The sequence below is a fragment of the Nomascus leucogenys genome, chromosome 7b (genome assembly GCF_006542625.1).
Source record: "Nomascus leucogenys isolate Asia chromosome 7b, Asia_NLE_v1, whole genome shotgun sequence".
Lineage (NCBI taxonomy): Eukaryota > Metazoa > Chordata > Mammalia > Primates > Hylobatidae > Nomascus > Nomascus leucogenys.
The window spans coordinates 54,956,871-55,099,738 of record NC_044387.1 but is presented as its reverse complement, the minus strand read 5'-3'; the positions used below and the strand labels follow the sequence as shown (position 1 = coordinate 55,099,738).

General features: G+C 50.2%; 1 protein-coding gene across 1 annotated transcript; it reads left to right on the top strand.

Moving 5' to 3' along the window:
* The first annotated feature begins 37,563 nt into the window (after positions 1-37,563).
* MN1 (MN1 proto-oncogene, transcriptional regulator) lies at positions 37,564-90,978 on the top strand. The gene is made up of 2 exons (XM_030816019.1): positions 37,564-42,569; positions 88,138-90,978. Exons 1-2 carry the CDS (start codon positions 38,786-38,788, stop codon positions 88,317-88,319), a joined length of 3,966 nt encoding a protein of 1,321 aa, XP_030671879.1. The 5' UTR covers positions 37,564-38,785; the 3' UTR covers positions 88,320-90,978.
* Positions 90,979-142,868: the final 51,890 nt, after the last annotated feature.

Sequence of the window (142,868 nt, the reverse complement as noted above, 5' to 3'; positions counted from 1 at the left end):
TCGCCACAATTACCAGCAAGGATGATTCTTAAAAATTAATATTGACCAAGAAAAGAAAGTTGCAAAGGAGCCACAGTTGGTAATATCATTTATGTTCATTTTAAAAACTGTTTACCCACGGCAGTTCTTGAATATATACATGTGTGTACATAAAAGGGTGGCAGATAGCCTGGAAGAACAAAACTATGTTGAATACAGGATGGCCCATGTCTGTGGCCATGGGGAGGGGAGTTGACTGGGTTTGAGGGGCTGTCCAGACCAGTGATGATATTGAGCCTCTCACAGACAAGTGTCCTTGAGGGAATCAATTCATTCCTCTGTGCCTGCCAATTAAAATAAGCGAGTAAGTTTCCCAGCGTCTCCCAGCCTGCAATGAACACAGCCTGGGCCAGGGGCCCATGACTCCCAATCTGCCTCCCCAATGGGTCTTCAAAAAATACCTGTCCAATTCATGAGACTTCTGCATTCATAAAATCAATATACTAGGAAAGCTTTCTTAGCCAACAAAAAATTCTCTTCTGAATCCTGAATATAAAAGTCTACCCCCAAGTGCATTCTCCCGTCTGCCTGGAGATCCTGTGTGTTCTTTGGTTTACGTGGAACATCACTGTGTCTGCCTGTTTTTGCTGTTATATCTTCTTGTTTTTGCTAAGGGAGGCTGATTCAGCCTTAGCACATCCCCTCCTTCCTCAGAGGCCTCCTTTGTTCTTCTATGATCAAACTTCTTTGGTTCTTTTTTTTTTCCTTCTCTCCATCCAACCCCACTTACCTTGAACATCATCTCTGTGCCATGATCTCTGCTGGGTGGGATCCAGATGGCAGTGCAAGATAGTTCCTCCCCTCAAGGGACTTAAAATTCAGTACTCCCCTCCCCCAGGCCTAGCAACAGGGTAAGGCAGGGTCAGCCGTGAAGGAACAGGGATCTCCAAAGGGAGGTCTGTTCAGAGAAGTAACTTTCTTTCTGTCTTCTTTTTCTTCTCTTTCTCTCTCTTTCCCTCCCTCCCTGCCGTCCATCCTTCCTTCCTTCCTTCCTTCCTTCCTTCCTTTCTCTCCCTCCTTCCTTTCTTCTTTCTTTCTTTCTTTCTCTCTCTTTCTTTCTTTCTTCTGTCTCTCTCTCTGTCCTTCTTTCTTTTTTTTTTTGAGACAGAGTCTCACTCTGTCACCCAGGATGAGTGCAGCAGTGCAGTCACGGCTCACTGTGGCCTCAACCTCATGGGCTCAAGCAATCCTCCCACTTCAGCCTCCCAAGTGCCTGGGACCACAGGCATATGCAACCATGCCAGCTACTTTTTAAATTTTTAAAAAATTAATTTAAAATTTAAAATTAATTTATTGGCCAGGCGCAGTGGCTCACGCCCATAATCCCAGCACTTTGGGAGGCCGAGGCGGGTGGATCATGAGGTCAGGAGATAGAGACCATCCTGGCCAACATGGTGAAACTCCGTTTCTACTAAAAATATAAAAATTAGCTGGGCGTGGTGGCACGTGCCTGTAATCCCCGCTACTCAGGAGGCTGAGGCAGGAGAATCGCTCGAACCAAGGAGTGGGAAGTTGCAGTGAGCCAAGATCACACCACAGCACTCCAGCCTGGTGACAGAGCGAGACTCCGTCTCAAAAAAAAAAATTATAATAATAAATAATGTATTATTATTATTTTAAAGACACAGGGCCTCACTATGTTGCCCAGGCTGGTCTCAAACTCCCAGATTCAAGCAATCTCTCGCCTTGGCCTCCCAAAGTGCATGCCTGGCCCAGGAGCTTTCATAAAGACCATCAACAACCAGGCCTGTGCGCAGAGGACGGTGGGCCGAAGCGGGAAGGAGGTGGAAACTGAGTTGATGAGCAATGGTGGAAGGGCCTGGAAAGCAACATTCCATTTCAGAGAGAGGGGAGCGCTCTGCCTGTCTGCAGCCCTCAAGGATCCAGTCATGCGGGTTTGGGGGAAGGAGGGCCCCAGCTGGAGTCCTCACAGGTTGAGACAATTAGGGGGATAATTTGGGCTGAGTCATCCTGGTGGAGGCTGGGACGAGGGTGTTGGGTGGGTGTGGGCCCCATCAGCATAATTGCTCCAGACTTCTGGTTCTCTTTGACACAGCACTGAAATAAATTAATCCACCGCTTGAAAAGTGTTGATTCTCCTCCTGTAGCTTAGCAAGAACAGCAAAATCTGCCTGAACCTGACACCAGGGTGACCTAGTGAGGGTCCTGTCCCAGGGGCGGGAAGCAGGGATCCTAGGGGGAAAACAGGCCAGTGCTATTCCTGCCCCAAGCCTCAATAACGCCTTAATCTGGAAAATGGGAACAAGACCATAGCCCATCAATTCTAAGAAGTGCTTTTCTTCCCTCACTTTAACATCTCTAGAATTGTGATGTGGTTTACAACAGGCGGTGTCTTAGATTTGGTGAACTAGGATGATAAGAAGAGAAAAATAGAAGAATAACTACCAATCGCTACCGAGCACAGAGTGCTTACTCTGTGTCAGGCAGTGTGTCTGTGAACTTTACAATGTAACCCTCTCATCAACCCTAGGAGACAGGGTTTCGTTTTATGGATGGCAAAGCCAGGGTTCCAAGGGGGATTCACATGCTCATACTGGTCACAGTCAGTATGTAGGGAATGCAAAATATGCTGAAGCATTTGCTTTTGTTTTTGTCTTTTTGAGACAGGGTCTGCCTCTGTCACCCAGGCTGGAGTGTAGTGGTGTGATCACAGCTCACTGTAGCCTCAACCTCGTGGGGTCAAGTGATCCTCCCACCTCAGCCTCCCGAGTAGCTGGGACTACAGGCACGCACCATCATGCTCGGCTATTTTGTTTATTGTTTGTAGTCTCATTGTGTTGCCAAGGCTGATCTCAAATTCCTGGGCTCAAGTGATCCTCCCACCTCAGCCTCCAAAGTGTTGATATTACAGGCGTGAGCCACCAAACATGGCCCCGTGAGGTGGTGTTGACGCTTATACATGTACATGTATTTTGAAAAGATTGCATATTTAAGTATTCAGCGTGGTGCCTCACGCATAGTAGGCGTTTGATTGTTCTGCCCTTCCAGGCTGCCTCTTTTCAGATGGTAGCACTGCCAGGCACAGGATGGAGGCTGTAGAAATGTTTGCTGCCTTGGCAGACTGGAAGGACGGGTGAACTTCCCCTAATCAATGCCCCACTCACATGTCTCGGCTCCCTGCAGGTCATCTGTGGAGAGATAACCCCTGTGCTCTTGGCCGGGTGACTGGACAGGCTGGCTAGAAGGGCTGGAGAGTTAACATCCCCAGCCCCACCCCAGGAGCAGCCCTCAGCCAGAGAGGGATAGGCGCTGGTGGGTAAATACCCCAGCTCCCTCGCCCCTCCGTTGGGGCAGCTGCAGCGTAGTGCGCACAGTCTCCCAGAGGTCCCCTGCAGGACTGTGCCCGCTTCCCACAGTGGTCAGTCACTCCCTAATGCATCCTTCGCTGGTTTCCTCCTCTCTCACTTCCCCACTCCCGACCCTACTCCTGGAATTACCTGACAGACAAAGGGCTCACCCCGAGATCCTTGCCTGAGGGTCTTCTTTTGGGGGAACCCAGACTGAGGCGGTGGTGAAGTGGAGTTCAACCTCATGGCTCCAGTCAAGGTAGTGGCAGGTGTCAAAGGATCGGCTGATGATAAAGGGGACCTTTATACAATCAAAATGAAGAGGGGGGCCAGGCCCTCAGATGACTCACAGAAAGATGCCCCCAGTCACCAGGAGAGTTCTTAGTTCTGTGGCTGGAGATTGTTAAGCCTGGGGATCTGCCGAGGCTGCAGGTCAGTGGCCGGACGAGGAACCGCGGGTGAATTCATCACTCATGTCTGTGCGCAGAGTAGGGCTGGCTTCTGCCCGAGGCCCCAAGAGACACCTCGAAGCTGCTGCAACTGTGGTCCTGGGGAAACAGCCCTGGCTTGCTTGGAGTCAGACCCACCTGGGTTTAGATTCCAGCCCCGCAGCTGCTGGGCTCTGTGGGTCGCATCTGCTTCTGAGCCTCACTTTTCTTGTCTGTGGAAGTTTCCGCATCACAGGTTGCTGAAATGACTCGTTGCAATAAGATGTGTAAGTGCTTCATACAGAGCTGGGCACATGGTAAACCCTCACCACGGAGGCTGGGTGTGCAGGCTGAGACTCAGTTGCTGGGTTCAGGAACTTTCAATGTCTCTCTGAGTTTCCATTTGCTTTCACCTGTAAAATGGGAAGTGGGGGCAAATATCCTCACCATGAAAGCACTGTAAGGATTTAGAGGTTATGTACAAGAGGCTCAGAGGCAGTGTGCAGTGGCCATGTGGCAGTGTTGGAACCAGTGGTATGAGGAGTTAATCAAAATGTATTTTATTCCCAACACTCACTATACTCCTGCCACACTGGCCTATTTTGTTCCCACCACAGGGCCTTTGCATGTGCTGTTTCTGCTGCCTGGAAGCCCTCCACAATCCTGACGTCCAAATGGCATCTCATAACCTTCCTTCCCATTGTTCCAACTTTACAGCTTCACATGCTTGTTGGAGGTGGCCTCTCCCTTTAGCCTGAGCCCCAAGAGGGCAGGGGCCATGGCTTTTTGGTTTGTGAAAGCTTCCCTACCTCTGCATGCAGATTCTAGCATACAATCAATGCCCAATGAATGTTTGTTGAGTGAATGTCTGAATAGGAGGCTTGTGTCTTCAGGAAACTCCTGAACATATAGCTCAAATGTAAAGAATTTTGGGCTGGGGTGGGTGAGGGAAGAGAGTTGTGTTTGTTTCAGCTGTTTAGTCCAGGCTGGAGGAAACGGGCATGTTTGTGGGGCCTGATGAGCCTGTGTTCAGAGCCCAGCTGTGGCTCTTGCAAGCTCAGTGATGCTGCCCACCTGTGGAGCCTCAGGCTCTTCATCTGTAAAACAGGGAGAATAACATGCACCTTAGCGAGTTGTCAGGAAGAGGAGATAAGTATTAGATTGGTGAAAAAGTACTGTGGTTTGATTGGTACAAAAGTAATCACAGCTGGGCACGGTGGCTCAGGTGTGTAATCCTGGCACTTTGGGAGGCCGAGGTGGGCAGATCACCTGAGGTCAGGAGTTCGAGACCAGCCTGACCAACATGGAGAAACCCTGTCTCTACTAAAAATACAAAATTAGCCAGGTGTGGTGGTGCACACCTGTAATCCCAGCTACTCGGGAGGCTGAGGCAGGAGAATCGAATCGCTTGAACCCGGGAGGTGGTTTCGGGGAGCCAAGATCGTGCCATTGCACTCCAGCCTGGGCAACAAGAGTGAGACTCCGTCTCAGAAAATAAAGTAATCGCTGTTTGTGTCATTGACAGTAATGGCAAAAGCCGCAATTCCTTTTGCACCACCTAATACGTGGCTCAGCAAAGCCAGCTCTATCTGCAGATAGGTTATGCCTTCTACTTTTCTTCAAAGAAGGGGCTCTTTACACCTGGTCTTGACGCTCTAGAATTCTCCACAGAGCCCAGAACCTGGAGCCCAGGGATGTACTGTGGTTATGAGGCCGTCACCTATTGCAAAGTTATAATTGCCAGGTCAGGTTTAATAGCATCCTGGAGAGCAGATGGCCATGCCAGGTGGTTCCACACATCACTCTGTTGGCTCGCCTGGCAGGGTCGCCCTGGTGGGCACAAGGGGTCTTTGTTCCCGAGATTCATGCAAAGGTCAGGCTGTGGTAGCATGAATGTTTCCAGGCAATTCTTGTCTATCGGGGAGGCATCTCTCTCTGGCCATGTCTCCTTCTTGGTCTGTGATAGGGAGAATTGAGACCAAGTCTCCAAGTGGGGACAATGAGGGCACAGGAACAGTCATCGAGAAGACAAGGCTCTCGGGGCAAGGGTTTTGCCTTCAGCTCTCAGAAGGGCTGCAGAACTTGCAGGCCCAGGTAGGGGATGACAAACAGGATCATAAAGGGGATCAGAGTCAACTGCCAGGTTTGTCCCAGCAGCCACTATGTGCAAATGGCTTCAGTTCTCTGGGCGTTGATTTCGTCATCTCTAAAATGGGAATAATGCTACATAGAAAATGAGGAGATACAATTGTAAATAAGCTTTTTAAAACAGCCTAAGGTGCAGCCACTCTGACCACACAGCTATTTCCTTTCCTGCTTATTTCCACCCCCTCCTGTCTGTGCACATTTAGCTTACGTGGCTGCAGGCGCAATGTGCATTCTGCTTTTCTTAACCTTCTGTTAGATTGCAATTCCTCATGTTTCTACATGCTTCTCAGAGTTCACGTTTTTAATGGTTGCTAGGTTGTCCATTGTGGTGGTGTCTCAGGAGTAACACACACTCCTTCTCTGTCTCTGTCTCTCTCTCTCTCTCACATACACACACATACTCAGAGAGAAAGAGAGAGAGAGAGAGAGAGAGAATCTTTGCCATCTGTGAGGCATTCAGAGCACTGCTAGATTTCTACCATGACAGACAACACTAGAATGAACACCTTCCTATTGATTACTTGTTTTTACTGCTTTTGAATTCTCTCGTGAGGATAAATTCCAAAGCCAGAGTTCCCTGGATGTTGCTCCGTAATTTTGCCATTTGGGGTAGAGAGCGGCATTTCCAGCAGGCTGTTCAACAAAGGGGCAGGCTGCCTTGGGTGGCAGTGAGCCTCCCATGCCCAGAGGTGTGCAAGACAGTTGGGGCAGCCATCCATTGATCTGACAACTATTTGTTGGGTCTCACAGTGTACCAGGCAGGGTTAGGGGCTGGGGAAGCTCAGGACTGGTGACTCCCTGGCTCATGCTGTGAGGACCGCACTCCAGGCAGCCACGGCTCTGCATGTCTGGATGAATCGTGTCTGGGCAAGGACCATGGTATCCCATGCTTCAGGGAACCTCAGCTCCACCAGCCTCTGGCTCTGTCTTCCCCTGGTGTGACCTTGCAATTCAGAGAGGCCATTGCGTGAGATATGATTGTTCCATTCAATCCTGACTTTAGACCAGACATTACTCGAGGGTTCTCCCCTTTTAATATTTACCTGTAGAATTTATTCCTCCTGCCTAATTGCTGGGTACTCTTTGATCAACATTTCCTCATTCCCCCATGCCCCACCCCCAGCCCCTGGTAACCAGTCTCCTACTCTCTGCTTCTGTGAGTTTGACTTTTTTAGATTCCACATATATATGAGATCACGCCGTACTTATCTCTCTGTGTCTGGCTTATTCACTTAGCATAATGTCCTCTAGGTTCATCCGTGTTGTCACAAATGACAGGGTTTCTGTCTTTTATAATGCTGAATAGTATTCCCTTGTATGTGTATATACATGCATATAATTTTTGTCAAATATAAATATAAATTATATATAAATATAAATATAATTTTTGTTTGTCAATTAAATATAAAGGCCGGGTGTGGTGGCTCACACCTGTAATCTCATCACTTCAGGAGGTTGAGGTGGGAGGATCGCTTGAGCCCAGGAGTTCAAGACCAGCCTGGGCAACATAGCAAAAAAAATAAAATAAAAAATTAGCCAGGCGTGGTGACACCCACCTGTGGTCCCAGCTACTCTGCAGGCTGAGGTGGGAAGACTGCTTGAGCTCGGGAGTTTGAGGCTGCCGTGAGCCATGATTGCACCAGTGCACTCCAGCCTGGGTGACAGAGTGAGACCCTAGCTCAATCATTCAATCAATCAAAAGAAATTAATGCATTAAAAAAATATACACACTGGGCACGGTGGCTCATGACTGTAATCCCAGCACTTTGGGAGTCTGAGGCGGGTGGATCACGAGGTCAGGAGTTCGAGACCAGCCTGATCAACATGGTGAAACCCCATCTCTACTAAAAATACAAAAATTAGCCGGGCGTGGTGGTGTGCGCCTGCAGTCCGAGTTACTCAGGAGGCTGAGACAGGAGAATCACTTGAACCTGGGAGGTGGAGGTTGCAGTGAGCCGAGATGGCGCCACTGCACTCCAGCCTGGGTGACAGAACAAGACTTCATCTCAAAAAAAAAAAAAAAAAATTGCAGTTATTAAAGATTGCAATGGGGCTTTTCAGATAGCAGCTGTGGAAGTTACTTCTTAAGTTTCTGAGAATCACTGAGCAGCTTCTGTGGTCTACTTCCAGGGAGTGTGCAGAAATCCCACCCTGCAGGGGCCCCCATCACAAACTGCTGGCCTTAGTGGTTGTCTGAAGGAAGTTTGAGACCTGATGCCCTTGGGTTGCTGTGTGTCCTTCTGCCACTCACTTCATTGTTCTCTTTCCACTTCAGGCAAGGGTGATAATCCTTGGGTTCCAGCCCAAGCTGGGGCACTTTGCTCTCTCCCCTACATGGTCCATGATCAAGGTTCCTGGGGACAGACTCCAGATTTTCCTTTGGGGCCAGGCACCTGCTCTCCCATCCCAGACTGCGGATTTCGGATGGGGCTGATCTCACTCCCTAACTCTAGGGGTGGGCCTTAATGCAGACCTGGCCAACAAGATACCACTGTAATTGGCTGGGGGATGGGCCCATCAGAGCCAGCAAGGGTCAGCTCTCAGACTTTGGCTGAAAGTTCTATGCAAGAGGGATTTTCTCTCTGGTGGGGTTGCTAAGCCACAGGAGGCAAGCCTTGAGCTTCCGGAGACTATCTTGTCATCACAGAGGGAGGGCCTGTCTGGAAAGAAGCCAGAACATAGCCAAGACATGGAGAGAGGCTGGTTTCTAAATTGAGCCCTGAATCCAGCCATACCTGAAGCAAGAGTCAATTATATGAGTCAATGAATTTCCATTTTGGTGTCAGCCAGTTTGCGCTGGGTTTCTGTCACTCCTGACTGTTCTGTTGCCTCCACTCATACTCCTGTGCAACATAACTGCTGCATAAGAGCTGGAATCATCTTTCCAAAACACAAATTTGACCTTGTCACAACTGTTTAAAGCCATGCAAGTCTCCCCAGTCCCCTCAGGATAAAGCCTGAACTCCTTAGCCTGGTGTTCAAGCCCTAGATCTGTCAATGGCAGCCTCCTTTCCCACTTTGTCCATCAAGGACATTATATTCAGCTATACACTCCCTGTCATTACACCTTTGTGCCCTTCCTCATGCTGTTCCCTCAGCTCAAATGCCTGTCCCCATTGAACTTCACCTTCCATGCTCAGTTCCAAGCTAATTTCCAATGGAGCTGGGTTGGGTTTTGCACATTGAAATTACTTGCTCATGGAACTACCAGGAGTGTGCATTATAAATGCAGTTCCCCCCAACTACTGGGTTGGATTCTCTGGGATGGGGGCCAGGAATCTTTTTTTTTTTTTTTTTGAGACAGAGTCTCACTCTGTTGCCTAGGCTGGAGTGCAGTGGCGTGATTTTGGCTCGCTGCAAAATCCGCATCCTGGATTCAAATGATTCTCCCACCTCAGCCTCTCGAGTAGCTTTGATTATAGGTGCCCACCACCAGACCCGGCTAACTTTTGTAGTTTTAGCAGAGACAAGGTTTCACCATGTTGGCCAAGCTGGTCTTGAACTCCTGACCTCAGGTTATCCACCCGCCTCGGCCTCCCAAAGTGCTGGGATTACAGACGTGAGCCACCGTTCCCTGCCGAATCTCTGATTTTAATAAGACCCCTGAGCATCTTCCTGTCTCCCCCACTGCCCCATGTGTTTTCCTCCTCTGAGCCTCATTTGTCTGCAAAATGGGCATGAGAAACCTACCTGGGAAGGCAGCTGGGGGGATGAAGTGCGACAATGTATATAAGCCTGTCGAGGGACACTTAGTTAGGGCTCCACAGTGGTTATGATGGTCATTAGGGTTATGCTGTCTTGCAGGGCAACTCATTGTCCCCATTTGCCCAGGACAGAGGGGTTTCCTTGAATGTGAGACTTTCCGTTTTGAAACTGGGAAAGGTCTCAGGCAAATCAGGATGAGTTGGTTACCCTGCATCTCCTTCTTTCTTTTCCCTGGGACAAAGATCTTGCTTGCCTGCCCTGACCCCACTGTTCAGTAGGAATCACTAAATCCGGCACCACAACGGAAAGGCAGGGAACTCCAGGAACAAAAGGGACCAACCAGTTTTGAAAATACTAAGGACTGGCGTTTTCCTTCCAGCAGTGGCGTGGTCTGCATGTTACCCTTGTCCCACAGCACAGGTCACATTGTGACACTCCACGACCTCTCAGCCCCACCCATGTGCGTGATGGGGCCAAGAAAGCCATGTTGGCCACAGTCTGGCTTGTGTTTTCTCAGTTCTGGACACTCCAGACTATACATCTAAATATTCCTTTCAGTAGAGTCTAGGAGATTTTATTTATTTATTTTTTTTCTGCACTGAGTTCCTGGATTTATTTTGAGCCAAACGGCTCCTCACCCAAACTCCTCTGCCTCCTTTCAAAACCCAAGGCCACGTCCAACCTCACAGGCCCAAACCACGCTTACATAACCCGCAGTGACACTAAGTGTTTGTGAGGCCTGCTGAAGTGCGGCTGGGGCTGCCTGCTCTGGAGCACAGGGGACATTTTGTCCTGCAAAATGATGCTGTTTGGGGCGTGTGCGTGAGCGCGTGTGTTTTTCCCCTTCTGAAGTTCAAAAACAACTCCTTTTGCTCAAACTGTCAAAAAAGAGAAGAAGAAGAAGAAGAAAAAGGAGAAGAAAGTCTGCAATAATTTCAGTCTTGGGCCCAGATCAAGAATTGCAAACACTAAGATAATATTTTCCAAAGTTACCAGGCAAGTAGGAGTCGCCGAGTTACGGGAAATTGGAGGCTGACCTGGTGTAACTTCCAGGGGCCCCGTCTCCTGGCTGCTTCCTCAACGGCGGTGGGCGTTTTCCTGTGATCATTACAGCTCACCGTGATCTTGTCCTTACTACGTGCCAGGTGCCAGGTGAGACACTTCTCTCCTTTATCTTATTTCTTCCTCACAAATGGGTCCTCTTATTATCCCCATTTTGCAGAGGAGAAAAATCAAGTTCAGAGAAATGGAAGACCCTTGTTCAAGGTCAGTGTACTGATTACTGGAGAGTAGCGATTTGAATCCAGGTCAGCCTGACTCCAAAATATAGACCACCACTGCATGATGTCAGATGAAGTACCTACTGTGTGCAGATAGATGCATGTTCAGCTTTCATGGGGCTTTCCTGCTGAATATCTAGCCAAGACTCAGCTTCCATACTTCTTTTATATTTTTTATTTTTTGAGATTCAGTGTCCTTCAGTCACCCAGGCTGGAATGCAGTGGTGAAACCATGGCTCACTGCAGTCTCGACCTCCTGGGTTCAAGCAATCCTCCCACCTCAGCTTCCTCAGTAATTGGGACTACAGGCACATGCCACCATGCCTGGCTATTTTTTTTTTTTTTTTTTTTTTGTAGAGATGGAGTTTCACCATGTTGTCCATGCTGGTCTTGAACTCCTGGGCTCAAGCCATCCACCCACCTTCCAAAGTGGGATTACAGGCATGAACCACGGCACCTGGCCAGCTTCCATACTTCTAGCCAGTCCTCCAAAAGGTGGCATTTGGTGTTTTTTTTTTTTTTTTTGACGGAGTCTCACTCTGTCGCCTAGGCTGGAGTGCAGTGGCACGATCTTGGCTCACTGCAACCTCTGCCTCCCGGGTTCAAGCACTTCTCCTGTCTCAGCCTCCTGAGTAGCTGGGACTACAGGCACCCGCCAACACGCCTGGCTGATTTTTATATTTTTAGTGGAGATGGGATTTCACCATGTTGGCCAGGCTGGTCTCGATCTCCTGACCTCATGATCCACCCTCCTCAGCCTCCCAAAGTGCTGGGATTACAGGCGTGAGCCACTGCGCCCGGCCAGTATTTGGTGTTTTAGGGGTGGGGAGAGTTCTGCTCTAGAGGCTGGCACCTGCAGCCACACTGTGTTTACTAATGGGCCTGGGATGAATGCTCTTATAACCTGGTTCTCTGATGGAGAAATCTGAGGCCTGGGATAATTTCAGTGTTGACCCCAGATCAAGAATTGCAAACACTTAACTCAGAGCCTGTGTCCATGAAACAGTTCAAAGAGAGAAAGGAGCTGCCAATTGGCTGAACACCTACTATACGCATGATGGACCTTGTCTGATTTAATCCTTACAAAAACCTCTGAAGCCAGGTGCTGCCATGTATACCCACTGTAGAGCCAGTGAACCTGGGCTCTGAGAGGGAATGGGATTGCTCAAGGTCACACAGCTTGGAGACGGTGGAGTGGAGATGGAACTAACGTTCACCCGATTCAATCAATGTGTCCCAAATACTCATGCTGCTAGGTGAGGCCTCTGACAATGTGGAGTTGAATGAGACGCACTCCTAGTCCTTAAGGTGTCTGGCTGGGGAGATAGGCCAGAGACCTTGAAAAGTGACAGTGCTGGAATGGAGCATCTTGGGGGTCCAAGGGAGCAGTGAGGGAAGGCTTCTTGGAGGTGGTGATTACACCAAGAAATACCAGCCTAGAAGGTTCATGATGGCAGAGGCTGCATTTATCCTGCTCACCATGGTTGCCCAGCATTGAGACATTGTAGGCACCCAAAATGTATGCATCGAATCACTGAACGAGTGGGCAAGGTAAGAGGAAGTGGTTGTGGTAGACAGAATAATAGCCCCCACAGATATCCACCTCCTCATCCCCAGGACCTGTGACTATGTTACCTTACAGGGCAAAAGGGACTTTGCAGATGAGATTAGGGTTAAGGAGTCTTGAGATGGGGAGATTATCCTGGATTATCTGGGTGGGCCCAATCTAGCCATCTAGGTCCTTAAAAGCGGAGAGCTTTTCCTGACCGCACTGAGAGGGAGGTGTGACTATGGAAGAATGGCTGGAGAGAGGCAACGCTGCTTGGCTTTGAAGATGGAAGGAGAAAGCTAGGAGCCAAGGAATGCAGTAACCTCTGGGATCTGGAAGAGGCAAGAGGACAGGAGCTCCTCTAGAGTCTCTGGAAAGGAGCATAGCCCCAGCACCTCGATTTTAGCCCAGTCTGACCCATGGCTGCCTTCAGACCTCCCGAACTGTCCATTCATAAATTGATGTTGTTTTAAGCCTTGTAAGTTTGTGGTAATTTGTTACAGCAGCAATAGGAAACTAATACAGTGGAAGACAGTTCCAGGCAGAGGGAACAGCATGTGCAAAGGCCTGGAGGTAAGAACATGGCCTGCACAGCAGAGTGCCAGCAGGGGGCGCCAAGGCTGGTGTGCCTGCTGCTGCTTCCTGCTGTCTCTTACCAAGACGCACTGGCAATGAGATAGGTCCAGGTGCACCAACATCCGTAGACATCTGAAGGCTCCCCATCCCCCTCCATGTGCACACCCAGGGGGCGTCCTCTGGAAAGCCAGCTAGGGAAGACACATTGGTAGGTCACACTGGGAGAAGAACCCCTGTTCATCTCTGGCCTGCCTTCTTTCCAGGGATTTTATGAGACAACGCGGGGTAGGGCCCTTTGGAAAAGGGAGGAAAGCTTGACCAATGGAAGGGATGTTTAGCTGTCAGAATGGAGCCCAAGGGTTCTGAGTTAGGCCGTTCTTGCATTGCTATAAAGAAATACCTGGCTGGGTGTGGTGGCTCACACCTGTAATCCTAGCACTTTGGGAGGCCAAAGTGGGCAGGTCACTTTAGGCCAGGAGTTTGAGACCAGCCTGGGAAACATGGCGAAACCCTATCTCTACAAAGAAATACAAAAAATTAGCTGGTGTGGTGGTGCACACCTGTAGTCCCAGCTACTCAGGAGGCTGAGGTGGGAGGATCCTCTGAGCCTGGGAGATGGAGGTTGCAGTAGGCTGAGATGGCGCCACTGCATTCCAGCCTGGGTGAAAGAGTGAAACCTCATCTAAAAAAAAAAAAAAAAAAAGAAAAAGAAAAAAAGAAATCCCTAAGACTAGGTAATTTACAAGAAAATAGGTTTAATTGTCTCACAGTTATACAGGCTATATAGGAAGCATAGATAGCTCCAGCATCTGCTTCTGGGGAGGTCTCTGGAAGCTTCCAATCATGGCAGAAGGCCAAGCGGGAGCTTGTACCTCCATCACACGACGAGAACAGGAGCAAGAGAAGAGGGGTTGGGGAGGTGCCACACTTTACAACAACCAGCTCTCAAGAGAACTCACTCACTATCGCAAGAACAGCAGCAAGCCATGAGGGATCCTCCACTATGACCCAGACACCTCCCACCAGGCCCCACCTCCGACACTGAGGATTACAATTCAACGTAAGATTTGAGTGGGGACAAATATCCAAAACTACATCATGCTCTATTCCTGTGTGTTCTCATTATCGTGGTACTATTCCTTTACGATTCTAACCCTGTTGTAGCACTTTATGGCGTGCTCTGTAGTCTCCCGCATGAGCCTCCCCTGAGCCTGTGAGGTCTGCAGAGCCAAGGGCAATAGTCCCAGGACACAAAGGACAATAGTGTTCAGAGAGGTGCGCTGACCTGCCTGAGGGTGCCCAGCACGGTGTGCAGAGATCAGCTGGGGGACCTGTGTCTTCTGATGATTTCTTTCCTGCTCCCACACCACCTCTTGAGAGGTGAGTGACATGCAGTTTTTAAAAACTGTACATGACATAAAATTATCATTTTAACTATTTTATTTTATGTATTTTTTTAGACAGAGTCTCACTTTGTCACCCAGGCTGGAGTGCAGTGGCACAATCTCGGCTCACTGCAACCTCCGCCTCCCAGGTTCAAGCGATCCTCCTGCCTCATCCTCCAGAGTAGTTGAGACTACAGGCATGTGCACCACCATGCCTGGCTAATTTTTGTGTTTTTAAGTAGAGATGGGGTTTTATCGTGTTGGCCAGGCTGGCCTCAAACTTCTGACCTCAAGTGATCTGCCCTCCTCAGCCTCCCAAATTTCTGGGATTACAGGCGTGAGACACTGTGCCCTGTCATTTTGACCATTTTAAATGGTACAATTAAGTGGCATTAGGTACATTCACAGTGTTATGCAAACACGACTTCTAAATAGTTCCAGGACATCTTCACACCAAAAAAACCCTCCATATCCATTAAGCGGTCAGTACCTATTCCCCTGCCCAATCCACCCCCAGGCCCTGATAACCACTCATTTACTTTCTGTGTTTCTGGATGTGCCTAATCTGGACATTTCCTATAAATAGCATCATATAACCAATGACTTTTTGTGTCTGGCTTCTTTCACTTAGCATAGTGTTGTCAAGGTTCATCCATGACCTAGCGTGCATCAAGACTTCATTCCTTTTCATGGCTGAATAATATTCTGTTGCATAGATACATGTACCACATTGTTTTCATTCATTCATCAGCTGATGGACATTTAGATGGTGTCCACCTTTTGCCTACTATGAATAATGCTGCTATAAACAGGTGTGCTCAAGTTTTGTTTGAAGACCTGTTTTCAGTTCTCTTGGGTTTATTATACCTAGGAGTGGAATTGCTGGGGCCTATGGGTAATTCTAAGTTTAACTTATTGATAAACCTGAATTAACTTTTAACTTGCCATTGGTCACAGTTTGTGAAAATTAAGATAGAGCTGGTGTTTCTGACTTGAGCCTGAGTTCATTGCCACAGTGCTCTCCTGGTTCTGAGGGGTACGGAAGTGCCTGCCCAGGTTAGGCCCCCACACAGCTCTGAAGAGTTGTCACTGTGTCACTTATTAAAAGCTGAAGTTTATGGCACAGTTTGGGAATAATGGAATTGCTCAGAGGAGGTGAGAATAGTAGGTGGACCAGCCTCGGCAACATGGTGAAACTGTCTCTACAAAAAATACAAAAATTAGGGCTGGGCTCAGTGGCTCACGCCTGTAATCCCAGCACTCTGGGAGGCAGAGGCAGGTGGATCACCTGAGGTCAGGAGTTCGTGACCAGCCTGGACAACATGGTGAAACCCCGTCCCTACTAAAAAATACAAAAAAATGCTGGGTGCAGTGGCTCATGCCTGTAATCTCAGCATTTTGGGAGGCCGAGGTGGGCGGATCACGAGGTCAGGAGATTGAGACCAGCGTGGCCAACATAGTGAAACCCTGTCTCTACTGAAAATACAAAAATTAGCCAGGTGTGGCAGCATGCACCTGTAGTCACAGGTGTGTGGGAGGCTGAGGCAGGAGAATCACTTGAACCTGGGAGGCAGAGGTTGCAGTGAGCTGAGACCAGCCCATTGCACTCCAGCCTGGGTGACAGAGTGAGACTCCATCTCAGAAACAAACAAACAAACAAAAATTAAAAAAAAACAAAAAACAAAAAAAATTAGCCAGGTGTGGTGGTGGATGCCTATAGTCCCAGCTGTTCAGGAGGCTGAGGCAGGAGAATCACTTGAACCCAGGAGGCGGAGGTTGCAGTGAGCCAAGATTGCGCCACTGCACTCCAGCCTGGGTGACAGAGCAAGACTCCATCTCAAAACAAATGAATAAATAAATAAAATAATAATAAATTTTAAAAATACAAAAATTAGCTGGGTGTGTTGGTGTGTGCCTATAATCCCAGCTACTCAAGAGGCTGAGGTGGGAGGATTGGTTGAGCCTGGGACATTGAGGCTGCAATAAGCCATGATCGTGGCCACTGCACTCAGCCCAGGTAACAGAGAAGTAGGTGGAGAGATATGTCGGAGGAGGCCCTCTTGTGTGAACTTGAAGGAAGAGGATATGAAGGGACCAGGTGCCCGTCGGATGCCCTCCGGGATGCCTGATGGGACAGAGTTCAGAGGTGAGGATGTGTTCCGTGCCTATGGCCATCAACAGCATGAAGAGGGCACAGGGGCTGTGTGGAGGATCCAACAAACCTGGTTCAAGGCCAGCTGGGACTTGGGCCAAACACTTCCCTAGACCCCAGATTTTCCATCTGTATAATGGGACTGCTCATCTGAATCTCTCTACCGAGGTTGACGGTCGGTCACACGCACACATGCAGAAGCGGCCTGGTGCCTGGCCTTGCAGACTCCATAAATGGCTGCTGGCATTGTTGTTATGATGAGTGTTAGGGTTATTTGGCCTCAGAAACTTCCCTGCCCAGGTCCAGGGCCCAAGCTGGCTCTGAGGAATCTTGCTCTCGATAAGAAAGCAGGAGGGCAGATTCCATTTAAATGATCACCCCCAGTTTGAAACATGTTCTTAAACAATTTCTGAACTGTTTCACAGTGTGAGTTCACCCGCACTGCTAATATCTTCAGGGATTTAAAAAACATATTTGCAACAAAGAGGCCTTTGTCTGCCGGCCTGGGCAGGCTGGCAGGGATGTTACACGAAACCGGATCGGTAGACGTTGGCCACAAACCTGCTGCATTGTGTCCCAGTGGCGACAGTGGTGATGGTGGGCTGGATTAAATCGGGCCTTTTGTCCTGGAGGGAATGGCCATCAGCCACATGACATGGGGTGGTGGGGGTGGGGGAGGAAGGCTTAACTCTGCAGGTCCTGAGGCTGGCAACCCCTCTTCCCTGATATTTCCCAGGCTTGGTGATCTCATCACAGTAGCCTGGAGAGGGGGCACTAGCACCGTCCTCAATTTCCAGACGTGGAGCAGGGATCAGGGGATGGACTGAGTCAAGATCACCCAGCACGTGAGTGGCACTGCTAGGATTTGAATTTGGATCTGAATGTAAGCCCTGTGCTCCTCTGTGGGACCAGGCATTGGGTTTTAGGTCCAATTATTCTGCAAACATATGTTGAGTATCTATCACGTATCACCCCTCTGCAGGCACTGGGGATCCAGTAATGAATAAAGTGAAGACATTGGTTCATTCATTCATTCATTCACTCATTCATTCATCCAATATTGGTTGAGGTGAGTAGGAGAACTGATAGAGAAGCTGTCCAGCAGGCACCACACCGTGTAATCCACCTGCCTCACGCATGCTGTATCACACAGACCCAGGGCTCAGAAAGATGACCAGGTTTCTAGCTTCTTTTCCTATTGTTTTACCAGTGCTCAGGGACATGCCAGGCACATAGTAGGCACTCCAAAAAAAAAAAAAAGATGTTTACACGCAGGTCCACAGCAGCATTATTCGCAATAGGCAAAAGGTGGTTCGAGACCATCCTGGCTAACACGGTGAAACCCTGTCTCTACTGAAAATACAAAAACTTAGCTGGGCGTGGTGGCCGGCACCTGTAGTCCCAGCTACTCAGGAGGCTGAGGCAGGAGAATGGCGTGAACCCGGGAGGCGGAGCTTGCAGTGAGCTGAGATTGCGCCACTGCACACCAGCCTGGACAACAGAGCGAGATTCCGTCTCAAAAAAAAAAAAAAGGTAGAAACTACCCAAATGTCCATTGATGTGGATAAACAGAATGTGGTATATCCAAACAATGGAGTATTATTCAGCCCTAAAAAGGAATGAAATACTGAGACATGCTGCAACATGGATGGACCTTGGAAACATTCTGCTAAGTGAAAGCAGCCAGCCACAAAAGGCCACATAGTTATATGGTTCCATTTATATGAAGTGGCTAGAATAGGCAACTCCATAGAGACAGAAAGTGGATTGGTGGCTGCCAGGGGCTGGGGGAGGGGTGAATGGGGAGTGACTGCTTAATGGGTGTAGGGTTTCCTTTTGGGGTGATTAAAATGCTTGGAACTAGATAGAAGTCGTGGTTGTACAACACTATGAATGCACTAATTGCTGCTGAATTGTTCACTTTTATTTAGCGTTCAATTTTATTTAGATTTATTTTTTATTTTTTTTTTATTTTTTGAGTCAGAGCCTCTGTCACCCAGGCTGGAGTGCAGTTGTGTGATCTCAGCTCACTGCAACCTCCGCCTTCTGGGTCCAAGCGATTCTCCTGCCTCAACCTTCTGTGTAGCTGAGATTACAGGTGTGCGCCGCTACGCCTGGCTAATGTTTTTGTATTTAGTAGAGATGGGGTTTAACCATGTTGGCCAGGCTGGTCTTGAATTCATGATCTCAAATGATCTGCCCGCCTCTGTCTCCCAAAGTGCTGGGATTACAGGCAAAAGCCAGCATGCCTGGCTAAATTGTTCACTTTTAAATGGTCAATTTTACATCCTGTGAGTTTCGCTTCCATAAAACAGACGAACAAACAAAAAATCATGACTTGAAGGCCGAGGTGGGAGGACGGCTTGAGCCCAGGAATTTCAGACCAGCTTGGGCAATATTATGAGACCTCATCTCTGCAAATTTTTTTTTTTTTTAAATTAGCTGGGCATGGTGGCATGTGGCTGTAGTCTGGCCACTTGAGAGGCTGAGGTGGGAGGATTGCTTGAGCCTGGCAGGGTGAGGCTGCAGTGAGCTGTGATTGCACCATTGTGCTCTAGCCTAGGTGACAGGGCAAGACTCTGTCTGTAAAAAAAATAAAAAACCCAAAGGCCGGGCACGGTGGCTCACGCCTGTAATCCCAGCACTTTGGGAGGCTGAGGCGGGCAGATCACGAGGTCAGGAGATCGAAGCCATCTTGGCTAACACGGTGAAACCCCATCTCTACTTAAAATACAAAAAATTAGACAGGCGCGGTGGCGGGCGCCTGTAGTCCCAGCTACTAGGGAGGCTGAGGCAGGAGAATGGCGTGACCCCCGGGAGGCGGAGCTTGCAGTGAGCCGAGATAGCGCCGCTGCAGTCCGGCCTGGGTGAAAGAGCGAGACTCCGGCTCAAAAAAACCCATAAAAACAAAACCCAAAAATGTGACTTTTCACAGTGACTCTAGGGATAGGATTTCAGCTGTTCCCTCTTACAGATGAGGAAGTGGAGGCTCCAAGAGGGTGCCGGCCTTGCTGAGTGACGGGATGGACCGTGATCCTCTGACGGTCTGGGCCTGTCTTCTGCAGATCCCTCTGCAGCAGCGTTGACATTGCGCTGTGTGCTCCTGTCAAACCCTCTGCAGGCTTCCCCCAGTGGCCCAAGGTCAAGGTGAGTATGGGGTTCTGTCAGGAATTTGTCTTAGCAGTGAGGACCCCAGAGACTCCAGAAGGGAGCTTGTCAAACCAACTTGAAGGGCCCGGTGTTCCTGAGACGTATTTCCACCAGCCAGGTGAGCCAGGCTCTTCAGCCGCCTTCATATACACCTGTAACTGCCAGGAGACACCCAAATGCCTGTGCCAGAGGATGCACATTTCTCAGAGGATGCATCCCAGGCCCCGTGGAGACACGTCTGTAGCTAAGATGTTCAGAGAGGGCACGGCCCCTTCTCGCTGTTCAAACCCAGGCCTTCTCTAAGCGAGTGTAGAGGTAACCCCATGCTCTGGTCGCCTCCAGGGCAAAATTAGATTCTGCTGAACTTCGAGTACTTCTTGGGTAGTTGTCTTTGTTTGGAGGAGTCATGCCTGATAGTTCCCCTTCTGGGGGTTGGAAGAAGATGGTTTTGATTTTCTGAGACTAAAGGATCTCACAACTGGAGGTCGGGAGGTGGGTTCCAGCCTGGGTGGGGAGTTGTTTCCAGCTTGCTTTGTGATCCTGGGAAGCCTTCTTGACTCTGAACTTCATCTTTCTTATGGTTCTTTGTTCTGGCCAGAGTATTAGAGGGATCCAGGAAGGAGAATGTGGTCTCAGCTTGTTCTTTCAACCCATGCCACATACTATAGAAATATGATTGTCACCACCCAGAGCTGGACCTCATCCTCTTCAGGCCAACTATAATTGCATGTGGATTTTTTTTTTTTTTTAGACAGGGTCTGTGCTGGAGTGCCATGGCATAATCATAGCTAACTGCAGCCTCAGCCTCCTGGGCTCAAGTGATCCTCCCGTGTAAGCCTCCTGAGTAGCTGAGGAGCTGGGAGCATGGGTGCATACCACCATGCCTGGAGATACATATATATATATATATATATTTTTTTTTTTTTTTTTTTTTTTTTTTTTGAGACGGAGTCTTGCTCTGTCACCCAGGCTGGAGTGCAGTGGCATCATCTCGGCTCACTGCAAACTCCGCCTCTTGGGTTCAAGCAATTATCCTGCCTCAGCCTCCTGAGTAGCTGGGATTACAGGCGCCTGCCACCATGCCTGGCTAAATTTTTTTGGTATTTTCAGTAAAGACAGGGTTTCACCATGTTGGCCAGGCTGGTCATGAACCCCTGACCTCAAGTGATCCGCCTGCCTCGGCCTCCCAAAGTGCTGGCCCCGGCCATGATATATATTTTTTTATTAAAATTTTTTTTTTTTGTAGACGTGAGGTCTCACCATGTTGCTTAGGCTGGTCTCAAACTCCTGGGCTCAAGTGATCCTCCCACCTCAGCCTCCCAAAGCTTTGGGATCACAGACATGAGCCACCATTCCCGGCCGAGATTTTTTAAAAGTTTTAATATTTGTCTAATTTTCTGTGACTATAAGGCTGTCAGAGCTGCTATATTTTTTCCTGGCTTGGGTTGTTATGGTTATCTTGGAAAACAATTGACCAAAACAACAGAAATAGATTATATATGTGTATACAATAATTATAAAATATTTATTATGAATATTATAACATTATAATTATAAAATGCTTTGAATTATTTTATAAAATAATTATTAACTATTTTGGGAAATGTATCCTGTCATAAGCTGAATCATGATCAAAGCTTTTCTGTGTTTTGAGTGAAAGATAAAGGTATAAGCTACTCAGATCTAACCATCTGCAGTTACATTTTATATTTTATTGTATTATTTTATTTTAGAGACAGGCTCTCACTCTTTTCCCAGGCTGGATTGCAGTGGCACAATCATAGCTCTCTGCAACCTCAAACTCCTACGCTCAAATGATCCTCCCACCTCAGCCTCCTGAGTAGCGGGGATTGTTACAGGTGCACCACTGTGCCTGGCTAATTTTTATTTTTAGTAGAGAAGAGGTGGTACACGCCTGTAATCCCAGCAACTGGGGAGGCTGAGGCAAGAGAATTGCTTGAACCCAGGAGGCAGAGGTTGCAGTGAGCCAAGATTGTGCCACTGCACTCTAGCCTGGGTGACAGAGCGAGACTCCATCTCAGGAAAAAAAAAAAGAAAAGAAAAAGAATCAAGGTGTGCTGAGTTTACCCCGAAAACTCACGTCCACTTGGACCTTGTGAATGCGACCCTTTTTTGATAATAGAGCCTTTATAGATGCAATCATATTAAAATGTGGTCATATTGGATTAGGGTGGGACATAAATCCAATATGACTGGTACCCTTAGAAGAAGAGGAAGATTTGGATACAGGGACACACAGGAGGACACCACATGAAGAAAAAGGCAGGGATTGGAAGGATGCCTCCGCAAGCTCAGGAAAGTCAAAGGTTGCTGGGAGCCACCAGAAGCTGGAAGAGGTGCCGAAAAGCTCTCCCCTAGAGCCCAGGAGAGAGCAAGTTTCTGCTCCCACCTTGATTGCGGAAGTCTGGTCTCCAGGACTGAGAAAATAAAGTTTTGTTGTTTTAAGCCACCAAGCAGGTGGTAATTTGTTAATTCATGGGACAGCCTTAGGAGAGGCCACTACCTGTCCTGTTTCAGCTGCTCAAAGATGATTTTTTTCTATGTGACATAGTGTTGAGACTGATGGAAAGAGAATGGCTTAGAGAAAAGAAGGAAGGAAGGAGGGAGGGAGGAAGTGAGGAAGAGAAGGAAGAGAAGGAAGAAAGGAGGAAGAAAGAGAGGGAAGGAAGGGAGGGAGGGAAGGGAAGGAAAAGGGGGAGAAAGAGAAAATGAAGAAAGGAAGAAGGGAAAAAAGGAGGGAGGAAGGGAGGGAAGGAAGGGAGGGAGAGAAGGGAAGGAAAAGGGGGGAAGAGAAAAGGAAGAAAAGAAGAAGGGAAAAAAGGAGGGAGGAAGGGAGGGAAGGAGGGAAAGAGAGAAGAAGGAAGGAGGAAAGGAAAGAAAAAAGGATCAGAAGAGGGAGGAGGGAGGGAAAGAAGGAAGAAGGGAAGGAAGGGAAGGAAAAGAGGAAGAAAAAGAGAGGAAGGAGGAAGGAAGGAAGGAGGGAAAGGAGGAAGAAAGAAAGAGAAAAGAAAGAAAGAGAAAGAAAGAAAGAAAAAAGAAAGGAAGGAAGGAAGAAGGAAGGAAGGAAGGAGGGAGAGAGGAAAAACAGGATGTATGAAATATCGCAATCCGCTCTTGAGAGGGCCAGCTTGGGGAGGGGTGGGGCTTTGTTAATTCCATTCACTGATGTCTCTCCAGAGCCTAGTACTGAGCTATGCAAAGCAGGGCCCACAGTAGAGGCTACCTGCGTATTTACTGAATGATGGATGAATAAACGGAGGTCACTACTCCTTAATCTTCAGAGGCTTCCTTTGGTCAACAAGTCCTGCAAACCTGGCCCTGCCACCACCCCGAGCTTCTCTGATTGCCCTCAGCTCCTGAACTTTCCACACTCCTTTCTGCCTCAGGACCTTTGTATGCCATTCTCTGCCTTTAACACCACTTCTCTGTTTTTCTCTTTTTTCCTTTAGTTAATTTCTATTTGTTCACCCCAGTGCCCTGGCTTTAGTCAGACTCTTTCATTGAAGGCACTTACTGTCTTTTTCCCTTTAAGGACCTTAGGGGCTTGATCGCTTTGTCATTTTATACTGATGGTGAGCATGTCACATTCATACCTGTCTCCCTCCGGACTGTGAGTCCATAGGAGGCTGAGACCATGCCTGCTTTAACCCATTATCATATTCCTGGTGCCTGGCACATAGTAGGTGCTCAGTTAAAGTCTGTCGAAATAAATTGTCATTTGCAGCAGTCCTAACCTTAGCTCTTCCCCTCTGGGAGCCTCAATTTCCCCAATGGCAAAGGCTTGCTAGAACCCAGTTTGCATGGTTCCTGGGAAGTCACTTCATGCTTAGCCCAGGGATGGTCTGGATGTGTAGTTAGGGCTGTGTGAGACCCTCCCCTCCCAAGGGGAGGAAGGGCTGGAAGGGATCCTTCCGGTTCTTTCCTTCAGGGGGTGTTGTGAATGCAGGTGCTGGGTTGTCTGGGGCCATGCAGGGCTGTGTGCTCCTGCCTCCCCTCCAACTCCACTGGGTTTGCTGCCCTCCTCCAACCTGCACCCATCCCCCCAACCTGCCTCTTCTCTGCATCTTCCTGCCTCTTGGCCAGTGAGTGTATCTAGGTCATGTATGACCTTTTTCTTCCATGCAAACTAGAGTGAGGACCAGTTCTCCCATCCCAGCCTGCCAAACAGGAAACCAGGAGCCATCTGGGGCTCTTCCCTGTTGGCATGCTGTTCCACTGCCTAGAATGCCTTCCCTGCTTCTCCTGCAACACTCTACTGGGGTGTCACCTCCTCGAGGAAGCCGGCCCTGACTCCTTTCCTCTCCACGGTCTCCTCTCAGCTCCTGTAGGCCTAGAACTTCCCTCACGCAGGCTTTCAGCATCTGCCCCTGTGTTTTTCGCCCCAGAGTGAGCAGGGCTGGCCTGGTGCACAGTAGGGCTCATGAAGCCTTTGTTGGGTGAGGAAGAACTTCACTCCTCCCAAGTCCTGGGTGCTGTGACCACACAGCCTCACAGGACAATGGGAGGCAGCGAAGAGGCCAGGCTCAGAGTCAGACAGAACTTTCTGGCCTCAGTCTTCTTGTCTATAAAATGGGTGCTGTGAGTATTCAAGAAGAGAAAGATCCGTAAAGATCAAGATACAGGACCCATTGTCCTGCTCACCTTTGAATTTCCACGGGTTTCACTGTGCCTGGCACATAGTAGGTGCTCAGTAAATAGTTTTTATAATTGAGGCAACAATTTTATGAAAATTACTGCCTAGCACATAGTAGGTGCTCAAGACATTTATTGCATGAATTAGTCAATATCTGTAAAGCACTTAGCCTGGCATATAGCCAGTGCTTAATAAATGACTATGGTTAATATTACTGTGTGTGTGTGTGTGTGTGTGTTTATTTTATTTTATTTTTTTCTGAGATAGAGTCTTCCTCTGTTGTCCAGGCTGGAGTGCAGTGGTACAATCTCAGCTCACTATAACCTCTGCCTCCTGGGTTCAAGCGATTCTTGTGCCTCAGCTTCCTGAGTAGCTGGGATTACAGGCACCTGCCACCACGCCTGGCTAATTTTTGTATTTTTAGCAGAGATAAGGTTTCACCATGTTGGCCAGGCTGGTCTTGAACTCCTGACCTCAAGTGATCTGCCCACCTTAGCCTCCCAAAGAACTGGGATTACAGGGTGCACCACGGCACTGTGCCAAATATTACTGTTATTATTATTATTATTATTATTATTATTTTGAGACAGAGTCTTGCTCTGTCGCCCAGGCTGGAGTGCAGTGGCGCAATCTCGGCTCACTGTAACCTCCGCCTCCTGGATTCACGCCATTCTCCTGTCTCAGCCTCCCGAGTAGCTGGGACTACAGGCACCCACCACCATGCCCAGCTAATTTTTTATATTTTTAGTAGAGACAGGGTTTCACCGTGTTAGCCTGGCTGGTCTCGATCTCCTGATCTCGTGATCCACCCGCCTTGGCCTCACAAAGTGCTGGGATTACAGGCGCGAGCCACCACGCCTGGCCTACTGTTATTATTAAAGGAAATGGAGGCCCTGAGAGGAGAAGTGACCTGCCCAAGCTCACATAGCTGGGGCTTGAAATCAGGGTGAATCCAAATCTGGTACCACTGGACTCCATCTGCATCTTGATCATTTCTGGAAAATACTGAGTACTTACTATATGTCAGGCACTGAGCCTGGCACCTTGGGAGCACAAAGAAAAATGAGACACAGCCCCTGCCCCGGTGAGCTTGTAGTCCAGTTTTGGCGATAAACAGATAAGCATGAGGTTAGACTACAAGGAGAAGCTTGCGGCGCATTGTAAGTCAGCAGCACGAAGGGGCCTGGGTGCAGAGAGGAGAGGATGTCACCCTGCGCGAGGTCATCAGGCTTCTGAGGCTCCGTGACTCCTGAGCACAGTGTTTTTAAGAATTAGTGGGCCTTAGGCTGGGCGCGGTGGCTCACGCCTGTAATCCCAGCACTTTGGGAGGCCGAGGTGGGTGGATCACGAAGTCAGGAGTTCGAGACCAGCATGGCCAACATGGTGAAACCCTGTCTCTACTAAAGATACAAAAACTTAGCCGGGCATGGTGATGGACACCTGTAATCCCAGCTACTCGGGAAGCTGAGACAGGAGAATCGTGTGAACCCAGAAAGTGGAGGTTGCAGTGAGCTGAGATAGTGCCATTGCACTCCAGCCTGGGTGACAGGGTGAGGCTCCATCTCAAAAAAAAAAAAAAAGAAAAAAAAAAGAATTAGTGGATCTTGGGCTGTGTGTAGTGGCTCACACTTATAATCCCAGCACTTTGGGAGGCCAAGGCAGGCAGATCACCTGAGGTCAGGAGTTCGAGACCAGTGTGGTCAACATGGCAAAACCCCATCTCTACTAAAAATACAAAAATTAGCTGGATGTGGTGGCAGGTGCCTGTAATCCCAGCTACTCGGGAGGCTAAGGCAGGAGAATCACTTGAGCCCGGGCAGCAGAGGGTGCAGTGAGCCAAGATTGCACCAGTGCCCTCCAGCCTGGACAACAGAGCGAGACTCCGTCTCAAAAAAAAAAAAAAAAAAATTAGGGGGTCTTGATTCAAAGTTGGAAATATATTTTTCACAAATGCAGTAATTCACACACAATGAAACAAAAGTTTCACTAGATAATTCTTACTTGTAATATAAGGTGTACTTACTTGTATAGCTTAAGTTTTGTTTTTATTGTGGTATTATTATATACATAACATAAAATGTATCACTTTACCCATCTTTAAGTGCTCAGTACAGTAGCATTAAGTACATCCACATTGTTGTGTAGCCATTACTGCTATTCATCCACAGAACTTTTTCATCATCCCAAACAGAAACTGCACCCATGAAACACTAACTCCCTATTCCGCGTTACCCCATCCCCTGGTAAACTTTAATTCTACTTTCTGTTTCTATGAGTCTTCTTCTAGTTACTTCATGTTAGTGGAATCACCCACTGTCTTTTTGTGTCTGGATTCATTCTTTGTTTCTTTCTTTTTTTTTTTGACAGAGTTTCACTCTTGTTGCCTAGGCTGGAGTGCAATGGTGCAATCTCGGCTCACCGCAACCTCTGCTTCCTGTGTTCAAGCGATTCTCCTGACTCAGCCTCCTGAGTAGCTGGGATTACAGGTGCGCACCACCACACCCAGCTAATTTTGTATTTTTAGTAGAGACGGGGGTTTCTCCATGTTGGTCAGGCTGGTCTCGAACTCCTAACCTTAGGTGATCCACCCGCCTCAGCCTCCCAAAGTGCTAGGATTACAGGCATGAGCCACCGTGCCCAGCCTGGATTATTTCATTTGGCATAATGTCTTCAATGTTCATCCATATTGTAACATGAGTCAGAATTTCATTTCTTTCTTTTTTTCTTTTTTCTTTTTTTTTTTGAGACAGGGTATTGCTCTGTTACCCAGGCTGGAGTTCAGTGATATGATCATAGCTACTGCAGCCTCAACTCCCTGGGCTTGAGACATCCTCCCACCTCAGCCTCCTGAGTAGCTGGGACCACAGGCATGTGCTACCATGTCTGGCTATATTTTTTAATTCTTTTGTAGAGATAGGGTCTCCCTGTGTTGCCCAGGCTGCTCTCAAATATCTGGGCTTAAGCGATCCTCCTGCCTCAGCCTCCCAAAGTGCTGGGATTACAGGCATGAGCCAACTGTGCCTGTCTAGAATTTCATTTCCTTTTGTGGCTGATGAGTATTCCATTATATGTATATACCACACTCCCTAAATGGCTTTTAAATCTATAAATTGGTCACAATCTGCAGTTTGAAAAGTACCAAGTAGGGCCTTGCAGGATGAATAGGAGTTCATAAGGCTGGACTGCAAGGGCCCTTCACTCCTTCATTCGGAAAATGAATGAAATGCAAACAGAAGTGGCCAAAACCAGGAAGAACCCTGCTGGTTGGGTACTCCTGATGGAGTGGGGTGGACTGAGATTCATTAAGGATCCCAGAAGATAACACTGCTGGATGTTGCGATACCCAGACCTTGGGGGTAAGAGAGCATTCCAGTGCCGGGATTATCTGGTAGGAGTGGCCGGGGGCAGCGGGGGTCATTTCCCTGAGGATGTGGCGGCTGAGCTAAGGTATGGCTGTGCCTTCACTGAGCAAAAAGCCCTCCAGCCATGGGCACAACCCCTGCCAGGGCCTGTGATGGGAGAAGGTGAGAAGGGCACAGTAGGGGCCAGTGCAGCTCTGGTGGAGGGACTAGGGCAGGCATGGCAAGGTCACCCGGGCTGGGCATGCAGGGCCTTGCACACTGCAGTGAGGAATTTGATCTTTATTCTCAAAAGATAGATCCACTGAATGTTCTAAGGAAATGAGTGAAGGGCTGTCTGTGACCTGACTTTATCAGGTTTGGAGCCCAGCTGCTGCCCAGGTTGGGAGAGTGGTGGCCAGGGCCAGGAAAGGAGGGATAAAATGGGGAGAGATTTCAACAGGACCTGGGAGTGGGCTGAATCAGCGTGGGCACTTTGTGCGTGTGTGTGCGCATGTGGACACATGTGTGCATATGTGTGCACGTACGTGTGTGTGCACACCCAGCAAGCATTCAAGTTAGGGGAGCGTCCCCAGGCCTCCCTCTCTTCACCTGAGCCAAGAAGGGGCAGCAGACACGCTGATGACCAGAGTGACTCCACGCCTGGTGGTACTCCCCTCCTCCAGGCCTGACCTCTGGAGCATCATTGGGTCCCGGTGCCTCCTGCTCCTGCTCTCGCCCAGCTCCCTGTGATTTAAGAGGCATTTTCCTTTTGGGTGATATAGATTCCAAAATGCCGCATCCATCTCCTGGGCTTGGTGAGGCCGGCCTGTCTGAGTTATAGCAGATTGCTTTCTGCGCAGGGAAGGGGGGCGGAGGGCACTGGTTTGCTCTTAATGCTCTCTGGGCTCGGAACATTTGAGCAAACATTCCTGGCCGCTTTGGAAGTTTGGAAACCCAGATGAGCTCATCGGAGCCAGAGGTGGGGGCAGCTGGCGCCTGCAGCCTGCCTGGAGCTCACCAGGTGGCCGGGTGGCAAATGTCGGAGGCTGGCGGCTAAGCCTCAGCTGGGGTGGAGGTGGCCAAGAGAGGGTGGGGCCTGCACAGCTGGGGCCTGGCCCAGAGAACCCGGGGTGAGTCCTCTACTCAGCGCTCCTCCTCCTTGCTGGCAGTGCCTTGGCGTGACAAGGCCTCCGGACCGGACCGGAGCCAGGAGTCTCAGGACTGTGCAGCCAGGGTCTGAGGGGAGACGAAAGAGAGCAGGCACCTCATCAATTCAGGGCTGCCCCGCAGGGAGCCACCCGCCCTGCAGGGGCCTGGCTCCATGTAGTAGCTGCCGTTTATTGAGTGTTAACTACGTGCTAAGTGCTCTGTGCTTGTTCGCCCCCCTGACAACTCTAGAGAAGATTATCCTCCTCATTTGACAAATGGGGAAACTGAGGCTCAAGGAGGTAAAGGGACTACATGCAGTCGAGCCTGAGGCTGACCCTGTTCACCTCCAGACTGCGCTGCCTTCCTGCTATGCACACAACAACAATTAAAGGAAGAGCTGGTAACACTGTCACAGGGTGAACGGTGATGATTTGTGAACGTTTCCAAGAATCTGATCAAATAAGCACATTACTCACTGCCTCTGGGCTCTGTTTCCTAGTTGGGTGGGAAGGGCCATTCAAAGCCCATCAGCCCCGTTGTGTTCCACTTTACAATCCCTTAGTGTGACTGATGGTGGGGGTGGGCGGTGGGGTGTCTGAGGGTTCCCTGGGGGTTCCGTTTGTTTCCTTCCTGAGCCCTTTGGGCAATAAGTGTGGGATCTTGTTTTGGAGGAACTCTCCCCAAGCTCCTTCTCAAAGTGGTGTCCTGCCTCTAGTTTCCCGTCCATAAAATGGGCACACATCTATTCCTGCAGTACAATTGGTGTGAGAATTAGAAATAATCTATGGAAAGGAGTCCATCTTATGGTGAGCGCTCAGAGATGGGAGGCTGCTTTCCTCCTATCCTGGATCTCTGGAGGATGTCGGCAAGGCACTCCCCATTTCTTACACTGGAGCACACTTCCAGGGAGCCTTAGAGAGGAGGTGCCTCTACTCGCCTCCCGGGGATGGCGTGTGACTGCTGTGCTTAACCTACACCATTTCATTCCGTCCTCACATATGTCCTTTGCTGTAGGTACTGCTGGAAACTGATTTTACAGATGAGGAAACTGAGGCACAGAGAAGGGAATGGTCCACTCAAGGTCACAGATCTCAGATCTGTGTGATGCTCTAAGCCACCCCAGCACACCCCTCTGTAAGGAAAGTGAAGAGGAATGGGACACTGTAGAGCAAACAGGGACGCACCTGCCACATGCCGGCTGCTGTCGCTACTGACACATGGAGGATCTTGGCTTCAGACTCCAGCTGCACACAGGGCTCCTTCCTGGAAGATAAGCTCAGCCTAGGTCTTGGCATTGGGGGTGGTTCCTTCCAGCACTTGCTCCTTACCTCAGTGGAGACGGGGCGTGCAGCCATGGGTGTCCAAGAGGGTGGGGGACAGGAGACACAGGTGCCAATCGACAGTGTGATTTGAAAGGTGTCAGCTAATGACTGGTCCGTCCAGAGTTTTCCCATCATAGGTGCTTGTTTTGTTCTGTTTATGAGGCTGGCTTTCTGGCTAGGTTCTCGGTGGTAATGAGCCCACATTGCCGATGGCTGCAGGGAGGGAAAACGAAGAGGTGGGGAGGGAGGGGCTTGTGAGCACGCTAAATAGGTTTGTTGAATAATTATAAACCCTGCTGAACTTTTGCATTTTCTGACTAATTGTGTGGTATGTGATGCTTTATGCGTGATGGCTGTTTTTTTTTTCCTCCTTTTTTGCTGAATAGGGACTTTTTCAAGGGGAGGCTAACTGGGCCCTGGAGTCGCTGGGGCCTCAGTTCCAGCCTGCGGGGCTGGTTGGAGTTATTTTGGGAGCAGGGCCTGGGTTCAGCATACTTTGCTCAGAGAATGGAAAATAGAAGCTCATAGCTGGATGCCGTCTGGGGAAGAGAAACCCACGTAGATGGAGACATTGGCAGGATGGCTCTAGGACCGTACGGATCTGAGTATGAAACCAGGCCCTGCCATGCAGTCACGATGTGGCTTTGAACACGTCGTTCTTGTACCAATCAGAGCGTCCATTCCAGAGGATAATGGAGATGCTTATTTCCTAGGGTTGCTTTCTGGATGCAGTGAGGTCTAAGAGAGTATCTGTGTTCAGAAAAAGGGAGGTTCATAGCACCGTTGCAATTCATGCCTTCAAGCAAGGGTCTCATTTCTGATCCTCCATGTCACAAGCTAAGCGTGTTGCTGTGCGGTTGAGATACTGGCTCTGGCTCTGAGCTAGACTCATGAAAATGGAGCGTTCCCCGGGAAGGTTGGGTTGTCCGGGAGATCTGGAGGCTAGCGGCAAACTATGGAGCCTCAGCCCCATGTGTTTGGTACCTGGGAAGTTGAAATGCCCTATGGTGGCCACAGCCCTTCTCCTGTGCAGGTAGCCCTGCCAGGCCAAGTGCGCTGGGGATACTTCTTGTTTCAGGTATCTTTTGAGGGGAAATTCAGTGGCTCCCTATACTGAAACCTTGTGATCAGACCCCAGAGACCTCAGGGGAGCAACGAAGTAAAACAATAGAGAAAGCAGGGACCCCTCTTTAGGGCTGGGACTCTCCAGGGGCTTAGACCCAGGGCCAAGCAGCAGAACTGTGGGCAAGGCATCCTCTTTCCAAATGGTAGCCCTGGGTTTGAGAAAGGGAGAATCTTTGTGACTGATAGGTGGGCTAATGGTGAAGTTGTGCCAGGCCTGGTTTGAGTTCTGGCTCTGACTCTTACTTGCCGTGTGACCTAGAGCAAGCTCCTTCACCTCTCTGTGCCTCAGTTTTCATCTTTATAAAGTGGGAAAAAGAATAGAATCTACCTCACAGGGTAGCTATGTAATATACTAACACTATAAAATATATTGTACATATATAATTTATATAAGTTACATAGTGGGGACTGGGTGCTTTCTCACACTTTTGCCTCCCTCACACGTTTGGAGACAGGTCAGGGGGTGGTGATACTGGGCTTTGAACCTAGGAGATCTGACTCTTATTTAGAAATGCCCCTAAACCCACCCCAACTGAGAAATGGGCAGGAGGTCCTGCTCCACAGAGAGCAGCATCTATAATCACTGAACCAAGAGGGGACTCTTGTCTGTGCACGGGCCTGAGATGGGAGAAGCAGCAGGCATGGTCCCGCTCTGTGCTGGCTGCTTGGGTACAGACCTGAGACTTCCCCTCTCCCAAGCCCTGTTTCCAAGGAAACCAGATAAAGATGGCTCCTGGGGCCACATTGAAGGCAAAGAAAAGGGAGACCCTCAGGTCTCCACGAATCTTTTAAAACTCACCTTGGACAATGTCTCTTGGTCTTGCTTTAAACCTTTCCATAGCTCCCCAGAACAATGTCCAAACTTTCCTACCCAGCCTTGAGGTCCTCCTGATCCTGCCCCTTCCTCATCCTGCTCTAAACTCACTTCTGCTTGAACCTTCCTGCACCCCATCTAACATGATTACTCCTCTTGGAAAGTCCTGTGACCCTATTTGGTTGTCAAACTCCTATTCTACCTTGAAAACCCAACATTGGGAATCCTTCTCTATTTTCCCTCCTTCCTGTCGGTTATTTTATCCCTTACAGGTATGTAATGTAGTCCTTTCACATCAAATAGTAGGTTTCCTTTGATCTGGCTTGAAGGCTGGGACTGTGTCTTCTACATTTTTTCTTGAGTTCCTAGACCAAGCCCTGGCATATTATAAGCATTTTGTATGTACGTAATGAACAGATCGAGGAGAGACCCCAAAAGACAGACATTGTGTGTAGCAAGATGGACGAGGTGCTGTTGCTTAGCAAACAGCAGACTATAGCTCCATGAGGGTCTCATGTCTTCTGACTCTAGTCATCTGCCCTCTCCTCTGTCCTGGTCATAGCTGGGGCTTCCTGGGATTGTGGTTCTGTTCTGCATCTCCCCGCATCCAAACACAGAAGAAATAATAATGGTCATAAGAGGGGCTGCCATTTAATGAATGTCTGTCCTGTGCCATACTCTGTTCCACTCTGAAAGCATTGTCTCCAATCCCTATGCTACATATCAACTGGCCTTGATGTCTCTTTCCAACAGGGGAAACTGAGGTTCAGAGAAAAAAGAATTTTGCTTAAGGTCTTCATAAGTGGTGAAGACAAGACTTGAATCTGGGTCTGTAATGCCCAAATCCTTGACCTTTCCACCACTGGCCCACTGGAGGGGCCTGTTCTGTCGACCCCAGATGTCCGGAGAAGTAGCTTCCCCTCCAGTCCTTCTAGGAACACCGCCTGCAAGAAGGACTTGAGCTTCTGTGGCCCCGGTGAGTTTCCAAGCTCCAAAGGATATGGGGGTCAGAGGAAGAAGGCTAAGGATATTGCTCTGTGTGTGTGTGTGTGTGTGTGTGTGTGTGTGTTTGTACTAGTTTCTCATGTTTGTGTGGGCGAGGGAGACACTGAGAATAATATGAATCATAATTTTGACAATATTTGGTAATAATCACAGTGGTTGTAAAGGTTGCTAACACTTCTTGGCACTTACCATGCCCCCTGCACTGTGCTAAGCGTTTTACCTGACCTATCACATTCAGGTAGAGCAGGCTGTGTTAAGAGACAGGCTTCAGTGTCAGGGAGATCAGAATCTCAGCTCTGCCATTGTTTGACTTTGGGAAAATCCCTTGACTGGTGTGAGCCTCTATCTCCTCATCTGTAGAATGGGTTCTGAGTCCCCACTTCATGGCGTTGCTGTGAGGATGACCATGGGTATAATGCACAAAGCACCAGCCTGACACGGAAGGAGCCTTCCATGTCCTGAAGCCAGTGGGCAGACTCATCCACTATGGGGAGGTGTGTGTGTGTGTGTGTGTGTGTGTGTGCTGACATCCCCACACTATGGAGGGGTGTGTGTGTGTGCTGACATAGCCACACGCTATGGAGGTGTATATGTGTGTGCGTGTGTGTGCTGACATCCACACACTACGGAGGTGTATGTGTGTGAGTGTGTTGACATCTCCACACTATGGAGGTGTATGTGTGAGTGTGTAAGTACATGGATGCTGACATCCACACACTATGGAGAGGTGTGTGTGTGTGTGCGAGTACGTGTATGCTGATATTGCTTTGTGTGTGCATGTGAGTGCATGCGTTTGCTGACATAGCCACACACTATGGAGGTAAGTGTGTACATGTGTCTGTGCTGGTGTTGGGGGCCTACGGGGCAGGCACGAAGGCTATGTGTCTCCTGGGTGATGGGTATTGGGTGTGGGTTGCTTTGTGTTTCTATGGAGTGAGAGTTCACTGGTGGGCTGCAGGCTGAGGCTCCTGGGCTAGCTGAGCTGTGCCAGGCTCTCCATATCAGTGGTGAGTGTTCTGGGCAGCTCCCTGGGGGCCATCCCAGGCAGTTCCCCACTTGTCACCAGCTTAAAACATCCCTCTCCAGCTCTGGGGCCCCATCCAGCTGTGTCTCCTCCTTCCCTTGCCCAGAGGGCCTCCTCTGGCCGTTGCCAGCACACTCAGCGTCCCCGGAGGGGGACCTGGGGAGGGAGGAGGATGGAGAAAGCCCTGGCGGGTGGAGGGCCCTGAGGCTCCTGCTGCTCCGGGCTCTGTGCCTGCGGGGACTTTGAATTCGTCTGAGCGCTAGGGGGCAATGTGTCTGTTCCAAAGAAACACTGCGGGACCTTGCGGGCGAAAGCACACACAGGCACACGCAGGGGCGCCCACACTGTGGAGGCGCACACGCCGGCGCATACACGGGCACAGATGGGCACAGGCTGTGAGGCACACGCCCTCACACTCGCAGAAAAAACAGATACATTAGAGCAGAGATACAGGCATGCAAAGGGTGAGGCAGCGGCACACACACAGGTACAAACGCAGTGGCTTACACACACAGAAATGCGGGTTAGGGAACAGACAGAGAACATGCACCAAGACCCCCAAAGATCCATGCACACACACCCACGCAGGCACGGACAGAAACACACGCAGATGCCCCGCCACCCGCATACAAGCAAAGGCACAAAATGCAGACGTGTGCCACACACCTGCACAACATTTGCAGTGTTAAAGAAAGGTGACCCAGACACACATCCTGAACAGAAACTCCACCAGGCCCAAACACTCCCCTTCTTTCAGCCACTCACACACCTTGTGGAGCTAACTCTTGGAAACAGCCCCAGAAAAATACTCCCACACCACCCCCCCTCCCTGGAGCACACGGAATTATTCCACAGGAAACCTGTCCAGGTGTGCTGGAGACCCCCGCCCAGCCCTGTGTGAAGTCATGCCTCAGCTCTGCAGATGCCCCCATCCAGGTCTCCCCAGACGACAGGCCTGTGAGCCATTCTTCCCACCCTCCTGGCCCACCCCCAGGCTCCAGACAGGTCCCCACTTTTCCCTATTTCCTCCAGACACAGAAACACAGGCGGCTTTTAGGTGCCGCAGGAGACACCCATAGTCGAGAGCAGACTGAGTATGTGACCCAGTATCTTGGACCATGCCCAGGCCTTTACCCATGTGGGGGCCTCTTCCTCACAACCAGGCTTTCCTATGGCCTCCCCCTTTTTGTCCAGGAGGTTCAAGATCCCCCCTGCTCTGTCTCGGGAGCCCCAGAGCCCCAGGGTCCTAGGCCCCGGGGGGAGGGTGTCACTGGAGGCCTACCTAAGCCTTTATTTCTTTGTGCCTAAATCAGCAAAGCCTCAGTCTTTTCTCTGGCTCTCAGTTCCCTGTCACTTTGCTAAGTAATAATTTCCATGTCCAATTCCATTTCTTTTCTAGTTCTGAAACCTCTAAGCTATCAGCAAGAGGATAGTTCACATGAAAACTAATTACACAAAATCAATATTTAATCACAGACCAACAACCTGATCCTGCAGAAAAATCCTTTAAAAACTCCACCGCCCTGTACAAATACTTCTTCCCCATGCTTATTTATGGACCCCATTTTTGATGGGGGTAATTTTCATTTTTAATTTCAAAAAAGAAAAAAAAATATATGTCTGTAAACTTCCACAACAGGAAGGCCCCGGGAAAGGTCTTGGATCTGAGCTTGCTCTGGCTGAGTTTTAAAGTTGTTGGTTATTCCTGTTTGTTTATTTTTAATTAAAAAATTTTTTGGGGGGGCAATTTCTTAGGAATTCTGCCGCTACCCCAAAGTTGAGCCCATTTCCGCCCACCCCCGGCATGTCGGTTCTGGGGTGGTTCTGGCATACTTAGCACTGCCTTCCTAGCCGCAACTCCGGGGAGCAATGAATCTGCGCGTACGACATGGTAACTTTTTAACTCCTGCCCGCGACGGTGGAGTGCTTAATCTAAGGTTTTTAAATAAAAAGGGCTCAGGGGTTGGTTTTATTATAACGTTTATTTCATTTCAGATTTCATGCGTAATTTAGCAAACGCTAGACAGACTCGGGCGATAAACACTTTCTTTTGTGGGGGGAAAAGGCATTTTTATACACCATGCTTAATTTTATTTAGATTTAATAGCGATATCAGGGGCACTTCAAAGAAAGTTCTTTTTTCGCCCTTCTCCTAAGAATGCGAATCTGCTAGCAAAATCGCCTCGTGATATTTTATGGCAAGGAAAATTAAAGGCCTTCTCCCCCCTCCTTCCCTACACACACGTTAGGGAAGAACACACACACACACACACGCATGCACACACACACGCACGCAGGCGCGCGCACACGCACACGCACACAGGCGCACAGAATAAACACCTCTATCCTCCATCACCTCTAACTTTCAACTTCTAATTGCAAGATAGATTTCAGCCTCTGTGGGGATCAGGAAGATCTAAACATTTTAACTAAGATTATTGGGATAAATATTTCATAAAGAGCAGGGCAGATATTAAATTACTCCTATTGATTTTAGTATCACAGCCCAATTCCATTCCTCGGCCTCTTCAGTTTAATTGATCTCTTAAGGAGGCCAACTTCGCACCCGCAGAGGGCCTGGGCCTTGGACCGGGTGGCCCAGGGCAAGGTGTGCGGCCCGGCGGGTGCGCCCTCTTCGTGCGTGTCTTCTCGGGGTTCCCAGCCGCCTCGCAAGTCGCTCCGGTTACTGGGCTCAACCGATGTGCTCCCCTATAAAGTGGCTGAGTGACTGTGACTCCTTGGAGCCCACGCCAGCCGGTGAGAACCGGGAACCCCAGGCAGTGGGGAAGGGGAACAATTGTGAGCGCCCTAGTGACGGAGGAGTGAGCAAGCGCCCAGGTCTCTCGAGAAGAACCCTAACTTCGAGGTTCCCCGTCTGCTTTACCCTCCAAGAAAATCCCAGAGCCGGCTAACTTGGGCGCCGCTAGCGGAGAATGGAGTGTTCACCCCGGAGCCGAAGTGCAGTAGACACTTAGCGACTTTCCGTGGCGAGTCCAGGGTCTCTGCCTGGCGACCTCATTGTCTGAGCGCCCCGTACCGCTCACCGCCCACCTCCCCGCCCCCTGCCCACCCGGTGGGTCTCGCTCCAGTTGGGGGTGGGGAGTTGGGAACAGTGTGAATGGGAAGGGGGTGAACAAAGCCAAGCTCCCGCCATTCTCCTCCGCCTGCACCCTCTCCAGCTCGATGCTCCCGGAGGCCAGGGCGCGCCCGCAGCGCACTGATGCCGGACCCCGAGGAGAGGCGGGCGCGGGGGACCCCAGAGCTGGGGTAGTGCGGGTTCGTGGCGGGGGCCTCGGCGGCCAGGACCCCGGACCACCTTAAGAGCGAGCCCCGCCCCGGGCCCGGAGCTTGGGCGGCGCTGATTGGTGCAAATGTAATGGCTGAAATTGATTGCTGAAATGCAAAACTTGTTGCTGCTTCTCCCGGCGCTGGGCGAGAGGCAGACACAGAGAGGGGAGCCGAGACCCTCGGAACGCCCCACGCAGAGCCCCCCCCCGCTAGTCGGGAGAGGGGTGCGCAGACCCCCCAGAGCTGCCCCCGCGCCCCCCTCCCCCAATTCCAGGCTGAGAGCGCAGCGGGAACGCCTTAGCTTGCTCGCCCGGCTTGGCCCCCCGACCCGCGTACGCCCCCCTCCCTCAGGTCCGAGAGGGACTCGCGAAGCACCTCAGCACGGAGGCAGGGAACCGGAGGCTTGGAGCGACCCAACCCCTCGTCTCGCTGCCCTCCCGCGCCTGCAACGGTGCGCGGAGACTCCAGCGAACTCAGACACCCAACGGCGGAGGACAGAAGCGGCAGGCGGCGGACGTGGCCGCGAAGCTGCGCGCGGGGCGCAGCGCACCAGCTGCCGAGCAGAGGAGCCGCGCCTTTCCCCCGACCCTCGGCTCCAGCCCTTGGCGTCTGCCGCCTCCCAGCCCCTCTGCGTCCTCGGCTCGGGGCCGGCACCGGCGATGCCGAGCGGAGCCTCCAGTCCTCCGACCCGCTGAAGAAGCAGCAGCCGCTCGCCTGGAGCCTACTGGGATTGTGCGAGCGGATCGTGCTCGGTGGAGGCTCGGGCTGCAGGGCGCGGGGACTCCGGGGGGCGGGGGGAGGGACCGCTCTGTCGGTGCCCGGCGCTAGCCGCGGCTTTGAAGGGTCTCCCTCCCCTGCCCTTAGCAGCTCTGCCACGGACTCCGGGAGGCTGCGGGCGGCGTCCTGGGGGCTCCCCAACAGACCCAATCGGACTTGAGAAGGTGATCGCTCTGCTCTCCCAACCCCCTTCCCTCCCCATTCCCCCCACTTAACTTTTTGTCTCCGTTCATCCGCGGCTTCGTCCCCTCCCCGCAGACCCACCCGCGGCTGTGACAACCGCCCGGGGCATGGGCCCCCCAACACGGCTCCTAGAGGCCCCGCGGCCTCGCAAGATGTGAGAGGCCCTCCCCGGGCAGAATCGGAGCTTCGGGAGAGGAGCTGATACCCCGCCCCCCCTCCCCCCTGTCCCTCACATCAGGCGGGGTGGAGGTGAGCGCTGAGCCCCCGCGGTGCTGAGCGTCCCGGAGCGCCCAATCCTGGGCTGGAACGAGTAGCTGGCCGGAGGCGCGCCGCGGAGAGCAGGCTGTCATGCCCTATTGATCCCCCTCTGCCCCCCGCCAAGTATGTTTGGGCTGGACCAATTCGAGCCCCAGATCAACAGCAGGAACGCTGGCCAGGGCGAGAGGAACTTTAACGAGACCGGACTGAGCATGAACACCCACTTTAAGGCCCCGGCTTTCCACACTGGGGGGCCCCCTGGCCCTGTGGATCCTGCCATGAGCGCGCTGGGCGAGCCCCCGATCTTGGGCATGAACATGGAGCCCTACGGCTTCCACGCGCGCGGCCACTCGGAGTTGCACGCAGGGGGGCTGCAGGCGCAGCCTGTGCACGGCTTCTTTGGCGGCCAGCAGCCTCACCATGGCCACCCGGGAGGTCACCATCCCCACCAGCATCACCCCCACTTTGGGAGCAACTTCGGTGGCCCGGACCCCGGGGCCTCGTGCCTGCACGGGGGTCGCCTGCTCGGCTACGGCGGCGCAGCCGGAGGCCTGGGCAGCCAGCCGCCCTTCGCCGAGGGCTATGAGCACATGGCGGAGAGCCAGGGGCCTGAGAGCTTCGGCCCGCAGCGACCGGGGAACCTCCCGGACTTCCACAGTTCGGGTGCCTCCGGCCACGCCGTGCCGGCCCCATGCCTGCCGCTGGACCAGAGCCCTAACCGAGCCGCCTCCTTCCACGGCCTGCCGTCCTCCAGCGGCTCCGATTCCCACAGTCTGGAGCCCCGGAGGGTGACGAACCAAGGAGCCGTCGACTCGCTGGAATACAATTACCCGGGCGAGGCGCCCTCGGGACATTTTGACATGTTTTCGCCCTCTGACTCCGAAGGGCAGCTGCCTCATTATGCAGCGGGTCGCCAGGTTCCCGGGGGCGCTTTCCCGGGCGCCTCGGCCATGCCTAGAGCTGCGGGCATGGTGGGCTTGTCCAAAATGCACGCTCAGCCACCGCAGCAGCAGCCCCAGCAGCAGCAGCAGCAGCCGCCCCAGCAGCAGCAGCAACAGCATGGTGTGTTCTTTGAGAGGTTCGGTGGGGCCAGAAAGATGCCTGTAGGTCTGGAGCCCTCAGTGGGCTCCAGGCACCCGTTAATGCAGCCTCCCCAGCAGGCCCCGCCACCCCCTCAGCAGCAGCCCCCTCAGCAGCCGCCACAGCAGCAGCCGCCGCCGCCACCCGGGCTTCTAGTCCGACAAAATTCGTGCCCGCCTGCGCTCCCTCGGCCCCAGCAGGGCGAGGCGGGCACGCCCAGCGGCGGCCTGCAGGACGGAGGCCCCATGCTGCCCAGCCAGCACGCGCAATTCGAGTATCCCATCCACCGGCTGGAGAACCGGAGCATGCACCCTTATTCCGAGCCTGTTTTCAGCATGCAGCATCCTCCTCCGCAGCAGGCGCCCAACCAGCGGCTGCAGCATTTCGACGCGCCCCCCTACATGAACGTGGCCAAGAGGCCGCGCTTCGACTTCCCGGGCAGCGCGGGAGTGGACCGCTGCGCTTCGTGGAACGGCAGCATGCACAACGGCGCTCTGGATAACCACCTCTCCCCCTCCGCCTACCCAGGCCTACCCGGCGAGTTCACACCGCCTGTGCCCGACAGCTTCCCTTCGGGGCCGCCCCTGCAGCATCCGGCCCCGGACCACCAGTCCCTGCAGCAGCAGCAGCAGCAGCAGCAGCAACAGCAGCAACAGCAGCAGCAGCAGCAACAGCAACAGCAACAGCAGCAGCAGCAGCGCCAAAACGCGGCCCTCATGATTAAGCAGATGGCGTCGCGGAATCAGCAGCAGCGGCTGCGCCAGCCCAACCTGGCTCAGCTAGGCCACCCCGGGGACGTGGGCCAGGGCGGCCTGGTGCATGGCGGCCCGGTGGGCGGCTTGGCTCAGCCCAACTTTGAGCGCGAAGGCGGCAGCACGGGCGCCGGGCGTCTGGGCACCTTCGAGCAGCAGGCGCCGCACTTGGCGCAAGAGAGCGCGTGGTTCTCAGGTCCGCACCCGCCGCCCGGAGACCTGCTGCCCCGTAGGATGGGCGGCTCGGGCCTGCCCGCTGACTGTGGCCCGCACGACCCCAGCCTGGCGCCCCCTCCTCCGCCCGGTGGCTCGGGGGTGCTGTTCCGGGGCCCTCTGCAGGAGCCGATGAGGATGCCCGGAGAAGGCCACGTGCCCGCGCTGCCCTCACCGGGCCTGCAGTTCGGGGGCAGTCTGGGCGGCCTGGGTCAGCTGCAGTCGCCCGGGGCGGGCGTGGGGCTCCCCAGCGCTGCTTCGGAGCGCCGGCCCCCGCCGCCGGACTTCGCTACGTCTGCGCTCGGGGGCCAGCCGGGCTTTCCGTTTGGTGCAGCGAGCCGGCAGGCCACGCCGCACAGCGGTCCAGGCGTGAACTCGCCCCCTAGCGCGGGAGGGGGCGGTGGCAGCTCCGGTGGCGGCGGTGGCGGGGGTGCCTACCCGCCGCAGCCTGATTTCCAGCCCAGCCAGCGCACCTCGGCCAGTAAACTGGGCGCGCTCTCGCTGGGCTCCTTCAACAAGCCCAGCTCCAAGGACAACCTGTTCGGCCAGAGCTGCCTGGCTGCGCTCTCCACCGCTTGCCAGAACATGATCGCTAGCCTCGGGGCCCCCAACCTCAACGTGACCTTCAACAAGAAGAACCCGCCCGAGGGCAAGAGGAAACTGAGCCAGAACGAGACCGACGGCGCGGCAGTGGCCGGCAACCCGGGCTCGGATTACTTCCCAGGAGGGACTGCTCCTGGGGCCCCAGGACCCGGAGGCCCATCCGGGACCAGTAGCAGCGGCTCCAAAGCCTCGGGGCCGCCCAACCCGCCAGCCCAGGGGGACGGCACCAGCCTCTCCCCCAACTACACCCTGGAATCCACGTCGGGGAATGACGGCAAGCCGGTCCCCGGGGGCGGCGGCCGGGGACGGGGTCGCAGAAAAAGGGACAGTGGTCACGTGAGCCCTGGCACCTTCTTTGACAAGTACTCGGCGGCTCCGGATAGCGGGGGCGCACCTGGGGTGAGCCCAGGGCAGCAGCAAGCGTCAGGCGCAGCCGTCGGGGGAAGCTCCGCCGGTGAGACGCGCGGGGCACCGACGCCCCACGAAAAGGCGCTTACGTCGCCATCCTGGGGGAAGGGGGCTGAGTTGCTCCTGGGGGATCAGCCAGACCTCATTGGGTCCCTGGACGGCGGGGCCAAGTCGGACAGTAGTTCGCCACACGTGGGTGAGTTCGCCTCGGACGAGGTGAGCACGAGCTACGCCAATGAGGACGAGGTGTCGTCCAGCTCTGACAACCCCCAGGCACTAGTTAAAGCGAGCAGGAGTCCCCTGGTGACCGGCTCGCCCAAACTCCCTCCCCGTGGGGTAGGCGCCGGGGAACACGGACCGAAGGCGCCCCCGCCTGCCCTCGGCCTGGGCATCATGTCTAACTCTACCTCGACCCCTGACAGCTACGGCGGCGGTGGGGGCCCGGGCCATCCAGGCACGCCGGGCCTGGAGCAGGTCCGCACCCCGACGAGCAGCAGCGGCGCCCCGCCACCCGACGAGATCCACCCCCTGGAGATCCTTCAGGCGCAGATCCAGCTACAGAGGCAGCAGTTCAGCATCTCCGAGGACCAGCCTCTGGGGCTGAAGGGTGGCAAGAAGGGTGAGTGCGCCGTCGGGGCCTCAGGGGCTCAGAATGGCGACAGCGAGCTTGGCAGCTGCTGCTCCGAGGCGGTCAAGAGCGCCATGAGCACCATTGACCTGGACTCGCTGATGGCAGAGCACAGCGCTGCCTGGTACATGCCCGCTGACAAGGCCCTGGTGGACAGCGCGGACGACGACAAGACGTTGGCGCCCTGGGAGAAGGCCAAACCCCAGAACCCCAACAGCAAAGAAGGTATATGCGTACCCGTTTTCCTCTCACTTCCCGGGTGACCCGCCCCATCCCCAGGGCAGGACTTAGCCTTCGCCCCTTGGGGTCCTTCGAGGTTTGGAGGGCACAGACCCTCCTAATCCCCAACTAGGAGCTGGTTATCCCACCTTTGCTTACACCAACGGCTGTGAGGACAGACCCCCCCCACACACACACACTGCCCCCCAGCCCCCCACATGCTGCCAGGTAGATTCTAGTGCCACAGGGTGACAAAAACTTAGATGGCAGCCCTTTGGGAATCTTGTAGAGTACCCCGCCCAGCCTCCCCCACACCCCCGGTTTTAGCTGAATTGCCCCTTCCCTTTCACACTAAGACCCCTCCCCACACTCAGCACTGAGGCTGGTTCCACTTTTTAGCAGCTGTGTGCCGCCTTCCCTGGCAGGACACCTGGGAAGTTGTGTTAGTGCCTCCCACCTTTTCCTAGTTAGTCAGCCTCTAGCTCTAGTTCTGTTAGGTGCCAGCATCTTTAGAAAAAAAGTTACCAGCCCTGGTGTCGGCAGCATCACTCAGAGGCAACGCCTAATTTGACATTTGTTCCTAATGAATAGCTATTTTATCTCTTCTTAACTATCAGTTTCATTGAAAAACTGGAGACCTGTGGGGGTTGCAGGAGGCAGGGAACCTTTTCAGGGTGCATCTCCTTGACATTTGGTGGGGCTGGGGAGGGGGAATGCCGGGGTGGGGTCAGCTTGGACATCATTTGTGTATGGGGATATGGATATATACTCTTAAGACACAAAGGATCCGTGTTTGTCAATATCTTGCTTGGCTTTGGTGACAGATGTCCTGTCCCAGCTTTCGTTTGCATTCTAAGCACCCCCTCCCCACCAGGCCTGGAGGCCTTTAAGGTGGGAGGGGTGGGGTTAGTAAATGGGCTGCCATTCCAGTTAAAGTAATAACAGTTCTTTTTAACCTAAGGATGACTGGGTTGCCGTAGATATTTATTTTATCTGAATGGAGCTTTAAAATGTCTATATATAAAGTGTGTGTGTGTATATATATATAGGTGTATATATAGATATGTGTGTCTATATATGTATCTATATATATCTAATGGCTTCTTAAAATCAGGTAACATCATTTTTTTCTTTCTATCTCTTTCTTTTAAACTATAGTTGAATTCCCTTGGTTTCCCTAGACAGACTATCACCATGGAACCAGTGGCTGGCATTTTAACCTTGTTTTTAGAAATGTGTCCCCCCTCAATGCGATTCTTGCCCTCTTTTACAGTTCTTTCCTCCTCTGCCTTCGTTTCCCTCATCCTCCCCACATCCTGCCATGTCTTGACCCTGGATTTAAGGTGAGGGTAGGTTTTAGGAGAATGGCATGGGGGCTGGGGGAGGCAAGAGGAGAGGAAGCGGGAGTGGGCTGGGAGTTGGGTGGTTCAGAACTTGGGGCTTTCAAGGCGCTCATCCCGGGTAGCTTTCCCGCTTAGGTTTTCTAATTCATGAATGCAGCCTCTCTGCTTTTTCTCTTTGTTCCACGGTTACTGCCCAGCCCAGGACGCCCGGGACGCACTCTCTCATTTGAAGCTGGGTGTTTAGCATGCACAGCAGACGCTGCGGCCAGCATCAGCATTCTCCAGGCTTCTCCCAGGCAAGGCCATAAATTGGTTAGTTTGGGACCCTCAGCTTCTTCTCCCTTTTTTTTCCCCCTTTTTAAAATCGAGTTGGACACAACATCCTGCTTGCTCCCCCGACCCCTTTATTTTCTTGTACACAACATCTCGATCTGGCCCGATCGATAGCTGGTTAGCACAAATCTCAGGCCCTGTCACTTCTACCTGGCCTGGCCTGGCCGCCCCTCCCCCTTCCCCTTCTCATCCTCCCCCCTTCTCCTAGTAATTAAGAACATATTGGCCAAAATGAGGTGAGAAAAGTTAAAAAAAACCAAAAACCCTGATTTAAAGAATCCATTTAAACAAAAACAGTAGCACTTCATCTTCAAGTCTTTTAAAGGGCCTTCATAGACTAGGTGGACAGGTATAGGGTCATTTTAATGAGATTTTTAGAAGATGTCTCTCCCCATCCCCTTTCCAGTCCTTCCTTTAGAGATGAAGATGCAGGCTGTGAATGAAGAAATGTCACCAAAGAAATGTTTTGTTTATGTCATCATCACAGTCAGATGAATGAAAATATTTTTTAGAAACAGATGCTAGTCACTTTAGGGTTGATTTCTCCTGTAAGCTAAAGGAAGCCCTCCCCTGCACGTGGGACAACAGGGACTTCCATTAGGGACCAGCAGGGCTGACTGTCTTATAAGCACCAGCAGGGACACCCACTTGACCTCCTTTGTTTTCTACTCTGTGGTGTGGGAAGGACAGTTTCCTCGATAAAGCAGCGAATTGAGGTCAGTCGAAGCTTCTGTAGCCTCGGGGTTGCTAGTTAAGGCTTTATAAGGTATCTGCATCTGAATCCTGCTCCCTCACTGGTAGTAAATAAGGATGATTAAACTTTTCATTATGATAACACCCTGTACTTCCATCTGCACACATTGTATAAATAGGTACACAGAGCTTTCTACAGGCCCCTGAGTCCCCTGGCTGAAAATCAGAGTGAAGTGTGCCACTTCGAAATAGAGACAGAAAAAAAAAAATCATAGCAAAATGTTCTGCTTTTCCTTTAAAAACATGCTCATGGTCCCGTTAGCCTTGAGCAGTGGTGTCCAATGGCTTTGAATAGACCTTCTCTAGGTACCAGCCCCAGCATTTTTTTTTTCTACCCCCCTTGCAGGCAAAGCCCATTTTTGTAATGATACTTTATTTTGTCACGCCGTAAAACATGCCAGTACTAATGTGATTAAATATTAACACCGTTTCTGAAGTTCTTCACTCCAATGACAAAATACTAGTCGGTATTTAACAAAATGATCCGTGCTCGGATTGGAGGGAACGAATAAGTCTTCAGAACTGCACAAGGCGTGCAGCCACTGAGACGTGTGCAGATTGTCTTATGGGTTTGAGATGTCCTTTGGAGGGGAGGGAACTTGACTGGCAAGTTGTCGTTCTTGCAACGTCTAGGCCAACATCACATGGGATGATGAGTTTTTAAACCAGGAAATCTAGCTGGTCTCTCCAAATCATGCTTCTCTTGACTTCTTCATCAACCCACCCAACAACTTTTATATAATGCAACTTCACCTCTGAGCATGAGGCTCTATTTGTACAAAGTTGTGGTGGGGAAAGGGTGAGATTGTGGAAAGGGAAAAAAAACCCAAAAAAACCCAGCCTGAGTTTGGGCCTATTCAAACATCAATTAAATTGGTGAGAATTGTATGAATTTAAAAAGAGTTTGCAAAATCATCCGCCTATCTTTGTAATAGGTGTGTGGCTACGGAAGAATTTCAACACAGAGAGAAGGAGAGATAATGATAGACTATAGATAATGTGTATTAAGTTGGAAAAAGTACGTTTTCTCCCCTCCTGCCCCTTACAATTTTCAACAGTTGAATTAACCGTATTCTGTAATACGCTTATCCTTGCCAAACCTCCTTTCTCCTGCTAGCTCTGTCTTGAAACCCAGGGCAGTCTTGAAGTATTCTTTCACATACATTGAAACGGGAGCAGTCTCGGTACACGTTCTGCAAGCAATCCTGCCCTTTTTGGAAGTATGATATTTTTACAGTGATGCCAGAGAAATTTTTGGAATTTCATGCTTCTCTCAGTGTTGCAGTCAGAACACAGTAACAGCACTGAGCAATCCTAGGCAGGCAAGATTTGAACATGGAATTTCTTTAGACATGGGGCAGACTTGGGGCAGGGGGGTAGGTAGGTCCTAGCCTCAGAGCAAAGCACTGTTTTCCTGAGAGAATTTTTAAGGCTCATTCGAACTTGTTTGGGGGAAGGCAAAGAGCTTTGCAATCCTGTTTCCCTGTGAAATTACCCAGCATGAGCTGTATGCCTTCATGTGACTTTTGCGCCTCCGGAAGATGTAACCCAAAACTTCGCAGGTGTTAATAAGGGATAATGTAAACAGATAGGGCCCCCTTTGTGCAGCTGACGTTTGGGCCTGCCTGCTCCCTGGATATCCCAGGACATCAAACTACTGTTCTTTGGTGCTTGTTTAATATTTCATGGCTGTAATAAACCTGTCTACTTTGCCCGCCTCCCAACATAAAACCCCAACCTAACACACATCTGCAATCATACATTTCTACTAAATATTAATAAAGGACAAGGATGTTTTAAGGGGTTGAAGGCTGGGAGTGTTGAACTTGTCATGGTTTTCTACCACTGGGTTTTCTGGCTGTTTTGATTTTAAATAGCCATTGCTTTCTAATATGCAAAATATATTTATATATTCTCATATATATATATGCAATTTTTATAGATTGAAGGGCTTTCCTCAAGTATAGCTTTCTTTAATATAAATTCATTTAGATTTCTTGTGAGGTCCCTTCAGACCGGAAATAAGGAACTGTTGAAATGTACTTCTAGTTTATTGAGGTTTCTAGGAAAGGAGTGAGAGTTAGTTAATCTAATTTCTCTTTCTAGCAATGAAATTCTATGATTCCTGATATGATTTTGTTTGCCTGACAGAGGTATTTAAATTTCCACAAAGAATCTTAATAGGTTTGGAAAATGCGGCTACTCTTGCCAAGAAGTTACTTGATACCCTGTGCTGATATAAAATATACATTTTTAATAAATAGTCCTGCAGGACCAGGTGAAATTAGAGGAGGAAAATTCTTCCCACTGTGGAAGGGCCAACTTGAGTGGGTCACTGGGATTTCACAGGATCTCCTAAACTCACTCCATGCTGGAAAATGTAGCAGAATCACTTGTGACCCGTTTCTCTCCACTTGAATGACAATGACGTCGGATTGTGTTCTTTGCCCAGGGAGTGATCAGCTTTGCCGAAAGCATTTAGGAGAGATAAACACTCTTGGTAAGGAATACTGTATTTACCTCTGTTTGGTTATTTTTAGAGATTAAAAGGCTGTAGCTTTATATAATAGGATCAAATGTCTGGGGAGTGTGTGGGAGCAAGCAGGCCTCCCAAGCACACCGCAACATAAAAACACCAAATCCTCTCATGCCAGAGGGGTCCTCTGTTTGTCGGAGGGGGTGGGGGGCTGCAACCAGTGAGTTCACCTTCTGTCCTTTTCTCATTACCCGCTGCTTGTTCCACCCAGTTCTCTGGTCTGGAGGGGCCGGGATCGCCCAACCTCATCATTTTGACTCAAGTCAGGATTTTGACTTGCCGGCGATGTGTTTGTTTTAGGACGGTGTCTATATTTAGGCACGTCTTGGGTGGACAGATTTGAGTGTGGGATTTGATCGCTCTTGGTGGAGATGTTGATGTATACATGAGTGCGTGATTGAGAAGAGGGACATTTGGAGGAAATTTTTCAAGCCTCCTCGCCTTCTCACACACACTGGAGCCAAATGAAGTGGTCTGGGGGCCAGCTCGAAAGAGCACAGCTGAGGTGGGTGGAAGCTCTGGGTCTGTATCTCAGGGGAGCAAAGCAGGGCCCCATGCAGTTCAGTGTGTGAAGAAGCCCCCGCTCTCCCCCTCGCCCCGTCCCAGCATCCGCATATATACATATGCATGGCCGAGTGTATTTCCATCCAATCTGGAGTCACTCCTCCAGTTTACCCTTAATCTGCTTTCTGAAGGCGAGCAGGGAAAGGAGCTCACCCTTCAGTCTCAATGGCCTTAGCTGACAGGTTCTGATTCTGTAAAGGACTGAATGAGCGTGAGTCCTAAAAATAGAGGGAGGATTTTGAAGATCCTAATTACGAAATCTCAGCCTCCCAGGCCTCCTGGGCTGTGGGTGACTTTGATCTAGAGTATTTCAGTAGCAGACGCACGTCGCCCCTCGCTGGGTTTTGTGCGTGAGCGTGCGTGGAGGTGTCTCTCTGGCTGAGTTCAGCTAACACCAGTTTCCTGCCAGGAGAGGAATCTTTGAATCAGTGCTCCCTCCCCTTCTTTACTCGCCCCCCCACCTACCCCCACCAGTTGTGGGAAGCGGACGCTGCTTCTCATTTATGGAAATTCCTAGCCTTTATTGTAATCTTTTTGTACCAACGACGTGGCAGAGACGACACTGGGCTTTCAAATTAGTCATGCTCCTGCCTGCAGGGACCCTCTGTGTCCTGATGCAGAACAGCTCAGCCACAGTCCCCAGCTCAGAGCCACCCAGGGCCCCGAGAAACTGTGAACAGGACTCAAAAGGAGAGATGGTTCTGGGATCCTGGCACGTTATGCCCGATGGGTCACCCCGCACAAAGGTGGCCCTGGTCATTTCCTGCCATCTTCCGATGACAGGACAGCACGCAGCCTCACCTGGGTGATCAGCTGCTTTGCAGAGCATAGGTGAGATGATACCCCGCAAGTATGCACTTCAGGGGGCAAAACCTCCAAACTTATTTTGTGACCAGGATTGAGAAGCAGAATTAAGTTTCATTTACTTGTGTGGGGAGGGACTTTTGAAAGGCATCATGTTCTCGGGATGTAATTATTATAGGATGCTGAGACCCGCTTTGTGTGCCGGCCTGCATTTTAATCAGCAGCCTCCGAGGTTTGAGCAGCCAGTAAAGTGCCTGCTCCCAACCCAGTGTCTGCCCAAAAGGGCAAGGAGGGGAGAAACGGCCATGGGTTTCTCACAGTCTTGAAATCCAAGGGGTTGAAACTGGGTTCCCCAAGCTTCCAGTTTGGGCCTGACAAGACCATATTGGACTGGCACCCTAGGTACCTCCTGAGTGAGGACTTGTCATAGCCATAGCATCCCAAATTGTCATTCTCTCTCGGCTGAGAAAGCTGGTGGGATTTCATAATCACCACTTCCTTGTGAAGCCGGAGCAGAGAGAACTTTACAGTGATTGCATGCGTATCTTTTCACGATTTACGCATCATCATAGGGACCCAAATGCCCTTTAAACATAAGGCAATTGAATCTAGCAGTTTGGAGGTCTTAGAGCATTCATAATAACATGCTGGGTCTCTGTGAATGTCCCAGAAGGAACATCTTCCATGGAATGGACTTGTCCAAAAAGGGAGAAAAAATTCCCCAATAAACATTCCCATATAAACTCACATTGTTGAGGGAAATCACGTTTTTGTGTTCTCATCTTGAAAGCTCGAGTCCGGCGAACTCACCTTGCCCTACTTCCCCTGGAGTTTGTAGGATCAACTATGTGACCAGAAGCTTCCATCTTATTCCCATCTTTGATCTCTCTGTGGAAAATCTTGGACTCCCCCAAAATGTTTGCTCCTAGGATTCTGCTCCTTCCGTCTATCTCGGTTTCTTGGGCTGCAGTCTGACTTACCTATGCTGGTATTTGGTTTGGGAGACGCAAGGTGTGTTGGGAAATAGTTTAGGGAAACAGGGAGACCCCTTGGCGAAGGCATATTTGGGACCCATTGCTATAGAAGATCTTTGGAAAGTTGGGAACTTCAAAGATACCCACAAGAGAACCAGGTCTTGTTTTTATCTTGCATGTCTCAAAAACAGTCTCCATAGTTACTCAGAAGTATATGGCCATGGTCATGTCTTTGGAGGAAATGTGGACTAACTTTGGTGCTGAGGCACCCTTGCAGCTTTGTTTTTCCTGCTCGCTCTTCCAGCAGCCTGACTCATGAGAACTAAATGGCCCGTTGATGCATTCAATTGTGAGGATTTAAAAGTAGTTTTTTTCTTCTCAGTGCTGAGAAGAATTTAAAGAGTTTTGGGCATGATGGTTTTGTTTGATCTCAACACTTGCGATAAAAATTTCCCTGGAGTGACACCGTCTGGGGGGTCTTTCTGATGCCACTCGTTTTGCGTGGTATGACTAGGAGAAATCTCTCTGCGTCAAAGTTGAGGGCCCCAGTGTGCCTGGTCTGGTTTTCTTGGTCATATTTGGGAACTCCTGGAATGTGAGTTGATAGTTAATAAGTGAACCCCTCCACGCATGCGCATGTGCGTACACACGCGCACGCACACACACACACACACACACACACATAGCTTCTTGCTCATCCAGTCATTCAGGGCAGGATGAGGTGTCAAAAAAAAAAAAAAGATATGACCCTTTTCAGTTACTGTGAAGCAGTGTTTTCAGACGCCCTTGGATCTTGGAACACAAGCATTGTAGAGTGATTGGCAGCGACCACCAGGAGTAAAATACTTCTGAGGGACCATCTTATGATCAGAGAAGGGGTGGGGAAGTCGGCAGAAAACCTAGCCTGCTTTGAAATCCCCAAAGCTCAGTCTTCCAGAGAAAGCAGGGGTTGGTTGAGAATTTGCTGAGAAGTTAGTGGGTTCTTCCTGGTCCCTGTGTGCTCTTTGAAAAACGTCTTTGCAAGTTTTAGGGCCCTCATCCTGATGTGGACACTGTAGGTCCTCATTTCCGAACAAATCAGAAGGCAGAGAGAGAAGCACCTCCAGAGAGGAAGACTAGATGGAAATTGGGGTGCGATGTATTTTCTCAGGATAGGGGCATGGCAAAGAGACGGATGGGGCAGGGAGAAATGCATCGACATGAGTTGAAGTGTCATTTACTGACTCTTGGGGTTCGCGAGTGGAAAATAATTTATAAATGTGGAAGTCATTTATAACAACATCACCTGGGCTAGGCTGAGGGTGTATAAATTACTTGGCGGCTGGTGTCGGCCGTCACAAAGGACAGAAGGTTCTTGCCCAAGCTTTCCCTGTGGGGCCCAGGGCTCCCACATCGCTGCACATGCATGGGGGAAATAGATCCGGAGGACCCAGCCTGAGACTGGATGACCGCATTGTGGGTCTGTTAGCAGTCAGGACCCGTTTCTGTTGAGTTAGTGGCCGAGGCAGGCTCGAGGGGGATGAAGACCCACATGGGCCCTGGGTAGGTCAAGACCCAGACGTGCCTGTGGCCAATTCCTGCAGAGGAGCTGGTCCCTTGAGGCCCAGATCTTTCCATAAAAGAGGGATGATGGGGATGGCAAAAGGGAGTGGCCTTTCCCCTGGTGATCCTGTAAGGTGGCCACTAAGGCTTCCCTCCTAGCAAGATCCTCAGGGATGATCTTGGCTTTCATAGACCTTGTAGGCAGGTCCCAATGCCTCGAAATGCAAGCATGCCCCGTGATGCCCTCCCACACAATATATATATTTTTCCTTTCTCTGAATGGTAGGCAAAAAGGGGACCAAAGTAAGTGACAAATCCAGCAAGAAGAAGATTTCCCTGACTTGAGATAAGCCAAGTGTGGAAAGGAGCTGGAGAAATTGAGTCTCCTCTTTCCTCCCTTCCAGGAGACCCCAGGTCCAGCCTTCAGAAGCCCTTAATGCTTTTGCAGCGAGACCTAATTGACTAAAAACAAATTGGCCATTTTCATCCCCTGCAATGTAACCTTTGGCGATTGTTTAGTATTTGAGGGAAGGGAGGCTGCGGATCAAAATTTGGCTTTTTAGAACAGGAGCAATTTCACGATCCTTATGCCATGACTATTTCTAAATTGTCTGGGCAGAAAGCTTTGAATGCCTTTTGCCGGGCTTTGCTTGTGTGCACACACGCACGTGCACACGCACACATACCACACAGGCCTGAGAAGTCTTAATAAGAAATGAAAAAATAATTTTTTCCCCCTAGAAGAAGCTCATACGAAGTTTTGGCCTCGTTCAGTTTGAAGTAGATGCGTATTGATCTCCGTGCGGTCAATTTTTGCCGAATTTGTAATCTTGTTAGGCCTCCGGGAAAGGCATGATTAATTTACTTGTACATTTCACTATTTTGGGTCAGTTTAGTTAATAAGCATTTATTTTGTGCTCAGCGCCTGTGAAGCATTTTGCTGGGATTAGAAGTGTGTATGTGTGTGTGTGTGTGTGTGTGTGCGCGCGCGCGTGCACACACATTAATGGGGCCCTGATTGCCTGGCATAGAATAATGGCCACCAGTAGTCTAGGTTCCCACCACCTCCTCAGGACAGGAAGAGGAGGTGAGTGGCGCCTTTCACCATCACTCGTCCAGGAGGAGGGAGAAAAAGCCCAGTCGTTAAGCAAACCCAGCCTCCCAGAGCCTTGGAGACGGCCAAAGAACACGGGCCTCCTTCTGGTGCCTTGGTTCTCGGACCTTGAGCGTTTCTGAGCATTAATTCTTAATTTACTGGGAGTTGAGCACTCGTGTGGGCCAGAGGTCTCTGCACATGGGTGGACAGTTGGGAATCTTCAGCCTCTTTGCAGCACCTTTTATGCTGCTTCCTTGACACGTGGTGGTGGTGGTGGTAGGAGGATGTGTGTCTGTGTGTTTAACTTTTAAGAAATGCATCGTTTGACTTCCAAAGAAGGAAGAAAAAGTATGCATAAGTCTCGGAAGCTGAGAAAAGGAAAAACAAAGCAAAACAGCCCTCAGCTTTGGCCTTTCCTAACACTGAGTCTCTAAAGGGGAGCATGTGTCATTTTGATGGTGTGAGCACTTCAGCCCCGCTTCTTTGGGGGCCCCCCTCTTCCTCTCTGGGCTCCCCACAGCCTTCCTGTCTCTCTGCCTTCAGATGATGGGCTAAAATTCCACTCAAAAAACAACCGTCAAAACGCCAGGGTTCGGCCATAACAGTTTTTGAGAAATGGTGTTTTCGGCACCCCCCCACCATTTGCTTAATTCCTTGCTCATCTCGTCGGTTCTCACCAAGGCCTTGCCTTTGCAGAGTGAGGGCCAGACGGAGTCTTTTCGGCCCTGAGCCAGCCTGAAATGAACTGAAGGCGCTGAGGAAACAGGCATTTGGAGAGATGAGGATACAATTTCTTTTTTTATGTGGGCCCGTTAAAGTCTAATGGACATTGGTGTCTGGCCTTAAATTTGGAGAGGGTCTTTATCTAACCCTTAAAACCAGAGTCGTTTCCGGTAATTACGACACCCCAGGCAAGACCACTAAATCTTCCAGAGGCTTGTCTGGATGGCCGTGGTGGGGCTGGGAGGGGCCATGGGGGGCACACCTGTTACCTGTATCAGCTATAATTATGACATTTCTAGACTCCTGGTTTTAAAGGAAGGATTTATGGGCTAGGTAACGCCGGAAGAGAGCAGCCAGAGGCGTTCTGGCTCATGGCAGCGAAATTGCAAGAGCCCCCACGCTCGGTGCCCATCACGGCCCCTGCATTTCCTTAATGAACCAATTTAGATCCCCAACATTTGGTATTAAGTAAGTAGTTATTTTGGGAATCGAAGAGAGAAAGAGCTGGAGGACTTTAAAAAAACTTTTTGGAAAAAAGAAAAAGTATTGCATTTTGAAGTTTGAGACGTCTTGGCGTCCAGGCGTAAGATGTGGGGGAGGACTCCTTTGGTGCGACGTGGCCGGACGTGGAGAAGCGGCCGGCCCCATCGCTGCCTGTGTTTTTGCTTCTCGACAGAGGGGGTTTTTCCGTTGTTAGGAACGGGGGAGGCCACAACACCCAGACTCCGAGCAGTTTGTTTGGAAGTATTGTTTAGATTATTCTCGCTTTTCAAATTGAGAGAAACTTGGTTTAATGGGAAAATAGCAGTATTACTATCTTGGTGTATTTGCTTTAGCGTTTAAAAATAGTTTGTTTTCATATCCCAGATTTCATCCTTTCCTTGTTTGCTTGTTTGATGGAAACCCGTGTGTGTGTGTGTGTGTGTGTGTGTGTGTGTGTGTGTGTGTAACAGATGCCAGCACACACATCTATATAGATGCAGGCGGTCAAATAGTTGCAATCGTCCAACCACAAAACGATTGCAATTTTACATCTGGCTAAAGGGACTCAGACCATTTGTTTTTAACTTAAACCATCTTGTCCCTTCCTCCGGCATCAGCACACCACTCCCCAACTCCCCAACTCCCCCCGACCCACAACCCAGCAATATTTATTTCTTCCTTAAAAAAAGGAATGCCGGCCTGTTTGCTAAGGTCCCTGTTGGAATAGATTTTCAGAGGTTATGTATTAAATGTGTTTGAGGGCGATTTCAGCCCTCAGCCTGGTTGTCCCAGTACTAATGGTAGCAGGGCCTATTACAGAGAGGCAAAGAATATTGTAAATGGCTTATGCAGAAACACCATTTAGATAAAAATGCAATTTTCCCCTCTGCATAGAGTGCTAAGAATTAATAGCACATTCTTTCTAAATGGGTATTTTTATATTATATTTTCCCCCTAATGAAATTCTTTTCCCAAACAAGAGCATGTTTCATTTTAAACTTTAGAGTAAAATTGATCTGTTTTTAAGCCTGCAAAAACTGGTGTCCTAGTTCTCAGCAGGCCCCTACCTTCCCTCCTCTGCGTCTGAGATTTTTGACATTAGATTGTGCAGCGGACGGTAATGGCGGTTGTGTTTTTTGACAGTCCATCCACATTGAGGCCGAAATAGAGAGAAAAGCTGGGTTTGCCCACAGTTTGGGTGGATATGGGGGTGTTTGGCGGTTTCAACAAACAGAGAAACTGGTCCTGAAATCTGAGCTGTGTGCACTCAGCCCTGGCCTGGCCTGGGAGGGGGCTCAGTTCCCTGCTCCCTGGGAATGCCTGTGATCCCCTAGGTGCATCCCCTGCTCCTGGCTTCTGTATGACTGCAGGGGAGACCCAGAGGCCCCAGTCCTGCTCCCCTTTATGACTTCTGGGAAAGGGGCTGCTTCCAGCTCCCGAGTACCCTCTGAGGGGCAGTTCTCAGGGGCCGGCTCTCTGCCAAGGCCTCTGTGGCCATTTTGGGAGCAATGGAAATTCAGAACTTCTTAGAAGGCTGACTTCAGGCAGACCAGTAGGAGCCTGCGGCGGCATCATCGTGGAAAGTCTTTGAGAGCTTGTTGCACTGGCCGCCATGGGCCAGTGTCTGCTGACCCAGTTTTCCCTGCCTGGGTGTGTGTACGTGGAGATATTCGGGCTCGCCTTGGCAGCTAAGGCGTCCAGACTTGACAGTGGTAGACCCTGTGACATTGTAGTAGGTGAACATCTAAAACACATGCTTGTGGTTTCTCACTATCAATATGGCACTAACGTGAAAGTTTAGGTATAATTCTAGAATGGGAAAGACCTTCTCCTGTTTTTTGTGCCCCTCCCCTACAACATTTTCCAGTTGAGGTAACGAAAGCCCAGAGAGGGCAGGCAACTTGGCCAAGGTCACACAGCACAGGCACAGAACCAGGACAGGACTATAGTTGACCCTTGGCCTTGGGCTTCCCTTCCTGCCCCTCAATGCCCTCACCTGAGAGCTAGGATTTGATTTTATCTGGCTAAGCCTTGTGCAGACCAGAACTGGGTCTTCTTAAACTAGAGGTTTCCAAGCCTTTTTAAAAAGCACCACAACAGGTCCGGGCACGGTGTCTCAGGCCTGTAATCCCAGCACTTTGGGAAGCTGAGGCGAGTGGATCACCTGAGGTCAGGAGCTCGAGACCAGCCTGGCCAACATGGTGAAACCCCGTCTCTACTAAAAATACAAAAATGGGTGGGGTGTAGTGGGTGTCTGTAATCCCAGCTACTCAGGAGGCTGAGGCAGGAGAATTGCTTGAACCCGGGAGGTGGAGGTTGCAGTGAGCCGAGATCACACCACTGCACTCCAGCCTGGGCAACAGAGCAAGACTCTGTCTCAAGAAAAAAACAAAAAAAAGCCCCACGACGTACATCCCCTGGTTAGTGGTTGGTGACGGCAGCCCTTGTTCCCTTCCTCTTGTGGAGGTGGACATTGTGCAGGAGAGAATTCTTGACCTTGGGGAAGCCACAGTAGCACCATAGCCTGTCAGATGGTTGCTGTGGGTTTCAGGCCTGGCGTTTTGATTCTTCTGAGCTGGGCCACCTCAGACAAGCCACTTCACTGCTCCCAGCTTTCTTTCCTCATAGATAAAATTGAAAAAAGGAAAAAAAAAAGTGTGTACCTCACAGAAATATTGTGGGGACCAAATAGTATGTTTTAGCTGGCATTATAATTATGTGACTAAGGGCACAGGCTTTGAAGCCAGACAACCTGGGTTCAAACCCCAGCAATTCCAGTTCCTAGCTGTGTGTCCTTAGGCAGGTTACTTAATCTTTCTGTTCCTTCATTTCCTTATCGGTGAAAGAGAATAATAATAGTTCCCACCTCATGGAGCTAGAAGGATTCAGCGAGTTAATATATATATGAGTTGATACTCAGAAGCCTGCTTAACACAGAGAAAGTACTATATGCCAGCACCAGATTTTACTGAGCACCGACTATATACCAGGTGGTTCATATATAGGGCGTCAGTGAACCTAGGAAGTGCATGGTGGCATTGTCGCTATTGTTTGTCTCATCTTAGGGATGAGGAAATGAAAGGCACAGATTGGCTAGCAAGTGGTGCAGGCTGGAGGGGAAACGATGCCAGGCTGTACTTCAGGCACTTAGCCCCGGGCCTGGCACTGGGGACTTGCTCAGTAAATGTCACAATGTCATAGGGTGGGGCCAGGCTGGAACCCACTGCCCCTGCATCAGCAATTTCAGGCCTCACTATTGGGCCGGTGTGGGGCCGGGGAAAGGAGAGGAGGGGAGGATTATATGTGCAGACCTTCTCCTTGTTCGGAGCAATCAGACCCTGTGGTCTGGTCACAGCCTGCCACCATCAGGCACGGGTTCCTAGCAGTGGGATGGTAGCTCCAAGGTATTTTTTTTACCACCTGACAGCTCTCCCTGTGTCCCCCAAGGAACAGTTCCCTGATATGTGTGAGTAATGGTCAGCCTTCTTGTGGAGGGAATCCATGAGATGAGCCAGTCCCCGGCTCCTGATCATTTTGCCAGGAGCCCGAGTCAACCATAAACACTCTGGGAGCCAGCGATAGAAAAATTAAACCCCTGCGTCTGGCACCTCAGGTGGGGCCTCAGGAACCTGGCAGGCTCGGGCTAAACAGAGACAGCAAGAGCAAGAGAGAGAGAGAAAGAGAGCTTGAGAGTGAATGAGCGTCCCTGCCCCAGGAGACAGCGGGAGGGTTTAGGAGGCAGACAAGCCTGGGTTTGAATCCTGGCCCTGCCACTTGTGTGCTGTGTGACTCTAGGCAGGGGATTCACCTCTCTGAGCCTCAGTTTGCTCACCTGTTACACAGGTATAATTCTTGGGAGCCTCTCAGGAGGTTGCTGTGGGGCCTGAGCATCTGGACAGGTTGGTGAGAGCATGGGCTTTGGTGTCAGCCAGAAGGTAGCTATTCTCTGTTCCCACGTGGGACTCTTGGACATGTCCAGTTCTTCTCTGGGCCTCAGTGTCCCTGGCTACAAACTGGGAAGAGTAACACCCTTCCCACAGGGTAGTGGGAATGCTCTTCACCCAGGGGCAATGTTGCCCCCCAGGGCATACTTGGCAATGTCTAGAGACATCTTTGGTTGTCATGGCTGCAGGGAGGAAGAATGCTATGGGTCCCTGATGGGTGGAGGCCAGGGATGCTGCTCAATATTCTACAATGTGCAGGACAGGCCTCACTGCTCTCCTTTCCAGGCCCAAATGTGAATAGTGCCAAGATTGAGAAACTGAACTACAGTGAGTGATTGAGGTTAGGTTCAAAATAATACTCAGGGCTGGGCATGGTAGCTCATGCTTGTAATCCCAGCATTTTGGGAGGCCAAGGCTGGTGGATCACTTGAGCCCAGGAGTTCAAGACCAGCCTGGGCAGCAGAGTGAGACCCTGTCTCTACAAAAACCACAAAAAATTAGCTGGCTATGGTGGTGCACACCTGTAGTCCCAGCTACCTGGGAGGCTGAGGTGGGAGGATCATCTGAGCCTGGGAGGTTGAGGCTGCAGTGAGCTGTGATCATGCCACTGCACTCCTGTCTGGGCGACAAAGTGAGACCTTGTCTCAAAGAAAAAGAAATACTCAAAACTTGCTAGGCAGTATAGTCTATATTCAAGAGGGCTGGCATAGTTATTCATTCAACAAACACTCCCAAGCACTTAACCACATGGCGATGCTGTTCTAGGTGGTGGGATGCAGTGGGGAGAAAGACAACTGCCTTGCCCTCATGGAGTTTACATTCTAGGGGAGGGGCCAGAATGACAGACAACAAAGAAGAATGCAGAGAATTAGAAGAGGGGATGTGCGTGAGAGTTCCTAGTCTGGGCCACCAGGAAGGTCTCCGAGAGGCAGTGACGGTGAAGCAGAATCCCTGAGTGATGACGAGGAGCCAGCGCTAGTGTTCTGGTGACTCTATTTGTAAACACCTGGCCCTCTGGGGTAGGGGGAGAGAAAAATAAATGCTCTGATATGCAGCATCTGCTGATTCCCGTGGTGTAAATACTCCTAATTTCAAGCCACCAAAGTGATGTCAGCTGTCAGCCGGATTGCAAAACTCCTGAATATTTAACAATGGGCTCCGGCACCCTGGAGCCAGCTGTATCAAGCTCTGCAGGAAGTGGGTTGGGCAAGGGGACAGTGAGGTCCTAAGGCAGGACGGAGTGGGCCTATTTTAGGAACAAGGCATTGCTGGTGAGAGGGGAGAGACAGTTCAGGCAGGCAGGGGCCCGACTGCTCAGGGCTTGTAGGCACAGTCAGATCAGCAGTTTGGAGTCCATTCTAAAGTGTGGCCGGGAGCCAGGGGAGGGTGTGGAGCACAGACAGGCTGGGATCTGACGGCACGTAGTAGATGTGCATTTAACGGTGCTTCATCTGACCCCAAGGTATCTGAGAAAATGTCTGTTTCCCTTCCCTATGTTCTGGCCCTTTCTGAGATGGCAGAAAGTTTTCTTCTGGTTTGGAGCCCCCCGGCCATAGGTTAGGGCAAGTTAGGCTGTCCCCTAGGACAGGGTGCTGGGGTCCTAAGGTAAGGGTTCAGCCTGCCACAGGTGGGAGGGCATGGGGCATGTCAGTGGCTCCCTGAGCTGGGCAGGCCACGATTTATGTCCTGGTCCAGGGAGACTCTGTTTCCTCCTTCCCCCAGGCATTGTTCTCCAGGCCTTGCAGAGGTCACCCTGACAGGAAGGCACAGGCCCAGCTGGGGCCAGCCCGAGGAGGCGTGGAGGCCTGGGCCCCTGGGTGACCCAGGCCTGACGTTCAGTTTCTGGCAGCTTTTCTTTTGCATTCCTCCCCAACTCCCTGAGTGGCAAAGGAATCCTAACAAGCTACAGTTATTAAACACCCATCATGCCAAGCCCCATTTTACAGATGAGAAAACTGAGTCCCAGAGAGGCCAAGTGACCTGCCCAGGGGTGCAGTGTGGATTCATAGCCAGGCCTTTCTGAGCCCGTGCTCAGAACCACTTATGGGCACGGAGATGAGGAGCTGTATTTCCTACCAACAGATGCTGGAGATAAAAACCAACTCTGGGTCTTGCCTTCTCACGGCCATCACCAGGTCATGCCGTTGGCTGTTTAGGTCTTCCTGTTTGTTCCCCACAGGTGACGGGACAGTGGTTCGAACCCCTAGCCTGGGGGCCAGGATGTGATTGGGGCAAGGCCGTGCTGCCTCACTGATCCTCAGTCAGCTATTCTATCCAGTGGCTCAATTCTGGCATCGCCTGGGACCCCCGTGAGGAGGAAGCGCCTGCCGGTATAGCTGGTACCTGCTGAGTGCCAGGGAGCACAGGCGCTTTTTTGCAGGAGTGCATCCTATCCTGGTCCCAGGCCTAGGGGGTGAGGGCCCCATCCAGAGACAGCATTCATCAAGGTTACCCTGGCACCCTGCTGCCTTTGGCCCCTGAGGTGTAGGAGGGGTGATGAGGATTTCCTGCAGAGGGACCGGGATGGACCCGGATGGGGCTGGTTCAGGGTCAGGGATCTTCACCCCCATCTCTGCAGGGGTGGGTAGGGAAGGAAGGGATCCCTCTGTATGGGAATTCCTTGTCCCAGCCCCGCCCACCTCATTTCTTCCTCCCCGACCCTTGAGAACACTGGTCTTAGCCAGCTTCTGCTTTCGTAGGTTGCATTTGCCTGGGCCGCTGTGGTCTGGGCCTCAGCCACTGTCCTACCCGAGTGAGGCTTGTTACAGACGTCAGGGCCCACCTGACTGTGGTGGGCTACACGAGGATGCTCACATTTCCTCCATTAGTCACCTGACGGCTTGGCATCGGAGTCAGATTTTACGTCCCAGACCTGGGGGAGAAGGACAGTACAGGAAGCCAGGCCTGTGGCCTTCCACTGGACTGATCTCCTTACTGCCCCAGGCCTCAGTTTCCTCATCTGTCTTTTGGGTTAAATGGGGTCGTGGTGAGGATTAAGACAGATAATGAAAAGCACTCCGCCCAGCGTCTGGCACATCGCAGACGTCACTAAGCCTTGGCATAAATACAGATGCTTCTCCTCCTGCACAGGAAGCATTGGGAACCTGTGAGGGGAGGGGGATGACACGTTGCATGAAGTGGAGAGGAGTGGGCGTCCCTCTGTAGGATGGCTCATTCTCCAGTGGGCAGTGAGAGATTTGCCTGCAGAATTTAGGAGGGTGGTCTTGGGTGCCGTTCAGGAAAGAGAAAGTGGCCGCGGCAGCTGGCAGAAATTCCCTCAACGGCTAGATGTGTTACAACGCCAACCAGTGAGAAAATGAATCTGAGACAAAAATTGTGCATTTTCTGGAACTCCTTAGAGTTTTAAATACCCTGGCCCCATATACCCACTTCTTAGATTCCCTGTTTGTGTAGGGCTGGAAAAATCAGTCCCTCGTTAGTGTTGGGAAACTTTCCTCAAAATCACGGCAACAATGCTAATAATATTTAAGAGCACATTAATCACACCTTCTACTCTGCATATATATGGTGACGAGTTCTCCACGGGCAGTTACCAGACAAACCATGTGTAGCCCTTAAAAGCTGTGCCTGGTGGGTAGGAATCCCTGGTAGCTGTTCCCACTGCTTTGTCATCAGGCTGGGTCACTGACTCAGGATAAAAAAGATGTACCCTATAGGATTTTTCTTTTCTTTTTTTTTTGGAGATGCAGTCTCACTTGTGTCGCCCAGGCTGGAGTGCAGTGGCACGATCTCGGCTCATTGCATCCTCCGCCTTCTGGGTTCAAGAGGTTCTCTTGCCTCAGCCTCCCTGGTGGCTAGGATTACAGGCATGCGCCACCACACCCGGCTAATTTTTTTGTGTGTGTGTGTGTATTTTTAGTAGAGACACGGTTTCACCATGTTGGCCAGGCTGGTCTTGAACTCCTGACCTCAAATGATCTGCCTGCCTTGGCCTTCCAAAGTGCTGGGATTACAGGCATGAGCCACAGTGCCGGGCTGGATTTTTATTTTCTCTCTCTCTCTCTCTTTTTTTTTTTTTTTAGAAACAAGGTCTAGCTCTGTCAGTCACTTAGGCTGGAGTGCAGTGGCACCATCATAGCTCACTGCAGCCTCCAACTCCTGGGCTCAAGTGATCCTCCCACCTCAGCCTCCAGAGTATCTAGGACTACAGGTGTGTGCCACCATACCTGGCTAATGTTTTATGTTTTCATAGAGACGGGGTCTTGCTGTGTTGCCCAGGCTGCTCTTGAACTCCTGGTCTCAAACGATCCTCCCTCCTCAGCCTCCCAAAGTGCTGGGATTACAGGCGTGAGCTGCTGTGCCCAGCCAGAACTTTTCTTCTTGCTTGCGTTTCTCTCCAAATCGACGCTATGGTGAGCAAGGCCATTTGACCAGAGGTTTCATCTCGATTTTGACTTCGGAAGAAATCTCTTGTGATTGTCTGCCTCAAGCGTTCATTTACGGTTTAATCAAACAAAGGTGGGGCGGTAAAGGGATTGTAGGGAGCAAAATCCTATTTGTAGAGAGTGGGGAATACCCATGCCCTCCCTTGCGTTTTAAGGACCAAGGCAAAAACTTTTTGCCTGCTAGTTCCTGGGGGACAGAAAAATCTCTCAGGCTTTGGTTCCCCAGGTGTTTGCTCTGTCTCCCTTTCCCCCACCGGCTCCCCCTCCTCTCCTTTTTCTTCTCTCCCTTTCATTTCTGGAACAATCGTCCTGGCCAGTTCCTTTGGGCTCTTCCACATTCTTTGCCAAAAACAAAAACCATTCTTAACCCCAGATGACCAGGCCTGCAGTCGTTTTGTCTGGTATGTGGCGTCCGCCCGAGTTGGGGCGGGTGAGGGGGGGCATGTATGCTTCCAATTTATATTCCAGCATGCCAGCTTCAAGGCGAGATGGGGCTAGGGGAGGAAAAAAAAAACCTCAAAAAGTGGGGAGGCCAGAACCACTGAATTTCAAGAGAGGAGAAAGAGGGAGAGGGTGGGGGAAAGACAGCCAAGCCGAGGTGACTGACAGATTCTAGGTCAGGCCAGGCCCGCCCTTTCAGAGCCACCCCCAGCCTCTACCCTTCTTAGCCCTGTGGTAGACTTTGGATTGTACTCTGTATTCTATTTGATTATTATTATTTTTTAATGAGGTCAGACTGAAAATCCATCTGCCTGGGCCTGCCTGCCTAGGTTTGAAGGCAATTAAACTGGAGACTAACCTCTTAATTAGGGTTTCCCTGTGTAAATCTCATTTGATAAATTCCTTATCAGCCTTGGCTTTAACTACAGCACGTCCTCAGGACGGGATTGAGCTCCCCCTGGGACCTCTAAGTGAATCCCCCCAGAGAGCCTGCCCCACTGCAAACTTCCAGCCGGAGCCTCCCCCAGGAAGAGCCAGGAGAGAGGCCCCTTTCAGGGTTAATTAATCAGAAAATTTAGTGGTGCCTGGTGATTCCGGAGAACTTGTCTGCCACCTTTGAATTCTCCCATCTCCCCTTCTGCCTCTCTTCTAGGTCTTAAAAAATTTTTTTTGGGTGAACTGAACTCAGCTAAAGGAAATCTGCAGCCCCCACTCCTTCCTCGTGGCTCCCCCTCCCTTCTGCCCAACTTGTTTGTCTGTGTGGATGGTTAGATTTTTTTTTCCTTCCCTTTTTTAAATGCAAGTGCGGCTGGGAGTAGAAATGTCAGGGGTCAGGCTTCAGGCGGCAGGGAGCAGAGGGGCAGCCTCAGCTGCTGTCGGTGCCATTCGGGGAGAGAGCGGAGCTGAGCTTAACCCTTTGGGGCCCAGGCCCTGCCTGTGGGTTCAAGGATACTGGGCACCTCTTTCCTGTCTCTTCACTAGAGTTGGAGGGCACTCTGGCACCTGGACTCCTTTTTCAGGATTTTAAGCTACAAATCACATCGGGGGCGGGGACAGGGCAGTCATAGCGGCATCACCTAAGAGAGTGCGAAGCGAGAGTTTTGATTCCATCAGCATGTCCTGAGCACCTGTGGGTGTGTTCCGGACCAGGAGCAAGGTGCCACTCATATGGATGTGGTTGCACAGGGCAGGCTGGGCCACGGCTGTATGCACTGCTGTAACCTCATCAGCATCCCAGGAGATAGCCCCATTTACAGATGGGGAAAATGAGGCCTTGAAGGGGTGGTGATGTGCTGAGTTCCCCAGCTGCTAATAGGTTGGAGTGGACGTGAGGCCCATCTTTCCCAGTTCTGAACCCTCGATTCCTGCGTACCAAGTACCCCCGGCCACTCCCACCCTCTGGAGTCCGGTCAGAGGAGAAGCCTGACTCACATACAGTGTTTGGATTCCTTCTGTCATTCTGTAGCCATCGAAAGGGCGGGGGGCCAGTCTGTAGGGTGGAGCATGTGCCATGTCACCCATAGCACCCTCCAGCCGCTGTGAAGCAGCTACCGCTGTGGACCCATTTTACAGAGGAGGAGGGTGAGGTACAGAGAAAGAAGGGACCTGCCTGAGAGCACAGCCGACATGTGGCAAAGCCTGATGTATCCCCCATTCTTTCTGCCCACTGGGCCTGACTGCTCCTCCGCAGAAGACATCACCAGTCCCTGGAAGCAGGAACAAGAGCACAGAACTGGTGCCTCCCAGCCACCGGGTCCCCATCACCTGTGGAGTTGCCCAGGGGCTATGCAAGCTGGATGGTCTGTGATATGGGGAGCTCAGGAGGGGGTACAGCTGGCCTGGGTATTGTCAGGGTGACAGGGGGTCTAGTCTGCCAGTGGCTTAGGTTGGTACCTGGCAGAGCTGCCCCTGGCACACAGGGCCCTTATGGAATTGTCACAACTGTTGTTATGTCTAAGCCTCAGTTTCCTCATCTGTGAAATGAGGATGATGGCAGTGTCAACCCCCTGGGGTTCTGCGGGCGCAAAACCCATTCATGCACAGAAAGGCTCACCAGCAACGACCTGCACCTGGGAAGCTTCAGTGCACATTAATTGGCATTATTATCATTTATTCCTAATATTGGAGGAAAAAAATGTAGGTACCAACAAAGTCTCTGATGTGATAATCAACACCTCCGTGTTGATTACCCCATGTGATAATCAACACCTCCGTGGATAGCCAGGAGGGTGGGGGTTCCCAGTGGGAGCTGAAAGCAGGAGGCCCTGCCCTAGTCTGACCCGTGGGGTGGACCTCCGACCTGGGGCTGTGTGGCCCTGGGCAAGTTGCTTCACCTCTCTGTGCTCCCGCTGGTGGGGAGGAAATGCCAGCTTCTTCGGTTGGTGGTGTGATGAGCCTCGACCTCAAGCCTTCAGGGCGAGGGGAGGGAGATTTGCTTCATGGCTCTGCCTTTAACTGGGCAGTGGCCTTAGAATCTATCTTGCTAGCCAGGCCTCTGTTGCCCCGTCTGGAATATCCCCATTCACGATGGTGAAGTGTAGAGGAAGCGATCTGCCCAGATGTGTTTTGCAGCCTCCCAGAGAGCTCTTTAGACCTCAGGGATTATTATTAGAATAATAGAAAGTGGGATCATTTCTCTACAGAGTTGGGGGGAATCTGGGCACATGGGAGGTGAAGCATTTGGCAGCTGCAGGTTTGTCCAGGGGTTTGTTTGCTCTGTGTCTGCCCCTGAGCGCCTACCACTGAGAGGGCACCGTGGGGGTGGCGAGAGATACTCATGTACATCAAAGGATCAAGGCTGGGCGCGGTGGCTCACGCCTGTAATCCCAACACTTTGGGAGGCAAGGCAGGTGGATCACCTGAGTTCAGGAGTTTGAGACTAGCCTGGCCAACATGGTGAAACTCAGTCTCTACTAAAAATACAAAAATTAGCTAGGCATGGTGGCGTGTGTCTGTGCCTCAGTATTCGGGAGGCTGAGGCAGGAGAACAGCTTGAACCCAGGAGGCAGAGGTTGCAGTGAGCTGAGATCGTGCCACTGCACTCCAGCCTGGGCAACAGAGTGATACTCTATCATTCATAAATAAATAAATAAATAAATAAATAAATAAATAAATGGACCAAGATGATGTTTGGGGGCTAGGGTTTGGGTCCTAGCGTCCTCTCTTGTTGTACGGCCTTGAGTGAGTCACAATGCTATGCTATGTCTCAGTTTCCTCGGCCCCAGCCTGGGCTCTGCACCATGCAACCCCACGACTCGGGCCCAGCTGAGCCTTGAAAGGTTTGGAGTTGCCTGAAGCAGAGCTTGAATTCTCCCCTCACTGGCTTGCGGCCTCCCTCTCTCCCTCACTCTGAAAACCAAAGCCCAGCATCTGCTTCCCTAGGAGCTGTTTAATATTCTGCCGTGGTAAAATGAACTCATTGGAGCCACCCGAAAACAGCTGAATGAACCCCCTGGCGCCCGGTGGCCTTTCAGAGTGGCTCCAGACCCCCCTTGGGCCTCAGGGAGGCTGGCAACGGTAGCAGCTGTGGGAGAGGGGCCCCCTTTTCTTCTTGGTGTCTCGGGGGAGCCTCTGACCTGCAAATGGGGCTCCTCGGGGGCTGGGTAGGGGATGGGAGTCTGGGGAGGGGCGGCCTGGGCTTCCCGGCCTGTTTGGGGCCTTGTTTGTGCTTCTTGGCTCAGAGGTTCTGTGTATGGGGCCTCCTTGGGGAGGCTGAGAAAGCTAGGCCTTCCCCAAATTCTTCTCCTGATTCTCCCCTACCCCAGCCTCAAACTAGGCCTAGTGCAGGCACTAGGCTGCTAGCCCCTAGCTGCCAGCCACACTGCTTGATGATGATGATGATGATGATGATGATGATGGCAATGGTGATAGTGACAGCAGCATCCATGGAGCAGTTGGTAAGTACCAAACCCTGATGAGTGTGCTGTCTTGCTAGCTTATTGGCTGCTGGAAACCACTGCCAACAGTTTACTATTCTTATTCCCATTTGACAGATGAGGAAACTGAGGCCCAAAGGGGAGCAGCTGTGTGAGAGTTCATGGAGCTAGGAAGTAGCCTAGCAGGGCTTCACCCAGGCTCTCGCCAGCACACTACTGTCCTGGTGCCCCACACACGTCTGCACCTGCAGGGTTGTCTTGGGGTTGGTTAAGTGATGTCAAGCCGTGGAGCACTGCCCACAGGCATACAGTCGGCACTACTTAAATGCTAGCCTCTATCATGACTTGATGACTGTACTTTGTCACACTTGTTGCCTGTTAAGTCCAAGTTTCATGACTGTCTCCCTTCTCCCCACACCCTAACTGCTCTATTTCCACCCCAACTCCCTCGAAAGGCAAATGGTAACAAAGTGCTTCCAGGTTGAAGCCGGATTGATTTCATGTAATTATCCCTGATAAAATTAAATATTACTTGCAATTAGTCTTGGGCAATTTCTCTGCTGAGACACAGTGAGGCAGTGGGGTGAAAAAGGGCTGAGTTGGCCCAGCCTCTGCTGGGCTGAGGGCTGAGTCTGTTGGCAGCTGTGTGTGTGCTCTGCCCGAGAATGCCCTGTCGCCAGGACTTAAACCCACAGCAGTGATTTCTCCCCAAGACAGAACTAGGGAGGGCTGGGCAGGAGGACACACACAACAGCCCCTTTCGTCCGTCCTTATTTTATATCCGAGAAGCCTCAGCAAATAGTACTGGGATTGATTTTTCCAGCAGGTGAGTGGCCTGACATGTGTCGGGTCCAATAACCTCTCTGGAAGATTCCAATAATTGATATCCGGCGGTGGAACCCAAGGTGTAGGATTTCCTTCCCAGGAGTTCAAGCCCCAGCAACACTTCCCCCCAGCTGTGGGATCTTGGGCAAATTACCTCCTTTCTCTGAGCCTCAGTTTTTCCAATCTTTAAAATGGGGGTAACTTTGACTATTGAATGAGTTAATGTAGGAGTTGGCAAACTTTTTCTGTAAAGGGTCAGATAGTAAATATTTTGGACTCTGCGTGCCATGAAGTCTCTACCTAACTACCTATCCCTTTCCCTATCATGCAAAAGCAGTCACAGACAGTGTGCCAATGGATGGGAGTGGCTGTATTCTGATAAAACTTTATTTATGGACACTGAAATTTGGATTTCATATAATTTTCATTTGTTATGAAGTATCTTCTTTTGACTTTTTTTCAACCATTAAAAAATGAAAAAAGGCCAGGTGTGGCGGCTCACGCTTATAATCCTAGCACTTTGGGAGGCTGAGGTAGGAGGATTGCCTGAGGATGGGAGTTTGAGGCCAACCTGGGCAACGTAGTAAGACCCCCTACCAACCTCTATAAAAAATTAGCCAAGCATGGTGGCATGTGCCTGTAGTCCCGGCTACTTGGAAGACTGAGGTGGGAGGATTGCTTGAGCCCAGGAGACAGAGGTTGCAGTGAGCTATGATCATGCCACTGCCTTCCAGCCTGAATGACAGAGTGAGACTCTATCTCTAAAAGAAAAAAAAAAAAAAGGTTAGGGAAAAAACCCCACCAAAACATTCTTAGCTCATGGGGTTGTAGAGTTTTTTTTAACCCTCCAGGACCCCAAAGTCAGATGGTGGGCCAGATTTGGCCACTGGGCTGTAGTTTGCCGCCCCCAAGTTGACAGATGATGTGTGCTTAATGTAGTGCTCAGCACAGGCAAACTGCTCAATTAATGGACACGACGACTATTATTATTTGCTGGACTCAAAATACCTTTTATGGGCATATTTAAGAGTAAGTTAAAAACAGGGGCTGGATGTGGTGGCTCATGCCTGTAATCCCAGCACTTTGGGAGGCTGAGGTGGGAAGAATTGCTTGAGGCCAGAAGTTCAAGACCAGCCTAGGCAACATAGCCAGACCTCGTCTCTACTTAAAGAAAAAAAAAAAAGTAGCCGGGCATGGTGGCTCATGCCTATAGTCTCAGCTACTGGGAAGGTTGAGGTGGGGGATTGCTTGGGTCAGGGAGGTTGAGACTAGAGTAAGCTGTGATTGCGCCACTGCTCTCCAGCCAGGGTGACAAGGTGAGACCCTGTCTCTAAAAATAAAATAAAATAATAAAATAAAATAAAATAGCCAGGTTTGTACTGTGAAGTTCAGGTGATAATCATTCCTTTTTTCAGTTTATGCTTGTATCTGTAAACTTTTCGTGTGTTCTTTGATCAAGTCAGGACTATTACTTCCACTGCAGGGAGACTGAGGCCCAGAGAGGGAAAGTGCCTTGTCCAAAGTCACACAGCTGGGACGAAGCGGAGGTGGATCCTGAATCCACATGATTCTCTGCCTGGGAGGGCCTCAGAGTCCTCTCCAGAAATTTATGTGTTGGAAAATGCACTGGACTGGGAGCCACCTCAGTCCCCTCTTCCCTGAGTCTCAGTTTTTCAACCTGGAAATGGCTGCCTTTCAAACCCCCAACTGTCTATGGACTGTGACTCTGGGGTGACAAGAATCTCTCTCCATCATCCTTTCAGTGGTTCTAAAATCCAGGTTACACCTGACCAGCATTTGCCCTGCCTCGTGGCTGAGGCTTATGGGAGCTATCTGCTGTGCTGGCCAGAAAGGATTTGGGAGGGAAGGTTGTAAGATGAAGCTTGGACTGTGTTCTCTAGGTTAGGATGAGGACTGTGAAATTGTGCATGGTCAGTGCTGAACACCCTGGATACTCATTGTCAATATTGGATTATGATTGCCAATTAGTGACTATGTGGCCTTGGGCGAGTCTTACTGAGCCATCGACTCTCCTTTTCCTCATGATCTGGGGGATAGTAATGCATACGTTATAGATTGGCATGAGAATAAAGGAAGGTACCAGTGAACACTGAGACTTGGGGCTGGCCACATAGCAGATGATTAAAAAAAAATTGGCATCCTTGCCGGGCACAGTTGCTCATGCCTGTAATCCTAGCACTTTGGGAGGCTGAGGCTCGCAGATCACGAGGTCAGGAGATCAAGACCATCCTGGCTAACGCAGTGAAACCCCGTCTCTACTAAAAATACCAAAAAAAAATTAGCAGGGCGTGGTGGGCGCCTATAGTCCCAGCTACTCAGGAGGCTGAGGCAAGGAGAATGGCGTGAACCCAGGAGGCGGAGCTTGCTGTGAGCTGAGATTGCGCCACTGCACTCCAGCCTGGGTGACAGAGCGAGACTCCGTCTCAAAAAAAAAAAAAAAAAAAAATTGGCATCCTTGATATTATTGCTTCGTTATTATCATCATTCTACTTCATCCTCAGTCACTGCATTTCCAAGCCTCATTTCTGAGGATTGTGAATTTCCACCATCCAGAGTTTTAATGGGGGAAGCATGCTGGGAGAGAACAGGAGGCTGGGGGTGTGAATTTTAACCCTGTCCTGGCCTTGACTCATCATCTGACCTCAGGCAATTCACTTTATTTCACTGGGCCTCAGTTTCCCCCTCTTTGTGATTGCAATAGGTCAGATTACAGATTCAGGATGAAGTGCTAATCTGGATTAGTTTTGGCTACCTGCAGCATTGTGTCAAGAAAGACTCTGAAGGTTCCCTAGGAGGGAGTGCTGCAGTTGATTAGCAATGTCTGCCATGGATTTAAGGTGAAATATGTTTTGGTGGGAGCCCCGCGTGGTTGATCATCCTAGAAAAGATGACCAGCTCCTTTCAGCCCCAGATTTACATCAGTCTATGGAACCTGCCTACTTGAAACTGATAGGGCTTGCCTTTTGTAAGAAAACTAGTTGTCATGGCAGCCACTGATGCAGACTGGGAAAGACTTTGTAGTTATTTTTCTAGATCAGTATTGTCCCATAGAACCTTCTGGAATGATGGGAATGTCCTCCATAGGCCCTGTCCTGTACAGTATCCACTGGCCACACACAGCTGTCAAACACTTGAAATATTGCTAGTCATGAATGAGGAATTTATTTTTAATTAATTAATTAATTAATTTTTTTAGAGAAAGACTCGCACTGTGTGGCCCAGGCTGGAGTGCACTGGCATGTTCATCGCCTACTGCAGCCTCAAACTCCTGGGCTCAAGTGATCCTCCTGCCTTGGCCTCCCAAAGTGCTGGGATTACAGGCGTGCACCACCATGCCTGGCCAATTTTCAAATTTTATTTAAAAAATGTGAAAGCTGCACATGGCTAGTGGCTACCATGTTGGACAACCCAACTCTAGACTCATAGCGCTCCTGAGCTTGTAGGAGCTCCCAGGGCATCTACTTGTTATACCCCAGTGTGCATAAAGTCTGGGTGGGTCCTTGGGTGAAAGCCTGTTGCTTGGCAACCGACACCAAGCAGCACTCTCTGTAGCTCCACCCACAGGCAGCTGGAAACCACCTCTGCAGGAGTTTTGCTTAGGTGGGTGAGCTCTGCATAGGAGGGTAAATGCTTTTCTCTTTTGCATTGCATGCCTCCCTGGGGGCCTGGTTCTCCAGTGCTCAGACCTTGTAAGTGGGTGACACCTGGCTTGAATCAGGCCCCCTCCCGAACCCCTGGATGAGTGTGCCCATCTCTTACCCTCTGTGACAATCCAGGAAACAGGAAGGTGTTTCTAGATGCAGAGTCGGTGGGCCAAAGGGGAAGGCAGGATGATGGGTGTTTGGGAGAGTGGGAGACATGTTTTATTTTTCCCTTCTCTCCTTCTCTCCCTTCTTCCCTCCTCCTCTCCTTGTCTCTCTTTCCGGTGTGGGCAAAAAGTAGAAGATTGGAAACTGATGTGGCTTCATCCTGAGTTGGCTGCTCCCTCGCTGTGTGGTGTTGGGCAAGTGACCCCACGTCTCTGAACCTGTTTCTGCATCCTTTAAAAAGGAATAACAGTCCCTGCCTTTGAAGGGAGGACCCGATGAAGTAATATACATGAAATGCTTAGAATAGTGCCTGGCATGTGGTTCTCTTCCCTGGGAAAAAAATTACCCTCCAATGTGCTGATACTGTCTCTCTCTTTCTCTCTTTTTTTTCTTTTTGCCAAAACCCCCAAAACCCTTAACCAACACCTCCACCCACCCCACCCTGCCTGCCCAGAGATGATGTTGGAGGGGTGGAGGGTAATTTCACCGATTTCCATGCTTGGAATAGACTTAAATCTCATCTCAGAGATTATCCCTGTAGGTCCAGTCCCAGGGCTGGGTGGCGTGTTGGTTGGGAAAGTGGCCTTTCTGGGTGATCGCCCTGCGCAGGAGGAGATTGCTGGCACTTGTCAGCTCATGCCAGGGGACTCCTGCATTTTTGTCTTTATTACAGGCACCTCCATTTCGGGGTTTTTGCACACAGCAGTAGGGTCTAAAATAAACAAGAAGTCTAACCTTCAAACTTTGAAGGAAGTCTGTTGGCTGGGCTGGAGTTGTGGGGAGTGAGTGGATATAATTCCTCCATCTCTACGTGGTTTGTGAGAGGATGTCGCTCCTCTCAGTAAATTTGGCAAGGCTTCCTTCCAATTAAGTCTTGTATTATTGGCACCCAGGAAGCCTTGAAAAGCTCCTTTTCAGATCTGTCTGGAGGCTCAGGTGATGTGGTTTGAGTCTTTCTCATTTTAGGGACTCTTTAGGGTTTGTTCCTGTTCCCAGGAATTGACGTAGTCAGCACATTGAGGGCCTACTCTATGCCAGGTGCTACGGTCAGAGTGGGAAGTAAATAGGTGATACAAGGCCCCCAGTTTCATGGAACTCATACTCTTGGGGCCATGGCAGAGAGCAGGGCAAATAGGAAAAGTTTAGCACAATTAGGGTTGGCCTGAGATGTCACAGTATGAGGGGCACTGGAGCCCACTGAGGGACTTGAAGAGACCTCCTTGATAAAGGAAGATGGAGAAGAGTTAGTCAGGTGAAGAGAGAAAGGAAAGTGGTGGTCCAAGAAGAGGGGAGAAATGACAGGAATAGTGTTGCCTCCCCTTGGTGACAGCGTACTACAAACTCCATGGTCAAGCCTTCGGGACAAGGAGGGGGTCTGGTGCTGGCTTTCGCAGTAGGGCCGAAATCCTCTGATCTAGTCACACTTCTGCCCTTGACTTACCCCTCTGTGGCCTTGGTTTCCCTAATAAATAGCACTTGTCAGCCCAGTCTTCCTAGGTCTGGTTCTGCCATCCTCAGAAGACCACAGGGACAAGGGGCTGTGACTTCTGCCCTTGGAGGAAGAGGCACTGGGTCTTAATCCTGCTTCTCTATACCAGAGACATAGGCCAAATCTGGAAAATCCTTCTGAGAGGTGGGGTATAGGTGTTGCAAAATTTGTCTTGTCCAGAGAAAATTTGACAGAAGGTGAGCCCAGGGTTGACTCAGTCACTTACCCCACTCCCCTGCACCCGCCTCTTCCCGCACCTCCTGCTGGAAGGAGTGTGGCGGCCCCCACCTTCCCCTTAGAGACCACACACCACCTTCCTAGGTCAACGCCAGAGACGACACTGGGAGTTGCCGGCCCAGCGAGAGCACGGAGAGCCAAGCCAGTCAGCATCGCTCAATCCTCTCTCCCTCACCCAAGGTGGAGACCAGCGAATATTTTCCAGCAGTCCACAGGATAATTTGAGGTGGAGAACACCCACTTGGGTGGCATCTTTAGGTCACGGAGTCCCGGTCCTGGCAGCTGACACTCTTGCCACTTTCAAAGGGGATGTCAGTTCAGAGAAGGCAAGCGATGCACCCGAAATCACACAGCCAGCTTCCGGCAGAGCCCAGCTTCGGCTCCCTGAGTTGGGGAGGAGAGCCCAGTCCAGAGGGAAAGCAAGTTGGGGGTTGTTTGCGGCAGGTGGGCTTCTTCCTGGAAAGCCAAAGGCTGGATCTGCCGGAACCCTAGGGTGGTTGCCACTGAGGATGGGTGTGCCGGGCACAGGCACCCCGGGGGCTTTGTTCCCCGTTGTTTTAATGGAAATAATCAACCAGCTCCTTCTAAGCCCAGACCACCTCCTGCTGCTCCCCCTGTCTCTCTCTACCCCCTTCACCAGGCACACACCAGGGAGCGGGTAAGAAGACACAGCCTCTAGACTCACGTAGACATGGGTTCAAATCCAAGCTCTGCCATTTTCGCTGCGTGGCCTTGGTTCTCATAGTGCTGTGGAGAGAATCTGGGCCAGCTCCGGGTCAGTGCTCTGCCCACTACTGTCCACTCAGTTCCCGCTTGCCTGGCCGGTCACTGTCTGCTTTGCCCATCACTGTGTCCTTTCAGAGTTGAAACTGAGCTGCTGTTTGCTGGGCAGGACATGCAGCCCACACGGGGGTCCTCAGAGGCCTTTCAGGGGTAAGTGGTGGGAGCCCCCGTTCGAGTCTCCCTCCTGCTTGACGTGGCTGACTCATTCAGCCTCAGAAAACCCACCTTTCTCCTTTTTTGTGGATGTGTTCTGGAATGATTTTTTTTTTAATAGCAACCCTCTGCTCCTAGTAATGTTCTATTGATTTTTAAGTAGAAACACAGAGAGGTCTCTGCTGTAGCCCAAGAAGGAAGATGAGGGCCATAGCAAATGACGAGGACATTTCTGACTCCCTAAAAGTGACAGCACGATCTTCATAGATCAGGAGCATGGACTGAGCACCTACTGGGTGCCTGGCTTGCAACCTCCTCTTATGCGAACTTGGACAAGTGACATCACCTCTCTGAGCCTCAGGTTCAAGGGTCAGCATACTTGCTCTGCAAAGGGCCCTGTCTATAGCAAATATTTTAGGTTTGTGGGTTATATACTGTGATGGTTAATTTTTTGTTTTACCTTGACTGGGTCATGAGGTGCCCAGATATTTGTTTAACCATTTCTCTGGAGAACTCTGCCCAGTGCTTACAATCTGATGCACCTCTAGGAAAACAGCCATAAACAAAATGTAAACAAATGAGCAGGGCTGTGTTCCAATAAAACTTTATTTACAAAAACAGGGAGTGGGCCAATTTTGACTTGTGTGCTGTAGTGGGCTGACCCTAGCAGAGTCTTTGTCTGAGAAATGGGACTAGGAGAATAGATGCTTCCTCCAGGGTTACATGAGGAATTATTGAGTTTAAAAGAATGAATATGTGATACGTACTAGCTGTAATTATGTTATTGGTAATATCATTGTCATTCTCCTGGCAGCCCTGCCCGGTAGGTCTAAGATCTCATTTCACAGATGGGGAAACCAAGACACAGACAGATGAAGTGACTTGCCCTCAGCCCTTCTGCTCACTGTTGGATGACCTGGCATGGGTCCCCATTCCTCTCAGGCTTCTGATTCCCTACCTGTAGCCTCAGAGAGGGCTTGGTGATGTAATGCACAGAGCATCAGTGCAGAGGGGAAGTGGAGGCACAGGGAGGTGGAGGCACAGGGAGGTGGAGCCGCTTGTAGAGGTCACCGTCTGAGATGTGGCAGGGCTGGAATGAGAAACTAAGCTGAATTTCTTGGGGCCCCAAGTTAGAGGCATCTGACTTAGAAGCTGCCTTGGGCGCCTGGCCAGCCCAGAGACCCAAGCTCTCTCAAGGTACCGTTCCCATGGGAGTGGGACTCTTTTCCCTCACCTTGCTCAGAGTTGGAGAATACAAGGGACTTGGTTCTCAATAAGGGACTATGTTTCTAAGTCAGGCGTTCTACGGCAAGGTTATATGGATGAGGTGCAAGCCTCTTTATTAATTTTCTCGATGCTCCTTCTCTGCTCAGAAGCCTTCCTTGGCTCCTCATTGCTGGCAGGAACATGGTCTAACTTCTTCCAGGGGTCTCTGTGTCTGACCTCACTTGAATTTTGCAGCCTCCTCTTCCCTCGTTTCACGCCCATCCCTAAATCAGGGTCTCTGGGCCAGTCTCTTGCTTTGGAAGGAGTCACGCCTGGGTTTGGTGTGCTCCTCTCGCCTCCTTCTCCCGCAAAGCTTGCTTAACCCCCAACTTGCACATCCCCTCCTCTGTGAAGTCTTCCAGGATCCCCAGTTCTCCCCTCAGATCTCACAACATGGGCCTGCCTTTTGCTCTGGTGGAGCTCCTGCTCTATTTTGCAGGTTCATGTTTACCAGAATATCTCTCCCATATGGTGGGAGCTCTGGGGGGTGGGACCTGTGTTGAGTTCACCACTCTGAGCTCAGTGCCCAGCACATGGCTGGAGGCACATGTGTGGCTGTGATCAGCTTATTGCCACGTTGTTAGTGGCCTCACGAGGACTCCCTTCCTCCAGGCTGCCCTAGGCCCAGGCTTAAGGAATTGATAATGGTAGCAGGACTTTGAGTGTCGGTTAGGTACCAATTCATCCCCTTCTTTGCAAGGAAGGAATGACCAAACCCATTTTTCAGAGGAGGCAGTGGAGGCATCAAAGTGGCTGATCCAGGGTCACACAACCCAGCAGTGGCAGGGATGGATTTCAAACTCAGGCCTCTGTCTCCAAAGTGCGTGACTGTGCACAACTGACCCCTATGCACATCCCTTCCCCGGCGATGAAGCAGTGCGTGGGAACTTATGTGGGTAAGCCGGCCCCTTGCCAGCTGTGCTGACCCGACACAGGAAAACACCCCAGAGCTCCTGGCAGACCCACGGATGGGGGGGATGAGGCAGGACCTCCACCCAAAGTATCAGCACTTTGAAAATGTGTTTTTTTAAAATCCAGACTTGCACTGAACCTCATGTTTCCTCCAATGGGCTGGAAGCAATGAGGCTCTAATTCCAAATAAACGTGAATGTATATTTGTTTTGTTTTGTTTTGTTTTTTTGAGATAAGGTCTTGCTCTGTCACCCAGGCCAGAGTGCAATGGCACCATCACAGCTCACTGCAGCCTCGAAATCCCAGTTTCAAGTGATCCTTCCAAGTAGCTAAGACCATAGGCACACACCACCCCACTTGGCTAATATTTTATTTATTTATTTTTTTTGAGACAGCGTCCTGCTCTGTTGCCTAGGATGGTCTTGAACTCCTGGGCTCAATCCTCCTGCCTCGGCTTCCCAAAGTGTTGGAATTACAGTCGTGAGCCACCGCACTCGGCCTCTATTTGTTTACTTTTTTTTATTATAAATAAAAATCATTATTTGTTGAATGACTTACCACTTGCCAGGCAGAATGCTATGAGCTCAGCGAGGTGTCAGCCCTGGTGTTTAGTTGCTCCAGTTTCTATGTGAGCATGCTGGGGCTCAGAGGTACAGCATCCTGCCCAGGCCACTCAGTATGGGGTCTAACGCTATGTGGGTGAATCTTGGGCAAGAAGGTAAGAAAACAGAGAGCGGGAGGGCTGTGCTGGAGACAGGGCTGGAGAGACTCTCAAATATAATAATAGTACTTAATGGTAACATTATTACCAGCATTACTGGTATTACCAGCAAATACTATTATTATATTTGAGAGTCTCTCCAGAATGGCAGCTACTATTTATGGGGTGTAGTCAGTCCCTGGCACTGTGCTAAGCACTTTGCTTGCGTTGCCCCCAGGCCTTCCCTCCTATGAGAATGATACTGTCTCCATCCCCATTTCGTAGATGAGGAAATTGAGGCTCAGAGGAGTGAATTTCCCCAGAACTGACAGACTGTGCTCTTGCGTGAGCACCCTGGCAACACTACCGTCAGGAGGAAGGTGCAGGCTGAGCGGCCGGCCCTCAGCCCCTCGGGGCCTGTCACATCTTAGCAGCATACAGGTCAGGAGTGGCCCCGGGGTGTGCAGGGCTGCATCTGTCACAGGTCACTGGCTATGTGGCCGGAGGTGCCAGGCAGGACGGGGAGCCCAATCAGAGACGCCCAGGCCTGGTGCGAGGAGCCGGCTCTGGCCATCCTGCCGTCTGCGGCTGTCGCGCACCACCTCATCCCCTCCTTCAGGGCCAGGGACGGTCCCCAGGACTCAGCCTCCCCCCGCATTCCCCGGTCCTGCCCCCAGCTCCTGGCAGCCTGGTTCCAATGATGCCCTTGCAGCCTGTCCTCCGTGGAGCCCTCGGCCAGTTCTCAATCTAAATGACAGCTGCCCTCAGCCAAGTCAACTCAAATTAATTTCCGAAGGCTTCCAGGGGCCTGGCCCAGCCTCTCACCAGACTGCACTGCTGCAGCAGCCGGCACGAGGCCTCTGCTTCACCCTCGTGGGGCCTGGAAAGGGGGGGCCTTGCAGGGCCCTCCCGCCCATCATGAGTTGGGGGGCTACCTTCGCACCTGGCTCTGTGTCCAGGGCAGAAGGGGAATGCAGGCCCTCCCTGCCCCAGGAGCCCCCGTCCCCGCCATGTGCTGCCTCCTGTAAGATGGGGGAAGGTTGCAGCTGAAACTTTGGTAACATCAGTGGTGAGGGAAGAAGCGTTGAAGGGGCGGGGGGCTGTCCGGTTTTGTCCTCAGCTTCTGTGTCACCCTGGGAAGTTCTCATCCCATCTGTGAGCCTTGGGTTTTTTTTTTTTTTTTTTTTCTCCCAAAAAGTGTGTTTGTGAGAGAGAGAGAGAGAGAGAAAAAGAGAGAGAGAAATAAGAAAAATTAGAGAATAAAAGGAAGGGGAAAAGGAGAGAGGGAGGGGGAGAAGGGGGGGGAGATAGAGATGGAGGGTCAGAAAGAGGAAGAATAAGAGCGAGGGAGAGAGAGAGAGGATGGATAATGGACAGAGGGAGGGTGAATAAGAGCAGGACATGAGGGAGAGAGAGAGAGAAAGAGAGAGAGCGAGAATGAGACAGATTGAGAGGAGGAGAATGCTTGCAAGAGAGAAATTGGGGGTGGTGGTGGGGTGGGAGAGGTTGTGCCAGTCACTTTGGCCAATGATGTTTCCCTTTTTCATGCAACTTTGATAAAAACCACACACTGTGATATCAGACGTCTCTGGGCGTGACCTTGGCTCTGCGGGTGGCTGGCTGTGTGACCCTGTGCCTGTGGCATCGCCTCCCTGAGGCTCAGTGTCCTCTGCTATAAAATGGGCTAGTGTGTCAGGCCGTCTCTCCCTCTGGGTGTTGGAGTCATTCACTGTGACCGACTGAGCCTGCAGGCCATGCTCACGGTCACACCCTGGAGCCGAATGGCATAGAGACATGGTCTGCTTTCCTTTTTCCTTTTCTCAATTGCCATGGTGACACTATTGCTGGAAGTTGTCATTGATGGGAGGGCAGAGAAGGGGCAGGGGACACAGGCATAGGGTTGGGCCGAGGAGTGGCTAGTCCCCTGGGCCAGCCTCGGGCTCTGTGTGGCCCTGGTGGGATGCCTAGAGTGTCACGCAGGCTGTTGGCCACTATCTCTCGGTCCCCATCCTTGGGGTTGTGGGTGTGGTTCCCTGAGCTCAGGTCAAGATGTCTCAGTGGCCTTTGCTTAGGCTCCTGCCCCGGACTCTTGCCTATATCAAATGTAAAATCTTTCTTTCTTTATTTTTTTTAGAGACAGGGTCTTGCTCTGTCACTCCGGCTGGAGTGCAGTGGCATAATCCCAGCTCACTGCAGCCTCAATCTCCTGGGCTCAATAGATCCTCCTGCCCCAGCCTCCCAAGCAGCTGGGACTACCAGCATGCACCACCATGTCTGGTTAATTTTTTTTTTTTTTTCTTTGAGATGGAGTCTTGCTCTGTGGCCCAGGCTGGAGTGCAGTGGTGTGATCTCGGCTCACTGCAAGCTCTGCCTTCTGGGTTCAAGCGATTCTCCTTCCTCAGCCTCCCAAGTAGTTGAGATTACAGGCATGTGCCACCACTCCCGGCTAATTTTTGTATTTTTAGTAGAGATGGGACCATGTTGGCCAGGCTGGTCATGAACTCCTGACCTCAAGTGATCCGCCCGCCTTGGTCTCACAAAGTTCTGGGATTACAGGTGTGAGCCACCATGCCCAGCCAATGTCCGGTTAATTTAAAAAAAATTTTATAGAGACAGTATCAGGCTGGTCTTGAACCCCTGGTCTTAAGCAATCCTCCCACCTGCACCTCCCAAATTGCTGGGATTACACATGTAAGCCACCTCGCCCAGCTCAAATGTGAAATCTGATTGCCTCAGAGGGTTAGAAGGGATTTGGGGGGAGGGTTGTACATCTACCCAAACCACTAGTCGTTTTAGAGAGGGCCAGTTAGGCCCAGAGAGGGGGAGTGACTTGCCCAGGATCACATAGCAAGCAAGGTGACAGAGCTGAGATGAAAATGTGAGCCATTCATTAAAACACGTAACGAATATTTATCAGGTGCCTACTGTGTGCCAGGAAGCAGGTGGGAGCCACAAGGGCATGTTTGCCCTCAGGGTCTCCAGGCCATTGTCACTGGAGGGATTGTTATCCCCTTCTGCAGATAGGGAAACTGAGGCTCAGCAAGTTGACCCACCCAAGATCACAGAGCTAGTGAGGGGCAGAGTTGAGATTCAGACCATGGTGGGCTTTGAACTCAGGCCTCCAAGCTCAGCGTTGGGACAACCTCTAAGCTGATGCGTGTCCGGGAGGGTTGGGGTGGGAGCCAACCGTGAAGTTTCAGGTTTGCTGTTTTCCTGCTTGGTTGGTGGCCATGTAAACCTTCTTTCTGATCCCTGATATCTGGCTGAGATTTGCTGTTCCTGCCCCTGAGCCCAGAGTCTTTGAGTTTCCCAGGCCCCATCTATCTTTCTATAGAAGGGGACGTGGCCCAGGGATCAAGTGTGCACAGGCAGCCAAGTCAGGGTTGTTCTTGGGGTTGTGGGGCCCCACAGACGGGTTCTAGTTGGGCTGTGGGGGTCAACTCCACAGGGATCAAATCCTCCACATTTCTCAGTGGTAGGTTCTTGGAGACAGGTCTTAGCACTGCAGTCAAAAGCCTGTGACCACTGAGCACGGTGGCTCATGCCTATAATCCCAACACTTTGGGAGGCTGAGGCAGGTGGATTGCTTGAGCTCACGAGTTCAAGACCAGCTTAGGCAACATGGTGAACTCCCATCTCTATAAAAAAAAATACAAGAATTAGCCGGGCGTGGTGGCGCACGCCTCTACTCCCAGCTACTTGGGAGGCTGAGGTGAGAGTATTGCTTGAGCCTGGGAGGCAGAGGTTGTAGTGAGCTGTGATCATGCCACTGCAGTCCAACCTGGGTAATAGAGCTAGATCTTGTCTCAAAACAAAAAAACAAAAACCTGTGACTATACTTTCTACTGGGCAAGGCTCTCTACTCCTGTGACTTCTGTCTGCCCTGATAGCTGGTAGCATTTTCCTGGGCACCTGCCATATGCCAGGCACAATAGAACCTTATCTTCTTCCCATTTCACAGAGAAGAAAGGTGAGGCTCGGAGAGAGAAAGTGACTTGCCCAAGCTTGAGCTGCTGGGAAAAATGCCAGGGACCAGGATACAGACCTTGGTCATCTGACTCCAAAGTCCCCCGTGATGTTTTCTGTGTTTGGTGGCCTGTTGGTGAGGGGCCCTGACCTCAGAACACCCCTCTGCCAGAGCAAGATGTGTGAGCACGTCCCTGAAGCCAGCAAGGCTGCAGCTAGCGGTATCATTACCATCACGGTAGCCGGGGCCAGGGGTGCCATCTGCCAGCAGGGAGAGAAGCATGCACATCTCAGAGTAGGGGTGTTGGAGAAACATTGCCACGGGGCTGACAGCCAGGTAGGATGGCAGGAGTCACCTGGGGTGAGGAGGAGCAGGTGCTCTAGGCAGAAAAAACCGCAGCAGCAAAGGTGTGGAGGTGGAACGATCAGGGCTCTGCTGAGGGAATGCATAGCTGGGGCTTGCAGTGCAGGAGAGAGCACTGAGAGATGAGGTCAGAGGCCCGAGAGGGAGTCAACCTGGGGCATGCAAAGCTGCGAGGCACTGGGGAGCCATGGAAGGTTCAAGCAAGAGAGAGGCCTGCTCTGGTTGGTGCTTCAAGAAACTCCCCCAGCTCACAGGTTTGGAGGGCAGTGTGTAAGCAGAGAGTGAGGCAAGGTGGCAGCTGCAGACAGGAGATGGTGAGTGTGTGGGCCAGGGTAGGGCAGTGGGGCAGGAGAAAAGTGGGCAGACTTTGGAGGCAGCCTCTTCCCTCCTTGGCCTGGGCTGACTGTGGGGGATGGGGAAGAGGGAAGAGTGACCTGGAATGTCCGGGGCTGGCTTGGATGCAATGGCCCTGCCCTTCTAAGGAGGTGGGGAACAGAAAAGCTACCAAGGTCTGGGGGTCACAGATAAGTGTGTGGGGGGCCTAAGGGACTCCCAGGCTGTAGCACGAAGGCTCCAAGAGGTGGTGGCTCAGCCCTGTGGCCACCAGACCTGCCTCAGCTTCCAGGCCCAGTCGCCCAGCCCCCCAGTTGAGTGGCAGCTGTCACAGAACCCAATGTCTCCCCGCACCAGGTCCAAATAAAGGAAAAACCAAAATACATTTCCCTTTGTCGGAATCCAGCGAGGGTGAGTTGGGCGAGAGTCATCCGCTATTGTGTGCTGGGGCCCACACTGCTTCTTACATAAGCCCCGAGTTAAAAATACGCCTGGAATTCTCATTCTCCAGCTCTGCCTGGGATTGCACCCTGACCCCCAGCCTTGGCAGCTTCCAGCACCCACAGGGATGAAGAAACTGCCCCATGGCACAAAGCTAGCACGTGGCACTTCTAGCTCTGGCTGCCTCCAGTGCCAAGAACAGTAAGAGTGGGCTGGGTGCGGTGGCTCACGCCTGTAATCCCAGCACTTTGGGAGGCCAAGGTGGGCAGATCACTTGAGCCCAGGAGTTTGAGACCAGCCTGGGCAACATAGCAAGACCCCATCTCTACAAAAAACAAAACAAAAACTAGGGGCTGAATTGCAGGCCTGCCTCTGCCTCTGACTCAGTGTGACTTTGATCAGGCTCTGACTCTCTGGACTCTCTTTCAGTTCATCTGTAAAGAGCAACAGTAGTACCAGGTTAGGGAATTAGAAGGAAAAATGTGGCCAGGCATGGTGGCTCACCCCTGTAATCCCAGCACTTCGGGAGGCTGAGATGGGAGGATTGCTTGAACCCAGGAATACAAGACTAGCCTTGGCAACGTAGTGAGACCCTCATCTCTACAAAATAAATTTTAAAAAATTTGCCGGTTGTGGTAGTGAGCACCCATAGTCCCAGCTACTTGGGAGGATGAGGTGGGAGGATTGCTTGAGCCCAGGAGGTTGAGGTTGCAGTGAGCTATGATTGTGCCACTGCACTCCAGCCTGGGTGACAAAGTGAGACTCTATCTCTAAAAGAAAAAGAAAAACAACAATAACAAAACAATGATAAGTGTCAGAGCAGCTACTCTTTTTTGACAAAGGGCTCACCTTATGCTGAAGGCTTTCCAGCTGTCATCTAACTTAATCCTCCTAGCAGCCCGCAAGGTAGGTTCTCTTACTCTTCCCGTATTAGAGAAGAGGTTAGCACCTAGCTCGGGCCGTGCTCTCCGGGAGTACCCAGGGAGCCCTTGATATGGGCAGTTGTTGGGCTCTGTCCTTCCCCCTGAATACCCCTGGCTTTCCCTCAGGCAGGCAGCGGGGCAGGAGGTGGCTGGGTCAGAAGTCTCCTTCCCTGGGGCTCAGCGGTGGAACCGTGGCTGGGAGAACCACCGAGGCAGCCCTTTGCCTGGCGTGGGAGGTGGCAGCCACCTCCGCCCGGCTCACGACGCCTGAGCACGTGGCTCACCCACACTGGAACCTGGTCCGGGGATTTTAGTGCAGAGCAGGGTGATGACGAGGCCTGTTTTGCTGACTTTAAAGAAAAAAAGAAAACTCGGCCCCCTCTATGGGTGGGCGGCATCTCTAGAAGCAAAATTTAAAATGCAACATCCCCAGGTAAACGTCCCCTCTTTTCCATTCTCCCTTCACCCCAGGCACAGCCTGCAGAAGGGTCACTCAGCCCTCCCCAGGCCCAGCCCTGCAGGTCCCCACTGTCACCTGCAGGCTGGCCAACAACATCGATGGGCTGTACTCATAGCCAGCGTTGGCAGGAGCGCCCCACGTGCTAAGCATTTTGCATGGATCATTTCACTTAATTCTCCTAACTGCCTCCATGATGGCCGGTCCTATTATTTCCCCCATTTCCTAGAACCAAGGTTCTGAGAGCTGAAGTGATGTACAAAAGTTCCTTGCTCCACGAATGGTGGCCACTATCATTGCTGAACCCTGTAAGAGAAACGGAGTGAGTTGAGTTATTCGCGCAATTGCTTTTTTTGGCACCTACTCCTGGTTTTCTCCTTCCCTTAATGGAACTGACTGTCTCCATTGTGGACGGAGAAGTTTGGAAGACAGAATCCGACGCGGGTCTCATGATGGCAGTGGGGTGAGCAGGGGGCAGCCTGAACCTCTGCAGCATGATGACCAAATGAAGTGCTGTGGTGTTCAGGGCAGGGGTGACGGGGTAATAGGAAGAGGCCAGAAGATCAGCGAGGATTTGTGCCGTGAAGAAAAGCTGAGAAGTGCTTTTGGGAGGAGAAACAGCAGGGGTGTCTGTCTTAGCTCTGGGCCTTGACCCTGGGCATGGGGCGTGAGGTGGTTCTTTCTGGCCATAGCTGTCCTTAAAAACCGTCCTGCAGTCTTTCCTTGCTGGGCAGGCATGCCCATCAGTCCCCAAGAACCAGAGGCCCCTGCCCTCGGCCCCCCTGTGCTGCCTGAATGGGGTGAGGCACATACAGGGTTATCTGTTTTGAGATGATGATGCCCCAGCTTCTGGGACTGACCCCCCAACATGCACATGGTATTGCCAGTCTCTTGTGAGGTCTCCCACGCTGCTCTTAGCCGGGCTCAGCAGGAATCACTACCCCCAAGTTGCAGATGAGGAAACTGTGGCTCTGCAGACAGGAGCTGCCCAGGTACGGGGCATTTGGGATTCTACCCTGGCCTGAGCAGCTGGGGATCCTGGGCTGAGGGGAGAGAGCCACGCCTCCAGAGCTGGTGACTTGGCCCTGGGTGACCCCTGGGTAGCTCCTGCCCCTTAGAGCCTCAGTCTTCTCGTCTGTCAAATGGGGATGAAGGGTGCTTCACAGTCAGTGCACTGGACCCAACTGAGGGCCTGGTGTGTGCAGGGTCCGGGGGTGAGCAGGCCAAACCTGCCCCTCTCCACATGGCCACAGTCTGATGGGGGAGGCTGACAATCAAGTGGAAAACACAACAGCACTCACTGGGTCCCGTGGTGTCTGCCAGTGCCGGGCGCCGAGTCACTCCAGGGTCTCCCCCAACCCTGGGAGCTTGGCAAGGGGGTGGTTTTATCTCTGGGTCCTGGCGTGGGGGCTGGCGTGCTTGCCGCCTCCAGGAGCAGAGACTGAGGGCCTCTCTTGAGCTGGGGCAGGCCATGACTTGAGGCGGCTTCCGTGGGGCTGATTTATCGGCAGCGACTCGGCAGCCCTGGGGAGCCGCGGTCTAAGGGCGTGTTAGGTCCCCCTAGCTGGAATGAATCCGGCGGGAGGATGAGTTTGGTCATGCTTGGGTTGTCAAGAACTGAAGAATAATATTCTCTCTTAAAAATATTCCCTGTGGATACCAGACTGGTTGGCTCTCTTGCTCATTCTAGGCGGAGGCTGGAGGGAATCCCGCACCCGTGCTCTGTGACATCTGGCAAGGCTCTCACCCTCTCTGAGCCCAGGGTGGCCCTGCTGGGGTGGGGAGAAGGGGCGCCCCCACTGATGGGCTTGCTGGGGATTGGGATTAGATAATACACAGAAGTGTTCAGTTGTGTGCCTGGGACGCCCTCATTAAATCCACCCCAATAAGAACAGCAATGGTTTCTGGCATTAGTGCACGGCACACTTAATGTCTGTAACTTGGGGATGAAAGCATCTTTAGAAAATGTGGCCATTTGGGTCTGTCTTACCCATCACTTGGCAGACTCAGCTTCCTCTACCCAGTAGGTTGCTCAGGAATTTTCTTTCACCTTCTGGGTGCTTGCAGCCCCAGAGCAAAGAGTTTCTCTCTCCTTTGGCAAGGAGCTTCATCCCTCGGAGTTTGTTTCCTCATCTGTAAAGTGGGCTCAAGCATTGCTACGTTCATTCCTTGAGATAATTTGTGCAAAGTGGGGGAAATAACCCCCTTTCAGATTTTCTCTCTTTCTCTCTCTCTGTGGCAGATACTACCCTCACCCCACCCCCAATCCAGATCTTGCAGTGCTTGGAATAAAATTCCTTTGGAGATATTAAGCAGGGTAGGGTGGAGGGGTCACGGGGAACAAGCCAAGCGTGGGTTCAAGAGCAAAGGTTGGAGCACTGTGCCTCAGTATTGCCAGAATCCACGGCCTGCCATGCTCCTAGAAACCCTGCATCTGATGCCTCAAGCTTCCTGGGGTACCTTCTCCCAGGAAGCCCTGGGTGGGGTATTAACACCACCCAGATTTCACCACTACTAACTAGCTTTGAAACCTTGGATTCAGAACCTCAGTTTCTCCTTCTGTGAAATGGGGCAAAGGCTCCTGTTTCATGGGCAGGAACACGCCCACCTGGCTGGGCCCCAGGAAGTAGTGGGGCTTTAGGGGATTCTAAGTGGCTGCAAAGCCCCTCTCACCCCCGACCCTCCCAGATATGAATGACAGTCCCAGCAGCACTGTTTGGGGGACTCCCTGTGTGCCAGGCCTTACAAGGCCCCAGGGGAGATGACATCATCCCCATTTTACCAATGGGGAAACTGAGGTCCAGAGAGGGAACATGGTAGAGCCTTGGCCACACAGTAGTGGGGCTGTGACTCCAAAGTGACCGTGCTTTGGTCACAAAGAGACACTGTTTCCTGGCCTCACCCTCAGCTCCAGGAGGAGGGTGGGGATAGTGTCTGTCCTGTTCCATGCTAGATCCGCAGGGCTTGTACCATGCCTGGCATATAGAAGATCCTCAATAAAGGCATGTTGATTGCATGAATGAGGGAAGGGGCCAAGGAAGTCTCCTTCCTGCCCAGCTCCGGCTCCTCCCAGCATGCAGGTCCCAAAGCTGAGTGTCTCTGGGGCTCCAGGGTGGGGGCCCCAAGCCCAGTTAGTCATGGCCTGTCCTCAGCTGCCTGGGCCCATCCCTCTGGGAGGATTTTCTCTGCAGGCTGTGGCTCAGCTCCTGGGGGAGGCCTCCTGCTTAATCCCAGAGGGCAGGGCGGGCCGGTGACTCCTGCCTGGCACAGGGCCCTTGGCTGGGCTTGCACAGAGGATTGAGGGCAGGCCAGTCGTGGAGTTCAGTATCTGGGTGTGCTGCCTCAGCTGGAGCAGAGCCCCCACCCCCAATTTCAGCTTTTCTCACTACTACTGAGGCAGAAATTCAACACCAGCCCATATTCAAACCCAGCTTTCTGTCCCTTCCAAGCTGTGTGACCTTGGGCATACTCTAAAGTCAGACTCTAGGAAATGAGAATAATGAGACTCTTCATTGACATATGGCAGGTCTCAGGACAGAGCCAGTGGTCATGTGGTAGCCGTAAATGAGAAGTCCTGCAAATGCCCTGCTTTGGTCTAATTTATACTAAGATGTGAATGGTTGTCAGGCTCCTTTCTCCTCAAGTGTGTCTAACATAGACATCCCTGTGATCTGTGGTGCTTTCTGGCATTGTGTGACTCAATGAGAAGGGGGTTCAGGGGATTTTCATTAAGGGTATGGGAGAGGAATAGACTCCCCCATCCCAGGCACCCAGAGTCCTTTCATGTAGTAGCTGAGAATGGTGCTTTTGTGCTGGTCTCATTGGGGAGCTCAGATTCTCTGTCTTTCCTGCTCTGAACACTTCACCCTCGGTCCTTGTGAGGACAGCACTTTACAGTTTATACAAACACCTTGTACATATCAACAGCCTGGTTGACTAGCCATCGTAAGGAGGTGCATGAGCCGAGCGGACACTCCCCTTTTCAGAGGAGGGGACTGGCCTGGGGTCCCTTTGTGGAGCTACAACTGGATTCTCTCAGCTGTTAGGTTGGAGCTGTGTGACCCCAGGAAAGTTTCCGTGCCTGTCTGGGGCTCAGACTTCTCATCTGTAAAATGGAGTATGAGAAAGCTAAGGCCAGAGCGTAGGAGGGAATGAAAGACACAGGCAGGTGTCCCGAAGGGCTCCTCCTCTCCCATGCCCCCACTCTCAAAGCCACTTCTATGGATCCTCAGCCCCTGCACACCAGTGAGGGGCAGAACCTTCAGAGGTGGGAGAGGAGCTGAAAAGGGAGCGATTGGGAAGCACTGGGGAGTGCTTGCGGATTGGGGAGCACGTGGGGCTTGGGGAGCTGTGGGCGTCTAGTCTGTGGCTAAGCTGTGCCAAGCTGGGTATCCACAGGCACCTTCTCCATCCTTCCTGCTCCTCTGGGAGGGGTGCTGTGACTCCACACTTTCTCCTATGTGACTTGGGGCAAGTCATTTTCCCTCTCTGAGTCTCAGTTTTCTTAGCTATAAAGTAGAGGTGATCATCCTTCCCCCCTGGAGTTGGTATGCAGTCTGGCACATTTTAAGAAAGTTCCCAGCTCATGGTAGGCCCTGAGCAAATGTTTCTCCAGAGGATGACACACAAACAGGCTGTGTTCTGGACCCAGACAATCCTCCCCTCCATCCTTTCACTGCGTGCGGTGAACTCCTACACATCCTTTGATGCCCAGTTTAGCTGCCCCTCCTCCAGGAAGCATTCCTGACTTAGATCATATCCAGTTAATCTTTTGGGAACTCTGGTGCATCAGAGATGGGCAAACTCTGAGTTTATCCTGCCTCACTTTCCTATTTCCCAGTGGGGAAACTGAGGCCCAACAGGGAGGTCTTCCCTTGGCTGAGATCTCACAGATGAATCAGAGGTAACAGCAAGAAGATTCGAAACAACATCTCTAGATCCTCTGGGACCACCTTTAGCCATGGAAAGAGGGCGTGGACGGTGCCTGTCTTGTATGCCTCTGCCACTTTGGCCCCCATTATGGCGTCCCTCAGAGACGAGCGTGCCACTAATGTCCTCTCTTGCTTCTCTCTCCACAGCCCACGACCTCCCCGCAAACAAGGCCTCAGCAACCCAGCCTGGCAGCCACTTGCAGTGCCTGTCTGTTCACTGCACAGACGACGTGGGTGACGCCAAGGCTCGAGCCTCCGTGCCCACCTGGCGGTCCCTGCATTCTGACATCTCCAACAGATTTGGGACATTTGTGGCTGCCCTAACTTGAATGACAAGAAAGACCCCCTCCTCTACCAGGCCCTTCCCCTCCCCCTCTCTGTCTCCTTCCCCCTCAACCTGACCCCCCCCCTCTGTTAATTTGAAAGGGCCACTATTGCTGAGTGGATGATTTTTTTTTTTTTTTCTCTAGGTTGGTACCTGCTTAGTGGCATATGGACTGGAAAGGGTTAATTTAAAGGTGGGGGGGAACCTCAAAAGTTTTTTTAAAAAAGAAACTTGTCTGCCACAGTATGTTACCAGTGTTAACCCTTCTGCAGTTAGCAAACTTTTGCTTAAGCCTTTTTCCTCTAGATACTCCCCATGTGTCGGTAATCTTGGCATACATTTTTTAGATGACCTCTTTCCTTGTTTTATTTTCATGCTGCTGTATGTCCAAGTATTGTTATTTCATAATAAGACAAGAGTTGCTTTCTTTTTTATTCTTTTTCCTTTTCTTACCCCCTCCCCTTTTATTTTCTTTTTGCTTTGTTCACTGCTTATTAAAACGGAAATCCTGGAGAATAGTAGTTTTGGAATATTGCCGGGTGAAAGTCAAATTGTCATCACAATATTATATATTGACACTCCAGTGTCATCAGTCAGGCAGGAGCCAAACAATGAATGCCCCCCTTAGGTATTCCGCCTGGGATTTTGTTTTGTCTGTTCCCTAAGAAAATATATTTTCGTTCCTGCAAACACAGTGCTCAGCCTTCAGTTCCCTTCCACTTGGGTTCTCTCTTCTCCTGCTGGAAGCCGCCCCTCTCTGCGATGGACGTGAGGACGTGTCCAGCTCTGCTCTGTGGGAAGGAGTTGGAATGCTCGACAGTAGTGTTTTCTCTCCTTTTCTGGGCCTCCTCGCAAATGCCCAGACCCTGCATTTTCACGCTGTGCTAAGCAGCCTTTGGTCTGTGTGGGGGATGGTGTGCTCCCAGCCTGCAGTCTTTGGAGCAAGGCTGCTGCCCTTGCTGCAGCCAGGCCGGCTGTGCCTCGGGCGCTGGAGTTGGAGGAGGCTGAGTTCTCAGCCCTTTCCCTTTTCTGAAAGCCGTTCCTGGCTGGGCATCCCAGGGAAGAAAGGAGGGGACTGCGTGCATCTCCTCCACCTCTCCCATTCCATCCCCAGTCCAACCTGGGCAACCCCACCCCTGGGAGGGATGAGGCACCCTCTTGCTCAGCCTGCTCAGCCTTCTCTGAGCCTTTGCAGGGATCTGCAGACTCCTGAGGGCTAGAGGACAGAGAAAGAGAATGTAAGGAAATGACTTTGATTCCTGAGCCTTTTAGTTTTGAACTCTGGAATTCCTCTGCCCCCTCCCCAACTTTTGATGGAATCTCACCCTGTTGCAAAACTAGAGCCATGTCCCAAGCCTCTCACAAAGGAATAACTGCTCTGAGCAGAGATGAGTGGTGGTTGGCAGGGACAGGCAACTTTGGGTGCTGTTGATGCCTGCAAAAGCCATTTATGGCTTGTGGTGGGGGCACATAGATTCCCGGGTGGGTTAGACAAGTGACTGATATCACTTCACCCAAATCGGTGATGGTTATATTTAATTTCAGTTTTTGTTAACGAGCATGTCTTACTAAAACGCTCCACTTTGAGCTCCCCCACCCCCTCCAGGTCCTCAGAGTTTGCAGATCCGGGCTTTTTTTAGCAAGTGACCTGAAGGCTCTGGGCTCACCATACAACACCCACATTGTTTATTTCAAAGAACTTTTCAGCAAAGGGAGAGGAGCTTTCAGAAAAACCTCACTCTTTCCCCTCCCTTCTCCCCTCTTTCCTTCTGCCGGTCCTTTTGGCTGGGGTCTGAGTCTGCGGTTCTCGCCTGGGCAGTCTTGACCGGGGCAAACCCCGCCTTCAGAGGGCAGACAAAGCAGGTGGCATGAACTGATCAGCGAGAAAGGTGTGAGCTGAGGCAGTTCCTGCGTTCTGCTACAAAAGGAATGGAAAGGGAAGGGAATTTCCCCCCACCATGGGCTGTGGGAGAGTTGACCATATTCTGGGCAAGACTCCATGACCCCTCTGATTCTGCAGTGTACAGCTGTTTGAGAGCCTCATCATTTTACTTTTGAAACAGGAATGATTTCTCCTTAATTGCTTAAGGCCGGGGAGCAAAGTGTCTTAACTTCTGTCTTTGACTTTCCCAGCGTTGAGTCATCAACACTTTGCCAATTAGCTCATGGTCCTGGCAACCTCGGAAACCCCTGAAGTTTTAAAAACTTTCTCGCTCCCCACGACCCCAGAATGAAACAGCTTTAAAAATAGCCTTAAGCAAAAGGATGTTATTTCATTAAATTTGGTTTAATGGAAAGAATAAAAGTAAATGAAAAACACACCCTACACGCTAGACTCCGAACACTGGTAATCAGTACTGCATAGCAAACTCTTTGGGAAAGAAAACGAAAATGTTATTGCACATGTAAAATATGAAAACTTAACTCTGCTGTGTGTTAGGCAATCCTGTAATCTTTTTTGACTCTTAAAAGAAATTCATTTCTGAAATGCTTGGTTGGAAGACTGTGACAATAGCTCATGAAATTGAGTGTTATTTTTTCTTTCTTTTTTAAAAAAATATGTAAAGTGCAGTCTTCTGTATTCCTGCATATTGTATATACCTGTATATGTTTTCCTGAGCAGTTAAATAACAATAAATATGACGTTAATGGTGGCTGTGGTATATTTGTGGGTGGGGCTTACTTTCTTTGTTTCCTCCCAGCTCTATCCCCTTTTTACATCAATCTCTTCAGATTCTATGGGATGTAGGGGTGTAGGTTTGGATGCTGTAGTGTGTGTGTCTGTGTGTGTGTGTCTGTGTCTCTCTGTGTGTGTTGATGTTGTTCTAAGTTGGGTTATTTCAGTATTTCTCAACCTTGGCACTATTGACATTTTGGGTCTGTTAATTCTTTGCTGGAGTGTAAGGGGGGCAACTAGGCATTTGAGAAGGTTGAACGGCATTCCTGGCCTCCACCCACTAAATGCCAAAAAAAAAAAAAAGCAAACTTGTGGCAACCAAAAAAAAAAAAAAAACAGAAAAACAAAACTCTCTAAACATTGCCCAATGTCTCCTTGGGGGAAAGATCCTTTGGGGGCCAAGAACCCTGTATCTGACTCATGTAGGAGGGAGGGGGCAAGGGAAGTGCCCCCCAAGTGGCTGTGTAGGATGATGCTTATGCTTCTGGGTTCTAGTGTTCAGTTTCAGATCCTACTAAGCCTGGGAATCTCCGGCAAGTTATGCAGCTTCTCAGCTCCACCTTTCCCTCATCTTTGAAAGGGGTCTAGCTCGTGGGGTTGTTATTGGAGACAATGCACTGGACATAACACGTAGGAAGGGCTTCATATGCATAAAGCATCAGCATCAGCACCATGATCTGACCACAGGGCATCCGATGGTGGTCTGGAGTCGCGCTGTCCTGGGGCGCATGCTGCTTCCTCCCCTTACAGCCATGGACCTTGGGCAAGCGGCTTAACTACAGCCCCCAGTTTTTTGTTTCTAAAGTGGAGCAAGTAACATCTAGCTGGAGCTCTCACTGTGAGCACCAGCCCTGTGAAAGGATCGGTTTGCCTATGGGCCACTCTTTGGGCAGTGGCTTCACTCCGGCATCTGCAGCCTCAGACCTAAGGCCACTGCAGACCCTTCCTGTCCTTCCCTTTTGCACCTTTACCTCTCAGTGTTTCTCAAAGCGTGGTCCACAGAACCCTGGCCGCAGAAACACCTAAGGGATCTTGTTAACTCCAGATTTCTGGCCTTGTGCTAGACTACTGAATCAGAACATCTGAACTCTTATTTTACACCTAATCATAACAGGTGCAGTTACCTTCTTTCACAGCCCACAGCAGATCAGAGGGCTAATGTAGGTGGGCCTGATGCCAGGTTGGAGCGGGAAGATGAGTCAGAAATGATGGCGGCAGATTGAGAGCTACAGTGCGGCCATTCAGTGTGGAGGCAAACAGCTTACATGTGTCTCCAATGACTCTACCCTGGAAAACATCACACTAACGCAGCGTGTGAACAGAAGCTCCCCAGACTGGCATTAAGCTGGTAAAATGTTTAATTACATCCAGGAAATTCCCCATCTCACGAGCAAAGAACACATTTAGGAAGATTACCCGCCATAGTTGGCTTTGTCACTGGGGCTGGAATCCTGAGTGGAAAAACCTCTGCAGTCACTGGGTCTCCAGGAGGTAGGCAGTGCACTCTCTCTGAGCCTCAGTTTTCTTGGCTGTAGAGTGGACAGAAAGAGTGTTATGACCCCACAGAGCTGTCTATGGGAAGACTCCTGAGCACAGTGCCAGGCACGGAGGGGGAACAGGCAGTGCCAGCCCCTTTCTGACACCTGGTGACACCTTTCCATTGGCATTTGGTAGGACACATCTTCCAGACCCTCCAGAGTTAGACATGCTGCTTCCACTTCCTGTGACCCATCTATAGGATAGAATGACCATGGAGGAAATTTACTTCCCTGGGACTGACTCAGAGACCTGGGTTCCCACCCCTCACTGGCAACCAAAGGACACCATATAGGTGCAGGCAATTCAAACCATTTCATTCCAACTCAACAGATTTATTCAGCTCCTATTACGTGGCAGAAATGGAGGATCCAGGTAATAAAACTGCCATGAATCAAGAGCCACACACTCAGTACTAGGCACTTTACAGACTAATACTATCTCATTTAATCCTCACGGCAACCTCATGCTGGGGCAGATTCATCCCATGGCACAGATGAGGCAATAGGCTCAGGGAGATGAAGTGGACAAGGATGAGCAGTCAAAAAGTGGCTTTGAGTCCAGTTGTGATGGAGATCATGAATCATCCTGCGGGAAATACAGTATAGAAAGGGGGAATAGGAGTGCATGGACAAGTACGTTGACAGTTACAAGTGAAGGGAATATGCCCAGTAACCCATGGTGGTACACGACATGGATGCCACTCAGAGATTCATGAACCCCATGTGAGAGGCTTGGAAAAAGCTTTCTCCAGCAGGGCATGTCCAGAGAGGGTTTTGAAGGATGAATAAGAGTTCATCCTATTCATCCCAGCACATAAATTGAGCCTAATTTTGCAGAAGTTTTATCGTATTTTTTTTCTTTCAACTTTTCAAGTTTTCTTCATATAGGTAATGGAATATTCATCAGAATATAAAGTTTTACAGATGAAGCCTCTATAGTCACCTAAATTTGGAGAAGCTTAAAAAATCTCTAACCTTTAAAGGTGTCCTGCTCAGAGTGACAGTGGTATATGATCATGATCAGAACCCAAGGAAGGAGAAAGAAATGTGAAAGAATGATGAGCACTGGGTATGGGCATTTGGGAGACTTCAGGTTGGTGTGAGATGAGCAAATGAGTGAAAGAAGGAACTCTCAGAGGGCCTAAGAACCAAAGGACTATGGCACGGACTGGCACACTGTCGGGGTTGCACATGACATTGGGGTACATTTTGGCCCTGGGGAGGACCAGGATGGGGTCTAGCAGTAGGCTGGCCCACCTTTCTGGTGGGGCCTTTCTATACTGACAGAGAAACACCCATCTCACACCTCAGAAAGACTGCCTTCTTCGTCCTGAGTTGACAGTCTGGGGGAACAAGGGGCAGAAGGCAGCCGAGGACCCTGGCTCAGCTTGGATTAGGAGGGTGGTGGCTCTCCTATTCATCCTTCAAAACCTACCTGGACAGGTCCCATGCATACTGCATAGAGTATGAGGGAGGTGCACTATCCATCTGTGGCAGATGGATGTTGAGCGAATTCCATTTTTGCAGCCTCAGAGGGGGCCATGTTATCTGAAGAAAGATTCTGGCCTAAATACCACAGGAAATTCAAAGTGTGCCTTGGAGAGACACTGCTTTGGGCCTCCATTTTTCTTTCTCTACAGTACGGTTGCATCATGATGGTCCCTGAGGTGACAGGGATCTGGTGGCCCAAGGCCCCAGTGAATTTGGACGTCTGTGGCCCTATGCCCTCACCTGCAAGTTTTCAGAAGATTCTTTCTGAGATCAAGTTGTTTTTAAGGGATTTAGAAGAATAGAGGGCCCTGGTTAGAGATGGGTCAGTCCTTAGGAGGGAAAGGAGAAAAGAGGGGGCAGGGAAGTAATGACTCACCCCCTCTTGAGGCCTAGGAGACATTTTCATGGGGGTTTGTGTAGGGCTTCTTAAAGTCACTCTGGGTTGGGGTCACCTGGGTTGTGTGTGAAGAGAAGTGGGGGCTTTTGGATGTGGTGGGATGCCGGGTAGGCCTCGGATTCCTAGGGTGGATGATGAGCAAGTCATAGCCCAGGGTCTGGACCGCAGAGCCTTGCCTCTTTGCACCTCAGCTTACTCATCTGTAAAGTGGAGAGAATGTTCACAGTAATGATCACTTCTTAGGGAGATTGTGAGTCTCAAATGAGGGTTTTGCACAGGTCTTGCTCACCGTAAGTGCTCAGTGACTATCAACCCTTTGTAACTTTAGGAATCGTGGATTCCTTTGAGCACCTACCATATGCTGGGCACTGAAGAGGAGGTGATGCAGGCATATGGTAATAGCCCACTTAATGTCTAGACCTATGCTGCCCAACATGGTGACCACTAGCCACATGTGGCTCTTGATTGCTTGATATGTGGTTGGCCCAAACTGAGATGTTTTGTAAGTATAAAATACATGCCAGCTTTCAAAGATTTAGTATGAAAAACACAAAAGAATTTAAAGTATCTCATTAATTAAAGTTAAAATTTTGTGTATTGATTGCATGTTGAAATAATACTTTGGTTATGCTTTTAAAATGCTGATAAAATAATCTCACTTTTTTTCTTACTTAAAAATGTGCTGTGTTAGTTTTTTTTGTTGTTGTTGTTTTTGTTTTTTGTTTTTGAGACAGAGTCTAGCTCTGTTGCCCAGGCTGGAGTCCAGTGGTACGATCTCGGCTCACTGTAACCTCTGTTTCTCAGGTTCAAGTGATTCTCCTGCCTCAGCTTCCTGAGTAGCTGGAACTACAGGTGTGTGCCATCAAACCCGGTTAATTTTTGTATTTTTAATAGAGACGGGGTTTCACCATGTTGGCCAGGCTGGTCTCGAACCCCTGACCTCAAGTGATCTGCCCACTTTGGCCTCCCAAAGTGCTGAAATTACAGGTGTGAGCCAGCGCACTCAGCATAGTTTTCTATTACTACATCACAAATTCCTGCAAACATAGTGGCTTGAAGCAACATCCATTTATCATCTCCTAGTTTCTGTGCTTTGGGAATCCAGGCCTGACATATTTGGGTTCCCTGCTCTGGGACTCACAAGATGGCAATCAGGATGTTGGTGGGCTGTGTTCTCATCTGGAGACTCAACTGGGGAATAGTCCATTTCCAAGCTCATCCAAATTGTTGGCAGAATTACTTGGGGGCTGTATAACTGGGAGCATTGGTTTCTTACTGGCTGATGACTGGGGCTGCTTTCAACTCCCAGACATCCTCAAAGTTCCCCGTTATGTGGGCCATCAGCTGTTCACAGCATGGCTGCTTGCTTCTTCAAAGCAAGCAGGAGAGTCTCTCACTCCAGCCTGCTAAGATAGACTCTTATATAACATAATGTTATCATGGGAGTGACATCCCATCACCTTTTGACATATAAGGCAACCTAATCAGAGGAGTGACATCCCATCACCTTTGCCATATTCTGTCAGTGAGAAATAAATCACTGGTTCCACCCACACTTAAGGTGAGAGGATTACACTAGGACATGACTCATCGGGGGTCATCTTAGGGTGTGTACACCTACACATGTGACTACTCAAAAATTGAAATTGGAGTATTATGCATGTGGCTTTTATTTTATTTCTATTGGACAATGCTAGTCTAGAGGTTCTATTAAATTGTGCCTTGAGGATTACTCAGCATTTGATTGGGGAGGGAGAGCTGAGTGGATAAGAGAGTGGACTGCCAGGCTCACGTCTGTAATCCCAGCTACTGGGGAAGCTGAGGCAGAAGGATTGCTTGAGGCCAGGAATTCAAGACCAGCCTGGGCAACATAGTGAGATCATGTCTCCGAAATATATACCAAAAAAAAAAAAATCAGCCAAGTATGGTGGTATGCACCTGTGGTTTCAGCTATTTGGGAGGCTGAGGCAGAAGGATCACTTAAGACCGGGTATTGGAGGCTGCAGAGAACTATGATTGTGTCATTGCACTTCACTCTGGTCTATAGAGCAAGACCTCATCTCTATAAAAAGTTAAAAAAATAGAGTGGGCTTTGGATAACTACTGGGCATCCCTGGGCAAGTTACTGCACCTCTGTGAACCTCAGCTCCCTCAGCTATAAGATGAGCTATCAGGGTTGGTGGCACCTAGCCCTTGAAAGATCCAAAGAGGTAATGTGTGTAAAGTCTTTCTCAGCCTAATGCCTAGCACTTAGTAGGTGCTTTATAAATCCCCAATCTGAAACTTGGCTCTGCTGCTTGTTGCTATGAGGCTGAAGGACTTCACATCTCAGGGCTTCAGTTTCCCCATCTGTGAAATGAAGAAGTCAAACCACGTGATCTCCTAATGCCATTAGATGCATTCTAGGTGCTCTGGGCAGGGCGAAGGTGGGTAGGGAGTCCAGCGGGGCCACGTCCACAGGCTGCAAAAGAGAGAATGCTCACCCCCAAAAGGGAGCAGGAAAATGTGAAGAGGTCACTTAACCAGGCGACAGCCCCAGCGTGCCCCAATGCCTCATGGGAGGGGATGGGAGAGGAGTCAGGTGGACACTGTGTCCTTAGTGAGCTGGAGGAGGTTCAAGGAAGGATGTTCATCCCAGTTTATTTTTACAAAGATTAGAAAAGGATAGCAAGGCCAGAGTGAAGCACGGATTTTCCTAGCTGTCAAGAGTTTCAGTTGGGAGGACTCCACCCTGGGGCCACTATGATTGAGCCGAAGAGGAGACAGACGGTGTGGGAGATGCCAAGCCTTTGCCTCCAGTCCTACCTCACCTGACCTGGAGGTGATTGGGGGTAAGTATTAAATTCTTCAATTATAAATCGGATAAGACTCTAACTCTGCAATGAAAACATAGCCTGATGAGGTGCTCCAGGAACCTTGGAAGAATCTTTTTTTCTTCCAAAAATGTATGGAAGAAAAAATGTACATAACATGTACATAAAAATGTATGTAACATAAAATTCACCATTTTAGTAATTTCAAGTATATAAGTTGGTGGCTTTTTAGTATATTCACAATGTTGTGCAACCATCATTACTATCCAATTCCAGAACATTCTCATCACCCCAAAAAGAAACCCTGTATCAATTAGTAGTCACTCCCCATTCTCCTGCCCTTCTCCCAGCCCCATGGCAACCAGGAATCTACTTTTTTTTTTTTTTGAGACAGAGTCTTGCTCTGTTTCCCAGGCTGGTGTGCAATGGCATGATCTCAGCTTACTGCAGCCTCTGCCTCCCGGGTTCAAGCGATTCTCCTGCCTCAGCCTCCCGAGTAGCTGGAATTACAGGCATGTGCCACGACACTCAGCTAATTTTTGTATTTTTAGTAGAGACGGGGTTTCTCCATGTTGGTCAAGCTGGTCTCAAACTCCTGACCTCAGGTGATCCACCCAGCTCAGCCTCCCAAAGTGCTGGGATTACAGGGATGAGCCACCACGCCTAGCCTTCTACTTTCTGCCTCTATGATTTTGCTTATTCTGGACATTTCATATAAATGGAAACATATATATGTGGTCTTTCATGTCTGACTTCTTTCACTTAGCATAATGTTTTCAAGGTTAATTTAAGTTGTAGCATGTATCAGTACTTCATCCCTTTTTATGGCTGAATACTACTCCATTATATAGATAGACCACCTTTGTTTATTCATTCGTTAGTGGATGGACATTTGGATTGTTTCTACCTTTTGGCTATTACAAATAATGTTTTTATGAAGGTATACAAGTTTTTGTGTGAACATGTGTTTTCAATTCTCTTGGAGTAGAATTACTAGGTTGCATCATAATTCTATGTTTAACTTTTTGAGGAACTGACACACTCTTTTCTACAGTGCTGCACCATTTTACATGTTGCAAGGATTTTTTCCTTTGTTGATTTAACCCAGAACTACCCTCCTTTTTCACATTTTAACAATGGTTTCATTTATATACAATAAAATGCACAACTCTTGTGTATAATTTGATATATTTTCAAGAATGTATACACCTGTGTAACCTAAACCACTATTGAGATGATATAACATGACAAGCTCTCTGGAAACTTCTCCATTGCTCATTCCCACTCACCCCCTCAATCCACAAAGCAACCAGTGCTCCAGTTGCTATCACTATTGATCAGTTTTGCCTGTTCTTGGGTCTTGAATGTCACATAAATGGGCATGCACTCTTTCGGGTCTGGTTTCTTTCACTCTGTATAATGCTTTTGAGCTTGTGCATATTAGTTGTAATTTGTTCCTTTTTATTGCTGACTAGTATTTCACTGTATGGACATACCACAGTCTATTTATCCATTCATCTCTTGATACACATTTGAGCTGTTTTCAGTTTTTGTTTACTAGGAATAAAACTACTGTGAACATTTGTGTACAAGTCTTTGTGTGGACAAAAACTTTATGGACTTACACCATATGAAAATCGAAATCAAAATTTGTCATATAGTTAAACATCTTTCTGAAATGGGTGAGTTACATAAGAGGTATACATTTCACTTCTTCAGACAATGCCAAGCTGTTTTTCACAGTGGTTGTACCATTTGCATTCCCCAACACCAATGTATGAGAGTTCTAGTTCCTTCTCACATCTTTGCTAACATTTGGTTTTGTCTGTCTTTTAAACTTTAGCCATTCTGGTGTGTGTGAAGTGCTATCTCATTGAGGTTATAGTTTGTATTTCTCTAATGATATTGAGTATCTTTTCATGTGCTTATTTGCTATCCTATATCTTCTTTGGTGAAACTTTCTGTTCAAATCTTTTGCCCAGTTTTTTTTTATTACATTGTTTGCCTTTTTATTACTGAGTTGTAAAAGTTTCTTTATCTGTTCTGGATGCAAGCACCTTCTCTGTGTTACAAATATTTTCTCCCGGTCTGTGGCTTTTCTTCATGGTGTCTTTCTAAAAGCAAAAGTCTTAAAACTTCACAGTTTTATCTAGCTGTCCCAGCACCATGTGTTGAAGAGATTTTTCATTCCCCAGTTGGATTACTTTGGTGTCCTTGTTGAAAATCGTTTGACCGTGTATGTGGGGGTCTGTTTTGGGACTCTCTATTCTACTCATCTCTTTGTCACATCCTTTTGCCGCAAGTACAGATTTTAAGCTGGGGTTACGTTGGAATTTTAGTAGGTTCCCCCAGGAGAATGGATGAGAGAGGGAATCTAGAAAAAAGACACCAATGTGTCCTACTACAATCCTAAAATGACCACCTTGAAAACTCGGCAACGTCACCATTGTCTGCTGAAAGTCTCTGGCCTGATACCTACTCTCTCTACACGATCAACGCGTTCATAAGAGTGTTGAAGACCTGGCAGCACTGAGCTGAGACCTTCTCCACGTAGCAAGACGAAGTCTTGGAAAGACTTGGAAAAGGAGTGACTTCATCATTGGGAGGCTGGGAATTGCTTAAGTCTGCATTTGGGCACCTCGCATGCCACCCTGCTCCAGACTTCTGAGAAACGTTGCTAATTTTCTTCATTTTACATGCGAAGAAATAGAGGCTCAGAGAATCACGTGTCTTGCTCAAGGTCAGCAACAAACCAAGGGCCAGAATGGAATATCCCCCTCCTTGCCTCCTCCCTTGCACTGTGTCTTATCCTGTGGCCCGGCTCCAGGGTAACTGGAGAGGAGAGCAGCTCCACGTAGCACAAACCTTGTTTTGTTCACGTCAGGGTCTGCAGGACGTGGCACAGGTCCTGGTACCTAGTAGGTCCTCGCTAGATATGGGTGGAATGAAAGGGGCCACTGATGGTTTCCCCTTGCTTCCTCCATGCCCTCTGCCCTCCCCACCTTTGGCTGTTGTTGAGGTTAATGAGTGGAGACCTGAGGCTTGGGGCTGGGGACCAGAGCTGATGGCTTAGGCTGACTCTGGCTCATGCATACTCCTGGGACCGCTCATGGTTGTGCTCACAAAACCGCACAACAGATCCTGAGTGAATTCTGCTATGACAGCGGGGAAGGCAATAGAGGGCGACGGGGGATTTCTCAGAGATACTTCCCTGAAGATGGCCAGGGGAAGAGACTGAGGAAGTTGGAGAGTGAGCCAAGCAGATATCAGGACAGCGGGAACAGCATGTACAAAGCCCCTGTGGTGGGAGCATCCCTGGCAAATTGGTGGACCACGAACGTGGCCTTGATGATAATGATTCCACTAGGCCCAGAGTTTGCAAAGGTGCAGGATAGGAAGGGCCTTCCAGAATCCAGTCTGCATTCCTTGAACGTCTTACTCTGGTGCATTTGAAAACCCAAGCTGTGCCGGGTGTGGTGGCTCACACCTGTAATCCCAGCACTTTGGGAGGCTGAGGCAGGTGGATCACCTGATGTCAGGAGTTCGAGACCAGCCTGACAAGCTGGGCGCAGTGGCTCATGCCTGTAATCCCAGCACTTTGGGAGGCCGAGGCGGGTGGGTTACCTGAGGTCAGGAGTTCAAGACCAGCCTGGCCAACATGGTGAAACCCCATCTCTACTAAAAATACAAAAATTAGCTGGGTGTGGTGGTGCATGCCTGTAATCCCAGCTACTTGGGAGGATGAGGCAGGAGAGTTGCTTGAGCCCAGGAGGTGGAGGTTTCAGTGAGCCAAGATTGCGCCACTGCACTCCAGCCTGGCCGACAGAGCAAGACTCTGTCTCAAAAACGAAAAGCAAAAAAGAGACCAGCCTGATCACCATGGAGAAACCCCGACTCTACTAAAAATACAAAAAGTTAGCCTCGTGTGGTGGCGTATGCCTGTAATCCCAGCTACTCAGGAGGCTGAGCTAGGAGAATCGCTTGAACCCAGGAGGCAGAGGTTGCAGTGAGCTGAGATCACGCCATTGCACTCCAGCCTGGCGACAGAGCAAGACTCCGTCTCAAAAAAAGAAGAAAAAAAAAGAAAACCCTAGCTGAAGTGCACTGCCAGCTCCATCATTGCCTCATCACTGTCTCCTGGGACCCCAGACTGTCTGCTTGAAGTTGTCTGTCTTGGTCCTGACCTCATCTCCTACCTCATTACCTGGGCCTCATCTATTTCCCAGGTTCTCCGTCTTTATTCAACAAAGCTCATTAGGTGTCAGCCACTCATCTCACTTTATTTTGCCAAGTAAGGTGACACAAGGATCTGTGTGTGCAGAAGTGGATGGGCCCAAGGGGACAGGGCTGGGGTCAGGGATGCAGGAAAGGAGACCTTCAGATCCTCAAGGGAATGGTCGTGCTGCTTCCCTCACTTGAGCTGGGAGCTGCACGTTATAAAGCGTCTGGGGTTTCTACTACCATTCCCGGCTTGCTGGGATGGGGAAGGGAATTGCAAGTGCTGCCTCTGACACCAGCTGCCACTCATGGAGTACATGTCCAGGGACTTCTCACGGAACAACCCCATTTTCCAGGGAAGGAAACAGAGGCTTGGAGATAGGGAGTGATTTGCTTTGGGGTCGCACACAAAACTGACTCGAACTCAGGTCCATCCACCTCCCCATCCAAACCTCTGCCTGTTGCTCTGCAGCCACCAGAAGGCCCTGTCCCGGCAGGGCAGGGTACATGGTGGGGTTTGGACAGATGATGTAAGGAAGCCCGCACTGAGGGTCCCCACCCTAGGCTTCAGTTTCCTCATCTCACAGATGGGCTTAAACTGGCACCTGTCCCAGGTACCTCTCAAGGCAAGACTTACATGAGATAAAGATGAAAAGGGGGATGTTGAAAATGGTAAACTGCAGCTGGTGGTGGGAGGACACTCCTGATCCCCTTAGTTGGTATCAGAACCTGTGCAGCTAGGGGTTGTCAATTACCTACCATGCACCAAGTGCTGGTGAGCTGCTGACTGCACAGTCAACGCTTAGGCAGCCGTGGAAGCAAAGCCCTCACAATCCTTCCTCGTTTGCAGATGGGAAATTGAAGCTTGGGGATGTGCAGTCTTTTGGCCAAGTTTGTCCAGGAAATGAATGGCTGGCTGGATGTACATTTGGGAAACTCTGAGCTGCAAGCTTGTGGCCTGGCCAGGGGCCGTCTCCTGTTGGCACCTTTGTAGAGATTTGAGCAAACAGGGATAACGCTGCCCCCACCCAGCAAGGCCCTGTGGTCACCTTGTTTTTTTTACAGGGAGGGAGGACCCAGGAGGGACTGGAGCCTGGGTCTGGCAGTGGGCGTTAACCTCATCATACCAAGGTAGGGTCTGGGTAGCAAACAGCTCATCAGCTCTATATCCTGCTCACGAGCTGAGTGGCCATTCTCCAAGCCTCAGTTTCCTGACCTGCAAAATGGGGCTGATTTCTGCATATAATGTGGAAATTAAATGCAGTAAAAAGGCCTTGCACGAGGTCTACTCTGTGGGAACATTTGGTGCTTGTCAGCAGCTGTTGGTGGTAGGATTAACCATTCTGTGCCTCAGTTTTCCTCTTTGCAAAATGGGGGTAGTAGTAATTAACAATAATGGGAAACACATGTATGATGCCTGCTACGTGCAGAGACCTGATCCAAGCATTGTACATTCACTGATGGGTTATATTCACAGCCTAGGAGCCAGACTGTATTATGAACTCTATTTTCCAGAGGAGGAAACTGAGACACAGAGAGGTGAAGAGTGTTGACAGAGGTCACCCTGGCAGACAGTGGCAGCTCCCTCTTGGGGTAATGAGGATTCAATCAGACTGCGGCTAGAGCACGTGCCTCACAGGGCCAGGTGGGGCTAGCTCCAAAGCCTCTAATGGGGGATACAAATGAGGTTGAGAGAGGCATAGCACTTGCCTGAGGCCACACAGCCAGTCAAGGGCAGAACACGACCTAACTTGGGTCTTTCAGGGTCCAAGCGGCCAGGTCTTTTTCGCTCTCCCTGCCCTGTTCTGTGTCCTGCAGGCAGTAAGCACTGGATAAATGCACTGTTCCCATCCCCACCCCAAGCCCCCTATTCCTGCAGGTCCAGACCAACTCTTTTCCTGTTATTCCGGCTGCTGTTTGCTAGGGAGGCAGGGAGGAGAGGCTGAGACAGAAAGAGGCACCTGGTTTTCATGGCTCCCTGCTCCTGGGTGGCACAAGGCTGAGATCCTGGGCCCGGAGAGGAGCTACTGGCAGCCTCCCTCCTACGGGGAGGTGAGAACTCCTGCTTCTCTGGCCTCTCCAGGTCAGGCTGGTGGGGTCGGGGCTGGTGAGCCTTGCGGACTGCTCAAATCAGTTTCAGTGTGTGCTGTGGCTGCAGCCTTTGTCCCTACTGTTTCAGCCTCTCCTGAAGAGTTGGGGGAACTCTGACCCTACGGAAATCCCACCCGCAGGGGCTCATTCTTTCTAGCCATGCTTCTGGAGCCCCCATCAGGCACCCCAAACAGTCCCCACCCCTCTATGGATTTGTCCCAGGAAGGGACTTGCAGGAGCTCTGAGCCCTTTGGAGAACAAAGGGCTCATTGAGGCACCAAGGCCAGGCAGATGTGGGGAGGTAAGAGGTGGGCAGAGCAACAGACAGGAGCTGATAAGGCAGGAGCCCACAGGGGCTGGGTTCAAATCCTGCTTCTACCATGCAAACCTGGCTTGAACCCTAGGATCTTGACTCTGGGAGCCTCGATTTACCCATCTGTGAGATGGAGATGACTGGGGGACAGTGAGATAACGTGCACTGTTTTCAGCAGCTGGTTAGTACCTCTAACTGTTCTAGTCGTGAAGTGTGGGGTTGAATATTGTTGATATAGATACAGAGACCATCGTGGTGTACTGGAACCCCCTGGGGCCAGCTGTATCTTAAAATTCAGAATCTTGGAGAACCCAGAAAGGTGAGCAAGCCAGGGCTGTAGAGCATGTGCTCTGTGACATCCCCGGGAGGCTGAAATCCAGTATGAGAACTCATTGGAATATTCACATTAGGTTGGGATAAATAAAGACCTTCAGGCATGTGAGTTTGAGAAGATCTCTCTGTTTCGAGAGCTGGTTTAGATTTTAGGATTGCACATAATAGAGTGTGAACGTTTACTGCCACCATTCATTCATTCATTCATTCAGCAAATATTTATTGAGCATCTGCTATGTGCCAGATTCTGTTTCAGGCTTGGGGGATTGATTCACTGGGAGACGGAGCAAAGCCCCTGTCCCATGGGGCTCACGATGGGGAGTGTGGGGCAATGTCTACACCTGTGTCTATGTGGACCTGGGGGTTTGTGGAGGCATCAGGCCTGGCTACACATGAGGAAGCCAGCATGGAAGGAGAGCATCTGCCCGGGGTGAGTAGCCAGAATCTGAACCAGTGCTGTCCATCCAGAACATCTGTGTTTTCTTAGAATCTTTTCCCCGTATTGAGTTAAAGGTGGACATGGGGATGGGATGGTGAAGGGCTCCTGACATGGCCATTGAAGATAAGGGAATAGGCCAGGGTGTGAAGGGACCTGCCTCAGGTGCCCACAGCCTGAGTTCTGTGATCCCCAGAGCCTGGGTCCCCCTGGGCTGGAAGAATGCTGTGTGTGACTCCGGAGTATTGGATGATCCTGGGTTCGAATTCCACTAGACTTTCTGCTCATTGCGTGGCCTTAGGCAAGCCAGGTGGCTTTGGAGGCCTCAGCTTCATCAGCTGTACAGTGGGCTCTGCGGCTCCCACTGAAGGCCTTCTGGAAGGACTGAATTCTCTGATGGGTGTGGAAGGGACCTAGAGCTGCTCAGGCTCCAAAACGAAGTGGCTTTTCTCCCTGGAGCTTGGAGCAGGGATTTCCCCCTTCAGAAAGCAGCTGTATCACTCGGGGCTGGGGACATGGGGACACTTAAAAGACCCCAGAGGCCCAGGCCCTTGTCCAGACCCTCTGACTTACCCCACTGGATGTAGGCTCTGGAATTCGGTCTTCTGGGCAGGCGGCATATCCCAGGTTGAGAGATTCCCCGACCGCTCAACTGTTCCGTCCTGGAGCCTGATGCCCTCTTGAACTGGGGAGGTGGAGAGGTGGCCAGGCCAGTGTCACATGGGGGTGGGGGATCAAGGGCTGTGAGCTCAGATTTGGTTGGACTGGGCTTCTTGCCATTTCAAGGCAGGTTGGCCACATCATTTGCAGGGCCCAGTGCAAAATAAAAACACAGGCTTTTGGATTACATTTGTCATGGGTCACTTTCAGAGGCTGAGGCAAGAGGATCATTTAAGGGCAGGAGTTCAAGACCAGCCTGGGCAGCAAAGCAACACTCCGTCCCTACAAAGAATAGAATAGAAAAATTAGCTGCACGTAGTGACGTGCACCTGTAGTCCTAGCTACTTGGGAGGTTGAGACAAGAGGATGGCTTGAGGCCAGGAGTGGAGGCCGCAGTGAGCTATGATTGTGCCACATCACTCCAGCCTGGGCGACAAAGTGAGACCTTTTCTCTACGAAAAACAAATAAAAAATTCCAGGCCCCTTGTTCAAAAAGCGGAAAAAAATGGCATTAAGAAATGTACTAAAATATAAAGATTTTTTCCTTTCTTCTGTAGTCTCTCTCTCTTGCCTCGCCATGGCATTTTTTATTTGCTATTTAATATCCTTCTAAGTAAAGAAAAATTAAACTTTTACAAGTTATTAGCATGAATTTTACCACTCATCTTTATATTATACAATGCCTGTTTTAAGTGAAAATATTAGAGCATTTAACTTGTAAGCGGAATCACTGAAATGACTCAATTCATATTTATAGCTTGCACACACATAGGTATTTCATTATTACCAGAATGGCAGAAATGCTGCTCAAAACTAACTCAACTGTTATTATTATTATTATCATTATTGTTATTTTGAGACATTGCCTTGGTCTGTCACCCCAGCTGGAGTACAGTGGTGCTGTCCTAGCTCACTGCTGCCTTGAACTCCTGGGCTCAAGAGCTCCTCCTGCCTCAGCCTCCTGAGTAGCTAGGACTACAGGCACATGCTACCATACCTGGGCTAAATTTTTGAATTTTTGTTGAGATGGGTGTCTTGCTATGTTGCCCAGACCAGTCTCAAACTCCTGGCCTCAAGTGATCCTCTTGCCTTGACCTCCCAAAGTGCTAGGATTACAGGTGTGAGCCACTGCGCCTGACCAAATCAACTGTTTTTATTTCACTTCTTGCCACATGCATACTGTACTAACACTCTCTACTTTTGGCTTACTGAAAAGTGAGGAAAGGCTGAAAGAAAAAGGAACTGTGTGTTGCTCTGTCTTCCTCTTCCTTTCATTCTTTTCCTGCAGAAGTAAACATGAGTCCTTTAAGTAAATATTGGTCCTTTGTGTGTCTTAGAACATCATTGCCACTTTCTGCCTTCAAGGTAAAGAAAAGTGTATGGAGAGTGGGGCCTTCTGGGGATGTCACCCCTCCCACCTAGTCTTAGACACAGCCTGCTTATGACTGCCCCCGTTGCACACTCATGAAGCTGGCTCTGCTCCAGGGGTGCTACTTCCCATACAGATGGGGAAACTGAGGCTCAGAAAGGGACAAAGACTCAGATGAGATCAGAGATGGCCAAACTAGGACCTCCCTGAACCTTAGTTTTCTCCTGATTGGATTGGAAATAAGATTTGCGTCATGGGGAAGGGGTGTTGGTGAAGGCAGAAGTGGGGTTAAGCTCATTCCCCTGTCTCCTACAGTTCAAGCATTTGCTTATTTATTAATTCAACAAACATCAGCTGACCACCACCTCCTGCGTGCTGGGCAAGGCGAACCTGATCCCACTCCTTGAGGAACTTCTAGTTTGGTGGACGGGATTCTCTATTCCTAGCTTAAGTGCACTGATTGGAAACTTTCAGACCCTGAGACAAACGTCAGGACTATGGTTGTCCTGTAAGTGGCCAGAGGGTTGGGCATTAGTGCTAGTGCCTGACTGAAGTGCCACTGGAGATGGCTGCAAATTTGCTGGGAGTTTCAACAGCTGGAGAAAGGGCGTTTCTGGAAGAGGGTGCAGCCTGGGCAAAGGGCAGCTGAAAGAGTTTCAGCAGAAACTACCAAAGCCTGGAACCTTGAGGACTAGGTGAAGGCAAAGATGGAGGTGTAAGCCAGAGTCTCTCAAAGCACTGCTCAAGGGTCATGTGACTACAAATTCTATCCGCCCAGTTCTTTGGCCCAGGCCCTCAGCCACGATTTCAACTTGGAACTTGGCTCTCTGCATGAAGCTGAAGGAATTCCTGACAGACCTGCTGATGGCTTAGATGTCTCAGGTTTCTTTTCTTTCTTTTCTTTTCTTTTCTTTTCTTCTTTTCTTTTCTTTTTTTCTTTTTTCTTTCTTTCCTTCTTTCTCTTTCTCTCTTTCTTTTTCTTTCTTCTTTCTCTTTTTCTTTTTTCTTTCTCTTTCTTCTTTCTTTCTGTCTTTCTTTCTCTCTCTTTTTCTTTCTTTCCCTCCCTCCATCTTTTTCTTTCTTTCTTTCTTTCTTTTTTTCTTTTCTTTTCTTTTCTTTCTTTCTTTTTGTCTTTTCTTTCTCTCCCCCCTCTCTTTCTCTCTCTCCCTCTCTTCCTCTCTCTGTCTCCTTTCTCCCACCCTCCCTCCCTCCCTTCTCTCTTTCCTAGCCTGGGGCCTAGAAGTCCCTCAGCTGAATCCCTGCATGAAATTAGCAGCTGCCTTGTTTATCCCACTGACTATATGTCCAGTATTGTGCCAAGCCCGTGTATCTTTTCTACAAATCCTTACCCAACCCTATTGTTTTAGAGATAAGGAAACAGAGCTCAGGGAGCTGAAGTTACAACCCCAGGATCATTGTGAATGGGGGAGCTGGGCTTAAGCCCACGCCATTTGAAGCTCACCTGTGGGCCTTGAACCTCACATTTAGGCCTGCATGCTCAAGTTTCCCTGCTCTGTCATTCATCTGCCTCCATTTCATTCATTTTATTCATCTGCCTCCATTACCTTCCCCCCTGCTCATGAACTCCTAAACATCCTTCAGAACCCTGCTCAAGTGACTCTTTGTTTTTTCAAGCACCCAAGCAAGGAACATTTCATTTCTCCCTCTACAAATATTTGAGCACCTTCATATTCTAGGCATCGTGGTAGGCCCTGGGGAAACACTGATGAATACACTGACTTGTTGCCACCAATTAACAAGGAAACACAAACCAATACATTGTTATTAGTTGTAAAAACAGTTATGAAGGACACAAACTGTGTGCTTTAATAAAGAATGATGAGGTGGGACTACTATGTACTGGGTGATCAGAGAAGGTCTTTGGAAGAGGAAGGATTTGAGAACTCCTTCCAGGCAGAGGAAGCCAAGTGCAAAGGCCTAGAGGTAGGGAGAGTTTGATGTGTGTGAAGGAACAGCAAGTTGGCCAGTGGACTGGAGCAGAAGGAGAAAGGAAAGACGGGTAGGAGGTGGATCAATGAAGCAGGCAAGCCTCCCTTAGCATAGTTCCCTAAGGCACTGAAGTTTAAAGGTATCTGCCTCCTTCCTGGGGCAGAGGGATGAGATCAAATCCTAGTGGTGTCGCCAGGGCAGGGCCTGACACCCAGGAGGTGTGCAGCTGAGATGGCTTGAAGCAGGGTCAGCCAGTAGGTGATAGACAGCTCCGCACCCTCCCTCCTTTCTTCCCTTCAAGAAAGAGGCCGGGCCCTTCCCACGTGGCTGGCTCCTCTGGGCCACCCTAAGGGGCACCACAGGTCAGCTTGGTGGGGGGTGGGCAAGAGGGGTGCTGCCGAAGGACCTGGGAGGGGCCAGGGCGGTGCTCTTGTGGGAGTCAGGCACCATCTGCAACTTGTTTTCCTGTGTCATTTGCATTTTCTCTGAAATTATTTTTTTTAAGGATCCAGCCAAATGCACTGTCACGCAGGCTGCAGATTTAAAAGACTGTGGGGGGTTGGGGGAGAGCAATAGGCACTGGGTGTGGCCCTTCCTGGCGTCTAGCTTCCCTGAACTCACTCTCCAACCCCCTCCCAGCCAGAGGCCACTGGGGCTGGGCTCTTGTTGTGGAGTGGATAAGAGTCGTGAGTCATGCACAACTAGGGCTGCAGGGGTGTCCCCTGTGCCTGGCTCCATGTTCACAAAGAGCCATTCAGACTTCACAAGAGTCCTGTGCAAGAGGAGAGCCCATTATCTGCCCTGCTAGGGACACCGAGGCTCAGAGCCTGCTCACAGCAAGCAGAGGGCTGGAACTTCCGGCAAACTTGCAGGGTAACTCCTATTCTCACGTTAAGGGTGGATGGATCTGTCAGATGGAATACAGGACTGCCAGATTCACAGGCTATTGTCTCTCTGCTTAGGACAGGAAGGGTTCCCAGAGGTCTTTGAGCACAACCAACTATTGTATAGCCAAGGAAACTAAGTCCTTCAAATAGACAGGAAGGGGTGGGGTCAGGGTTTGAACTAAGAATGTCTGCTTCAGAGAAGGATGAGTTATATAACTTCAGCCATAAAACAGGCATGTCCCGTACAAATGTGGGGCTGGCTCTGCTCAGAGAGGATCGTGGGGGAGGTAGGCTTCTGTGTGAAGCCCCTCTCTGGTACATCATGCAGGCCAGTGTGTCCTGAAGGGCTGGGTGCATTCCCCTTAGTGGGACATGAGATAAATAATTTCGAATTCCCCATTGAGACAGTGATTTCCTCCCCATTCCCCTCATGGCATCAGGGAAAGACTCCTGTTGGTGTTAATACCTCTTTTACACCTGTCTCCAACCCATGCTTGTCTCCCTTTTTGACAAAGAAGTCCAGAGCCTTCTACGGGCAATGCTGTCCAGCTAGGATAGAGTGGAGTTTTGTTGAGGAGCCATTTGAGCTGAACCCTGAAAGGTCACTGGGAGCTTGAGAGGCAACTGGGAAAAATATTCTGTGTGGTGGGAACAGCTGGTATATAATACTGGAAACATAGGGAAGCGTGGCACATTTTGTAGAAAGGGGAACCACTTGATGTGATTGTAGGTGTGAGTGATAAGGCAGAAAGGGGCACAAGGGGAAAGGCCCCTGATGCCATGTGAAAGGGCTTGGGCTTTACTCTATGGATGATGGAATGGCTTTGAGCAGAAGCAAGGGTTTTGGAGGGAGTGACACTAGAGGCAGCTAGGCAGTTACAGGATTCTAACAGTGTTCCAGGCTAAAGATGATGGTGACCTGCAGGAGGACAGTGGCTTTGGGGATGAAGTCATCAGACCTGGCCTAACCACTAAGTTTTGCATAATGGTAATAGTGATGATGATGGTAACGATATGGTGAAGATAATAGTGATGATGATGGTGGTGTTAATGATGATGGTGGTGGTGATGGTGATGATAATGATAATGATAATGATAATGATGGTGATGGTGATGCTGGTGATGATGATTGTGATGATAGTGATGGTGGTGATTATGTTGATGGTGGTTGTGATGGTGATAATGTTGGTGGTGATAGTGATGATAATGACAATGGTGATGGTGATGGTGATGATGATAATGTTGGTGGTGGTGATGGTGATGATAATGATAATGATGGTGATGGTGATTCTGGTGATGATGATTGTGATGATAGTGATGGTGGTATGTTGATGGTGGTTGTGATGGTGATAATGTTGGTGGTGATAGTGATGATGATGACAATGGTGATGGTGATGGTGATGATGATAGTGTTGGTGGTGGTGATGGTGATGATAATGATAATGATGGTGCTGATGATGATGGTGGTGATTGTGATGATAGTGATGGTGGTGATGATGTTGATGGTGGTTGTGATGGTGATGATGGTGGTGATAGTGATGATGATAATGGTGATGGTGATGGTGATGATGATAATATTGTTTGTGGTGATGGTGATGATAATGATAATGATGGTGTTGATGATGATGGTGATGATTGTGATGATAGTGATGGTGGTGATGATGTTGATGGTGGTTGTGATGGTGATGATGGTGGTGATAGTGATGATGATGATAATGGTGATAGTGATGATGATGATAATGGTGATTGTGATGGTGATGATGATAATGTTGTTGGTGGTGATGATGATGATAATGATAATGATGGTGCTGATGATGATGGTGGTGATTGTGATGATAGTGATGGTGGTGATGATGTTGATGGTGGTTGTGATGGTGATGATGGTGGTGATGGTGATGATGATGATAATGGTGATTGTGATGGTGATGATGATAATGTTGTTGGTGGTGATGGTGATGATAATGATAATGATGGTGTTGATGATGATGGTGGTGATTGTGATGATAGTGATGGTGGTGATGGTGTTGATGGTGGTTGTGATGGTGATGATGGTGATGGTGATGACGATGATGATGATAGTGATGGTGGTGATGATGATAGTGATGGTGGTGATGATGTTGATGATGATAATGGTGGTGATGATGATGGTGATGATTTTAATGATGATGATGGTGGTGATGCTGATGAAGGTGATGATGATGGTAGTAACAATATAATAATAGTACCAACTTACATTTACTTTTGTATTCTTCACCTTAATGTCATTATGAGATCACTTTCCCATGGGATTGACACCACTTTAATCCCCATTTTTCACATGAGGAAACTGAGGCTTGCCTATGGCCATCTGGCTACAGAGTGGCAGAGTAGGGATGGGGTGCCAGGTTGGCCTGACTTCTGAGCACTGAGCTCTGGACTCCATGCATACTGTTTCCAGCCAGCAGCTGGGAAGGGCTGTACCCTAGCATTCCCCTGTGCCCAGGGTGCTGAGATGTCAGGTTTCTCTCTTCCTAGGCCTTTGTCCTGCTCTGACCCTGTGGGCTAAGCCTTTGAAGGCTCTGGTTGCACTTTCGGCTGGGGGCTTGTCATCCCCTTGGCATCAGTAGTTGTGCTCTGGTCCCAAGCAGGAGGGAGGGAAACCTTTCCACAGCCCACAGCCCTTTCATGCCAAACCCTGGCCTGAGTGAGATGAGTGTGGAGGAATTTGGTCATGTGGATCCAATTTCTCTTGAAATACACAGCAAATGGTGCTGGACAAAGGCAGGCTGCACTGGCTGGACCTGAAATATGTAGGTGACTGCTTCTGAGATGTTTGACAACTCCAAGACTCAGCTGAATGGGCCTGCAGTACCGGGCTGTGGCAACTGGTCTGGGAGAGAGCAACTGAAAGCCATGCTCATTCCGTATGTGTGCCAAGGACACATGGACACAGACCAAGATGCAGGGAAATTGGGCCAGGCTGGGTGATGTGCAGAGCAGGGCTGTGTAGGCAAAAGGGACCCTTCCAAATGGCACAGCATCACATAGTGTCAAGAGTGAAGTTTAGAAGTTATTTTTACATTTTCCTACTTTGTGTGACCTGAGTCTCTTGACCTGGCTGAGCCTTAAGGGTTTCTACTGTCAAATGGGGAAAGCAGATTTGGAGGGAATGGAACAGAGCCAAAGTGAAGTAGGAGGCAGAACTCAACTCCAGAGGTGGGGCTCAGACACTGGACCAAATTGAAGACCAGCTAAAACAAGGCCAGGATGGAAGCAGCTTTCCACAAGACTCCCCTCACCCACCAGTGTGCCACGTCAGTTTACCATTGCCATGGCAACACCTAGAAGTTATGCCCCTTTCCATGACAACAACCCAATGACTCAGAAGTTACCATCCTTTTCCTAGAAATTTCTGCATAAACTGCTCCTTAATTTGCATGTAATGAGAAGTGGGTATAAATATGACTGCAGGACTGCCTCTGAGCTGCTACTCTGGGCACACTGCCTATGGGGTAGCCCTGCTTTGCAAGGAGCAGTACCTCTGCTGCTTTACACTGACACTTCAATAAAAGCTGCTGTTTAACACCACTGGCTTGCACTTGAATTCTTTCCTAGGCAAAGTGAAGAACCCTCCCAGGCTAAGCCCCAATTTTGGGGCTCACCTGTTCTGCATCAAAAGCAGGCCTTTTGGTTTCATCTACACAGAATATACCCCCACCAATCCCACAACCGTCCTTTCCTTCCAGGCATCTGTTCTTCCTCTTCTCAATAAGTGCTTCTGCTGGGGGCTACTAATCATACTATCCCACTCTCTGACTGCCGTGATTGGGCTAAAGATGGTCATGTGACTCTTAGTGGGCCAATTGGAGCTCTTCTCTGGGATTTTTGCCCTTGGGCTGGATGAAGGCAGCCCCTTTTCCTCTATGAAGATGAGTCCTGATCTGTCTGTGGCTGTGTCCCCGACTCTGTGAAGATAAGGAAAAAAGAAAGTGACCAGTAAAAAGAGAGGCAGATGAAGTCAAAGGCAATGTCTAGATGAGGTTGGCATCCTGGAAGCCTGTCTCACACCTGTCCTTCTCACAGAATTTTTGGTAACAAGAGCTAAGAACAACTTCTGTTTTGCTTAAACTAACTGGATTTGTGTTTCTGTCTCATACAACCAAAACCATATTGATAAATGCAAGCCTTTCCTGGCTCCCAAGGTGCTGTGTGGTTCATTACCCTTCTTGTTCCTCAGAGCCACTCTTGAGATGGGTATTCCTATTTACAGATGTCAATAATCATAATCATGTCAATTTCTCAAGAACTCAATGCTGTGCCAGCTACTGAGCTGAGCTTCTCTTAGAAATTATTATACTGAATCCTACAGTGCCCCTGGAGGTAGTGTTTATCATTTTCTCCATTTTGCAGATACAGGAATAGAGGTGCAGAGGGTCAAGGGGCTTACTCCAGGTCACACAGCTGACAAATGACAGAGTAGAATTTAAACTCAGGTCCAGTTTTCAACCTCCATGTTACTAGTCGGTGCAGGTGGTATTGATGAAGAGCAAAGATTTATTGAGCACCTACAGGGTGGCAATCACTTCAAACACGTTGTCTCTTTTAGTTTTCATGATGGCCCTATGAGGTAGACACTATTTTTATTCCCATTTGGCAGATGAATACATAGAGGCTTAGGGAGGTTGAGTGACTTACCAAATACCGAGTGGCTGAAAATGGCAGAGCCACAATGACTGTGTTATTTCAAAGCTGGTGCACAGAAATTCTACTTTGTGGGCTCTGTGGTGTTAAACTGATTGGAAAAGTCCTCAATTTCTCTTTACCCACTCCTTCTCTTATCTATGCCCCTTTATGATGTGGCTTTGCAGCTCCTTCCGTCAAAAGATGGAATCTATTCCCCATGTCTTGACTCTGGATGTCTTAATTAGCCCTGGCTGCCATAACAAAGTACCATAGACTGGGTGGCTTAAATAACAGAAATTTATTGTCTCATAGTTTTGGAGCCTGGAAGTCTGAGATCAGGGTGCCAAGCATGGGTGGATGCTGGTGAGGGCTTTCTTCCTAGTTTGCAGACAGCCACTTTCTTACTGTGTCCTCATGTGGTGGAGAGAGGAGAGATCTCTCCGTTAATTTTCTTATAAGGCCACAGTCTGATTGGATTAGGGCCCCTCCCTTATGACTCCATTTACCCTTAATCACCTCTTAAAGACCTTGTCTCCAGATACAGTCACAATGGGGGTTAGGGCACCATATATGAATTTTGGAGGGAAGCAATTTAGTCCATAGCACTGGACTTGTGGTAGCCAGTAGAGTGTGGCAGAAATGGCATTGTGCTACTCCCAAGTAGGGCCTAAAGGAAATTTTCAGTTCCTATTCCTTCTCAAAACCTTCATCTGCCATGAAAGTAAGCCTGGGGTAACATGATGGAGGATGAGAGCCAAGCTGTCCTAGTTGAGGTCAGCCTTGACCCACCTGGTAGCTGACTGCAGATATATGAGTGAGCCCAGTCATGACCAGAAGAACAGCCATACTGAGCTCAGCCCAACTGCAGATCAGCAGAATTCTGAGCTAAATATGTTTCTTGTTTTAAGCCAGCAAGTTTTGATATAGTTTGTTGCACAGCAAAATCTAACGGATACAGAGACATTCTTGTGAGTGAATCCAACTGGGTTTTTTTTTGCTTTTTTTTTTTTAGACGGGGTCTTGCTCTGTCACCAGGCTGGGGTGCAGTGGCGCGATCTCAGCTCAGTGCAACCTCCGCCTCCCGGGTTCAAGCAATTCTCCTGCCTCAGCCTCCCAAGTAGCTGGGATTCCAGGTGCCCGCCACCATGCCTGGCTGATTTTTGTATTTTAGTAGAGACGGGGTTTCACCATGTTGTCCAGGATGGTCTCAGTCTCTTGACTTCATGATCTACTTGCCTCGGCCTCAAAAGTGCTGGGATTACAGGTGTGAGCCAACACACCCAGCCCAATCGGGGTTGTTTCTACGAAATTTTGGGGCATGGAGTCAAGCCAAGGTGAAGTGAGAAGGGGTAGGGGCTTGGGTTGGAAAGCCGGGGAGTATATTTTTAATGTATCAAGCTGGGAAAAGGCATTTAGGAAGAGATAGAAATTGAGACAGTATGAGTCTGTATTGATGAGCTCTGAGCAGATAAGCAGGTTGATTGGGCCCTCAGTCCATGGACTCTGCAGAGGCAGGTGGGCTCCTCTGTGGGTCTCCTGTGACCCACTGTGGACTGGGCTGGATGCTTACAACAGCCAGCTTAGGCCTTGCATCTCCTGTGCATTTCCACTGCAGGGAGGCTTGGGACACAGCAGCAAAGGCTGTGGTATCAGACCTCCTGAGCTTGCATCCCGGCTCCCACTTTATTGCCAGCTGCCAATCTTCCTTTCTCAGCCTCAGTTTCATCACCAATAAAATGCAGACAAAAATAGTACCTACTTCCCAAAGTGGGGAGAATTCAAGGAGATTCTCTTTGTCAGTGTTGGCTTTCTTATTGTGGTGGGGGGGCATTGGGGGGTAGCTGGAGTTCTAGCTCTGGGTCCAAGATCTTGTAATTAACCTCCCTGGAATGGGGGTCACCCATGCCAGCTCTCAGGATGACTCACATTTCAGGAGAGGTGCAGGTTCCTCCACGGGTTTGGCCCACGGCAGCGTTCTGCATGAGATCCTCGCCAAGGCAAGCCAGAGGCTCAGTAAGGACTCCCCAGGCAACAACTTCCCAATGGGCCATTTGTTTTAGATTGCCAGAGATTCCATGATTGAAATCTCAGCATTGGTTGAGTAGAAGCAAACCAAACATGCCTAGATTTTTGCTTTTCAAACTTGATGAAAAAAATGTGTGCTCCTCATTCTGCTGCAGAACACACAAAACCAACCTTCAGTTCTGCCCTTTAGATGCTGGATTTCATGTCCTTTGCACAGTCCTAATATACTCCTGTCAGTTAATATTCTAGGCTGGGCATGGTGGCTAACACCTGTAATCTCAGGATTTTGGGAGGCCAAGGCATGAGGATCACTTCAAGCCAGGAGTTCGAGACTAGCCTGGGCAACACGATGAGACCCACCTCTACTTAAAAAAATTTTTTTTTTTTTGAGACGGAGTCTCGCTCTGTCACCCAGTCTGGAGTGCAGTGGTGCAATCCTAGCTGACTGCAACCTCCATCTTCCGGGTTCAAGCAATTCTCTGCCTCTGCCTCAGCTTCCTGAGTAGCTGGGATTACAGGCACCCACTACCATGCCCGGCTAATTTTTGTATTTTTTTTTTTAGTAGAGACGAGATTTCACCATCTTGGCCAGGCTGGTCGTGAACTCCTGACCTCGTGATCCACCTGCCTCAGCCTTCCAAAGTGCTGGGATTACAGGCGTGAGTCACCGTGCCCGGACTAAAAAATTTTTTTAAAAAAATTAGCCGGGCATGGTGGCATGCAGCTGTGGTCCCAGCTACTGAGGAGGCTGAGGTAGGAGGATGACTTGAGGCTAGGAGTTCGAGACCAACCTGGGAAACACAGGGAGACCCCTGCCTCTACTAAAAATATGGGAAAAAAGATTAGCTGGGTATGGTGGTGCACATCTGTGGTCCCAGCTACTTGGGATGCTGAGATGGCTTGAGCCTGGGAGGTTGAGGCTGCAGTGAGCTGTGATTACATCATAGTACTGGGTGACAGCCTGGGTGGTAGAACAAGACCCTGTCTCAAAAACCAAACAAAACAAAAATCACACACAAAACATTCTATCCCACTGTAAAAAGGCTTTTCTCTGGGAAGTCTTTTCTGTGGTGCCTATTCTCCCTTTCTCAGCTCTGTTTTTGGACCAGGAAGAGGTTAGGCAGCTTGGTAGGCTGATTACAGTAACGGTCCCATTTCCCACCCCTCTCTGTGTTCACACCCTTTGCCATGTGACCCTGTAGTGTCCTCCTCTTCTGACTTTGGACTCAGCCATGTGACTTGCTTTGGCCAATGGGATGTTAGCAGTATGACTCAGAAGTCCTGTTGTAACTGAGCTCGTTTGCTCTTGCCTCCTGCCCTTGCCAAGAGAAGGACATGCCTGGGCTAGCGTGCAGGAGGGTAAGAGGCATGTGGGGGACAGAACCGAGTTACTCAAGTTGTTCCAGCTGAGGCCAGCCTAGACCAGCCCACAGCCAGCCGAGCCCCGGACATGACAGCAAATGCAGCCATGACTGGCAGAGCCACCTGGCCAAGCATCCTAGATGTGCAAGCAATAAATAAATGCTTAGCATGGGTACCACTGAGGACATGTCATTATTTTGTCATGCAGATTTATTGTGACAGAGAGAACAGATAGGGACAGTGGGAGAGAAAGGGGGGAGAAAATATCTTCCTTAAGCCATCTCTGTGTCTCCTTTGCTGGATGCCACGATGGAGGACCCTGAGACGCCTTCCTGTCCACTCCCTGCATCCACCCTTTCAGCCATGGAGAAGGTGTGACATTGGTTTTCTACGGCTGTGCTTAAGTACCTGTAATTAATGGCAAGGATGACTCCAAAGCCCCATCCTAGCCTGCGCACTGCACTCAGAGTAGAGTTTGCAGGAGTTGAGTAATTGTATTGTTTATTGCACTAAATGGAACATTAATCAAACTGCTTGAAGGCACTCAAGCTGTCCCCAAGGGGTGTGTGCTCTGCCGAGTGTCTGGATGGAAAGTAGGTACTCGCTGGACCTGTCTAGTGGACGTGGGAGATTCCAGCTCCAGCTTTCCAGGTACCACCCCCATGCCTCCCACGCCTCTCTGTTCTTCCTGTGTTTTGGGCTTCATTTTACAGATATGGGAATTGAGGCCCAGAGAGGTCAAATCACTTGCTCAAGATCACCCAGCAAGGAAGGGAGAGAGAGAAAATTTGAAGCCAGGTGCATATGTGTACAGAGCCAGGCTAGAAGCAATGCCCTGGCGGGGTCTCCTGGGTCACCAGGTAGCCTTGTGAGCTGTTTTTCTCAGCTTTGCTGAGTCCTGGGAAGAGAGAGAATGAAGCAGGCAGACAACACTGATGCACAGAGATGATTTATTTAAAGCAGCAGAAAGACTCCTGAGCATGGGGCCTCAGTAAATCTCCACGAAGTGGTCCTGATCAAGTGCAAGGTGTAGAGGAGGGAGTGGTGTTGACGGGCACAGCTCCAAGAAGTCTTGGGTGACTCTCCACCTCATTCCTTTGCGTGGGGATGGGTTATCTCTCCTCCCTATTCCTCATGACAAGGTGGCTATTTTTGAACCCCTCTTTTTGTAGTGTTCATATCAAAGTCACCATGCAAGGAATACGTCAGGCGTCCTGGGAAGTGACGTTCAGGCAGACAGAGCTGGGTGGAAGCCTCAGGCTGATGTTGGAGCAGCCAGGCATGCAGCCTGGGTGGGGCTCTGATGAGTCACTCCGCTCTTCCTCTCTGCTCCCCTGTCACTGGAAGCTGTCTCGTTGGGAGTTTCCTAGGGACAGAGACAGTAAGTCCAGCCAGAACTGACCATTCACTCAGTCTCCCAACCTGAGTCCCAGGTGCCCTCTCTTCACCTCCACTGAGCATCGAGAGCTGATGGTGCTGCCTGCCCCCTGCCACCAGCCTTTGGATGGTGGAACCCTGGCAGCCCAGCCTCCTTCCCACAGTCTATTGTCCACACCTTGGCCAGAGCGCTCCTTCAAAAGAACAAATCCCTAACGCTCTCCCCTGCTCAAAACCCTTCCATGGTTCCACTCCCATTGCCTTCAAAACAAAGTTCTCCACCCTGCGTTCTCTAATCCTGCCTTCCTGCCAGCCTCATCTCATGCCGCTCCCTGCTCATGTGACTCCCTGCCCACTCCCTGCCCTGGCTGCCCCGTACTCCAGGGTTTGGCATGTGGTATTCCCTCTGTTTAGACCACCCTTCCTCCAACTTCCTTTACCTGGCAGAGTGCTGTTGTTGTTGTTGTTGTTTGTTTGCTTTTTTGAGATGGAGTCTTGCTCTGTCGCCAGGCTGGAGCGCAGTGGCGCGATCTCAGCTCACTGCAACCTCTGCCTCCCGGGTTCAAGTGATTCCCCTGCCTCAGCCTTCCCAGTAGCTGGGACTACAGGTGCATGCCATCATGCCTGGTTAATTTTTTGTGTTTTAGTAGGGATGCGGTTTTGCCACATTGGCCAGGATGGTCTTGATCTCTTGACCTTGTGATCTCCCGGCCTCGGCCTCCCAAAGTGCTGGGATAACAGGCGTGAGCCACCGCGCCCGGCCAGTGCTATTTGTTTTAAACATCACTTCCGGCCAGGCACGGTGGCTCACGCCTGTAATCCCAGCACTTTGGGAGGCCGAGGCGGGCGGATCACGAGGTCAGGAGACCGAGACCATCCTGGCTAACACAGTGAAACCCCGTCTCTACTAAAAATACAAAAAATTAGCCAGGCGTGGTGGCGGGCGCCTGTAGTCCCAGCTACTGGGTCGGCTGAGGCAGGAGAATGGCGTGAACCCGGGAGGCGGAGCTTGCAGTGAGCCGAGATCGCGCCACTGCACTCCAGCCTGGGGGACAGAGCAAGACTCCATCTCAAAAAAAAAAAAAAAAAAAAAAAATTAAACGTCACCTCCAACAAGAACTGGGAGTTGGGATGAGGGTGGCAGGTATGGAGAAGCCACCTGGGTTGCTGGGATTAACTCAGAGGAGGGACAGTGATATCATTTGGCTCTGTGTCCTCACCCAAATCTCATGTCGAATTGTAATCCCCATTGTTAGGGGAAGGACCTGGTGGGAGGTGACTGGAACATGGGGGCGGATTTTCTCCTTGCTGTTCTCGTGATACTGAGGGAGTTCTCGTGAGATCTGGTGTTAAAAAGTGTGTAGCACTTTGCCCTTTGCTCCCTCGCTCTCCTTCTCCCTATGGTAAAGATGTGCTTGCTTCCCCTTCATCTTCTGCCGTGAGCGCAAGTTTCCTGAGGCTTTCCAGCTATGCTTCCTGTACAGCCTGTGGAACTGTGAGTCAGTGAAACCTATTTTCTTCATAGATTAAGCAGTCTCCGATAGTTCTTTATAGCAGTGTGAGAATGGGCTAATATAGACAGCAATCCAGGAAGCCCTTATAAAATAAGATGACAGGAGCAGAGTCTAGACCAGGTAGACCAGCCAGACAATGGAGGGGATTTTTCCTTGTTGCCTGTTGACTCGGAGAGCAGCTTACCTTGGGATTTTCAAACTTTTTTGGAAACATGAGTTCCTGAGAGGATCCTGGAGGCGATGGCAGGGTTCAAGTCCCCACTCACTCTGTTTTGACCTCCTTTCACAAATCTCTCCTGGAAGATTTTATTAGGAGGATATGTTTTGCAGCTAAAAAAAAAAGTTTGAAAAACCCTATGTTTTGAAGTCAGGCTGCATATGTTCACGACCCTGCTCAGCCACAAAGCTGTGTGGCTTTGGGTAAATTACTTAACTTCTCTGAATGACTTAAATTCTTAGTTTCCTAATCTGTAAAATGGAAATAATAATTGCACCGACCTTCCAGTTGTTTTGAAGAATGTGGCAGATTGTGTTTTTCAAAGATGGTCGTAACCACATCTCTCAGTCCTTATGCCCTTGTAGAATCTCACCATTTCCTCATCAAGAAGTTGAGTGGAAGTTCCCTCTCCTTGAACTTGGGTGGGCATTTGAATTGCCTCAATCAGCAGAGTAGCATGGAGGTGATGCTATGACTTCTGAGGCTAGGTCATGACAAAGCCATGCACTTATGCCTCGTTCTCCTAACTTACTCCTTCCCAGAACCTGGCTGCCATGTTGTGAGGGCACCCAAGAAGCCCATGGAGAGGAATGGAGACCCCACCCCCATGCCCCTAGTGGATCGCTCCTGCTGAGCTCCCAGCTAACAGCTAGAACCAATTTGCCAGTCATGTGAGTGAGCTATTTTGGAGGTGGGTTCTCTGCCCCACAGTTAAGTTGTCTCAGCTGATGCCGTGTGGAGCTGAGATGAGCTATCCCGCTGCACCCTGCATAAATTACAGATTGTGATTGTTGTTGCTTTAAGGCAGCATGTTTTGGGGTGATCTGTAATATAGCAGTAGATTACTGGAACAAGGAATAGGTAAGATAATGCACACGAAGTGCTTAGCACCAGACCAGGTGCATTAGAAGCACTTTTTACACAGGAGAAATTGAGCACAGAGACAGTGCTGGTTTGGCCCAAGGTCACACAGCTACTGGACATTTTCCAGCTACTGCTTCTGCTTCTTCTCTGCATGGAGGTAGTGAGGATGTGACTGTTGAGTTCTGACCTGATCCCAGGGCTGGGGGCCTAGCTCCTCTCCGCAAAGACTTGCACCCATTGCTGAGAGCAGGGTTTATTAACCAGGCCTGGGTGCTTCCAGACAAGCTTGCTGCAAGTCACCTCCTCCCTGCCTCTTCCCTCCTGGGCCCTCAGTGGCTGCCCCAGGAAGGTGGGGAAAAGTGGTTCCACTGGGCATTGGCAAGTGAAGGGCCCTGGAGGCAGGGAGGGGGCATCTCCTGGCACCAGCCCCTGCTTCCTGTCTGCTTGCAGCCCTTCTTCTCAAGCGTGAGTGGTTTTGAGGGAGGATCTGGGTGACTCTTTCCTCTAGGCGTTAATAATACTGTTAATTAAGCAGCCAAGAGAAGAACACGGCTGGCGCCAGCGAGGGGACAATGGTCTGAAAAGGGAACAGAGAGACGCATCAACAGCTTCCCATGCAGGGCTTTCAAAAGAGCAGCTGTGGGGAGCAGGCGGGTGGGGGACAGAAGGGACACCGCCAGAGCCGATCGCAGTGTGGCTGGGCAGGGAGGCGCTGGGATAAGCCCATGCCAGCTGCCCAGCTGTGCTTCTCTCTGGCACCCCCTGCCTGCCCAGCTGGACGAGGGCTTCTCTGGAGCTTCTGGACAGGCTGGATGAAACAGGCAGCCAGAGGGCACCAGCTGGTCCACCCAGACCCCCCATGAGACCTTATTTTGCCTCCATTTCCTCATCTACAAAATAGAAGGTTTGAACTAGTTTGCATTTCTTCTTATGTGCCGATCTCAATAGAAGGTGGCTACTTGGAATGTTGACTTGAGAATTTAGAAGCCGAATCAATGCTCCACGGAGAAGCATGCTGGGATTGATTTGTGATGTCTGCCACGAGTATAAGATTGGCCATTTGGGGCATGAATGCTATTCATGGATTGGATCTCCTAAGGTCCATTCATTCAACCAATAAGTAGTTAAAAACCACTGAGTAAATGTAGGTCTTCTCACTCTCATCTAGTTTCCTCATTTACACAATGAGTACCTAGGGAGAAGTAGAGTCATCCCTCAGTATCCAGGGGGAATTTGTGCCAGGATACCACATGGGTATGAAAATCCACAGATGCTCAAGTCCTTTATATACAAAGGGAGTACTATCTGCATATAACCTACGCATATCCTCCCACATACTTTAAATCATTTCTAAACTAGTTATAATACCAATACAATGTAAATGCTATGTGAAGAGTTGTTCTACTGTATTGTTTAGGGAATAATGACAAGGAAAAAAGTCATGTTCAGTACAGACACAACCATCCATTTTATTTTTTCCAAATATTTTCACTCTGATTTGTTGAGTCCATGGATGTGGAACCCACATATATGGAGGGCCAAGTGTACTTTCTTTTTCTCTGGGCTGTGATCTTTGGAGACAGAAAAAATAGGAAGAAATCAGGGCCAAGAGAGAAGAGATATCAGGAGTGCTAAGAAGAAAGTGTTGGTATTTGCATATCGCCTTAAATTGGGTTGGCAAACCACAACCCCCGGGCTAATAAAGTTTGATTGGAATACGGCCACACCCACGTGTTTATGTATGGTCTGTGGTGCAGAGTTCAGTGGTAGGAGGGACAGAGAACTTATGGCTCACAAAGCCTAAAGTAGTTACTATCTGGCTCTTTACAGAGAACCTTTGCCGACCCTGCTGTATGCAATTCAAGGCATTTTTCCAGTCATCCTATCACTTGCTTTTCATGCCAACTCTCTGAGTTTAGCAGGGCAGACATTATGAAGTCCCATTTTCAGAAGAGGAAACTGCACCCCAGCCCCAGAAGGCCAGGCCTTGAACTTGAGCTTCCTATTTCTTTCCCTGGGCCTCCTTCTCCACGCTGCCTTCCATCTGACTCCAAAAGCTGCCAAGCTTTTTGATTTTGCTTCTGAAATCTCTGGCATCAGTCTCAGCCCCCAGTATCACTCACCTGATTGATGCTAACGTCCTCTGGGATTTCTCCTTCTAAGCTATCCGATAGTGGCTAGAGAGGTTTTTCTTAAGCCCAAATCTAAATCAGGCCACTCCCTTGCTCAAAGCCCTCCCATAGCTTCCCCGTGCTCCAGCCCAAAGCCTGAGCTCCTTAGCATCATCTGTAAGGTCCCTGCTGTGCTTAGAGCCTCCCTGTTTCCCTGTATATTCTGGGGGCATGTTGCTCCTTTGCTCCTCCCAGGAATTTCTCTCCACCCCATCACATGGGATTTCTTGTTGCTAAGACCTTATTCTTTTTTTCATTTTTTTAATTATACTTTAAGTTTTAGGGTACATGTGCACAATGTGCAGGTTTGTTACATATGTATACATGTGCCATGTTGGTGTGCTGCACCCATTAACTCGTCATAAGACCTCATTCTTTAAGGATCAACTCAGTCCACGAGCCTTCTCTGCTCCCTTCCCATGTTCAGCCAGGTTAGTGCCTCCCCTGCCCATCCTGACCTGGCCATTTGGGGCATGAAGGCTATCCATGGATCGGATCTCTGAAGGTCCACTCATTCAACCAATAAGCAGTTAAAAACCACCTACTAAGTGTAGGTCTTCTCTCTCTGATCTAGCTTCCTCATTTATTATTATTCACTACTGCACAGGCCTAGCGTTCAGTAGGCATTCACTAAATGCTCTCACAGCCTTGCTGATGAGAACTTGCCCTCAGCTCTGAAACCCCAGGCCTCACTGTTGGCCTAATGCAGAGGTGCCCAGCCCCTGAAGACCCCCGAGGGCTCTCTACTCCTTCCCTCTCTGTGGCTGCCCCAGGGCCTGAATGCCTTGAAGCTGTGAATTTGCCAGGCAAGGACCACGACAGCTCTTGGCCTCATTACTTTTGGCATCTGTCTTATTCCTTAAGCATCTTCTGTGGGGAAGAAGAGCAGCTTGATGGGAAAATGCTCTGACAGGCATTCTACCATTAACACATTTTTCTCATGCCCTGAATGTGGCCCCACAATCCTTCTGGAAGCATCTATAATGGACAGAAAAAGGGATGGCAGTCAGGCTACAATGTTTCCAGGGGCAGGGGAATGAAAGAAGGCAGGCACTAACGTCACCAAGTACCTATTGTGTGCCATATCCTATTCTGCTAATTACAGCTACAATTCGTATAGCCTTTACTTATGTGCCAGCCCCCCCACACACACACAAAGCTCAGGACTGGCTTCAGGCATGGCTGGATCTAGGTGCTCCAACAATGTCTACAGGGCAGGACCTGGTCCCATTTTCCTCTCACAGGCAAGCTCTTTTTACAGAATCCTGAGTAATTCCAGAACTATATTCTCTTATCAGAACTAGAAAGCTTTTTATTAATAGTTTCAGCACAAGTTCCAGGACTCATTCTCACTGATTGTACTTGGGTCACGTGCATGTTCCTGAGCCAATCACAGGACCAGGAATGGAGCACTTTGATTGGCCAAGCCCAGGTCATGTGCCCTTCCAAGAGCTGGGGACTGGGATAAGTCTCTCTTAAACATCACAGAGGGAGGCCAAGGCAGGAGGATCACTTGAGGTCACAAGTTCTAGACCAGCCTGGCCAACATGGTGAAACCTGTCTCTACGAAAAAATACAAAAATTAGCCGGGCATGGTGGCACATGCTTGTAATCCCAGGTACTTGGGAGGCTGAGGCAGGAGAATCACTTGAACTCCGGAGGTAGAGGTTGCAGTGAGCTGAAATCATGCCACTGCACTCCAGCCTGGGCAACAGAACAAGACTCTGTCTCAACAAACAAACAAACAAACACAAACAAACAAACAAAAAAAATTGAAAAACAACTAACATCACAGTCCAAGGGAGGTGGGAGAATGATGGATAATCCCTGAGGGAGAATCAGGGTGCTGGACAGGGAGAAACAACTGTCTATCACAGGGGTCTGCGAATCTCACTTTTGTGTTACTAATGAGGACACAGAATTACAAAAAGGCAAATGGGCTGCCCAGGCTCACAAGGCTGATATGTGGCAGAACCTTGATTGGAGCTCAGGACTCCAGGACTGACTTATAAAAACCCTGGGGAGGCCAGGCACGGTGGCTCCTGCCTGTAATCCCAGCACTTTGGAGGGCTGAAGTGGGAGAGTCACTTGAAGCCAAGAGTTCGAGACCAGCCTGAGCAACATAGTGAGACCCCCATCTCTAAAAAAAACTCCAAAAGCCCTAGGGAGCAATAAACTGTCCTTCTTTTCTCTCCCCCATATTTATTGAGCACTAATTATGTGCCAGGTACTATACTTTGGAGATTACAGTGGTGAATACGACAGATGTGGTCCCTGCATTGATGGAACTTAAATTTAAAGAAGTCAGTTTCTGGCCTCCCTTGCTCATTGCTCTACCCTCCACCTGGACAGCCCTCTCCACCCCATCAGTCTCAGTCCCCAGTGACCTGTGTTCCAATCTTCCCTGTCTCTCTAGGTCTAGTTAGGGTCGTGCCATCCCCTCCAAGCCTGCCTTGCTGGTTGCAGCCAGACCTTCCTTTCCTTGCCTGAGTCCTGCAGCCCCTCTCTCCCATTAGGTCGCCCCTGCTTGCCCCTGAGATGTGCAGAAAAGACGAGGAGGCTGTCCCATCCCCTGAGGTTCTTGCTGGGGGAGGGAGAGGCAGGGAAGAAAGAGGATGGGCCAGGCTGGGTTCTAGCAGCTGTCACCACAGGGGCACACCCACATACACATCACACCCACAAACACACATGCACACATGCATACTCACTCATTTGCTCATTTGCAAGCATTTATTACGTGCCTACTGTGTGCTGGGTACAATGCCAGTATTAGGGACACAGTGGTGAACAAGAGCAGGTCCTGGCCCTACCCAGTCCCCACTCCCCATTTCCCAACGGGGAGCTCACAGAGTAAGCACACAGTGCTTCAAGAGAGAGACATATGGAGTGATGAGAGTGTATACCAGGAAGGGCTTCCTGGAGGAAGTGGCAGCTGAGATATGAACTAGGTAAAGAGCAGAAGGGACAAGCATTCTAGGCTGGGAGGGAACAGCATGTGTGAAGGGTCTTTGGGGAGAGGAAGCATGGGCTCTGGCAGGTTGAATGGAGGTCAGTGTGGCAGCAGCCTGAGAGAGACAGGGTGAGTCAGGACTCGGCTGTAGGGGGGAGGGTGATGGGGCCATGGGAGCCATTCAGGGTTTTAAAGAAGGGAAAGGCAGAGTCAGACTTGGGTTTAGAAAGAGACTTCTGGTTGCTGTGCAGAGAAAGGCCTGGGAGTGTGGGTGCAGTTAGAGGGGGCAGCTGTGCCCTCCAGATGGACATGACAAGGGCCACAAGTAGGGAGTCTAGGTTAGGTTAGCAGGTGGCAGGATGGGGAGGAGAAGCTGAGAGATTTGAGGGAAATTTCGATGGTAAAGAGGAAGGAGTGCAGGTGCCACTGGTATCCGGTGTGGGCAGTGGGAGGATACTCTGTACAACCCCTGCCTGGGGCCCCAGATACAGAGAAGGTGCAAGGTGGGGGAAGGTGCCCCTTACACCCTTAATACCTCCTTCAGACCTCCCTCACACCCCCACTCACAACCTCACAGACAACTCGACATAGTCACATGCACAATCTCACTCACAAATTCATCTTCTTACATTCTCTTACTCACCAGGCCACATAGTCCCTGTATCAGTCAGTGCAGGATGGGTTATGCCACAGTAACAAACATCCCCCAACACAGCATTGTTCAGCAGTAGAGGTTTCACTCACACCTATGCTATCTTACTACCCCTGCCCTACCTACTCCCACTGATACAGTCCCTGTATCAGTCAGCCTGGGCTGGATTTGGTTGTAGTAACAAGCAGCCCCAAACCTTAGCACCGCACAGCAGTAGGGGCTTCCTTCCTGCTCACGCTGTATCCATCATGGCTGGGTGAGGGCTCTGTCTCACCTCATCTTTCCTCCCAGCACACTGATATGCAGCCTCTCTCTTCTTGTGGTCATGGAAGAGCAAAGGAGACAGTGAACTAGGAAGAGACTCTTGAAACTCCACCTGAAAGTGACACATGGCATTTTCACATTTTATTGGCCAGAGCAAGTCCTGTGGCCATGTTGGATGTCAAGACAGAGTGATCCTTCTGCATGGAGGGGCAAAGACTATCTATGCCTGTGAATACTACAGGCCACCAATGCACCCATGTTTCTTCCCATGGGAACCCCTTCACTAACACACTCGCCGGCAGTCACACCTCTGCTAGTCACACACACATTTTCAGCCACATACTGTTTGTTCACTATGCATACCCTTGGTGACACATGTATGTACTTGCACTTAACTCATACCCATCCCTCACTCATGAACACACTTTTTCAGAGCAGCTCTGATCCACACACCCTCTTTGTCACTGCTCCACACATTCACAGGCACACTTTAATTTTGCACACATTCCTACAGTTAACCTGGTTAACACCTACATCTACCCCACTAGAGACTGAATGTTTGTGTTCTCCCAAAATTCGTATGTTGAAACTTAACCCCCAAGGTATTGGTATTAGGAGGTGGGGACATTGGGCAGTGACTTGGTCATGGATATGGAGCCCTCATATCATGTATGGTGTCAGTGCTTGTTTTAGTCCCGTTTCTCATGTTATCACAGAATACTGGCGACTGGGTAATTTAAAAAGAAAAATTTATTTCTCATGGTTCTGGAGGCTGGGAAGTCCAAGAGCATGGTGCTGGCTTGTGCTGCATCAGAACATGGCAGAAGGCATCACATAGCAAGTGAGTGCATAAGACCAAGAGAGGGTTGGGCAAAACTCATCCTTTTATCATTCCCACCATAATTGACCTACTCCTGTGATAATGGCATTAATCCATTCGTGAGGACAGAGCCCTCATAACCTAATCACCTCTTAAGGCCCCCATTTCTCAATACCCTTACAATGGCAATTAAGTTTCAATGCGAACTTTGGAGGAGACATTCAAACCATAGTAGTGCTGTTACAAAAAAGGTCCCAGGCCAGGTGTGGTGGCTCATACCTGTAATCCAAGCACTTGGGGAGGCTAATGTGGGAGGATTGCTTGAGCTCAAGAGTTTGAGACCAGCCTGGGCAACATAGTCAGACCGTGTGTCTACTAAAAGAAAAAAAAAGTTAGCTGGGTGTGGTGGTGCACGCTTGTAGCTCCAGCTACATGACACTCCGTGGGAGGATTGCTTGAGCCTAGAAGTTGGAGGCTGCAGTGAGCTGTGATTTACCACTACACTCCAGCCTAAGTGACAGAGCAAAACCCTGTCTCAAAATAATAATAATAATAAAAGAGGCTCTAGGCTGGGTGCAGTGGCTCACGCCTGTAATCCCAGCACTTTGGGAGGCTGAGGCAGGCAGATCACTTGAGGCCAGGAGTTTGAGACCAACCTGGCCAACATGGTGAAACCCCGTCTCTACTAAAAATAAAAAAAATCAGCCAGTGTGGTGGCACATGCCTGTAATCCCAGCTCCCTGGGGGGTGGAGGCATGAGAGTTGCTTGAACCCAAGAGGTGGAAGTTGCAGTGAGCTGAGATCACACCACTGCACTCTAGCCTGGGCAACAGAGCGAGACTTCATTGTAAAAAAAAAAAAAAAAAAAAAAAGGCCCTGGATTGCTTTTTCACCCCTGCCACCATGTGAAGACACTTTGAGAAGGAGGGGCCATCTCTGAACCAGGAAGCCAGCGCTCATCAAACATAGGATCTACCAGAGCTTTGATCTTGGACTCCCCAGCCTCTAGCACCTTGAGAAGTAAGTTTCTGTTGTTTGCAAGCCATCCAGTCTACAGTATTTTGTTATAGCAGATTGACTGGACTCAAACATGCCCACAGTTTCAATAGCATGTGGCTTTCAGACACAAACATGCACACTCATCTCTTCAATCATACATCCTTCCAATCATGTCCCCACACACACTCACACACAAGCAGCCACCTCTTCTGCACATATACACATGCACACACCTGGCACAAAGACACCTCACATGCACACACAGTAGCACACTCAGAAATCAGGCTCATTTGCTCCCTTCCAAGTGTAAAGGTCTCAGGGTCTTCTGCTGTCTGGGTGTGAGCATGCAACTCCATCTGGCTTGAGTCTGCTGGTGCCACACCCCGAAGGCAGGCAGGTGGGTTCACATGGAGCCTTGCGTGGTGAAAAGTCTCTAAAGCCCCCTGCTGGCGCCAGGCTTGGCCTCCTTTCCTCTCCAAGTGGGCTTGATCTGCAATGCCTCTGTAATTGGCTGTTCAGGGCGGATCGATCAGCCTCTGTACACTGGCCACAGAAAACATAATTAACAGTGTTTGGGATCCATTAATTGCACTGGCTAGGAATTCCGAACAATCTTAATTTGAAAAGTCACTTAGGAGTGTATCTTTGCCTTGATGGAGCACAGGGTGCCTGAAATAGCTGCAGGGGACCAGCACACCCAGGCCAGGCCCCAGTGGCCCGTCTTCGTTACGGGGGATTTAGGTCACTGAGGCTGTGGGAGGAGAAACTTCCCTCCTCCATAAAGCCCTCCTGGATTGCCACATGGCCCTCCCACAGCCTCTAGAATCTCCTCACACCCCGCTTCAGCTCATGGCCTACAGCCTCGCTGGTTTGAGGTTGTTTTATGTGGATTTGTGCAGCCTCTTTTGTGGTCAGAGACCTTGTTTATAATACCCCTTCCCGGAGCCCTGACAGCTATTGTTATCATTATTGTTGTTGTTATTTACTCATGTCCTCAATCTAGTGCAGGCCTCGAGGGGGTGGGTTTTGTGTGTTTTCCTTCTTTGTGAAATAGGGCTTCATTTGTCCTAAGTGCTCAAAAAGCTCAGGTCTGAGGGAATAAAAATAAAACCAGTTTGACTGTCTTGAGGCACTAAGAAAGATTATCACGGAAAATATTTTGAGCTTCTTAGTCTCTGAAATATGAAAATCTAATTTAAAAAAGAAAGAAAGAGAAAAAAGCTCTGCAAAATGTTTTGGGGTTGCCTTGTGGATGTGTTTGAACCTTAAAACCCCTGCATATTCCTGCTCCTGTCTCATCCCAGAGCCTGAATTTCTGAGAAACCACTGAAGACCTGACCCCAATGCTTAATTATTTCTCCTTTCCAAGCATCTCTCATGGAAGGCATTTTGGATGAAAAGACCTTTGGCAGCATGGGTTTTGCAGGATGGGTAGGAGTTTGACAGGTGGAGAAGGGGGTTGGGAAAGGGACCTTCAGGCAGAAGAAATGGTGCATGTAAAGGTAAGGCAGTGTGAGGGAGCTGGGTGAGATTAAGATAGCATTGCAGATGCAACTTGATATGAAAGTTGGACAGAACCTGAGAAACCTACCTGGAAACTTTAGTCTTTAGTCTTAGGGCACTAGGGAGCCAAGGCAGGGCTTATCAAGAGGGCGATACGATCAGATTTGCACGGCAGGAAGGTCCCTGTGGCTGTAGAGGGAGGTGAGTGGGTCTGGAAGGAGTGAGACTTAAGTCGAGCAAGGAGCCCTGCAACAATGCTGTTGTTTTGGTGCAAAGAAGAGGTGAGGGTGGCCTGATTGGGGTGCCAGGAGGGGAGTGGAGAGGACTAGAGGACTTGAGTCCAATTTAGGAACCTTGGTATCAGGCATGGCATGCATTCTGTACCTTCGCTTGCCCTGAGCCACCTATTTATGCCTTTAGGACTTTGCTGCTTCTGTTCTCTCTACTGAAAATGTCCTTTCTTACTGATATGGTTAGGCTCTGTGTCCCTACCCAAATCTCATCTCGAATTGTAACCCCATAATCCCCACATGTCAAGGGAGAGACCAGGTGGAGGTAGTTGAATCATGGGGACAGTTTCCCCCGTGCTGTTCTCATGATAGTGAGTGAGTTCTCACGAGATCTGATGGTTTTATAACGGGTTCTTCCTGCTTTGCTCAACACTTCTTCTTCCTGATGCTTTGTGAAGAAGGTGCCTTGCTTCCCCTTGGCCTTCTGCCATGACTGTAAGTTTCCTGAGGCCTCCCCAGCATGCTGAACTGTGAGTCGATTAAATGTCTTTCCTTTATAAATTACCCAGTCTCAGGAAGTTCTTTACAGCAGTGTGAAAACAGACGAATACACTTACTTTGCCTGCCAAGAACATTCATACTAATTTGCTGGGATCCAGCCCAGGTCTTTTTGTCTGGGAAGACTCTCTGGTCTACCTTCTCCCCAACGGCTGGTCGATCTCCTCCCTTTCCCTCTCCCGTTACTGTGCATATCCACCTGTTATTGCATCAATCAGACCACATCGTGACCTTGAGCTGAGGGCTGGGGACTCCTCCTTCTTCAACTTCACACACAGACACCTGGTGCATGCCTGGCTCCCAGTCATTGACCAGTAAATATGCTGAATGGACAAACGTATATGAGAACCTCGAGCTCTTTCTCAGCTGCCTGCAATCCTACCATCAGTGACACATTTGGGAATGGGCACAGATTGTGCATAGGTGCATATATGAGTGTGTGTTGTGTCTTGGAGCATGCGTTTCCATGAATGTGTGAAGTGAGGTGTGTGTGCACCGTGTGTGGTGTCTCTGAGGTGTGGCAGGGACTGTAGGCATGTGCATGGTCCATGTTGGGGACTGGATTCATGGTGTGCCAGGCTTGTCTGGCTTGTGCCCTGCTGTGGTTGGAATGTTTGTGTCACCCTAGAATTTGTACGTTGAAATCCAACAAGGTGATGGTGTTAGGAGGTGGGTCCTTTGGGAGTGATTAGGTCATGAGGGTCGATCCCTTGTGAATGGAACTTGTGCCCTTATAAAAGCAGCCCCAGAGGGCTTCCTTGCCTGTTCCACCAGGTTAGGACACAGCAAGAAGTCAGTCTAGGAACCAGGAAGTGGGCCCTCACCTGACTCTGAACCTGCCCAGGTGCCTTGATCTTGGATTTCCAGCCTCCAGAACTGTGAGCAGTGGATTCCTGTGGCTCATAAGCCACTCACTCTGTGGTGTTTTGTTACAGCACCTCCCATAGACCAAGGCATACTCCATCCTGTGCTTCTGCCAGTGCTTCCCAAGCGTCACTCTGGCCACACACCCCTGGAGTGGGGGCCTGGTAACGTGCAGGTCTGGATTCAGTGTGGGTTGCTGAGTTTCTGCAGTTCTAACCATCTCCCGGATGCTGCTGGCCTGCACACCACACTTGGCATCGCCAGGCCACTGGCACCCAGAAAGGGCCTAGGACCCACCACAGCTCACCCAGTGAGGCAGCGCTTGGAGGAAAACCCAGTTCTCTGTCCCCAGCTCAGGAGGCTGCTGCGGTCCTGGGGGCCCTGCGGCTCCCAGGAGGGTCCCCGTTCTCTGCCATTCCCTGTTTTACGGGCGCTGTGAGGGTGGTTCCAGCATCAAGGGGTGTTAGCGGGTGGGTTTAATGTGCCCGGGCAATTCTCTTGGCTCAGGTGCCAGCAGCCATAATTCACCTACTAAATTATGGCTATAAATTTCCTCAAAGAGATGGGTCCCCAGCAGGTGAGTGGGATGACGCTGGTATCATTGAGCAGAGTTCAGTCTTCAGTCCTAATTAAATGGGAGCATGAGATGGTGCGAGGTCTGGTCCCTGCCACACCAGGTGCCTGCTGTTTCACCAGGTGCCCTGGGTTTCCGGGTCTGAGGAGGCAGAGTGGGCAACCCATGGTGGTACGGGCAGGGGAGGTGGGCTCCAGTGTGTGCCTGTGTGTCCAGTGAAGGAAACCAGGCTCCGTTCTAAGCATCAATCCTGATACTGTTTGTCGTGGGTTAAATGGTGACCCCACCCCAATCTCCCAGATGTCCCCCAGAAACTGTGAATGTCACTGTTTGGAAAAAACGTCTTTGCAGATGTAAATAAATAAAGGATCTTGAGACGGTATCAACCGGGATTAGGGAGGGTCCAAAGTCCAATGACAGGTGTCCTTGGAGAAGGTGAAGGAGAGGGAGGCCGCAGAAGAGAAGGCCGTATGGGGATGGAGGCAGAGACTGGAGGGATGCAGCCACCAGCCAAGGAATGCTGGGGGCCACCGGAAGCTGGAAGACACGAGGAAGGGGTGTCTTGAGCAGGGTTCAAAGGTAGCATTCTAGGGTTTTAGCTCTGCTCCAGACATGCTGGGCACTTGGCCTCATCATTTCTTCTCTTGGACCTTGCTTTGCTCATCTGTAAAGTGGGGTGACATGTCATCAGACATTCCAGTTCTCACGCACTCACTCATTCAGACCACACTGCTTGAGCCCCTCCTCTGTGCAGAGCAGGGCGCTGGAACACAGATGGAGAATGATAACCCTACAACAAGAGGCTTTGGCGGGAGCATGGCCCTGCTGATGCCTTGATTTCAGACTTCCATTTTCCAGAACCTTGAGGGAATGCATTTCTGTTGTTGTCAGCCACTGAGTTTGTGCGAATTTGTTACAACTGCTGCAGGAAAAAAACTGCCACGTGACTCTTGGAGCCTCAGTTTCGTCTTCTGGCATGTAGGGTTCGAGTTGTGCCTTCCACTCCAGCCAGGTGTAGGGCACGGTTCAGCGATGTCTATAAAGTGCCTGCAATAGCCTGTGATTGGCAGCTGGGATGCTTATAAGATGTGGCTGTGGCTGTGGATGAGGCCCTGGAAAACAGGGTTGCTGGGCATAGGATGCATTGACTGAGACTGTGCTTGGAAAAGGCTTTTGCGAACTGTGAAGCGAAGGACTGCTCTTTATGTTGATTGGGCTGTGAACCCGGGAGCCCCCAGCTGCCCCGAAAGAGCCCCTCCAGCCCATCATCCACTTTCCACTTTGCCATTTTTCCTAATTTCACTTCTACCGATGCTCATATTGATTCGGTACTTTTCATGAAACCAACTCATTCTTTCAGCTTAAATGAGCGTATTTAAAAAGGACACTTTATACTGCTAGAGTAAATGAAAAGCACGTTCCACTTGCCCTGAAAAGACGGTGACCTTAAACAAAAGTGCAACGAAAACAAAGCAGAGTGGTCTGTGAAAGTCCAGCCAGGCGCTGCCGTCTGCTGAGGGCTCTCAGCCTGAGGTCTGCTTGGTTTTTGTTAAAAAGGGAGTTAGCAAAAGGGGAGGCGTTAAAGACACATCAGCACCAAACTGAGGTTTTCTTCTTGTTAGTAGTCAGGAAATTGATCAGAAAGGAAACAATGATTTCATTTACAAAATTCTTTTTTTTTTTTGAGACAGGGTCTTGCTCTGTCACTCAGGCTGGAGTGCAGTGGTGTGATCATGGCTCACTGCAGCCACAAACTCCTGGGTTCAAGCCATCCTCCTGCCTCAGCCTCCCAAGTTGCTGGCACTACAGGCACACACCACCATACCTGACTAATTTTTAAACTTGTTGTAGAGATAGGGTCTCGCTATGTTGCCCAGGCTGGTCTTGAACTCCTGGGCTCAAGCAATCCAACTGCCTCAGCATCCCAGAGTGCTGGGATATCAGGCATGATCCACCTGGATCTGGGCATTCATTATGTAATTGTTAATGCTGAGTCCATGTATCCCCCTAAATTAATCTCTCAGGGCACACAGCCCATGCTCTGGGGAATAATGCTCTGGCCAAGCATTCTTCCCCCACCCCTCCCCCATCCATACTCCTGGAAAACTGGTCTGGAGAGGGGGTTGGATAGACTCATCCAAGGCCATAAAGTGAGTTGATAGCACAACCACAACTAGAATTCAGATCTTTTCATTCCCAGCCCATTGCCCTTTCCACCGTACTAGACTCCCTTGCTGCTTTTTAAAAGAGGCCTTCAGTAATACATTGCTTTTTCCATGTGAGTGAGACTAGTGGTGGGGTGTTAGGCACTGTGTGGCAGACACATCACTCCTCATGTGCTACAGTCTCAGAACAGTATCAGCCGCAGTGATCACCCTTCAGAGGTGAGGACAAGTGGTTTTAAGGCAAAGCTCTGTGCCTTCTGCTCTTGGAACCTTAGTTGTTTTAGCTGTCAAATGGGCACAAATAGCCCATCCTTGAAGGAGTATTGGGAGGCTTGGCAGCGATGAACAGGTAGCACCCACCTGGGGCACTTGACGCAGGCCTGGGTGGGGTGCCCTCCATCGGCAAGTCCCGCAGAGCTCAAGGCCAACTCTGGTGGGCAGGGGCCAGGGCTTGAGACTGGGCAACCTGTGTCAGCTATCATGGTGAGCAGTTGCTTTTGTGGATTTTCACATTTTTGAAGTTGGCACAGGAATAGGAAACCCATACCTGTCCAGGTGGGCAGTGATTGAGCCAAAAACATCTCTGGTGGGTTTTTGTGGCTGCAGAAGAATGAGCACTGAGCAGGGTTCAAAGGTAGCATTCTAGGGTTTTAGCTCTGCTCCAGACATGCTGGGCACTTGGCCTCATCATTTCTTCTCTTGGGCCTTGCTTTGCTCATCTGTAAAGTGGGGTGACACGTCATCAGGCGTTCCAGTTCTCACGCACTCACTCATTCAGACCACACTGCTTGAGCCCCTCCTCTGTGCAGAGCAGGGCGCTGGAACACAGATGGAGAATGATAACCCTACAACAAACTCATTACATTAGGCGACATGAGTGGGGAATGTCGGGAGGTCGGGCCAGGTGTGATGGCCCATGCCTGTCATCTCAGCACTTTGGGAGGCTGAGGTGGGTGGATCACTTGACGTCAGGTGTTAGAGACCAGCCTGGCCCTGGCCAACACAGTGAAACTCGTCTCTACTAAAAATACAAAAATTAGCCAGGCATGCTGGAGGGTGCCTGTAATTCCAGCTACTCAGGAGGCTGAGGTGGGAGAATTGCTTGAACCTAGAAGGCAGAGGTTGCAGTGAACTGAGATTGCACCACTGCACTGCAGCCTGGGCAACAGAGCAAGACCCTGTCTAAAAAAAAAAAAAAAAAAAAAAGAAGAAAAGAGAAATGTCAGGAGCTCCAATGCAGATGATCCTAGCGAGCTGACCTGGGCTTGCTGCTGGGATAGTACAGGAGCGTGGAGAAGCCTAAGAAAGCCTGGGTCTGAAATCTGGGAATCCCAGGCAGATCCGGAGGACAGTGCCAATCAGATGCCAAGCCAGGGACTGGTTATAAATTCCCCTACATGGGGAGGGGGAAGAGACAAATGATTTTGGATGGCTGGGAGTGAACGCTGATAATTCTCCAGGCTGCTCCCCACAAACCGCTCTTGAGTTTTTACCCTTTCTTAGGAAGAATAACCATTCTCTCAACTTTCAGTGCAATGGGAATAACCCTGTCTCATGTTACTATGTGGAACACAGTGGGCTGGCGAGGTACCAGGGACTTACAGATGGGACCTCAGCCCCTTCTCTAACCAGATTCCCACCCCAAGGCCCACCAGGGTGCCATCCTGGCTGCTGCACGGGACCCTCTTGGGTGGTGCACAGGGATGTGGCATTCAATCACAGAGACTTTCCAAGGGACATCATTCCTCTTGAAATTCTTTTTCAGACCCTCTGTCTACACTGGGGAGAAAGTCTCAGCTTGGTGCTGATGTGTCTTTAATGCCTCGCTAGCCCCATGGACCTTCCTTTACAACAAAAAGAGAGAAGGCAGGCCTCGGGCTCAAAGTGCCAGGAAAAAAGCAGTAATGGTTGTCTGAGATTTAGTGACTTTTTTATTTTTTATTTTTGAGACAGGGTCTCACTTTGTCACCCAAGACTTGAGTGCAGTGACGCAAACACAGCTCACTGCAGCCTCGACCTCTCGGGCTAAAGCGATCCTCCTGTTTCAGCCATTCAAGTAGCTGGGACTACAGGCATATGACACCAGGCCTGGCTAATTTTTGTATTTTTTGTAGAGGCAGGATTTTGCCGTATTGCCCAGGCTGGTCTCGAACTCCTGAGCTCAAGCGATCTGCCCGCCTTGGCCTCCCAAAGTGCTGGGATTACAGGCGTGAACCACCATGCCTGGCCTAATGACATCTTTTGTTTGCATTGTGTTTGTTTTAATGTCCTTTTCAGTGATTGTTATACGGCTTTTCCAGTTTTCCATAATGACGATCTAAAGCTTCCTTGCAAAATAAATTTATTTAAGAGAATCAGTTTGAAGGAAACATAATGTCCAGAGACAGTTTGTTCAGGGGCCACATAGATAGAACAGGACTCAGGAAGGAGAGACTGGAGCTTGGCAACTGCCATCCTGGGGAGGGGGTGGGAGCCGCTGCAGGTTTGAGCAGGGGAGGGACCACCCGTGGCTGTCTCCCTGGTGATGCTGGGTTCCCAGAATCAGGCCCAGGCCTGTCCTGAGTCCATGAGGCCCCAGGCCCTGAACTTCCATGGTGATGGAGAAATATAGAGAGACAATAAGGCAGTGAACCATGGCAGAGGGTTTATGAGGCGGCCATGCTCGAATGGTCAAAAGTTAGGGAAAATGTATTTATTACAACACTTTTCATGGGCAAGTTATCATTTTGTCAAACTTTATTAGAGGGACTAATTAATGGGTTGTAAAAAGTACTAGTGCATGGCCAGAGAAAGAGCTGGTCCCGGGGACATTGGCAGCCCCACGATTTATGACCCCACTGTTCCCCATTTATTAATGTGGAGAAGGTGCGTGGAGTGGGTTATATATGGGCTGGTGCAGAGCCGCCCTCCCTCCCAGGAGGCTGGTGGGCCTGTGAGAGGGTGAAGGCAGAGGTCCTCTAGCCGCTGCCTTCTGGGGAAAGGCAGGTAGAGAGGCAGGTAGAGAGAGACAGGAGGCCTGGGCTAGGAGGGAGACATCTGGCTGTGTGACCTTGGGTGACATTTTCCTCTCAACCTCAGTGTCCTCATCTCTGCACCTCAGGGCAGATGTGAAGAGCTAAGAAGGTCTTCAGTGGGAACATACGATATAAACTGTGAAGTGCTCTGCACTACATAAATTATAAAGTGCTCGGTGGCTGAAGGATGGTGTGGTTCTATGGTGTTATATTAGGCAGACACCATGAATGGCACTGAGGGAGCCCTAGTGTATGGCAGGAACTGTGCAAATGCTTCTCTTGCTTTATTAACCCTAATGCATGCTCCTCCTCCAGACCCTTGCCTTCTCATCTGTAAGCATGCAGCTCAGGTGCCTCTTCCTCCAGGGAGCCCTCCTGACTGCCCCCACATGAGGCACAGTGCTCCGTTCGTTTCCTCTGCAGCCCCATGCAATCTTGACTTATTTAGCGACTGGTTCACTTTGCTGTGTATTGTGTTTCCTCCACGTGATAACAGAACAGAGACTGTGTTCACCTTGTCCCCTGCTCTCTTCCCAGTGCCTAACACAGTAGGGGCTCAATGCATGTCTGCTAAGTAGATGAGGGAAGGCCTGTGGGCATAAAGACTGGGAGGCAGGATCATGTGGGACGCATGCATGGAAGTGAAAGAAAGCCACTTGTTGGGTGGCGAGTAGAGCAGGCACTCAATAAATGTAGTCGCCAGGTGGGAGGGTGGATCTGGGCCCATTCCTGACCCTCTCCACACAGCAGAGGGATCAGCTGGGGCTCGATCTTCTGGCACAAGCCCCCTCTGTCCGGGCTGTGAGTTATGGGGCTGGCTGAGCTAGGCTCCCGACCCTCTGACCCTCAGTGGAGACAACATCCCAGAGCTTTGGGTGAGAACCTGTATCGTTATCTGCTGTTTCTCAAAGGCCCACTCAGCTACACACCTGAATAAAGAGTGTGGATGTTGGGGTGGGGAGGGTGTGCCCAGGCTGAAAACACCCACAGCAGAAACTGACGAAGATCAGGAAGTGGAGAAGACTGTAATGTCCTAGGGACATGGGTTCAAATCCTGGCTCCCCCACTTAGCAGCTGTGAGACCTTGGGCATGTCATTCAACACTCAGCCTCATTTTTCCCATCTGTACAGTGGGGATGCTAAGGGTGCACCCCTCACCAGGCTGGTGCGGGGATTTGAGATGACGTCTGGGAAGCTCCTGGCACCAGGAGGTCCTTGGGAACTGGGAGAGCCTCACCCTGCTCTGTCTGAGTCCTGCTAGGGCCGAGGGCAGGAGGCAGGCGCCTCCGTGACTCAGGCTCAGCTTTCACCTGTGCTGAGCCTCGTGACTTCTGTGTGGACAGCTGGCCCCTGGCTGGGAAATGAGTTCTCCTTTTGGTCTCTTGACCGGTGTGGTATGAGGTCAGTGAGTGTTAACCTGGCAGGGACTGCTCCCTCTGCAGGGTCAGGCGGAGGACAGGAGACGAAGATGGCTTTGAGCCACAAGAAGTGAATGACCCATAGTCTGCACCTCTGCAGCAGCGGACTGATGCACACTGGTCATCATCCTCACTCCCCCCAGGTCGGGGCTGGCACTGTTCTGCCCACCCCTGGGACTGCTATGAGGGGCAGCTTCTGTGTGGAGCTTCACAGGCCTTGCTTATTCCCTCCTCCCCACAATGCTAGGAGGTTGGCATGATAATCCCATTATCCACTTGAGGAAACTGAGGCTCCGAAGCTTATGTTACGTAACTCCATAGGACCATCTGGTACCAGGAACTGGCCAAATGTGAAGGTGTAAAGCACAAAGTTCACACCCTCAAGAACCTTCTAGTCCAGTGGGGGCGATGGACCCAGAATGTCAGATTAAGGTGAGAGACAGACTCAGGACCAGAGGAGCTTCCTGGAGGAAGGGACATTTTAGCTGGGTATTGCGCATGAATTTACCCTGCACAGAAAGAGGAACCAGCATGTGCACAGGTGCAGAGGCTGAAAAGGGACTGCTGGCTAGTCTGACGGGGCTAGAATAAAGAGGGGAAGTTGGGATATGGAAGGATGTGAGTCAGACAAAGTCAGTAGGTACAAGTCCATGAAAAGCCCTAGAGGGCAGGCCAAGGAGTTTGGCTGAGAGGAGAAATCTGATGGAAAAGACTGCCTGCTATAGCTACACCATTGACTCGTTTGTCAATAAGATGCTTCCAGAATGAGCGCACTGGTCTTCACTATTTATGACAGCTCCACCTCTTCCCCAGCTCTGTGGGCAGATCTTCTAACTCTTGGTGAGAAGGTGGCCTGGTAGCAACTCACTGAGTCTGGGGGTGCAGATGGAGGAAGAACAGGAATCCCCATGATTCCAAAGTCAGCGGACATCAACAGATGGCTAGAAACCCTTCCCTGGGAGGCTGCTGTTTTTTTTTTTTTTCTTTGAGACGGAGTCTTGTCTGTCTCGCAGGCTGGAGTGCAGTGGCGCGATCTCAGCTCACTGCAAGCTCCGCCTCCCGGGTTCACGCCATTCTCCTGCCTCAGCCTCCTGAGTAGCTGAAACTACAGGTGCCCGCCACCACGCCCGGCTAATTTTTTGTATTTTCAGTAGAGACGGGGTTTCACCGTGTTAGCCAGGATGGTCTCGATCTCCTGACCTCGTGATCTGCCTGCCTCGGCCTCCCAAAGTGCTTAGATTACAGGCGCGAGCCACTGCGCCCAGCCTTTTTATTTTTTTAAACAGAGTCTTGTACTGTCACCCAGGCTGGAGTACAGTGGCACAATCACAGCTCACTGCAGCCTCAAACTCCTGAACTCAGGAGATCCTCCCATCTCAGCCTCCTGAGTAGCTAGGACTACTAGATACACACCACCACACCTGGCTATTTTTTATTTTTATTTTTGTAGAGATAGGGTCTTGCTGTGTTGCTCAGGCCAGTCTTGAAGTCCTAGCTTCAAGTGATCCTCCTGCCTCAGCCTGTAAATTTTGATCACCCACTGCTTGTGGCCAACTGAGCTTCATACCAGCATGGCATGTACAGAGCAGGTTTGGTTAATAGCAAGGATCACCTCATGAAATAATCTGGAAAGAAGGGAAGTGTAACGCCAAACTGGCCCAAAGAAAGATGATGCATTTACTGGAATGCATGAACTCTCCTTGGGAGTATAAAAGAGAACCAGCACAGGGCAAAACAGGGTGCTTCCACCCAGACAGTGACCAAGGGCTCAGTGTGATGGCTGCAGATCCTTTGTTACACCTTGTTGTGGTTCTTGCTACTATCTCTAAGTTGTTTAACTTTGCTTTTGAGTGATTTAATGCCTTTCAGAGGGCAGCCAAGGATTCTAGTTTTTGAGACTGAGCCAGGAACATTCAAAGGTTGCAAGCAGCTGCTTGTAGAAAGGGGAGGCATGGTTATTAGGGGGAAAAGGCCAGATGCCTATGGATGCCAGACAAGGATACGCCCATTTTGGGCACCTTGGAGGGGCACAAGTTGAGGGAGGCTACTATTGTGCTAGAAATTTTCTCTGGGTGTCCTGTTTTCTGTCTCTTTCTTTCCCTCCCTCCCTCCCTTCCTCTCTTTCCTCCCTTCCTCTCTTTCCTTCCTTCCTTCCTTCTTCCTTCCTTCCTTCCTTCCTTCCTTCCTTCCTTCCTTCCTTCCTTCCTTCCTTCCTTCTTTCCCTCCCTCCCTCCCTTTTCTTCTTCTTTCTTTCTTTCTTTCTTTCTTTCTTTCTTTCTTTCTTTCTTTCTTTCTTCTCTTTCTTTCTTTCCTTTCTTTCTTCTTTTCTTCTTCTTTCTTCTTTCTCTTCTTTCTTTCTCTTTCTTTTTCTTTCTCTCTCTCTTCCTTCCTTCCTTCTTTCCTTTCTTCTTTTCTTTTCTTCCCTCCCTCCCTTCCCCTCTCCCTTCCCTTCCCTTCCCTCTCTCTCCCCTTCCCTTCCCTCTTTCTCCCTTTCCCTCTCCCTCTCCCTCTTCCTTCCCTTCCCTTTGTTTCTTGACAGGGTCTCACTCTGTCACCCAGGCTGGAGTGCAGTGGCACAGTCACAACACACCACAGCCTCGGCCTCCCTGGGCTCAAGTAATTATCTCACCTTAGCCTCTCGAGTAGCTGGGACTACAGGCACGCACCACCACACCTGGCTAATTTTTGTATTTTTCGTACAGGCAGGGTTTCACCGTGTTGCCCAGGCTGGTGTCGAACTTCTCCTGGGTTCAAGTGATGCACCTGTCTCAGCCTCCAAAAGCCTGTTGTCTTTAGAATCAAACCCAACCTTGTCAGCAATCTGCCAGACTCTGAGGGACTGCCCTGCCCACCTCTTTCTCCTCTTCCTGTTCCCCTCCTGTCCATTCTGCTATGCCCCGTCTTCCTCTTCCTCACAAATGAAGGGTCCCTGTCTATTTTGTTTTTTTGCCCAACCCTGGAGGCCTAGGACAGTGCCTGGCACACAGTAGGTGCTCATTAGATGGGCGCAGATTGGATGAGTGACCTTTTGCAGGTGAACACATCTCATTGAATCATGACAGCTGCCCTATGGGAAGGCTGAGACAGGCCAGTTCCTGCCAAGAAGGGACAGCCGGGAGGGGCATTTGGAACCTGTCTGTTGGTCTCTTCCACCTTGGCTCTTGGGACTTGTCTGAA

Coding starts and splice junctions, on each gene's coding strand:
- MN1 (XM_030816019.1), top strand. CDS start 38,786: ATGTTTGGGCTGGACCAATTCGAGCCCCAGATCAACAGCAGGAACGCT. Junction 42,570..88,137: donor GAACCCCAACAGCAAAGAAG/GTATATGCGTAC, acceptor CTCTCTCCACAG/CCCACGACCTCCCCGCAAAC.